The sequence below is a fragment of the Polyergus mexicanus genome, unplaced genomic scaffold, assembly GCF_030449975.1.
Source record: "Polyergus mexicanus isolate NDT 795.1 unplaced genomic scaffold, iyPolMexi1.0 SCAF_14, whole genome shotgun sequence".
Lineage (NCBI taxonomy): Eukaryota > Metazoa > Arthropoda > Insecta > Hymenoptera > Formicidae > Polyergus > Polyergus mexicanus.
Genome location: NW_027223334.1, coordinates 7243254 through 7386096, shown reverse-complemented (window position 1 = coordinate 7386096; position 142843 = coordinate 7243254). Strand labels below are relative to the sequence as shown.

Below are 142843 nucleotides of genomic sequence, written 5' to 3'. Positions count from 1 at the left end.
ATCCTACAAGATTTTTCCTCGTAAAAATCTATATAGTTCGCAAAAATATTATATAATAATGTATTGATAATTTCGATCTGTCGAATCTCGATGTGTGTCGAAACGTAAAGCAATTTTGCACATTAGATTATCACTATGTTTATCCGATTATCCATAACCATGACCAGTTTAATCGAGACGTTCCAACGCGAGTAAATCACAGGATATTCTCGGAATATCAAGCGCAGAGCCCGATAGGGCGTGCACGATGACGTCGCGCTGTTTAAGTAATTTAACGCGTTATCGGATAGCCTTAAAGTAGCGCGTATCAGACGTGAGGAGGCAAAGCGAGAGATTCTCTCGCAGGTTTACGTTTTGCCGAGTTCCCTGCGAGAAGACGCGGATAGAGAATCGCGGAAGCTGCACCAAAGAGAGACCAACCGGACGAATGGCGTGGCGCGAACGGCCTCTCTTTTTTCTTTCTTTTTTTTTTCTCTTTCTACTCCGAGCTTGGCAAGGCTCCGGCAAGTGGATCGAAGCGCCGTTGCATCGACGTAGGTCTTTCCCTCCCTCCCTACCCTCCTCCTCCAACGGAGAGCGTCGGACGAGGTGGCGGCGTCGGCCACCGGCCGTGCCGTTACACGAGCGCATATACATAATTAGACGCAATTAAGCGGCCCCCTTATCTGCGCACAACGAGCTCTCTCTCTCTCTCTCTCTCTCTCTCTCTCTCTCTCTCTCTCTCTCTTACTTTCTGGGCATACCACGCCCGAGATTTCTCGCAGTTTTTCTACTCGCCGTGAAGATAAATCGCACCGACCCGAGTAAACCTCGGGTTTCAGTAGGCCGGCTGCGGTGGGCTCTTTTCCGCACACGGTCGCCGCGCGCGGAACGACCAATCTGCGTGGATAAAAGCCCGAAAGTCAATTTCCCAGGAATGAGGATAAGAAAGTAGAATTTACGGGCTGAATATAGAACGGCTTCGTAGCGACGTTACGTTATTACCGTTCTCTGCGTACGGCGCGTAAGAAAATTGTTATAGCCATTTCTTCGCTCTGAGCATTTGTCTTAAAGAGTATCACTTGAAAAGTACGATAAAAGATATCGGACGAGCGTGTACGTATCGATATAGAAATGTTGATGTAAAAGAAACCCGGGGGGAGGTTTCGCGTTAAATAAAGCTCTGTATATATTTGAAAAATCGTAAGTAAAAAAACGCGTAAATTCTGATGGAAAATATATTCCAAACTCATATATCGCGCTTCGTTAATTAATCTAAATCGCGGCGAAGGACGAAAGATTATCTGTCGACGATGTCCCTTTCGCGAACGATATTAATTCCGTCTTCTTTGAACGATCACTCGCGAGCGCTACTCGCGACAAACGTTTCCCAAGGAACATTTCTCGCGTTACGGAAGACGGGATAATCCGCTCGGACGCACTCACCTTGTTGTGCGGCAGCTGCGTGGGCACGTAGAGCGGCGGATCCAATCCCGGGCTCGTGACGGCGTGACGTCCGATAATCCTGTCGGCCGGTTTCGCGTCGTAGCCTTCCGGCTGACCGATATGGAAACCCTTGCTCTTGACCCAGAAGCGAAACTTGCTATTCTCCGCGCTGTTCACTTCCTCGCCCCGCAACGTCCTCAGGATACGCGCGTATTTCTTGATAGTGATAGTCTTAGTCTTGGCCAGATCACCGTACGTTTTGATCACCCACGGTTGATAAGTGTTGAACATAGCGTCGTTTTGAAATTTCCTCGGCGAAGCGGTGGCTACGTCGGTTCCGTTGAGGCTCTTTTGCGCGCCGAATGAGCCGCCGTTGACGTTTGGCGAATACGACAACGCCATTCCGCTCTTGGCGTCTACAGCGGCGGAACCGTTCGCCGCGTATCCGCTGTTTAACGAGTTCGCGACGCCGGAAGCAGCCAAGGAACTGCCGGTCATGTTGGAAATGTCGAGGTACGAGACGGACGAGCTCTTACCGAGGTTCGTGGCGTTACCAACGAAGGTCGCCATGGAGGTCGACATGTACGGTGGTATAGGTGTAGAAGGCATGCCGAGGCTTCCGGCGCATATGCCGGCCGTTTGTCCGCCCGTCAAACCGAGCCCGGTCACGGAAGCGTACGACGGCACGTCCGACATGTTTGACGTAGTCGTCCAGCTGTTTGAGAGCGCGGTGCCGTTCGATATATCGCTCGAGGAGGAGGCAGCCGAGCTGGCAGCCGTCGAAGTGGACGACGACTTGGTCTGAGTGGCCGATCTCGAAACGGAAGTTCCGCGACTCCTCGAATTCTGGCTGTCGGTCGAAGTACTCGTGGTTGTCGAGGACGCCGAGTTCGACGAGGAACAATTACTACCCCTCGCTCCGCTCGTCGAAGTCCCGCGGGATTTCTTCGTCGGCGGTTCATCCCGAGAGCCACCGTTCATCGAGTTCAGATTGCCGTGGGACGGGCTGTTGTTGTTCTCGTTCCTCGAGCGCTTGCTCGACGACGACGTGCTCGTCGTGGATGGTGACTGACTCGAGGGAGTTGGCGAGCTATTCACCGGCGCTCTGCGACGCAGACCCATCATTATCGTGCTGGCCATATTCGCGAGTTGGTCGTTCGCGTGTTTACGTGTCGCGAGCGGCCTTCCGTTCTTCGCCGTTATCCCGCAACATCCGGCGCATCGACGCTAAGCACTGCGAGCACCAAAGTCACACTACTCAGTTTTATCCACGATCACTCGTTTATTCGAGACGCAACGAGTCGTTTGCGGCGACGTTAACACCGTATCGTCCAAGAAACGCCCCGACCTTTTTCTTCGGAGATGACGATGACAGCGACCACGGCAATGCTGCGCCTGGAAACAAAAGAGGGACGAAATGTGACGAGGAAAATTAGCTATGCGCAATTAAGCGGCGGAAATGTTTAAACGCGAGGGCGCCGCTAATGGACTACTAGCCGAGCGGGTGGAGGCTATCGTCAGTGGGGGAAGTAGATTATAGCTGCTCGGATATAATACGCGGTAGAAATTCACTCGGGAAATTCAGTCCCGTCGCCTTCCACTTTCTGTCCGATAATAGACGCGCGCCTCGCGCGTAAAAAAAAAAACTCTCCGCTCGGCCAGATCCGATCGGTCTCTCCTCTCTTCGAGTTTATTCGGGGTCTCGTAGAGTCATCGGCATCTAGCGAGCCATTTATTTTTAAAATGACGTGAGCAAAATTTCAGAAATTTCGCTAAAATTGATAGATTATTTTATATTTCTAGTTTATTTAGCTTATTTAGATTCGTCGGAATTCAAAACCTGTTGCTTTTAAAATAAATGTCTCACCTAAAAAAAATTCTATACTTTATACTTTTTTCTTTTTTTTTTTTTAAATATTGTACAATTAAATTGCTATTATTGTAAATATTGCAAAATGGATGAACCGTTCACTTTTAGACATCACTCGCTCTTGAAATAGAAATCTCGCGCTTCTTCACGTTTCAACACTGAAATCGCGTATGAAGAAATGGAAACTTTTCGCAAGAGCAGCATATTAGAGGATAGACGCTGACACAATTAGCCGCTTACACGGCATATTAAACAGAGAAACCGGTTAATCGCAACGACCTTCCCTTTTGCGTTCCGCGTGTATATTCGAATGGCCGATATCAAACTAGAATACAGCGTGTCACGTGTCATGAAGGGGGGAAAAAAAAACATATAGAATCGAACAGTTATTGTTGTCAACCTCCCGTGGCGTGTAGAGTCGAAAAATAATGAGATATAACGATCTAAAAATGAAGCTACCCTTCGTACGATTCTCACCCCTAGAGACACCCTCGATATCACGCCTTTCGATCTATCCGTCGCTGGTTTATCTAGAGGATCCAGAGATCCCGATACAAAATTACGACGATTCGTTCAAATTCATACATATAGCAAATTAAAATCATTGTAAATCTATCAAAGATCTCGCGAGTCACGTACTGCGAATAAACGTGACCGAATAGAGTATAATCCGTAATCGGGAGCGAATCTAGGAGCGAGAATTAATTCGATAAGGTCGATCGAAACATCCGTCGACCTCGCATCCGCTCCAACAATCCGAGAGCGATGCTTAAAGCATCCTTAGATGGCAGGAACCGGATAATCCTCGGAATACCGGTAAGTCGCTCCAGTCGGCGGCAGATATCAAAATGAAATCTCGCGGAATCGCGGAAACAGTCAATTCCATCGACGGCCTTGGGCTGCGTTAACGGGCAAATTGTCGACACGTTCAATGAGCACGACTCGCAGGAATAAATGGGAATATATAACTATTTCGATAAAGTTCTTCGCGAGATAGGGAGGAAAACAAAATATATGAAGAATCATAGTGTGTATGTATATGGTAAATGAAACAATTAATAAGTGTTGTTCGTATTGATATTAATAAAATTAATTTTACAAATTCGAATTAAAAAGAATATATATATATATATAAAACGTATACTAATTATTCGTGAACGAAATAGTTGTTTTAATGTCTATGATAGATGGAGATATATACTAAATATTTTAGACTGCATCGTTCGATATGTCTTATTTCTTATTTTCGCGATTACCGTTCTTGGGAATGTCAATCAACCGAGCCGACCGACGGACCAGTTTCCGTGTAAAATGGTATACTCTACGGTTTACGCCGGACAATCGAGAAACAAGCCCGCGAGCGGGAACTAATTCAATGAGGCCGATCGAACCGTCTAGCACAGGGGCTGGCACAATGGCCGGATCGCGATGTACGCCGTCTCCTTCAGCTAACGAAGAATTCAACTAATGGAGAACCAAAGAGAGGGAGAGAGAGAGAGAGAGAGAGAGAGAGAGAGAGAGAAATCACGATGCAAAATATGATGAAAAAATCGGGATATTATTGGCAGATAATCAATATTATCATGTGCGGAGATACGATGGTGCGAGAGTGCGAATAGATTTATTTCAAGAGAGCCACGATTGCTTAATTAATGGGCCAATTAAGTATCTATTAATTACTGCAGTCTCTCATTTAATCCGTCCCACCATCGAAGCAGACTCGCAGACAAATCAATGGGGAAAGACCGAAGCGGATAAAGTCGGACTGATATAATATCAAACGGAATATTCGATGACGCATTTTGATCACGAAAGAAAGTGTGAGAATAAAAACGAGATGAGAAAAATATGAAAGTCAAAACTCCTCGATTCCCATATAATATTTAGTACGTGTCGCCGAAAAAATAACGTTAAACGATCGAATAGATATTACTCATTATTTGAGAAAGCTACTCAAAATTCCAATATAACTTGAGATACAAGATCGGTAAATTATATTGTCGGAAAGTCTTCGCGTTTAGAATTTCATCGAGATGTATGAAATATTTAAGAGAATAAAATTTAAGCTTGAGTAATCGGCAAGACTTTGAAATTTTCAACCTTCTCTCGGAACGTAATGTTTCGATGGAAACTTGATTAGTGTCTACATACGCGTAGATATGTGTTAGAAGGATTAGGGAAATCCCAAATTATGTTATCTCGCCGCGTTCCGATTTCACCGAACGTGTACAGTGTGCGAACGCTCGCTGCGGACAGAAACCCGACTACGTGAAAAAAGTCGAGAGCCCGCATTCTCGCGAATAGGATGACCCGATTAGGTCAGTCGCGGATTACGCTAAGATAACTCGCGACGAACAATCGGGAAACAAACCCGAGCAGCGGAACGGTTACGGGAGAGCGAAAGGGATGAAGGAAGTGAAGGGGGAGGGGGGGGGAGGAGGAGCAAATTCAATAAGGCCGATCGAACCGTCCGCGTCCGTTCGGCAATGTAGCCACTATAATAGCTCTGGCGCGCGATATATCCGCGCGCTCCTTTAGGTGGCAGAAACGGGGCAGAAACGGGGCCTCGGGACAGCGATATGTCTCGGCTTAGAGCCGCACACAAGTCACGTATAGTGGCATGGGACCACCACCGAGTATTATAGCGCGTCCCCTGTCGTCCCCGCAGACACCGTCTCTTTTCCCCTCCCCTCCCTCGCTCGTTTCACCTCCTGTCCTCCCTTCACCGCATCGCTTCATCTCCCTTCCTTACTGTACGTATACCATTCTCTCTCTCTTTCTCTCTCTCTCTCGCGCGCGCGCGCGCTCTCTATCTCTCTCCCTTCGTGTACATATTACTCAGCGTATAATACGGGTGCCGCTCGCACACCGAGCGGCCCGGGTGTCACGCTACGTGCTTCCTGCCCGCAGGCCATAGTGCGACAAAAGGCCTTATGTCCGCCCGCTCGTGGGACACTCGTGATCGTAATGTGTAATCAAGCTCGCATGGCCACTGTATTACCACGTACGCCCACCCGTTGTACGCGTGCATACGCGGCAGTTTCGGTTATCCGTTTCCCGCGCAGGACGCCACCGGGTCCTCCCGTTCATCCTCCTTCCCCTCTCTGCTCCCCTCTTTGTCTATCTCCCGTTGATCGGTTTCGTAACGGTGGCGTCTCGCGTCTCGCGTCCCGCGTGTCGCGGCCACCGACAAATTCGCGATCGCTATTCTCATCATCTGGAGAAACGTGAATGTTTCTTTGTTTTTTTTTGTTTTTTATTATTATTGCGATTAAAAGCAATATCTCTATGCGATACATATGTCTGAAATAAATTGCCAAATTTTAAACGAGAGAAAAGATTATACTGTAACATTACGGTTGGTTGCATAGTCTTTTTCTTATCCTTTTTCAAAACGTGTAGAATACAATTAATTCTCATAATTTGGCGATCTATAGATATCCTTTTTTTTAGAAGCTTGTTTATTCTCTTGATTTATTCGAAGCGAGTATTAATAATTAGCGTCGATCGCTCTACTTCTCTCGTGAAAAATAAAATTGCCAAAATTGAAAGTTAACACGATTAAAATAAAATTTCTATTATTAAATGATGAAACTAGAGTATGGATCTTTGGTATTTGCAAAAATCTCAATAATTTTATCACTACTAATTAAGGCAATTTATCTTACTTTTATTTTCTTAAATTAAGATTTCTGAATAAGAACATTCGTCGATGGAAGCGCAGAATTCGCGAAATAGCTTCAGTTTCCCAATCTAAAATCTGGCCGCGAACATTCTCGCGATCATAGATAAAAGATCGCACGTCGAATTCCGACGATTTCACAAGTCGACGGGCGAAGCTGAAAAAGTCCATAAACCGAGGCAATTTACGATCAATATAGACACATGTTTTGACGCGCGACCAATTTGCGAGTGAAACTTCGAACGTTCGCGACAGGTTTATAACAGACGTATAGCAGACGATTAGCACGAAAGAGCCAAAACTCCGCCAAGAACACGATGTAGACTAAATATCATCTACAGATGTAGACGCGATGCGTTTTATTTTCGAGTGTCGAAGGATCAGCGTAACGAGAATGCGAGATGCGAGCGCAAAAGTTGCGCGAGAAGCTCCAACCTTAACTACTTTTATCGATCATCCGTCAGATTAACGTAAGATAGTTTCAGTAGTTTAGCCTTGCATCTGGTCAGAGTCACTGCTTATAAAACATCATAGATAAGATTGACCCTATGACATATATTTTTTAACGATTAACTCCTTTAATATCGTAATATTTCGACTCTAATTATTATTTTTTTTCTTTTTTAGTAGATAGATAATACACTTTGAGTAAAAAATAATATATATATAATTACGAATAGAAATGAATATGATATATGTAAAATCAGTCATCTCATTAATGAGAGTTAAATTTAAAGAAAAAGGTTTTTAACACAGTAAAAAAACGGCGTTTAATTTAACGCACTCGATTCGCTCAATGCTACGCATTTACAAATTCTTCGGAAAGTGACACATAGAGACAGAACGAGGTATCGCTGATAATGACGTTTTATAGGAGCACCGCAAACGAGTGCTTTGGATTTCCAATCCAACCTTCGTGCACGTTTTCCATTATCCGTCTACATCGAATTAAATCGCTAGTAAAAGGAACTGAACGCAACGATCGCGTGTGATCGAAATGGCGGTAATCTCTTAACACTTGGAAAACCGATAATGAGACTTTTCTTAGACATTCCGCGACGAGATAATCTTAAATGTGATAACGGAACTTGATAAGAAAAATTACGTCCGACAGCGATAAGTCCTTCGCAAAAGGATCGACCGATTGAATCCACCGCGAATCGCGACGCCTTTCGCAAACGACGGCCCGTTAGATCCCGTCGGAGAAATCGTCGAATGCTCTCTTCTCGCGCGAGTCCCGGAGTGGCGGTGCGGTAAGTTAAATTCCCAAACGGGCGGGTGTGGCGACCGGCCCGCAACGGGCACCGGAACGGATGGACGCTGCTATCTCTTCGCTGCTATCTTTCCTTTCCCTTCCCTTCTCTTTCCTTCCTTTCCCGACGAAAAAAAAGAGAGAGCTCTCTCTCTCTCTCTCTCCTTTTCGAGAGACAAAGAGAGAACGAGCGAGATCTCTAGACACGCGTCATTCGGAAAATCGTCATGGATCGATCGTTAATCGAGAAACGTCGCCCTTTCGCGCCCTTTCGCGTCACGAGAGGAGGGATCACTTGGCGCAACCTAGACGCACAAGCCGCGATATAATCGAATCGCAGAGATTATAAAACGAAGGTATTTTTTTCAACTATGCAAAGTTTCGCGAGCATTTACACGCGTGATTCTGGTATCGATATATTTTCAAGCACGAGGCTTGTAACGCGAGATACGTATATGAAAGAAATCGATTAATAATTTATAGCATTTATTTACATAGTACAATGACTTTTAAATAGTTTCGCCAACGGTTTCATCGCTGAAAAATGTGTCGATGCGATGGATAGTATAAATGATAAATATATCAATTGATATAAACTAAAAATCGTGTATTCGGCATGAAATGGCATAAAAAGGAAGTCGCGACAACTCATAATCGATAATCGACTTAAAAGTGTCGTAAATTTTTCAAAGAAATTTTTCACCGTTGAAACGGGCGTCGCGCGATTTCCACAATAATTTTTTCGTTCCGCACACGTAGAAAACTCCCGAGATGATTTTCAGAAGCAGAGAATCGTACAAACAGCGCAAAGATTATAAATTATGATTGAAACTCACTTGAAAATCGTCGTCTTCAGCACTGTCACACTGCGATAATACGCATTGCTCGTTTTATGCACTGGCAAGACCGGCTCAAGCTCACTCGACTCACGAGACGCTTTCGGAACAAAGAGTCCGAGTGGAGATGGGGGAAAAAAAAAAAACGAAATCTTGGCACCGTCACCAATCTGCAACGGAGCGCGGCTCTTCCGTGTCCTCGCGTGCGTCCACCGAGTGCGCGAGATTCGTGCCGCGTGTCTGCCCGAAAGTGTCACCTCCCTCCCTCCCTCTCTCTCTCTCTCTCTCTCCGGGAGACTCCGACGACGTGCCGGCGAAGATCCGTGAAAGGAGGAAGAGGCGAGAGATCTTTCGTCCGCAACACGGTCGCGCGGATGAACGCCGTCGGACGGTGGCGGCCGCTTCTCTGTGCTCGCTTTCCTTTTTTCTCGCCTCTCTTCTTCCTCCGGGTAACCACCAGCCCGATGATGTTGACGTCGCGCGGCAACGAGGCGAGTATAGGAAGACCACTACGACCAGCAGGAGGAAGAGCGGCGGTAGAAGAGTAAAGAGTGGAAGGTGGCGCGGGGGTGGGGAGGGAAGAGAAGTGGAAGACAGAGTAAGCGAGAGAAACGGAACAAGGACGAAGACAATGAAATGTATGTGTGTGTGTGTGTGTGTGTGTGTGTGTGAGAGAGAGAGAGAGGAGAGCGAGAAGGAAGAATCGGAGCAAGAACGCCGGCAGACTGGGTTGACTCGGTGGCCGAGCGGTATCTCACCCGCGAAAAGCGTCCCGCGATCAGGTGACAGCGGCGAGTACACACCGGCGTTACTCGTGAGCAAGAGGGAGAACGAACGAGAGAGAGGAATCGAAGATGGAGAAGGAAAATGGTTGACTGTCGCGACGAGACAAGGATAGACGTGTCGCGAGCGGAATGTAGGGGGGATCGTAGAATGGCGCGGAGGAGGGCTAGGCGAAGGGAAGAGACGGAGTGCGAATAAGGGAGATACGAGAGAGTGAACGGGATGGAAAACCAGCCGACGGAGAGAGCGATAACCGGTGCTCGTGCCTTCGCCGAGTGTAACTCGACTACCGGAGGAGGGCGAGGAGAGGTCTCGATGGGACAGAGTGGGACGCGAAGAAACGCCGCGCGCCAGGGACGAAGAGGGAAAGAGAGGACACGTGCGTGTATGATGTGTGTGTGTGTGTGTGTTGAAGCGAGAGAGAAAAGGACGGGGTCGGAACGACGGTGAGGGAGACGAGGGACGATACGGCCGTGGGTGACGAGGCCGAAGTGGGGTGCCGACGAGAGAGCGTACGAGCGGGGTGGCCGGCAGGGAGGCAAAGAAGGGCTCCCCGATCGCTTCTGAGTGCAAACGGTTCGGCGTGCGGTGGGACACTGGCAAGCAGTCAGGCGGGCGGGCTGGATGAAACTGCTGTGGATAGCGGGTGGCGAGCGGCGCGGTGCGATACTCTACGAAACGGGACGGGACGGGCCGAGAGCGCCGAGTCGGGCCGGGCCGGGACCCCCAACCAACACGCGCGCACACGGATGTACGCGCACACAAGTGCAAGGCCGCTAGCGTTCGCGTGTAGTTGCCACCGACAGAGGCACCACGCGGAGAGACGCAGCCGCCGACACAGACGCGCGGTTCACACGGATAGAGCTGGAATCGGGCTGTCGGACGGACGGTTGGATGCGGGATGTTGAGGGAGGAAGGGCAACTAGCAAGGCAAGCAGGCAGGCAGGCAGGCAAGCAGCGAGCAGGCTCGACGCTATACGAGCCTCACGCGTTACTACGCCAACGGCTCTCTGTGCCTTCCCTCGGCTCGACTCGGTCTCGCTCGGGCTCCCGCGCTAGCCCTACTCTGCCCCGCCATCTCTCTATCACGTCCTCGTCGCTCTAACATGTGACTCGTCTCTCGGCACGAGCACTTCTCACTCTGTTCTTCGCTCGGTCTGGCTCCGCCGTACCGTGAGCCAAGCTGAACAGAGCCGAGACGAACCAAGCCGTATCGCGCCACGCCACCGCTCGTGTCGCACCGATGTTCCCTTCCGCAAGTGCGCGCGCGCGCGCGCGCGCAACGCGGTCGTCCCTCTTTTTCCACGCTGTATCCGCCGGTCTTTCTTTCGCTCAAAGTCTCGTCGCAATATATCCCTCCGCCTTTCTCACCCCCTATTACTTTTTCTCACCCTCGCAAACTCGCTACTGTTCGCGTCCTTTTGATCCTCTCTGCGGGACATCCGCTCTTCTTCGTCGAAATCCTCCTTCATCGTTGTGTCGAGCCTTCGTCATTTCGCGCGCCGCATCTCCCCGCCGATTCGACGAAAATTTGTCTTCGGCATGTACGCACGCGTCTACACCGCAACTTTTAGCGTACCATACGACTATTTATCTGTCCACCGCAACTTTTCGGAAATGGAACTTTTCAGCGAGGAACCGAAAGATATTTTAACGGCGAAATAAAAAAAGCATCCGACCTGGGCTGTAACGTCTGTGCTATTGCGTGACATCCGACTATCTCATTGTTCTCTAAATGTTTCAAAACCATCCAATTCATTTGGCAACATTCCAAAAACTTTCAGTATCGTAAATCTCAGGTCAAAATATCTCGAATCCCAAATTCGCAGATGGTTCAGACTTCGAGGTTCGCTTGCATTTTCTATAGTTTTGTTAACTGAATTATTCTCAACGCGCGCCTCGTGTAAGCCTGCGCAGAATCTTCGTCCTCGGGAGTATTTCGAGAAACGCGCCTTCGCGATAATGCTTGAGACTGAACTCAAAGTTCCCTCCGTCTCTCAAATTCAATGAAATATTTTTTGAATATGCTTTGAATAAAGCAAGCTCTGAAAAAAATTTTGCCTAGAATCGATATATTTTACTACGGATTTACAAGCTCCCGCTGTGTTGGAGATTTTCTCGAGCTATAATTAATCCATTAGAGAGAAATATCATCGCATCGAGCTAATTTTTACATCTCGTTACGTGGGCAAATTATGTTATAAAATCAACGATTCGTCTATGTAACAGAATTTATTTTACGATCATTATTATGATATATAGCAGGAATTTATCATTATCAATTTATCATTAACATCATTATTATCATTGCTGATTATGACATTAACGCGTTTCAAAAAGTGACCGTTACAATTCAGCGCGTCGTTGTAATTAATTTGTTTTATGCTCGAATGTTCGAAATCTGCGAAGCAGAAATTCTTTCGGCTTTTGAGAAAATTTATTACGGAAGATCTAGTCCGAAAATTTATTACAGAAGATCCATTCGGAGAAAGTACGCACACAGTAGACAAAAGAATAGTCGATGAGAACCCAAAATTGCTTTAATCTCTATTCTTCTACCCGTCTCACTGAAAACAACAGACTTCGAGGGTGACTGCATGCTCCAAGATAATGGTTCAATAGAAAAGAGAAAACAAAAGACGAGAAAAGATAAGGAAATAGAGGCCTGTAAGCGCGAATGCCCAAAGAAATGAAATCGTAAGAAATAGCACATAGAGCGCAGCGGATAGAGGGGAGGAGAGCATTTTACCAGTCGATGAAAACCGCTGAAACTCAAAGAAACGCGCCGCGAAAGTCGCGAATTTTCCTTTAAATATCGCTTAGAGGTGAGGGAGCGTCGCTCCTAGGCGAAAAACGATGTTCGCGAAACTCTTCTTTCGAGAATTCCGATTATTCGGAGAAAGCGGAAGGCAAAAGTCGACGCGAAAGAGCGAGAGATCACCATGGTAAGCGGGAGCGAGCGAGACTAATGTACACAGTAGGGGGCGGTACCCCTTAACACCGGGCACGAGGCAAATAGAGGGGCCAGCTGTGTTCTATCCTTGTTCGGGTTGCTCTAAGGGGGTCGAGGATTATTAAAACGCGGACGAAAGACGGGGAAGAAAAGCAGAAGAAGGGGAGAGCGTAGCCTTCTACTGTTACGGTGCACAGCCTCTGAAACCGGTAACCCCCACCATCCCGCGCCTCTCGCTCTCTTGTTCCGCTTGTATCCCTCTCTCTCTCTTTCTCTTTCTCTTTCTCTTCTTCAACCTCCCTGATTCGGTATTCAAGTTGGAGCCGCGGTGCATGCTCTCGGTGCATAAAATGCCCCCTACAATGATCCCAATCAACTGTGGTACCCATGCGCGCTCAGCAATCAGGATCGCTTTGATGACGGCGGCCAAAAATTCGGCGTTAATTCAATGAGAGACGCCGCGCGGCAGATCGATAACGATCGATCGATCGATCGATCGATCGACGATTCGCCGCCGCTCGTTGTGGATCGCGCGCACGCGAAAGTGGATCATCTATCTTGATCAGCGAGCTTGAAAGCCGAAACATTCTCGAGTGAGCGTTGAAGCACTCTCCCCTTAAACGTAGTAAATGTCCCGCGAGAGGTTGCAGGTCGCGCGCAAAAAATCATCGGATAAATCCGCGCATAAAAAGTCATTCGAATAACGCGCGTAAGTACATGAGCGATAAAAAAAATAATACGTCAAAATTTGTCTATGCCTTGCGATATTTCTTCGACACCTTGCGTCTTCCACGCATAGTACAGTGTCGAGAAGTACAAAGCCATCCCTTGACAAATCCCTTGCGTTACCTGCGACGCTTAAAGCGTCCTAATACCTTGCTTAGGACCGCGCCCTTACCAGACGATGGAGCACAAATGGAGCTATTAGAAAGTCACTAGAAAATAGCGTAAGCTTCGAAACTAGTGCCAATATTGCGATATATCATCGAAAACTTTAATCTCTTGATAGACTCTCGATAGGCTCATAAAAAACGTGGCATCAATCTTGTTGACTTATTTGAAAAAAAAAAAAAAAAAATTTGTTTTGTAATATATTATTTTTTAATTTTTACTCATTTCAATTTGATTATAAAATTCTCGATATTCTTTGACGACTACTCGGCTCTTCTGTTCATCCGTATTTCTACATTTAAAAGAAAAATATATTTTTCATGTGCATTTAAAATATAAAAATATAACTTTTATAACATTAATCTTAAATTTTTCTCTTCGCGTAGCTAACGCAAAGAAATTGTAACTTAATTCTAAATTCTAATTCACAACGTAATAAAATCAAAGCGCAGAAAATATTTTTATACGTCTCAGTTTCTTTGACTTCAACGTAACGTTCTCTCGATCGGATTATATTCGTACCTCCCCACTTAACCATTCGGCTCAATCACGCGTGAACGTTCCAGAGACGATTCCTTTTCCTTAAGCGGGACGGCTACGGCACAGACACGGTCCGTCGACGGCGTTTGGAAACAGTCTGGGATATTGTTCCGAGCGACGGGCACAAGCCGGCGTTATCGAGCAACGACCACTACGAAGGATCAACACGGCAACGTCCCGTCGCTAATTACATTCTCCTCGCGCAATCACGGTCGGCGCGTATATACACGGTACGCGTATACGCTGCGCTATACGTTACGAGTCGTATCGTCCGCTGGCAAAAGTCCAAATCTCTCGGCAGATTAAAAGCTTCTCTCGTCGATCCTCTTGGCTGGAGTTTCTGCCACGTTTCCCTGGAAAGCCTCTACGGAGCGGATCGGCGACAGAGCCCGCCGATCCTCTCCTCTCTTTCGTCCTCGTTTCGAGGGGTGAGGCGAGATGCCCCGCGAAATCGAGCGCACACGTGAGGGATCCCCACACCCCGGGGGTCCTCCTTCACGCGATGCACAAGCCTAAAATCTAAAACCGCTAAAAGACTTCTCTCGATCCTCGTGGATATATGTACAAAAATATGCGACGACACGTATATGCGGAAATCCTAGCGATGAATGAATATGTTTAATAAAACTCGAATTTTTCGAGATCATAATTATCAAAGAATCGCACATCAATTAATTAATTAATTCAGCAAAATTAAATTTATTCAAAAATTTTGCCAAGTTTTATAGAATTGGACGAAAAATTCATTGTTACTTTATTTGACTATACGAGGCAAGGAAAAGATAATATATGACAAAAATAGAATTGTGAAGCTTTTTTCTCAGCTTCGAAACTCGAAGGATCAGAAAAGATCTCGCTCTTGTAAGACAAGAAGAGGGGATTTGGCAAAATCCTCGTTTTGTCGGCATATCGCGACTAAACGCGCCAGCCATATTCCTTTATGAGCATTCCGACTAAGGTAAATTCTGCCAACGATTAGCATTGGGATGAGAGAGAAGCGTGTGCGGGAAGCTCTAAATTTCAATCGTCGCGTTTGGAAAATGACAATGATTAGAATATCATAGAACGTTTCTCTCAAGCACACGTGAATTGACGCAATCGGTCTTTTAAAGGCTTTTTAGAAATTGAAAGCGATAAGATTTTATCGCCGGAATTTTGTGCGATCATCAAAAGAGCAATTTCGTAAAGAACGTTGAAAGAAATCTCTAGAAGAATTCATTATTAAGCTATCAAGGATCATCAAGGCTCACAATTGACCATCCTGTTAATTTGCAGCGTTGTTAAAAGCGGAAGAATAAACGCGAAAACCTCATCTACTCCTTCAGGAAAGCTAGAAACGTAATGGATTTTTTACACCGAATGAATAGCGTCGCTTCGAAAAGTAAGACAGACTGAAGAAGAGGAAAGCAATTAAAAGTGAATAGAAAGTGAAAAATCGCGAACGGCAGTGATACAGCTTTGATGGTTACTTCGTTTTCAACGGTGTAATTATATCAAAATAGATTATTCGAAGAATATCTTTAGCAGTTCGGAAAAAAAAAACACATTATTTCTAACAATCGTACGTTAAAATAATTTAACTTATTGAGAACGATGCAAGAAAGATTAAGAAAAATGCAAATAATTAGCTAAGATGAATTAATATAAAAGAAAATATGTACAATTAAGTATATCGATTATATTGATGTATCGAGTAACATCAATCCACCGTAAAAATATTCACTCAATTATTCGTATAACAATCTTATTCATAGCACATGAATATAACAGGAGATTATTGATGAAAAAATTTTATTATTTTAAATGCAAGAATGTGTGGAAAAGTATTTAGTAGAAACTGCAATTTTTTTCCAGATTGTTCGATATTATTACTGCAATTCACGAGGATTTGTATCGATTATTATGACATAAACCGGTATCAACGACATCGATGGATCGTGTATCAAGGAGATCGGATCACCGATTGCAAAGCCAGGTAATAATAGTAGATATAAATATCGTCTTTCGAATAGAACCGACATCAGTTTTAAATGCGTATTTTCAGAGATCCAGAGATATGACCTAGCAGACCTAGCACACGTAAAAAATTCGCATGCATAAAGCAGCACTAAATGAATTATGCGGATCGATTATATTCTGTCGATTCTCTTTATAATATAAGAGAGACCGGCGAATATTATATAACTCATAGTACGTATCTATCGATTTTTATGCACTGTGTCTACGTCACGAGAGTTACAACACCGAGAATGCCTTTAAACATCATCCCGCAGTTCGCAACACATCACAATTTCAAAAATCTCGGACATGCGTCATAGATTATCGAGGATCCAGCTAACGATCTACGCACGATTAGAACGCGATTCTTAGACTGAATTCGTGAGACAAGAATTTCCGCGCTCGTTCCGGTTCGCGACTCTAATTCATACTTTTTTTTTCTCTCTCTCTCCCCTCTCCATTCCGTGAATCTGATTCGCGTCGTCTGGACCAGTTCTCTCGATCCAGGAGCATTCTCACGGGACGGGAGAGGGATGCTGATGCTGAGAACTGGACAATGGTCAAGTCTCGGCCCATTCCTCGCGAACGAGAAGAGGAAAAAGAGGAAGGTTGGGGGGGCGAAGGGGAGGAGGGGTTAGCCGATGCTAGACGATGGCTCGGGATGTGTAGGGGTTGAATCTTTCGAGATCGGAAGGGTGAGCGCGGCGTGATTCTGGTTTGATTTTATTCCGTCGAGGGATGATTCCGCTCTCTCCGCGTGAGAAAGGGCTCTCGGATTCGACCTTTTTCGTCTTTCTCTCCTAGCAACGTCGATCTAGTATACGTGACGTTACGGGAGAACGTCATCGCTATTAAACTTTCTTCCGGAATGGATGGTTGCTCTCTGTAACTTCCGGCAAGCGAGAAACTTTATTTCTAAAGTTCGATCTGATTTAATCCGTTGCGAGACAATACTTGGTTTAAAACGTGCAAGAACACACGTAGACTGATAAAAGTCAAAACGAAAGATAATTAATTAAAAGTCGATCGAAAACCAAACCGTTCTAACACATACAGTTATCATTCGTAAAATACTTTAATAGCGATTACTAAGTTTCTTTAAAAGAAGGAGAAACAGCATATTTTTACGGATTAAACATTAATGCTCATGCAATACCGTAACCAGTCACATTTTCACGAAAGCCGCGCTCGATGGAGAGATGCTCGAGTTTAAGGTTCGCGATCGGAGTCGCGAATTAAACGGCATTTAAATGCGAGCGAGCGAGATCCTAGATCGAATATCGACCTGCGATATTCCCGGGATGACGCCAAGTAAGTTTCAGGACATCCGGGATTATCCTCGAGATCTGCCGAATATTTCGACGATCCCTCGTGAGACGCGATCTTCCGCAACTCTCCGAAATGAAAAGCGGTGCATCTCTCATAATTTTTATCGAAGAAATATTTCGACGTAATCGATCGCGAAAATAAGAAATATCAATTTTGTATACAGTTCGTTCCAAAATCATCTGAAATATTACTTATAATGAGAAATTTTACGTCCATAAACATATAACTCATCTAAATGAAGAATAAAGTTTTCTGTCATCTGTATTTTATATCTCTGTGGCAAAAGAAGTTTTATAAATATTCAGTATCGAATAACTTTTGATGTTTCGGGGAATATACATATACATATAGGTGAGTCATAAGTATGTTTTAAAACTTCGTATTGCATTTCATCGTACGTATAAGATGAATATCACTTATTTCTTCAAATGAAAATATTCTCTACGCTGTTACAGTAAATTAATAAATCGATACTAATAATATTGCTCGTTGAACTGCCTCAAACATATACTAACTTGATTGTAAATACATTATTTCTTATTGTACTCAAGTATAGAGACCTACATTCAAACCCCCTTCCCCTTTCTTTCAGTTGGTCGTAATAGCGTGTGTTGATAAACAAACACTATCGCAGAATCAAAATACTCGAGACACAACATCGTGGAGAAAAAGAATCTGATTTAAAATTCAGTCATTATGAAATGTGATCGCGTCTATTATTTCGATAATAAAACATTTTCGGCCTAATATTCATAGGGGAACATTCGTTCATACAATACTTTTTATCCAGAAACAAGCTGACGGAGTTTTAAAACATACTCGCTCCCTGTATAAATACTATTTTTCCTGATCAATTTGTAGTATCAGATAGAAGGGAAAATTAGACAATTACATTAAAAAAATCGAGGATATCGACATCCTCAGCAGTTCAAATTATTAATACAAAATGACGGTTACCGTGTCGGCGTGAAGCAGGATGAAAAAGCGGGGTGGTCAGGGTGGAGGATAGCGATCGCTAAGTCAACGACGGAGCGGCAAAAGAGAATTACCGGCATTGTTCCAGTTCCCGGGCCTTTCCGCCCCTTTTACGAAAACAAAAGGACGGATATACGAGAGAAACAGAGGTTGGGGCGCGGCGCGGTCGCGCTTAATTCTAAATTCGGCACTAATAACGCCGACCTGTGTTTCGTTAGCCCCTGGGAGATTAACGCGTCGGCGAGCGGCGGCCTAATAGCGCTCGTGCACAACGAATTCGAATAATATTTACCTTCGACACAGCACGGCACGGCCACCCGTGGTCTCCTGGGAGCGGCGAATGCGATTGGTTTCGACGTACGCGCGCGTCCGATTGTTTCGCTTTTCACCGATCAATCGGATCGTCCCGTGCACATCACGCATACTCGGCGTCCTTTAGTTTTATTTATCACCTTTAAAAAGTCAGTTACGCGCGTTCTACATAGCAATCGCTAAATTATAAATAACGTAGTAACGAAACCCGTACACAATGTGATACTTGAATTATTCGCGAGATAATAAGCGATTTATATTGTATGTAACTATATGATACTCCTCGCAAATAAAAAAAATTATTTCGCGAAAATTGAGAGATAGAAGATAACTGGTTCTCTCTTACTTGATGAATTTTTTATATATATATATATAATATGCGCAAAATGATTGGATAAAATATTCAGAATATATGTATTAAATATAAAAAGCAAGGTATACATTCTTGAAAATTGCATTTAGAATGCAATTTAAAAAATATAAAGTATATAGAATATAGGGTATTATGCTTTAAATATTAAAAATTACTATAAGATCTGATTCGAATTAACTATGCAATCAGAAATTTTTTAAACTTTTATTTACCATTTCTCGCATTAATTTATCACGAGAAACAGTCGGGGAAAAAATTAAGTATCAATAATAAAAAATTTCAATATCTTTTTGTACCGCGTCGTATAATTGAAGTCTCTAATTAAATCACGTAACGTCTAATTAAATTTATTAAATTCGATACTAAATATTAAAAACTGAAAAGTTTGTCGAAAGCTTCGCGCTCTCGTCGAAATCTCAAACAGCTAAAACCGACAGCCGACAATTTGATTAATATCGCGCATTATCTTTCGTTTACTGCGAGCGTGATCAAGTATTTATTAAGGTGTAGCGGAAATCTTTTGAATCGATGATCGCCATTCAGTCGGCGTCCGTATCGCGATGATGATTCGCCAGTTTTCCTCGCCGCAAACACAGGAGACGATGCCAGTTCGAGAGATCCTCTTCTCGAACGAGACGTTGCTCTTGGAACGATCAATCACTGTCGGCCCGTGACACCACGAAGAGATCGCTCGCGTGGGATCTCTCGCGGATCTTGATTCCACAACCTCGGAATATGTTCGGAACCGGTCGGTCGCAGGGATTAACCGTCCGTACCGATGAAATGACTTATTGAAATGTCATGGCGCCACGACTACGCGCACGTCGGCTCGGTTATGATTTACGACCACGCGACCGGTGGATGATTAATTTCAATTAAGACACGTGGCCGCATGTTAAAGGATGCATGCTCTCATTATCAAGCGCATTGTATTTCAAAGCGGTCGATTACATAACGTTGCCTAATCGATTTACAAAAAGAATAACAAGTAACGAATTTAATATTAATTCGATATTCGTATATATGTATATATAAAAATAAAAAAAAATTCGATACATATTAAATATATTTGATTAAATAATTATTACCGTGTAAACTTGTCTTGCGGCATGGGCAATATAATATCTATTTATGATTCTTTAAATTTAGATAAAACAATAACAGGGTTTAATAAAAGAATTTGATAAAAAGATTTCATTATATAAGAGAGTTTATATAACTCTCGATAAAGTTTATTCTCTAATTCGTACTTGTTCGTATTATCTATCTTACTATTTTTTTTTTTTTTTTTTTTTTTTTTTTGTATACTAAAAGGACATAGATCGCTGGATACGAATTGCCGATTAAGGCTTGTCGACAGGTACTTTCACAAATTTTTCCAACTCGGAGTATCGAGAGACTTACAGGCTAATGAGCACTTTTTAATTTCCTCACGATATTTTCTCGAAAACTATAAAAATATGCTTACAATATAACAGTGCGTAGACAATAGGGAAAGATTAAAGGAGTAGGAAGCAGAAGATGGAAAGTCGAGAACAGTGGGTATCTCGTCAACGATCGAGAAGAATTTCCCCTTGACACAGATGTCAGATAAAGGATTCTGACAGTTACATCGAAGGTGGGATCAACTTCGATCTCGTCCCGGGATAGCGAAGAAAATGCTGGTCAGCAAAAATTATTCTGTCTCGCTGAACTATAGTAAGTTGTATATCGTGTTTTGTAACCACTACATATCTTTAACATATACATATAATCTATTTACATCTATAGTGCTACAAATCTTTTCAAGAATATCTATGCATAAAGAAATATTTTATACACACACAAAGATATGTAACATATATCGTATTATTCGATATTCAAATCAATTTAACGTATTCTTTTAAAGATTAGAAAAATGATAACAATATAATATGTAATAATGTATATATAATAATTTAAAGCGGTGATAATAGAACTGGGAGAAATTTGTTTTCAAAAATTTTCTTATAAAAAAACTTTGAGAAATACATTTTCTGTAATTTGTATATGAATCGTATGTATAAAATTTTTCAAACTCCCGACATTGAACGCAATTTTACGTTCCCAATTCGAAGTTCCTTCAAATAAGGTTTTACGAATACCAATTTGACAAAAACTGCCTGGGGTCGCAGGACGCGATTAACGTTTTAATGACATCACTTATTCGGCGGATAAGCCAATCGAAAATTCGGCGGAGCATTTTCCAGCTCGTCGTCCGATGAACGGGATGGAAATCCCACTACGACGGTAAAACCGGCAAGTCCGCAGCCGGAAGGATATTATGATCGTCGCGAGAGCCTCGGGTAATCGCTGCAGAGAGAAAGAGAAAAAGAGAGAGAAATTCGACCGCGGGCGAGTTGCCTTTATCGGGCGCATATTTGCCGGGTTCTGCAAATCCCACCCACCCCGGGATTCCGCGAGCTGTAGCGAAAGGGAAAAAAAGGAACAGCGGGGAAAAGAACGGGAAAGAGAGGAGACGACGCTCTCGGGTGGGCGCCATACAACCATTACTACTACCACCACTACCACTTCAGTCGCACCATCACACTGACACTATAAAGCGCCGTAAACAGCACCACCGCTCCCCCCCTCTCTCTCTCTCTCTCTCTCTCTCTCTCTCTCTCTCTCTCTTTCTGTATATGTATATGCCATGGGTTAGACTCTACAGCTTTGAGGGATGATGGAACGACGGGAGAGGGAGGTGGCAAATAGAATGGGACAGCGCGAGAACAAGGGCGCCGTGACAAAAGACCGAACGGGCTAGGAAGGACAGGCGGGAGTGGCGGCGGAGGATGAAAGAGATAGAACGGGCCCCCCCAGAGCAAGGGCGCGAGAGGCGAGACAGAAAAAGTACGCTGCGACGGAAAAAAAGAGAGATCGAAGCGAGGGGATGAGGGAGAGAGGCAACAAGCCGGATGGAGAATTCGAGGGCGACGAGTAAATGGGGATACCCGACGTAGGACAGACCGGGGAAAGGGCAGGTAGGGGAAAGCGCGGGTGGCTCACAAAGGGGACGGGAGGGAGAAGGCCATCGGGGTTGAAAAGTTCAATTGCACGTATTCTCGCAGTGACGTCTCGCAAATCCTGCGACTGTCCCCTCGTGTACTGTACGACGTCCACTCCTTCGGCGCCTTTCCGCCTTCGCGCATAACCGTACGTCTCGGTCTTTATCCTTCATCCTTCATTCTTTACCTCTTACCTTTCTTGCACGGACGATGGAAAACTGATGATATATACGTGGCTTTTTCCTTCTTTCTTTCATCCACCTCATTGCACCTCATTGTTATAGTTCGGTACTCCCTCTAAGTTTATGTACACGTGCATCTTACATTGTCTATTTTAGTTCATATATGAAATGCGACAAGATTTTTGGATAATTTGTGTAAAAATTACTAGGCATTTAACAGCTACGACATATATTATATAATATACGAGTTCTTAATTTTCAAAAAACTTTAAAAAGTCAAATTAAATTATTGTCGAAGCCAAATCGTATTAATGTTAATTGGGAAGTGAAACCCCTTTTTACTGTGTATTTACACTCTCGAAGCTTCATAATTTTAAACGTTAGATAACTTAATTTTATTTATACATACAAATACTTATACCGTTCTTTTATAGTTTCGTTACTTCATACTTTTGTCAAAATGACATTTCTCTTAATTTTAGGACACCAAGTTCACGAATACACGCAACACGCAAAATTCAGTTCGCATTTTCCCCGTTTTCTGTTATCGCTCCGTTTCTTTCTCCGTTACTCCCACATCCTTCATCCCCTTCTTCTTCTAAAGGGAGAAACGAACGTTCTGCCCGTTTTACTATCCTCTTTTCCCTCCTCTCTCTGCAGCTCGCCCCACCTCTATTTTTATTGTCATAACCAATTTAATTAAGTTTCGCGCTTCGACGTCGCGCGTACTCGCGGCTGTGTTAAACATTTTAATTAAGCGCCTCGCGCATTTGCGTCGCCATCGCCCCCGTTCCGTCCCGTCCCCCTCCTTTTCCAACCCCCCCAACGTAGACTCGCACCGCCCGTCGAAGCATCGGCATGGAAGAGAACCGTTCGACTATTTTACGAATTAACGAGAACGCGGGAAACGACTGCGTGCGCCCGCGCATCGGTTAGCCGGTAGTCGGTAGCGCTTGCCGCCACCAACGCTAATTCGACGGGGGGAGCGAGGGAGGGGGGGGGGAGGTGGTGGAAAACGAGGAGGGAAGCGAGAAGAGGGATGTTTACGCTGGGATCTGCGAAACTTCCGAGAGCGGCGGTGGTTTTAGGGGTGCGCGACGTCGGGTCGTGGTTTCGCGGTTAAGGCGACGTCACCGAGCCAACGTTGCGCAAATCAAATCGTTAACCCTTTCGATGGACGTGCTCGTGAGCGTCCCACCATGGTCCATCTGAGGCTCGATAAATATACATTATCTCGAGAAAGAGGATCGAACTTTATAAAAAATAAAATAATAGGATCATTCTTCGTATGGTGATTAATGTATCCTTTCTTCTGTCTTTTTATATACGTAGATGTATATTACATTATACATATGTTTCTTGTGATTCGCATACTATTTGAAACATGTATTTTTAGATCGAATAATAAAACATACAATAAATTTTTATTTATGAATATTTTCTCGATATAACTTTACAGTTTCGTGTATATTTATTACGGACGCATCTCAGAATTACCAACTGATTATTGATATTATTATTTATCAATTACCACAATCCGAGTAATATTACTACATTAATGTTTCGACAATAATTGATCCCCCGTATTTTGTAAAAGTTTGATGAGAATTTTTGGATAGAAGAAAAAATGAATAACAAAAATTTAAATATAATTGCATTCATAATATTGTTGTCATTAGAAAGCGTAGTAATATTTAAATATGAGATAAATACACGTGAGACATTATAAATAACTTTACATTGCAGTTGACCTCGATGTATTTGGAACTTTTGAAACTTTGTGTTTCTCCGATTTCAGTGCCATTAGATCTAAAAGATTGGTGGAAAAAAAAAATTGAGAAATGACGATAGTAATTTTTATGTTTTATCATCGCCAAAGCGGGTGACTAATTGCCTTGCTTAGGCCCGGAGAGGAGCCAGCTGAGGTGATTGCGAATGTAAGTCGGCCGAGGAAAATTTACGATAAGGCGACTTTAATTTTGATTCATGGCAGACACACCCCCGAGAGAGCGAGAGCAGACACACACTTTAAAAAAGTGTCTCTTCTGACATCTTTCGCGATTTTTCCACTATTTTACAAATTTTGCTAAATATAAAATTTAATGTAGTCAAAATTTGTATATAATCAAAACTTGCAGAAAAAAGGAGATACATATACTATATATATAATATGATATTCGGAAATTGAAAAACTGCAAATCTTTAAAGACACGAATAAAATTGTAACGGCATTTTTTAATCGAATTTAAAAAAACTTCGCACTAGTTATCTTACGGCACTTTCGTACGTCCGTCAATGCTCGGATGAATTTTTATAGAAATAATTCGACGTTAGATTGTCGTCGTTATTTCTATCTCTTTCCACAGAATCATAAACCTGCGGTAGTGGCAAACGGGCGCCCGGGTCCCGGGACTTTTCAGCCTGCGGGAGCCGCCCTCCCGCACTCAATAATCCCATGGCGCTATAGCAAGCCTCTATTACGAACCCTCGATCCCCCAGCCGCCGGGTAACCCAACCGCCCCTCGTCGACGCTCGCTTGCTCGGGGCCGAGGACGGATAGAACTCGCCCTGATTCCTACCACGAAGCACTACGTACCGTAAAACCGCCCTTCGCTCTCCCCTTCCACTCCCCTAGGTTACTAAATTGATGAGAAGGCCTGACCATGTTCGAACTGCAGACAGATATCTGACCTTCTCCGGGAAACCTTCCCGCTCTGGGAAGGAATTGCGCATAAACGAGCTCGTGCTCTACGTGACACGTCCTTTTGTCAATTTGATATACTTATGTATTTGTTAACGCAATGTGTGTCAAAGAGAAATGCAAAATTCGATATGCTTAATACATAAAATTCGATGTGTTAATAGTATACATATGTAAGCAAAAAAAAAAAAAAAAAAAAAAAAAAAATTGTTTTTCGTTTAATATCACTGAATGCAGTTCGCTGGCAAAATTATAAAAGATTTTATTATCAGATTTCCAAAATTTCTTCACGTACCGTAGTTGTTATCATAACCGCGTTCATGCTTACATTGCTGAATCTCACATAGAGGAATTTTTTTTTTTACAAAAATTTATCTGAATCCACGACAGGCTGGAGAAACGTTGACCGGCCATGTAGCGTCACGCCGTACCATACATCGCGCAAAAAATACGCGGTCCTACGTGTATGGACAATTTCACCGTACGTGCGTGCGTGTGTCGCTTTATCCTCGTGTCGAGACAGAGAAAAAAAGACAGAGAGAGAGAGAGGGAGTAAGAGTGGGAGAGAAAAAAAGAAGAGGTGTTGGATACACGACAGCTGTAAACCCCGGGGGCATACGAGTCCTCGACTCGCACCCCCGCTCATGACCCTCGTCGCCCCTTTTCTCCCCCTCTGTCACTCCATCCCTATCTCTGTCTGTCTCTTTTCCCCGCTGTAACCCTCTGCCTCCCTTCGGGCTCGTCCTTCATAGAGAGTCCCGACAGCGTTGTACCGGGGCTTACGCGAAGAGAGAAGGGACGAAGCGGGGAAATGGGGTGGAGGATCAAGGGGGAAACGATGGCTTCGCCATAAGCCAGCGATACCAGCCCGGATGACTGGCGATTACGTTATTCGGAGGGACGTATGTGTTTTCGTCTGCACCGGTTCGCGTGCCCGTTCGTTTGTTCGTCCGTCCCGCGTGTGTTCCACGTGACGCCCGATTCACGAACGAGCCGCGGCCTCCCGGCTCTAATTCACCCCATTAAATTTAATTTCGAGCGGCCTGCCCGCCGGCTTCCTCTTCTCCCCCTTCCTCCCTTCCGCGTACTCTCTCCCTCTTGTGGGAAGATCGATCCGTTAAATGGGACCGACTAATACCGAAGTCGACGGAATTATGGCACCGAAGACGCGCCGATGAGAGGTGTTGGAGTTGACCATAGTTAAATGACGATATCCCTCATCATTTTCACTTCTCGGCTTTTCACTTCGAATAATATGAATTGATGCCAATGTAGTTTGCATAATTCTTGCATAAAATCCATGAGAGATTTATCTTTGAAAACATTTTTTAAAGAGATACTAAAATTTCTTGTTTCTATCGCATACCTCGTATCAAATCGCATTCATTGTATAAAATCAAATTTGTAAATATGAAATCTTCTATAATAACAGTTTTTTATATTATATATATATATATATATATATATAGCTATTTTTATAATAATTAATATAATAAATAATACAACAATTATTATATTTTTCGTTTTCATTAAAAAATAATAAATTTTCTTATATTATTAATACGTACACGTAAAGAGTGAAGTAGATTTCTTATTGTCTCTGACAAAATTTCTGCTAATAAAAAAATTGAAATGAGATGATGTAAGACTCAATTTCGTTTTTCTCGCGTATATTTCTTTTTTCGCGATTATATTATTACATCATTAGATATATACTTATGCACATGAAAGGAGATGACCAGACAAGTTTACGCATAAACGCTAAACGTTGTTTTCTTTGAAAGTATTTCTAGGGCCGACTGGCCGCAAAATATCTTTAAACTTGTGTTTTCCAATGAAACTGCAAAGCTTTAGCACTAGTAATTCAAATTATAAAGATAATATGAGAAATGCATTAAATATAAGAGAAATGTTTCCGTATTATCAAATAATTTTTCTATTTTTTCATAAACTATTTTACTAAATTTATATGCATATGTGTGTGTATACTGTGAAAACATCTTTCTGAAAAAACATAAAAGAATTTATGTGAGAGAGAGAGAGAGAGAGACTGACATAAAAAAAAATTGCTACAATATTACAAATGTAATGATATATGTAATTAATATAATATATTTATTTAATAATTTGATGTTTAAATGACTCAAGCTTTCCATCTCAGGTTAATGTTAATGTACCAAGCGAACAAAATGGTGTAATCATCGATGAAGAAAGCAATTTCGAAAATACGCAAAATTTATATACGCACGTGCACACATTATTAGGCACTTGCCGACAGGCAAAGACAAAAGGGAGCGAGACTATCGTTTAGGATACTAAGCTAAACAGCCGATAAACACGAGCAATCCTCATCTACATCGCCTTGAGCCAATGACAAATAAGGAAGTCGCGTTTCCAAGAAGGGTCGCGCAACTCGACGATATTCAACCACATGGACCGAATAACTTTCTATAAAGAGAGAATGTCGATTATAGATGACATTTCGCTAACTGACATCAAGGTATGTCACCGTGAGACATTTAATTAAGTATGTGTCGATTATACGCTAAAATTAATCTCGCTCCAAAGAATATGCTTAATATGCTTGAAAAAAGCATTCTATGAAATGTCAGCACTTATAAAAAATATATATTCGAAAAACTAGATATACTATATCGAAAATGACTCAGAAAAATCAACTTTTTAAAAAATATATTCTATTATAAGCGATAAGTTAATGAATCTATTATTGCAAATAAAAATAGATTATATATATGTAATTAAAAAATTAGGAAGATTATAAAAATAAAATTAATTGAAAAATAAGATCCTGTTTTTTTTTTTGTTGGTACACATTTCGGAAATTTAATTCGGCAAAGTTCTATTTTTAATATTCGATGAAAAAGTATTGATTTATATGTGTATATAATACGTGTGAGAATAATCCTTTACGTTCAGATATTATGGAAATATTACGCGAAGCTAGTTAATTAAGATACAAACATCTTTCACACAGTACACGGCGCTAAGAGACAAAAAAAGGAAAGATGGAAAAATGTGCGGGGAAAATCGTATATATACATATACACCGCAAAAGCAGCAACAACATCAGCGGTAGTAGTAGCGAGAAGCCAAGCTCGCGGGCTGCTTACGAGCTTGTAAAGAGGCGATAAACATAACCAGGCGTTTCTATATCGGCCGCTACGAGTAGACCGGCAGAGGAAGAGGTCGGTATAGGTGAAGCAGAGAAGAGGGTCGCTTCGTCATCCTCGTCGTCCCACTAGCCGTTGTGTTCATCGGTGAGAGGAATCACATATGTGTGTTGGTTTCTCTCCGTTGCGCAGGGTATGCGCTATACGGAGAGAGCGTTGCGTTATGTATTTATATATGTGTATTTATGTACATGTGTGGAGATGATGGTTGATGTGCTGGTTGGTGCGAGGCTGTCTGGGTTATCGATTATAATCATCGGCGTACAGGCGCCGCGACGGATCTGCAGTCATTAGGGACGCTTGGGAAGCGTTCCACCTTATTCCGACTGCCGGAAGAGGGTAGGAGGGAGAAGGGAAGGGAAGGGAAGGGAAGGGAAGGGAAGAAAAGTACGGTCGCTCGAGAATGTCTACGCAGTCGAGTTTTCGCGCGAAAACCCGTCCGGCTGAAAGGGTTTGTTGGTCTCTTCTCTCTCTCTCTCCTCTCTCTCCATTTCTATCTTTCTGTCTCCTTATCTTTTCTTAGAGCCAGGTCACGTAATCTTCCCGACATCTCGTACTGTAGTTCAAGTTTGTTAATGTAATTTTTCGCGCCTTAACTCCCACGATGAGTCCTCGCGTTTTATCCTCCTCATCCGCCCCATTCGACGAACTTTATGGATCTAATCCTCGCGCTTACGATGTACAATAATATGTCAACGCGAAAATCCGAAAAATATGAGATAGCTAAAATATTGGATCAAATGTAAGTTATGCATTAAGGTGTTTCCAAGATATTTGAAATATAATCTACATTTATTACTGTGATTTAATAACTTATGCGTAATAAACCGCGGGGTCATTTTCTTATCATATAGCTGTAGATGGTGGTGCGTAACTTTCACTCGATATCTCGATTTAAATATTATCGCGAAGTATTTCCTCGATAACAATAAAACGCGCCTGGTGTTTACGCCGTCAAGGATTAATAACACATTAATGACGTTCGAGTAATTTCTCCGAGTGCGATATTTCCATGATTCTCTGAACGCGGGAAAATTGTTCACGACCGTATCCTCATTAATTTAAATGACCGATTGATTCAGCCGAATGTAGCAGCTTTGTTGAAATTCGCTCTTTTAATTGTTCTGACAGTAATGCCGATAAAAACGCTAATGACGCTTGAATACAAACAGAAATGAGCCGATTAAAATAGTAGAATTGAAAATATCGCCAATTTAAAACATGTGTTATCATGTCTAAATGAATCCATGCAATCCAAAAGTATTCGAATCAAATCTTTTCATTGTTCAAAAATCAATGTAACGAAAGAAAGTTTTTACATTTCGAATTAACATACAAATCAATATACATAAGATAAATTGATTCGACTTAAACTAGACGCACATATAACAAAAAGAATAGCACAGTTGCGCCAAAAAGGTTTGAATTTCTTAAATTGAATAATATATATGAAATTTCCAAATATCTATAAGAGTTTAACAGAGTTGGGAACGTTACTCTATAAAAGTAACGCGTTATCGTTACCGTTATTTTTTGTAAAAAGTAACTCGTTACCGTTACTCGTTACTAATTTTAAAAAGTAACGCGTTACCGTTACCGTTACTTGAAAAGTAACGACTCGTTACTTTTTCGTTATGTTTTCGTTTTTCGTAATGCTAAAATAAGCTATTAGATTATACAATTATTTAATAATCAATATTAAATGTAATAATCTATGTTACAATTAAAAACTCTAAAATTAGTCTCTATATAGCGAGCATTTTTTTTATATTAAACTTATTTAATGATTCTAATTTTTTATGTTAATATCTTTACTTTTCGATACGCTTATCTTTATAAGAATTTAAATTGTAATTTACAAATTTCAAATTTGTCGAAAATTTTTATGGAACATTGTTTTTAAATATTGATAAGAGAAATATTGATATTATTAAGAGTGTATTCCAATATTCACTATCGGTAATTGTAAAATCTATAATTTACGTTACTATAGATTTTCAGTAGACTGGCAGTGACTATCGGAATGCAGCCTATGATAGAAGGCTACAAAATATTTTTCAAAAAATACATCTATTGAATAGATATGAGATAATAAAGAATGAAAAAATAACGATAAAAGTAACGACGTTACCGTTATCGTTACAAATAGAAAAAAGTAACGATCGTTACCGAAAAAAAGTAACTGTAACGGTAACGACGTTGCAAGTAACGCGTTACTTCCCAACCCTGGAGTTTAATTATATTTGATTACTTGAATTAATAATTTAATTAATTTAAAAATTATATCCGGCATAAAAGATTAATTTCTCTATCTAACGATAAAGAAGCTCTTTCATGAAATTCGCAATGTCGATGCGCGTTATTCCGCGTTCGTGCAGCAAGCAATGATATCCGAGCGTCCACGCAATAAACTCTCCTCCAAACATATTGAGCGCCCAATATCATACAATAAAGTCCGTACTACATCTTGGGGAACAATGGTAGAGAGATTCTGGAAACGCGTTGCACGCGGCGTTTGGCATTGCCGGCGACGTAGACGGAACGTTTGGCAGAAACACTCGCGGCACGGACGCTCAAGAAGCGCGCGATCAATCTCTCTTTTTATTATCTATGGTCGGCAAATGGCGTATGCGGCAAGACAATATTCGCGAAGGGATATAGCGTCTACGCGACGTATTGCCGGAACATTTGGCAGTGGATATTTAGAACGTCCCCGGCGCACTAAAGCGTTTCTTGGTTACGCACGTTAACCCACGCGACGACAAAGCGCGAGTATCAATTCCATTGGTCCTTTTTGCCTGCGCGAGAAAGAATTCCGACGAATAAAGACGTTTCAATTACATTCCTTGATACGTGTTAACATTGTTTTGTAATATATACATTGTAAATAAATGTGGCATACATTTTTATTTATTTATTTTAGCTGTATGTACCTAAAAGTAAATTTGTACCTTATGCTAAATATCATTAGTGGACTGTGGGTAAAAAGAAAACTTTATTTGCTCTTATATCAATTTTCTTTTCTTTTATTATACAATATAAATTAGGTGGCAATTTTAAGTTTAGCATGTATATTTTTCGCTATATAACCTCTCTCTCTCTCTCTCCCTCTCTCTTATTGTAAGTTAATTACTTGAACGATTATATATTATTTAAAGAAAATATATGTACTCCCTCCGAAAAAAAATTCAAAAAATGTTATTCTCTCATATCTTCTTATATCATAATAATTGAACTAAAAATAAATGTAATAATTGTTTAAAGCAATATATTAAAATAATTATATCTACGTCATTATTAAAATATGAACTATATTTAGCTATTTTTGATTGATTTTTATTGATTTTTCATCAAATCTATTGAAAATGTTTCAAGCTCTCTCTCTCTCTCCTATCTCTCTCTCTAAATTATTAAATCTACCGCGGCTATATATTGTATAACGTGGAAGGAAATTTTTAGTTCTAATCGTTCCATCTTTCACAACGTCTGCGATCCACACGCGCATATCCATTTCTCGATGTTCCAAGCGAGCGTAGGTGGGCGGCGCCGTCGGCTCGGGCCACGAAAACAAACGAATTTTTAATTAATCACCTGCTAATGAGACGGCAGCCACTGCGCCGGGTGAGATCGAGACGGACGGATCGAGCCAGGTGCCTTTTCGTGTGTTTCTCATTCGCCGCGGAGAGTACCGTAAAAGAGAACAAAGAAAGAGAGAAAGAGGAAGGGAATGAAAGGAGAACGCACTAACAGATAGATAGATAGATAGATAGATAGATAGAAGAAGAGATGGAAAAGGAAAAGGGCACCTGGTAAATGTTTTAAACTTCATCGAGGCTAAGTCGAGACGGCAAAGGGAAAAAGAAAGGCCGTACCTTCGCTGACGATTTCTTATCTACTCTCTTATCAGTTTTTTTATTCTTTTTTCATTTTTTTTTTCCTTTCTTTCTTTCGCTCTCCAATTGACGACGAAGTAGTCGACGTAGCGTCACATCTCGCATCGAAAACTTTAGCTTTCGTTATCAACGGTTTGACACGAGAATGACCCGCCGCGTGCCCCTGACTTCGAATATCGATTCTCAGGCTTATCGGTCCTCGCATACCTTTTTCGTCCCTCTACCTTCCCCGGCCGTTTTCCAGCAGCGTCGTCGTATCCACCTTCGCCCGTGGCTCGTTTCGAAGGCGTTTTCGTGAGGTTTTCCCTGGCGCGTCATCCCCGGGGAGAGCTAAAACAATGCGGCTTTTCTCCGGGAACCTTCGGTTTCAGTCCCCCCGTATTCGCGTCATTCGCTCTTTCCTCTAGCGAGCTCGTCTTTCTGCCGACGACCCTTTTCGTGAGAAAGAAACGGATCAAGCGAATAACGGAGGACGCGGGAATCGAGTTTTTTGTTTAGAGGTGAAGCAGAAATAGATCCCGATAAAGGGTGTCCCGAAACTACCGACATTTGATTTAACGATTTTCTTAAAGCCGGCAAAAGTTTCTCTTGGTACATGAAATTCGAAAGGAACTTGTTAAAGATATGTAAAAATATAATTTTTATTGCTTATTTAAGTTTTTCTTCATAATTTACTTTTTTTACGTTTTCATTTATATTTTTACTTTTTTAAATTAATCGCGAAAAATTTCTATTTTTTTAATCGTCTCTAATTTAAGAACCACCAATGCTTCGATATTGTAATGCCATTTTTTTCTTTATTATTTAAAATAAATACAGGTTGCATTTCGAGGCAACCCTCTACGTACATTTCTGCCATAATTTTATAGTGAACGCGATGCGAGGGAAACGAGAGAAAAGTTCCCACCTCGATGAAAATGACGTACCCCGCAAAATGTCAGGGTGCTATTATTTACAGCGACGTAGTCCCCCTAGAATAGAACGGAATATTTCTAAAAGTAAACTACAATTTGCGAAATGATAATACAGTCGTGTTGCCGCTCGGCAACTCGATTATATACCTTCAACATCTGGAAAAGTTTCCATCTTTTCATCGAGGGTATTATATGTATAGCGTTTAAATAATAGCACGAAGGCGAAAGCTATCTATCTTGTATTAATTAAAGTTACCTGGAAACTTATCAGGAGAAATTGTCAGAAATAACAATATCAACTCATATATTTAATTTTCCATATTATTGTAATCTACAAATGCTCAATCGTAATTTTTCTTCTTATGTATATAGCAATTGTACTATATATAAATATTTGTATATATTGTCTATTTCCATTCCTAATTCTTTAAAATATGTAAAAATAAGTAATTAAAAAATCACAAGTGCTTATTATATTGTATATATGTGAATATGTATTTATTATTTCAAATTGAAACGACGCATTAATCTTTCAATTTAAATGCAAAATAATTACTAAAAATTTCAATTTTATAAACAAAATTATTTGCACCACATGCGCATTTCTCAATCTACAAACGTAGATAAAACGAGAAACGCTAATATGGGCAAAGTGTGTAACGCGAAGAGTTAACAAACTAAACGATTAGCTACGCAGATGAATCCAGGTAAGAGCGGAGGGAGGCGGGTGGGTAGAGCGCGATTACGAAAGCGTTATTTCGTTTGCGAGGGGGTCGCATCAGGTTTCACTTTAATTAAGCGAAATAATTAGCCGCCGAAGGCTAAAGCAGCAACGTCGGTCTCGCAGCAAGTGGGGATAAGTGGGGATAATATTTTCTACCGTCGTATCGGTTCCGTTCGTTAAAAGCTCGGCATCGAGGAAGTAATACGTAAGGACTCCCTAAATCAAAGTTTGTTTATAGAAACCGAAGCAGCGTTTATACATAAGTATGAGGGAAGTTTTAATTCTCTTACAAGTTCGTACATTTCTATAATATATAAAAACCGATTAAACTTTTAGTTTTCGAAAAATTGGTAAACTCTTATTTTGTTTTTATTTTGATATTTTTTATGTTTGCTAATGATGCTATAGATACAGTTTGTATATGTACACAAACATAGAATTAATACGCGACAATGACACTTTGAAACCATCCCCAAAAATAGTTCTCGTATAGAAGCGTGAAATTCAAATAGCGAGTCGAGATTCACTATGTGCACCTGTTTCTGAAGGGAGAGGCGATTAACGCAGGACGCTTGTCATCCGCAGCAAATGTGTTAATTATAACTTCTAGGTAGAAAGCACCAAGCGTTATTTCATGTTTCGTTCAACTCTCCGCAATGTAGAAAAGCTATAAAGTTTACTACGATTAACACATTAATTTTTGCTATAATTTTTAAAATTTTCAAATATATTACTTTACATATTACGTGTGTTAGGGTGTCCTATCTGTATTAATATTATAAAGTCTTATTTTTCAAATATATAAGTTAAATAATAATTTGTACTTAACAAAAACATATTTTGCATCTTAAAGTCAATTAAATTATGAAAACTTAAATTATCGAGACTTGAAGATTTAATCTTCGTTGTAATAAAAATAATTTTCTCTAGCTAAAAATAATTCAAATAAAATTCTACGGATAGAAATTTTTTCAACACTTTGTACGCCGAAAGGGATAAATTTACGAGCATGGTGGGGAAGCAGAAACGGAGTATCGGAGTTCCTGTACACTTTCCAAATACCCGAAACGTTCCCTCATTAATCCTCCGATACCGTCCATCGTTCCTCCGTCATTCCCCGACCGCGGAAGCCGAGAGAGGAGACCTTATCGGTCCTTTACTCTCTCGCCATCGCCTCTCAGGGCGCGCGCGCACGAGCCGAGATATTAACGACGCCATGTTAACGGGATTTCCGCGAAGTCGGAAAATACGATGGCTGAAACCTCCGGAGGATTTGGATTTCGGCGAGCTCCGCGGCTTGTTCTCGGTCATCCGATAAAACGTGCCTCTACTAACTTACATGTTCCCTGTGCGAGAATGCATACGTATAGTTTCATACATACAAAAATATAGACAGCCGTCCCAAACACGCACATACATATGTATTTACTTGCATTTAGAAACTTGCACTATTGTCGAAGCACAGCGGCTGTGAGTGTATAACGTTACGCATATGCATGCACGTATCATATTATACGAATATGGTGAATACGTTTTCAAAACATCTATATACTATTTTCATTAGTTAAATTTAGATATACAGTACGGACGTGTTCACGTCCTTTGGACCTTATTTTTGAATTCTTTTCTCTTCTTCTAAAGAGGAATTCTTTCTGTAGCATCCTATCTCAGTAACTCGCATCTAAATAAAATTTTTGATACTAACCCACAATTTGATCTCTACAACATTAGCACTATTTATATTCCATCGACTTGGCCGTGTGGGCATGTGTATCTTAGGCCCGGTGCCATTCACAAGAAGAAGAAGAAGAAGAAGAAATTTAAATATATATATATATTCTCCACATTTGTATAGTTTGTATACTAATATTAGTTTCTCTAAAAAGTCAGGGAGTACTTTATTCTTTAATTATTTGATATTATACAGAACAAAAAATTTTAGATATTCAGTATATTATTATTACGTAAAAATTATCCTCTCCGATATTCGTTAATTAAGATAATCAATGGACATGTTTGTTATCTAGGCGCATATGTCTAGAGTTCGTCGATCAAGTTTCACCGTTCGAAACAAGTTACGCCGATACGAGTCCGCGGTAAACTCATATATCGGAAATACTTACTTTTCTCTCGTCTGCATATCTAAAGGAAAATATCTCCTTCGACAGTTTTCACACAATCGCTGTTATCCGCTTTCCAATAATTTGCGTTATCGCATTGATTCCGGAACTGTCGTCGCGAAATGTCGAGTGGCTCGTTAATTGAGCGTTCTTCGTTTCGCCTTCCTCTCGAGTTTCCGTGACGAGGTCACTTTGCCACACCCTCCTCGCGATAGGTATGTCATTCAAGAGGGAAATCGATGGAGGGACGGGATCGATGTCGCGACGGCTTTGCAACAGGTTGAACGAATTGCTCGGAGTCCTCGGAGCGCCGTGACTTCGGACGCCCGCAAGATCGTCGTCGGGATTGCGTCGCGTCCTTGGTTTTGCATTTAAGCCCGATGTAGTCGGAGATTGCGACGAAAATAGGATTCGCGGGCGGAACCGGGCAAATATTCGATGTATTTCAGCGTTGTCGTTATCGAATATCGTTAAATCGATGCTAGTCAGGGTTGGGAAGTAACGCGTTACTTGTAACGTCGTTACCGTTACAGTTACTTTTTTTCTATTTGTAACGATAACGGTAACGTCGTTACATTTTTACAGTAACGGTAACGGATTAGTCGTTACTTTTATCGTTATTTTTTTCATTCTTTATTATCTCATATCTATTCAATAGATGTATTTTTTGAAAAATATTTTGTAGCCTTCTATCATAGGCTGCATTCCGATAGTCACTGCCAGTCTATTGAAAATCTATAGTAACGTAAATTATAGATTTTACAATTACCGATAGTGAATATTGGAATACACTCTTAATAATATCAATATTTCTCTTATCAATATTTAAAAACAATGTTCCATAAAAATTTTCGACAAATTTGAAATTTGTAAATTACAATTTAAATTCTTATAAGCGTATTGAAAAGTAAAGATATTAACATAAAAAATTAGAATCATTAAATAAGTTTAATATAAAAAAAAACGCTCGCTATATAGAGACTAATTTTAGAGTTTTTAATTGTAACATAGATTATTACATTTAATATTGATTATTAAATAATTGTATAATCTAATAGCTTATTTTAGCATAACAAAAAACGAAAACATAACGAAAAAGTAACGAGTCGTTACTTTTCAAGTAACGGTAACGGTAACGCGTTACTTTTTAAAATTAGTAACGAGTAACGGTAACGAGTTACTTTTTACAAAAAATAACGGTAACGATAACGCGTTACTTCTATAGAGTAACGTTCCCAACTCTGATGCTATTTTAATGTAATCCGGAAACCGAACCGGTGGAATTATGTGAATTGTCTAATCGAAACAATATTTCAAATATCTTAATTTTTATAATATTGAAAATATTTCTCTCTTTATATCTCTTTTCCCTAAAGAGAGTTTGAAATAACTAAAAGACAAACTTAACGAAAATTTATTTTTTAGATCAATATTTGGGATAAAAATATGTTTTAAGGGCGGAACTTGAAAATTATTTGCGATGGATATGTCCATTTTTTTTTTCTCCGAGAATATTATTGGGGTTGTAAATCGATACAGAGATCGTTGAGAGACCGATGACTGAAATCTCTATACTATGCTTCGCGTTTGTTTCTCCGCCCCCGAACAACTATCTCTCCGACTTTCCCGATAATTTCGGTCGAATCTTTTATATCCGAAATTGGATCGATCAAACGTGGGTGTGGTACAAAAAAAATGTATCTTAATGTAGCATATAGCAGACGAGAGAAAAGTAAGTATTCCCGATATATGAGCGAAAAATGAGAAGAGACAAATATATAATTGTAATAATACCTCCGACAACAATATAATAGAAGTCATAATAAATGTAATAATAGTAATAGATTTCTAATGACAATTAATGCGCTATATCTATGTCACTTGATTATTCTATAATATAACAATCAATATGGATCAAAGTATTTTTCGCGAAAAAAAAAGAACAAAGAGTATCGATGGCGCGAAAAATAATAATAATAATAATCGTTATAACGATAATAAACGACAGGCGCTACCGTTCGGCCACCGCGTGGCATAAGCGGCGACCTATTACGCGAAACACGACACCGGCGCCGGTCCGAGACTGGAACCACTTGTAAAAGCGAATCCCCCCCTGCCACCCGCGGACGAGATCGAGAGGGACGTGCATCGGACAGAGCTAGAAACCATGGGCGAACGAGCAGGACAAAGGGGCGAGGAAAGAGCCCGCTGCAACCGCGGCGTGAGCCGCGGTAAGGGAGGGGAGGAATTGCGCGATACGCGAGGACGAGAGACGAGGGAGGGGGAGGGGAAATGAGGGGGTGAGAGAGGGTATAGCCGCTCGGCACCGGTGGTGAAACGGAACGGGGCAAAAAGAACGAGGAGAACGAGTGTGCCGGCTGCCTGGAAGAGATAGGGAGGCAAGAGGGAAATGGACCTCTCGAACGTGCTCTCGCAGAATGAGAGGGGGCAGAATGGATGGAGCGAGCGAGAGGAAGAAGAGAAGGAGAAGGGGAGATGCGTGTGCACCGAGCAACGGCGGAACGAGTAGAAACGAAATGCTTGGGAATATACGTGTATATATCCAGGGGTACGAGAGACGCCGAAGGAAGTTAGAAAAAGAAAGAGAGAAAGAAGGAGAGCGGGAAGGAGGCAGAGACGGAAGACAAGAGGAAGGGAGAAAAAGTGAGAAAGGGGGGTGGGGGTGGGGGGGTACCGGAGGGAGAAATTCTGACTCTCGAGATGCGAGAAATGCCGCGAGTCTGTGGTGTGCGAAACTTCCTCGCGATATATAGACGACGGTGCGGCAGAAGGGTGCGGGCGAGGAGAAAACGGGGAGTCGAAGGGGATGCGGAGCACCAACGGAGAGAACGAAAGAGCGCGATGAGAGAGGGAGAAGGAAGGAGAGCGGCCCGAAGGGAAAAGCGGGACGAACAACGGAATCGTAACCCGACTCTGGATGGAAGCCAGCATGAAACCCATGGTATGTAAAACTCCCTGTGAGAGCGGTGATGCGGGGCAGAAAGGGGACAGGGAGAGTACACTCGAGATAGCCCGCGCGGATAGCGTGTCGGTGAAAGAGAGAGAGAGAGAGAGAGAGAGAGAGAGAGAGAGAGAGAGAGAGAGAGAGAGAGAGAAGACAGGAGAGAATAGGGAATCTGCGAGTGTGTTGTAATCAATGAGTTAAGGGCGGACGAGAGCACAGCGTGATTCAGCCACCTTTGAGAACACACGGTTAGTTTCGTACCAGAATTATCACGATTAGCGATGTCGCGTTCGCCTAAGAAATTATTAATCGAATACACATAAAGGATGACTCTCTTATTCTGCATATACGTACTGCTGTATTCACAACGCTCCATAATTTCTTATAGTCTATTCTCTCCATGTCTTCTTATCACATAATTATTTCTTTCTCTCTCTCTCTCTCTCTCTATCAAAATATACTTTTAAATCAGAAAGATTATTCGAATGTGTTATTAATAATCTAATTACGATAAAAAAAAAGTTAACGCTTTAAAAACTTTATAGTTTTTCTCATGATAAAAGTCATTTCGTTATAATGATAATATTTTTTATTTCAAGCGGAATGTGCTTTTTTGTATTCCAAAGAGAAAGATAGAGAGAGAGAGAGAGAGAGAGAGAGAGAGAGAGAGAGAGAGTAATATTTCTCCGTTAAATATTTCATCTACTTATTTATATAAAATTATCAATATTTAATTAATTATTTCATTTATTTTTCGTCAGCAATACCGTGACGAATGTAACCGTAACTATTCCACGCAAGAAAGATTCCGAGACGTGTTTCTCTCTAATGTGACAACAAAAAGTTAAGCAAGCGGAAAGCGATACGCGTGAATGCAAGCGAGCGAGCGGCTCGATGTTCCGTTAACTTTAAAGCGTAATGGTTTTACGGTACGTCAAAGCTGGCACACGGGGGTCGCGAGACGGGGTTCGAAACGCGGGGGTGAGCTACATATAGCGAGCGAGTCGAGGTTGCTCGTGGCAGGGATTCGCGTTCTGACGGGGCCATTACACCCTTGATTTCATTACGGCAGCCTTGCTAGTCGACTGCAATCTCTCCCGGCTCCATCTCCCGGCTCTCCCTCTTCTCTTTTCCTTCCATTGCCTCTCGTTCGCGCTTTGTAATTCCATCATATCGCCATCCCTCACTCTCACTATTTCTCTCCTCATTCCCAACCGCTCCCTCCCCCATCCCTTCGAAAAACTTAACGACTCTCTCTCTCTCTCTCTTTCTCTCCCCCTCTTTCCGTAACCGTTTGGTTACCGTCTCAAATCAGTGATCTTCAATGTCACTCGGAGTCGTTCCGATCCTCCGTGGTGTCTCGCTAGGACGTGCAAATTGAAGGATGAACTTTTTACGACGAACTGGTCCGGAAAATCAGAAGTTTTCTGCGAGGGTGGAGACGGCTTAATTGTAAATCCGGCGAACGGACAACGCGGCGTTATCGAGGGGATTTATCGGAAATTGGATGATGCCCACAAGCGGAGGGACAAAAAAAACTCACCCACCCAGATTGAAATCGTAGGCGGCGTGTTGGATGTCGCGACAGAGTAATCCGTCAGATTTCACGATGTTTATCTTTTCGAGTTTACCACGAAGTTGACGCGACATCGTTGCGGAACTATATATGATCTGTTTTAAATGGTTTCTCTGTATAAATTTCAGAAACAATCAAGTAGAGAAGAACGTGAAATAACATAATGTAATTTTGATTTTATCTAATAAATATAAAAAAATATTTGGAAGATTATATTTCATATATAGTTATTGTATTCGTATCAATATAAAAGATTCACAATTTAAATACAATAAACATAATCTATAAAATTAACCGTCTACTTTAATTTTTATTTTCTTTACATTTTCAACCTAACTTTTAAGAGCGAAAGAGAAACGAGAACAATCGAAATAATTGTACGAAACGTAAATCTGACCGCGATTGGAAACAATCAGTTGAGATTTCGAGCGGGAGCTAGATTGAGGTTCAAATCGAGGCGACCCTTCTCCTATCTATCACTCATCCGGGTCTCCGATTCAACCGTCTCTATCTTCGACCCTTCAATGGGAGTCCTTGCCCTTCGGCTTCTAAAGTGCCAACAGTTTGCGGTAGACCGCAAGAGATTAAGAACAATTATCGCTACAATGATAATCGATCGTGAAATTCTCGTAAATAAAAAAATCATTAAAGTAAAATTTGAAACGATTTTAAAAATCTACAAGACTAAGTGTATGTAAATCAACATGAAAATTTTGAAACTGCATCTATGCGATTCAATTAGACTGATCTTTCTGAATCAAATATTAAAAACGAAGAGTGAAGATCTAGGAAAGAGAAAGGCCAAACTAGAAAAATTAAATATTAAATTTTTTTTTTTAATTAAATTAGAACAATTCTTTCCGATATTATAAGATCTCGTAAATATAAATATATAAGATCTAAAACATTAAATTAAAATTTTTTCTATATATCTAATCTTTTAGATTCGACACTTTCAGATGTGGAGATAAATTGCATTCGTCGCACCCTTAACGAGCGCGAAAATTCGCAAAGTCGCCCCATTGAAGGATAAACCCAAGTTACCCACGATTGGCCATCGAAAGTGGCACTCGATTGATAATCCACCGAGTCCAGGCTCCGCTTCGATTCGGCCGCGGATCGCCCGAAGGAGCGAGACGAGACGAGACGAGACGGGACGGGACGAGGGAGGGAGGGCGCGGGAAATCGAACAGTGGAACGAGAAGCGAGCGCTCGGTTATAGTCGGGCGAGGGTTGGATAGCGTCAGTTCGTTCGAGAGAAATCGAAGCGGGTGGGTCGAGATGGCTCGGGTGAACGCAGACAGGCGGGTGAGAACAGGACGACAGGGGACATCGAAATAGGGTTAGGCAGGGTTCCCCTGGTAATGTGATTGCTCATCCGTTTCACCTCGTCTCGGCCCGGTCCCGACTACTTGCCGACTCGCTCTCGTTCATCCGTCCCATTTTTTCCCTGCCTCTCCTCTTTTCCCAACTCCCTCTCTCTCTCTCTCTCTCTCTCTCCTCGTTCTTCATCCAGTGGGATTTTCCCCGCGGTCTTTGAAAACGACGACGGTTTTTCTGCTCGTCCACCGGAATATAATTCTCAACCGCGGAGACGGATGTGGCCGGCATGCGGCTGCGTTCCGTTATTCTTCGTGCTCATCTCGCGCTAGAAAGCGAGCGAGATCACCGTGCAGAAGGAGAGACGACTGACCAGACGGGAACAACAAGTGGTCACCGCCGCGATTACAAAGCTATCTCGCATCCCGCCTTCCGCGAGATAGATTCAGCGAGCTTCGATTTTAGCACTATAGAAGCTAGGGAATTAACCCCGTAATCGCGGCTTAATGACAAACGTTCCGGATGCTAATTGACCTATCAAATTACTAATTAGTCTATCGATCAATGCGGTTTGGTTTTATTGAAGTCATATTATCCGCACATTTTTAACGTTATCCGATAGAAAATGTAGAATTTGATATTTATAAAAATTATGTGTCAGTGAAGAGAAAGAGAGAGAGAGAGAGAGAGAGTGAGAGTGAGAGCGTAATAAATTACGCAAGACTTTATTTTTTAATTATAGTTATATAAACATATTTTATTAATAATAAAATAATATTTTTTGTCTAAACAATATTTTATATCTAAATAATCTTTTAATTTTTTGATATTTCTATTATTGTATTTTTCGTCTATTAAAAGTTTTTATATGTATTTTTAAATTAAGCCTGTATTGTATACAGTGTGTGTGTGTGTATGTGTTTTCTCATACACATTATATATTCAATATTATGTAAATTGTTTTCCGTTCGAGGAAGATTCGAGAAATCTAAATGCAACATTTAACTCTTATTTTTTTCATTAATCAAAATTCTAATTTTCGAAAGAACCCCTTTTATAATTTTTAACGCAACGTGAGATGGTTCTCGATACAACCGATATCCGGATGGAACAACAACTGCCTCACAGGATATCAATGTTTCGACAAGTACTGACACCAATTATCTGACGTCGAACATATTCAAAGTTCTGGGCATTAACCAGTCTGTGAAAGCCTTCGACGATCTCGTCGTGCTCGATTCTATTCTCACCGGGCACTTTAATTGCTCGCGAACTTAAAGATGTTCGGAAAGGATTCCATGAACGTTGATTATAGAAAAGAACTTGTCTTTTAAACTTTTCTTTACGAATATCAAGATTATTCTGCTCAAAAATTCTTTGAAAGAGAAAGATCTATTTTTTTTTTTGCTATATCTCATTAAAAATATAAACGAATTCATTTCGATCCTACAGAGATAATTTTGTATCGCAATAAAGACATTTCTAGCCAATTGATGCCTATGAAAATATTTATATATTTTCAACAATTATAAGAAATTTTTACGTATTGATTATCTTAGAGAGAGAGAGAGAGAGAGAGAGAGAAAGAAACAAAATAGACTGTTTTAAAATCATATTTTTTCGATATAATATCACCCCATCTGACAGTATCGTAAAAATGTAAAAAGCAGCTAAACATCTCGCACGTCTGCCGCTACGTCTGCCTCTACATCCGTCCCGACGTATACGTATATCGACGAAAAATTCCGATAGCAACGACGGAGGCAGGCCACAATTTCCGATTACCCGGAAGCCATACCGCGCGCGTAATATAAATCCATAGCTGGAGAGAGGGAAAAGGGACGAGGCGGAGGGACACATTAGCGTCTGCTCTAGGGGAGGTAGTCGCGCGACCAGCTCTCCGCGCGATACTAATTTTAACACAACATTTCCATGCTTGTCGGACGGCGCTAACGACGTCAGCGAAGACAAATCATCGGCATTGCACCCGGCGCGCGAATTCGGAAGGTCAGCCGTAGCTCGCGACGAGAGGCGTTGTAACCGTCCCTCTCGTCTCATCCCTCCCCTTATAGGGGCGGAAAGGCTATATACCGCCGGCGGTGTCAGTTCGAAAGTGCGAGCAGGCATCGGCCCGCAGCGCGACGCATCGATCCCGCTTTCCAGCCCTCATCCTCCGCTCTCGACGTCATATCCTCTCTCGACTGCGCCCTCTCCCCCTGCGCACCCACCGTCGCTGCCGCCGCCACCGCCACCGCCACCGTTACCGCCACCGCTTCCAGCATTGCCCTCCCGGCCCTTCCAAGCCCTCCTGTCCCTGCGGCGCGCTCACACCGACCATTTATACCACCCCATCCCTCCGACGTAACGTACGACGGCTAACCATGATACAGATACCAGAAATCCACCCACATCGTTGCACGTTATGTGGGTAGACGAACGTGTACGTACGTATGTGCGTGCGTGCGCGTGCATGCGTATATGCGCGTATGCCCGGCCCGGCTGTGCAACACGGCCCGCCATCATTTTAATGAAGATGTAATTACGGACGTTTCGGCGTTGGAATCAGCAATGCGCCCGTAGCGCGACACGCCGAGTCGCATTATTGGCTGCCTTATTAACCACTGCGCGATGCACGTATTCTCTCTCTCTCTCTCTCTCTCCCTTTTTCCTTCATAAAGCGCGTTGTATTTCGGTCACACATTGCGCACGTTCCGTTTCTACAATTTTGCTCGCGAGCGGCTAAATCTCTGCGAGTAATATTATATGTGTAATATAGCAAACGTTATATTTCAGGCGCTCTTGTAAGCGCGGGAAAAGAGAATACCCCCGTCGTGTAAAGGTTAACATCGTACAAGTTTATTCGCACAAATTTACTACGCGCGAATAAAATTGAGGAAAAGGGAAGAGGTCGCGGTAACGTTAACTATCTTGTGAGCGATCTTCGTTGAAAAGATTTGAATTTCACGCCACTAAGCTAAGCGGAGAGCGTTAGTTGCCGAAGTGGTCCTGCACGAAAGTTCGTTAAATCCGCAAGCGTCGGGGCCGCCAATTAGTATAATGACGAGCTACGCGATGTAAAAAGTTAGGCGCGACACGTTGTTAATTTTAACGACGCGTTGTTTCGTTCGAGCGTACGAAACGCCACATTTTCTATCAAGACAACACGCACGAAGCTGATCTCGGTCTCGCTTTATTTCGCGCACGAGCGGAAAAGCTAGGAGTGCACTGGGGAAAAAAATGTTAACGACATTCGCGGTATCTCCTCTCCGTCTCATCTTCATCGTGCGCGCGATCGACGCGACCTTTCACTCTTCTCGATATCCGCCGATATCTGGCCGGTGACCAAAAGGAAACCCTTATATTAATTAGAGCAGTTAAGGATAACTATCCCCTGACGGTATGTAACGCGCTCCGGCTGATTTGATCCCCTAACGGGATTACTCGCGTCCGGGTTTTGGCGCGCTCTGGCCGTGCCGTGCAATCCCGTTCGATCCGCGCGCGTGTTTCGCGTGCATATGTATATGGTATATGTGTATGTGTATATGTGTATGCTGCGCGCCTTCGTGTATCGGTTGTACGCGCACACCGCTCAATTGGCTTTCGGTTCCTACTGTTTGGTATGGGATCAGCGACGTACAATGCTTCGAGAATTCGAAATTATTCCTCTAAATTAGAATTAATGGCTCCCGATTTGCACGTTTACAAATCGATTCTCGAAAGCATCGCGTAGATTATGTTGGAAAAGTTTTTTTACGCCAGCTACGAGATCAGTCTCGGGTAGAGCGTTCGATGTATGTTACAAGGATATTAACATATTAAGCGATAAATTTAATTAAAAATGCGTTATATATATTATAATATATAATCGCAAAATAATAATCGCGTCATTCTTATCAATATCGAACATATTGAACTTATCGTAAACGTACACGTACACGAATTTGTTTTATATTATAACGATACATAAAAACTTAATGTAAAATCGAATCGAATTTTTTTGAAATTAATCCAATGACGATCTGTTCGTAAAAAATTATTCAAACTATATTGTATTAATAATTATGTAAGATTATTTTTTATAGCTCTTTGTCCATGTAATAATAATCCGATAATATAATACTATTTTTAATAAGTAGCACACTATAATCGGAATTGGATAAAAGTAGAATAAACTCATCGATGTAACGGAAGGAACGTGATCCGTCAGTTTCTCCTTCGGATTCGGTAACGCCTCGATGGAACTTTTAATAGAAAACAACCCCCATTACTCTCTAGAGAATTTCATCCCTCATGTCCCGATCCAAGGGGTGCGGTACGCCATACCGAGGAAGAGAGTGACCCCTGTGAAGGAAACCACCCCATCCAGTTCAGGGATGCTGTATGGTCCAGCATAAGCTCTGCAACTGAATCTTGATCTCTAGACGAAGGTCGGAAGGTCGTTAACGGTCTCTGACCAACGGTTACACAATTTTTTATCATACGTGTGAGACTAGATGCGTTTTAACACGAGATAGTCATCATTATTTTGGATAAACGAATATAAGGATGAGATAATTCCTTTATAATATCGTGTTGTTAGATTCTCAACTAAAACGATATTTCGCATATTCCGTCGCCTCTTTACATAAAAAACAACTATTTTAAGAAAATTCAGTAAAAAGAGAAAGTCTAAAAAAAAACTATTACATTAATTACATTCGATTTAAAATCATCTACAAGTAGAGATTATCATATTTAAAAACAAAATCTGACCTGTAAGTACCAACTTCTAAAAAGAATATGAGCACTATCCGAGTCCATCGCGAGATAGATCTCTTGCTGCGGAGAAAACCTTTTGAATTTTAAACGCTTCTCCGAAAGCCCTAAAGGCGGGGCAGTCACGATTGGTATCGACACTCTTAGCTTTTTCCTTTTTCTCCGCTTGGTCTCTTCCCTCTGTACAATACACTCATCGACTATCTCCTCCATATTGCCCCACCTTTCTCCACCCTCCTCCGTTTTTCTCGAAGTAATATAGGAATTCCCGAGAGTCTTGCGTCTATTCGTGCTAAGTATCGTTTATTCGGCTAATTAAGCCGATATATCGACGAAAACACGCGAAAACGCGACTGCGTTTTCTGCGAGTCTGTCCATTTCTGCTAGACTAAATTTCTGACAGCGAAGAGAAATGTATCTTGATACGTGTGCGATAGAAGACACGTCGTGCAGAAATTCTCTCGGAATGTGCATCCCTTTCCTCGCAAGGATCTGCAAATGCAGATACTCGCGAGATCTTATAATTCTACATCTTTTCAAAGTTACGTATAAAATATGTATATCATTTATATATCATAATTATCTCTACAAATCGGGGGAAAAAAAATGTAATACACACAAAAAGAAATAATTTTTTATTTCAAAAAAATTTACGTGCCCAGCGAAAAACTTAAACAGAAATATGTAGAAATTATAACCGAAAATATTGAAAAGTATCCTGCGTTACATCGTAGGATTATCTTGCCATTCGGCAAGAAAATACCGAACGATACTCCTGGTTCGACCCCGAAGCTTCGTGTGATTAGCGAGCTAGAAATTAATTAACACTGCAGGCCGCCCTGCGTCATCGCGTAATTGCCAGCACCACGATGTGTTTGTTAGAGCATAAAGTACGGTAGGGCTGCCCTCCGGGGGTAGCGGCCAAGGGTAAACGCGAGGGTGACGGAAAGGAAGAAGGGGATCGGGGAGAGGGAAGGGAGAGGGCGATAGGGAAAAATCGATATAATCTTCCATCTGCTAATAATAGAGGCTTAGCGCGATCCATTCATCTGCGGTCGAACTCGCGCGAATCAGTCAGACACGTTTGTGTTTTCGCATTACATGCCGATTGAATTTGCGGTGTAATGGAATACCTCCGTACAACGGCTAATTATTGCTAACGTTTATTTTAATTGTTACGCTTGCATACGATAGCCGTAATAAAGAGAGAGAGAGAGAGAGAGAGAGAGAGAGAGAGAGAGAGAGAGAGAGAGAGAGAGAGAGAGAGAGAGAGAAATCGAAATAAATACATTAAAATTAAATGTTAATTCCAAAAAATGAAGAAAAATATTCCTTTCAATAATATATATATGTATATGTGTATGTGTATTATAATATCTGTTTAGTTGACGCAAAACTCAAACAAGAATCCATGTAGGAATAAAATTCTATCTCTCAAGGTATATTAAACTAAGTATCGGTATTCGGATGTTGACTATAGCTACGACGACTTATCAGCTTTTAGACGAAACTGATAACCATTAATAGAATATTTTTAACCCTCCACTTCGTCTCGGCAGCGTATGGAAGGTCGAGCATCCGTATCCTCATGCAATCATATTATGGACTTTTAACGGACAGAGATTAATAATCATAAAACGTTTATAATTTTAAAATATCAATAGTTTTACAAATTAATATTTCTGGGAAGGCTGATCATTCGAAGGCTGATTCAGATATCGATTGCGGAGAAAGAAAACTATTTTCGTATATAATGTATTCGTAAAAACGACTTATATAAATCTTTAATCGCTTTCGCTTCGAGTAATCGAATAGATAAATGTAACGTAAACGCGATTGTCACACAATCTTTTACAATCTTAACTACTTCCAGCTATCGGCGATATTAATCGAAAAATCGCGACGAAGAAAACGCGCGTTCGTCGCATGTCGACGACTAAATAAGTTACTGTCGAATGATAAGTGATTTTCACCATGAAGCACGACGTCTGGAATATTAATATCATCTGATTAACGATACGACTTATCCCAACTACGACGACGACAACGATGACGACGATGACACACTTGCACAACCATAAGCGAGTCCGCGAGAGGAAGTAATTTAGACGGAGTTAGAGCTCTTGGAGAACTTTCACGAGCTGTAGCTTCTAAAGTTCAATATCCGATAGATTGTTTATCATAAAAACGTTGACACCGAAACTGCGATACTTTAAAGCATTACTTTTACAACGTTTTCGAAGGTGAACATTTTTTTCTCGAAGCAGATCGATAAATATTACCAAACTTCCGACCGCAATTAATTGCAAGCAGCATTGCAAAATTAAAGAAAAAAAAAACTTAAACCTCGCATATTTTTTGTATTAAACACATTATTTTTTGAAATAAACCGCCAGAGTATAATGATTGGCGCGTAGAGGTTTTACACAGTGAAACCTTTACTCGCCAATCATTAACGTGTAACCGTATCGCGGCGTAAAATGCTGCGGAAGTATTTCAAGGCAATTGTAAAGATCTTTTTAATTTGCACGAAAGTGTAATGTAAACTACTAAGCATACCATTCTAGTATAAACACCATTCTATATATTTTTCGTATTAACGAAACAATTTCAAGGATATAACATTTAAAGGCTTCTTCAAAAGTCTTCATCTCAAAAGTGTATAAATATTATAAATCATCTTCATTCAATAATAAATTGTCAAGATACAATAGATTATTCGCATGTCGCGAGAGATAATTTCTAGATTATATAGAGTGCTTTCTTTATATCAAGTCTTCGAAAATGTTTCGAGCGTGGAAGATTAAAAGTGTACAACTTACTAGCTAAGCTATTTTTTATTCAGTAATGATACAAAGATCCTGAACGCGCCGCATGTTCGCGATGTCAGGAACTCAACGACGAGGCCCCTTGTTACGATTCCGATCACATTTTCCAGACATACGCGTCCCGCCGTGCCACCCTTCTTCCAACCGACCGCCCGCCCTCTCTTACGAGACTTCGGTGATCCGATCGATCGACCGTCGTCGTCATCCTCGTCGTCGGGCAGACAGGTGGCGGAAGAGGATATCGCGTGTCCCTTGGTCTCCGAAAAGGGCTTAATCCTAAGCATTCCAGCGCGAGGACTCGACAGGTCCGAGTCATTCGATTGGGAGATAATCGTGACGATAACAGAGAGAGCACGAAGGAGAAAAGAAGCCAGCCCGGTCCAGGACCAGTCTTCTTTCTCGAACTCACCGGACCGGATGCTGTATCCTCGAGGTGATTCTCTGATCGGAGTGTGCGGCCAAGTAACTGGGAAGGGAGGAGAAGAGGAGAAGGAGTCCGGAAAGCGAAAGAGAGAGAAAAAGAGAGAGAGAGAGAGAGAGAGAGAGAGAGAGAGAGAGAGAGAGAGCGAGAAAAGGCTCTTTAATTCGCGGTTGGTTCGACCCGGGGCTACGATTCCCGAGAGATTCGTTTGCATCGCGGAATTCGCCGGTATTTAAGCCCGAACGGGCTGCGAGATCGCGGCCATGATACCCTCCTCTCGATCTACCTACCTACCGTCGAATGACGGGAGAGCGGAGTGGAGCAGCACGAGGCAGAGACAAAAAGAGAAAGAGAAAACCGGTGGGGGAATCCGGAGGATGAGGCAATAGCAGTGGAGAGGATGAGGGAAGAGAAAGAGAACCGGTAGAAGGGAGAGGGAGAGAGAGAGAGAGAGAGAGAGAGAGAGAGAAAGAGAGAGTTACAAACGAGAGCCCGTCAGCCAAGCGCGAATTAATTCAACGCACAGCTCTTCCTCCCACCGTCTCTCTCCCACGACCTTCATCCACCCTGGTTCCTCAACCGATGCCGCCACCCTGCCGCTTCCCCCATAACTCTACCCTAGAAGGTACGAAGGATACAACGGAAGAAAGAGAAAGAGAGAGAAAAGAGAGGAAAAAAGAAAAGGGAGAGATAGAGAGAGAGAGAGATATCAAAGACGGCATCGAGTACGAGAATGAGACGGTGCAACAAGAAGATCAAACACGCGGAGAATCGAGGCACGATATAGGTGAGATGCCAACGTCGACCAGACACGAACAAAAAGAAACGTGACTATAGTAGTGATGATCCTTGAAAATAACATTGAAAGTGAGATCTAGCAGTCGCGTTATTCGAAAGGCGGAAACGCTTCTCTCGTCGTATGCGGACACTGCGCCGTCCCGGATCGCATTTAGGACATTCGCATTCTGCACTGCTATAACGTAACACAAGTAACGCCCAGGAAATATATTTATTTTAATGATTAATGCATTTATTTATTTATCACGACACCGCTACTGGCTAAATAATTATATCTTATTAATTTATCTTATAAATTTATTTTTATCGATACGTGATAAAAACTGGTAATAGATCATCAAATTTGTAGTTTGGATATAAAGTTGTGGATTTCAAGAAATGAAACAACATTTAGAGCAAAAAGTTATTTGAATTGGTTAATAATCAGGGAATACGATTAGTTATTAACAATGATCTCTGTATTGCGTTTATGATCTCTATGTGTTGCGTTTAATTTTGTCACATATTTTACATTTAAAATTAAGAGCGTTTATAAACATTAATCTCGATTGATACTTGTAACAAAAATGCAACGCAACAAAAAGTAATACTTTTATTAAAAAAAATATATTTGATTCACTATGGAATTGAAATTGTATCACATTTTTCTTGCACTTTTCTTCATTGCCTAACAGTTATTAATGCGATTCTATAAGAGAGAATAAGTAGAATTACCTCCCTCCCTCCCTCTCGAAAATCGAAATCGAAACTCGCGTTCGACGTCGCGATAGCATTCATTCGGAAAAGGCATTGAATAAGAGAAACGATGTGTTAATCGGCTCGTTTATAGTCACGTGCACGCCCATCGTCCGGCGGTGACGTTCGATTTGCATCGGCCACTTAACGGGTGTACATAATACATCTACGCCCGTCGGCGCCTTGCTCCGCTCATTGCCCCGTTTCGCCCTCTTGCCGTACGTACCTATCTACCTTACCCTCCACGGGCGAATCAGCTCGTCTCTGTTTTTCTCTCCCTGCGTGCTTTTTTCCCCTTATATTTCTCGTCCATCCCCGATCCCTTTTCTCCCGCCTTTTCTCCCCTTCAAGGCTACCCGCTCTTCGTTCCCCGCTTCGTCTCCCTCTAGATAACACGCACCCTCACTCACTCCGACCCTCGCACAAACGCCCTCACTCGAGAGAGCGTTTCCATCCTAGCGCGGCAGCGGTGGGTGGCGGCGACAGGGGGAGAAACGAGTCGTAGAGCCAAGGACGGGAGCGAGTATGTCGGAGGCCAGAGGGCAGGGTGAGAGAACCGGCAGCCCTACCTTAACAAGCAACAAGGGTGGAGAATTAATGAGAGAGGGCGCTCGGACGGACACTTGTGGCTACCGCCCAACCTCGGCTATCAAACCGAGGAGCTGCCGATCCATGGAAAACCCTCGAATTCAACCCGCCGTTGGCTTCTCTAGTAGATCAGGGGGAAAGATTTTTCCGCGCTCACGGCGCGAATTTCTCGTGAAACGATATAACGAATCGCCGACACGTGTACTCGCTGCTCGAGAGGAAGTTACGAGATTCGGCGCGACCCACGTTCCCATTCTCGCGCTTGTTTTTGAAATTTTAAAGAGAATTATTCGCCCACATACGCGACTGGATGCATTTTAAAATTTTTAAAAAGGTCGGTTCTCGCCATGTGCCACAAAGGGCGCATCGGAATATTCGTATGATATTACAGCGAATAAAGTTACAGTCAAATACGGGTGTTACCGAACCGCCGATTATTGTAACCAAATATTTTTTCATCTACAGCTGAAAATAATAAATTGCAAATATAAACGCGCAATCTTTTTGTAATCTTTTGGTAACTCGAAATGCGATACGCGTGTACATGTGATAATGAAATAATAGCATAATATACATAATATGTATCACATGTTATATACATATACAACTATTATAATATTAATTTAAAATAATGTAATAAAACTCGCTCCGCGTTTAAAGAGAGAGAGAGAGAGAGAGAGAGAGAGAGAGATTAAAGCGTTTAATAAAACATACTACAATGATAAATATTTCAGATGTACACAAATTTTCGAATATATTTTACGAACATTATTCGTTTTTTCTCAGGACAAAACGTCACTGTATATATATATTTTAGTATATAAAAATATATCAAACAACGAATAAAATTTGCTCCTCCACAGCGGCACCCGCGCGCCAACAATGTCGCGGCGCACAACGTGAATTTTAATTAAAGCAATTAAGCATACGTCCATAACTAGTCGCATTAACCAAAACGCCCGAGCCGACTCGACTCAAAAACGCGACGGCCGGCGATGTGTCACGCGAGTGCCAACGAAAGGGTGGACATCTGGCCTATCCTCTCGACCATCCTCCGTCCCCCTATCCTGCCGTCGACCCCATGCAAACCCCCACGCTAATTTCTACTTACCCGCATAGCGGCGGCCGTGCCTTTATTTTAATTAACACTCGGTAGATTAGTCACCCCCGGCGTGTCGCAACTGTTTTCGCGACCCTCCAACCCTCTCTGGCAAAATACCGAGAGTAAATTGCAACATTTCTTATATAAGTATGATTGGTTCACCACGTTTAGATTAACTGCAGTTTCCTTAGTAAAATATCAGATATTTTTGTATGTTCATATTTAAAAATTTTAAATATTTATATAACTTTTACGGTTCTAGATATCTTTATACAAGATTACGATAGTATTTACATCGGGAATATATTATATTAAACTAGATTAATTAAAATATTTCATTTTTTTACATAATATTTATAGTCGATAATCTTTTCGTGTAAACGTAAAAAAATAAAACTAATAATGTACGAGAAATTTCTTCATTTAAAATATAAAATCTATAATATTTATAATATTTGTAATATTTTATAATATTTTAGATCGAAAAGAGGACACGCGGCGCTAAAGAAGGAAAAGAAATCGAAACTAAGAGAAAAAGTATCAACGATGAGAGAGAAAAAGACGCAAAACTGGATGCCAATGCGAGAAACGGACGATAACGAGAACGCAACGTTTGGCGAGCTCGAGAATTCGCTCGTCTCGTGTCGTAAAAATCGAATGTTTCTACGAGACGCGTAGGCGAGAGAAGAAGATGGGAGAGAAGGGAAAGGGAGCTCAACGCGTTGGAGGTACCTTTACGTCCGTAGACGTGACTCCAACCGTCGGCGTTGCCGGCTGCGGAAATATATGGGGCCATAACGGTCGCGAGAAGCTCGAGCCGAGGAACTCAAGTAGCAGCTAGAGGAGGATGGAAGACGACGACGACGACGACGACGACGACGACGATAGGAGGATAGAAGTTCGAAACGAGGGAAACGAGACCGTTGCGGAGAACGTGAAGTTGAGCTTCATTGGCAAAAGTTGACACAAGAGAAAAAGAGATAGGATGAGAGAGTTATGGAAACGCCAGAGGAACGCGAGAACCGCCCGCAACGACGAAGGAAAAGAGAAGAGAGAACACAGCAGAAGAGGGCTGCTGAAGTGCAATGGAACATAGTATACCCGCCGTCGCCGTCTCACCGCTTGTCCGTTGACCCAACGGGACCCTCTCGGCTGGCTCCGCGACAATCCCTTCCTCTCCTCCTCGCGACCCTGTTATTTGCATACGCTGACCTCCTTTACCGATTTTTATGACCAAACAGAAGCTTGCCGCGGACACAAAATCTCATTCTAGTTCGACTTTTTTCGCGGTTCCGATCTTTCCGCGAGGAAGTCTATATATCGTCTACAGAAGCATCGGCTTCTGATATGATACTGACTTGAAAATGATGTAAAAATTCAAGATATATGCAATTGTCCCGTTTTCTCGATTGACCGGATTTGACCTTTGGCAAGAGATTCATAACGAGATTTTAAATGTATTATTACAAATTATATAAAAACTCATGTTATATATTTTTTTACATCACTAATCAATTCCTAATCAATTCTTACTCCCTTAAATTGAGTCAGTGGAAATTTCACTAATTAAAGCAGTGAAGAAATTTTATTGAAGATTAGTGAGTATTTTACTAATTTTCAATGAAAATACTCGTATCTTGTTCTTCTATCACTCATCCTTCACTGATTACGGCAATAAGATTTCATTGAAAAATCAGCGACTATCATTAATTGATTCTTCTTAATGAGATTTCACTGTATGTAACGCTATATTCATAATTGAAATCACTGAATCAATGATAATACATTGATTCCATTTAAGAGATTGAATATATAGACTCTAACAATGACGTTTAGATATCTAATAGCTACGATAAAAATTAAATCGCATTAATAATCCAAGTCGATCTATAAAACATTGAATGTTTTTTTTGCATAAAAAAGAACTGTTACATCTAAAAAAAAATTTTCAATTATGTCGTCAACCAATTAAAGAAATGTATCTAAGCAGAAATATATATACAATACTATAGATTATATATTTTCTACATACATTATATTGATCTGATCTCTCACCACATTGTCCATATTATTATAAAATTCGCAATTTTATCGAACGCGGCAGCCTCCCGGACTAATAATTTCGTCAGAGTACTTTACAGGCACATCAGCAGCTTCCATTTATCTGCGAAACGCGCGTGGCAGAATCAGCGAATGGCGAATGGTTTTACGTGTAGTAGAGAGAAGTCTCGTTCGGAATCAGGGCGAGTCGCCGGTGCACACTCATTGTCCCGAGCATGAACAATGAGTTACCGGCGCCTTTATCGTCGCGGCGCCGCAAGACGCTTCGTAACGAGATGGCGCGATGGGAATACGAGATTGTCGCGTGCGTTCTGTCCCCGTGTATCTGCGCGTGTGCGTATACGTGCGTGCGTGCGCGTCTACATACATATATGCACGCCCAAATGACACATACCATGGTGTCCTCTCGTCGTAGTCAGCTTTTTGGCAGTCGCGCGATACCTCATATTCGCCTCGTCGCCTCTTTGTCGCGGGGAAAATCGTCGTAAGCTGAATGCTCGCGATAATAAAGGACCCGTATGTACGTGTATACACGCGGTTAGACTCTATTGCTCCGCGTATCGTGCCATGCTCACGTGACAATACATTTATAACACGGCACACGCACGCGCGCGACGTGACGCTTTTATAGGCGCCTCTACGCATTTTCTCACCGTGTTCACCGTACGTTAAAGTATCACGCGGAAAAAGAATTTTGCAATAAAACTGTCGCTGCGCTATTGCATATCTAACGTGAAAGCAATCAAACTTCACTACTGTGTATAATCAATTATTTGATATTGCAAGAAAATCTGTTTGGTCGAAAGATAAAAATTGGTAAGTGAATTTGTTCGTGTAGACATCAATATTTGTTGCTAAAATAAATTTAATTTGCTGTTAAAACGAAATAACCCCTAACAAAATATATAGCAAATATATTTTGCTGTTGAAATGAAATAATTTCTTATCGTGCGCAAAATAATATTTTTTGTAGAATTAATAACATTTTTTTAACAAATAAAATTAATATTTTTCTATTATATATACAATAACTAACAAAATTTAGGATAATGTAAGAAAATGCAACATATTTTCTCTGTATATAAGTTACAATAAGCAGCAGCAGTTACTTATTAATTGGTGGTAATTAAGAAATTTTTATAAAATCTTGGTTTCATGTTTTATTTCAATAGAGAAAATTAAAATTATATACATTTAAAACGATATATCATAAATTATTCCATTTTTTTTTTTTAAGATTCGTACTAAAATAAAACGAATTTTTAATTTTAATTACGAATTTTTCAAATTTTTCTCCTGCTCTAAGATTTACTCTTTGTAGCTAAAATTTATATAGCTCTCAATATAACTCACAACGATTGATACCATTGAAATTATTGGTACTTAAGTTCGGTGAAAGCGTATCCACTTCCAAATCGTACAAATATCGCGCCATTAAAGGAGCATATAACGTATGCGCGTGATTTGCCGCAGCAACGATATCAAGGTGGCCGAGTTGGTGACGCCGATGCTGAAAAAGGCTAAGGTCGATTGTCATCGCGTGGAATTCGCGACCGCGTGTACGACAACGCACATTTTCCGCGATTATGTTCGCCGAGCTCATACGCGACGGCGTCTTCGACACGGCTTATTTCACCATCTTAACACCGTACTTTATGCATCTGAACGAGCGCAACATTTTGATGTATCCGTAGAAAAGAGAATGAGCGCGCGAGGGCCGCGTTCGACTGTTCTGGATAAACGCCAGGACTCGTCTAGGACGTGTCCGTACATCGAGCAGCTTGCTAATGCGCGGAGCCTCGGGCACGGTGCGCAAAATGAGCATATGCATATGCACCGCGGTGCATGCCGCTAAAAAAAAATGCACCGCATTCACGCGACCGCTAATCGAGAGCCGGATCCCGCGGCGAAAGGTCTAATACAAGCGTGGTATACGTAAAAAAAAAGTTATGTAAAATTTGCCGAAGGTCAAACAATCGCGTTACTCAATAATTTACGTGCCGCGCGATGATAGATGTACGTGTATAATGAGAGGAAAAAATGATTATTGACCTTATCCATCTTTAATGATAGGATGCAGTCCTCGCGAAGAGAATCGATCTCTCAGAATATTCTCGAAAGATGTGACAGACATGTGACATACAAGGAATACGTGGAAATGTTCCCAGAGAAAAGATGTATCGTTGCTTGGTGGAAAAATGTATACGGGTAAAAGTTTTCGCAAAATATCCACTGTGTGAAAAAGAGTCAAATAGTCAAATGGAAAAATATTTTGTATCGCGTTTTTCTTATTTTAAATTAAATACAACTCTTATAACTTATATTTAAAAATCAATGTAAATATGTTTCTATACATAAATCTAATTATTTTATTATTATATAGATTTAGACTGAACAGTGAAACAATAATAACAAGAGAATTTTATGCGAAGAGATAATTACTGTGAAATTTAGTATGACACGAAAATACAATATATTACGAGCGAAATCTTTTTCCAACATTATTATAATAAAAGATGAAGTGAAACTCACCGTAACGTTGCTCTGCACTAGATGATTCGGAATCCAGAAGACCTATAAGTAAAACGCAATTTATTAAAATTATTATAAAATTTAATTCAATTACGCGTATATTATGAAAAGGAAGCATCGTATCACGACATTCTTTAATGTGGGTGAAATAAATGGTAGATTTGATCGTTATACTATTATCGCCATACTATTTTTCACGATCTCCTTATTATAATATTTGCATGTTTAATAATAGAACTGATAAAAGCTCAATATCAGTTTTAACTAATTTCTAACTATTTAGCAATCTATAAAAATACCGGCTATTTTAAATATCAAACAGAATTAAAAATTAATATAAAATGGATAATAATAATAATGCACACAAGAATACTGCATAATTAATTATGCTCACCATCGTTTGCATCGGTATCGTCCCTCCAACTGCTGCTCCGATCCAGGCATTCGTCGCGCATTGATACGAATCGATTGAAAAAAAACGCGATTAATTACTGACGCGCACCATCAATTAACGCAATGCAGTCCGATCGCGCGACACGTACGCTCTTAACCTTTAACGCGTACAAGATACGTCGCGATATTTTCGCATACGATTACGTTTTATCACTTATTTTAATTAATAATATGTAAAACGGATCGCGATACATCTCACTCGACACTCCCGACTCCCGGCACTTTGGAACATCGTCACGGATCATGAAGACCGAGAAATACGCACATCGATTTATACAACGCGATGCCCGCATTTTCAGCTTACAACTGCACGATGTTTCACTCGATACTCCAGTACTGTAATAAATATTAAGATAATATAAGGAAGTTATGTGTGTAATATTAAATTCTCACGAAAGAAAATTAAAAATCCTATATTTTTTATAAACTTATCACAAAAATATATTCTCTTTTATTATATATTAAATATATATATATATTTTTTTTTTAGCAATTTTTAATAATATTAAAGATTTCTATATACGTATGTGCACACATATACAATATTATATATCCCCTGTATATATCTAAATTTATATGTACTATGTTTTTCTATCACGCGCACTGACAGATTTAAAAACTATTATGTGCTGTCATCTAATGATATATTATTCGAATTGCATGTTGCATGGAATCAATAATTTTAACATGTCGGTATAGTCGTTGCAACTTTAACACACGATGATTTTTACCGATATATGATACTATCGAATATATTTTTGCGTATATTATCCCATTGACTAATGATGGTACCATACTTATCGACACATGCCGTTAATGCGACGACTTTCTAAAATGGCACAATCGTAAAAATGGTAGAGGGCAAGAAATGAATATATTGAGAAATAAATTTCAAATATTAATAAAATTTATAAATTCTAAAAAATTCAACTGTAATTGTTTTTATGCAAATTTCCAAATATAAATATACCCTTTAAAACGTTGCGCTTAATGCGTAATATACACACGCGAATGATGTTATTGAGCCATATACAAAAATTTAATGTATTTTAATTCAGCGAAGCAAGTTTGTAAAAAAAAAAAAAAAAAAAATCATTTATATAAATTAATATTATGCAAAATTATATGTATTTTACGAATCATAACAATATACAGACGCGTCTCTCTCATCACAAAACTATATTCCTATTATTAATTTATTCTCTCTTTTTCTCGACCGTTTCTTTTTCAAATTTAGCAAAGGATCGCCATGATACAAGTATAACGATGCACACAAGTCATGCAAAATGTGCGATTGAAATAAAACTCACCGACAATACATATCGCTACGAGCTGTATTCTCTGGACAGGACATCGCAGTTTAATCGCGCTTTATGATATTCGTAAAACTAATATCGCGTTCCTTTTCCAAAATAACGAAAACGAATTTAATTTACACTCGCGAACCGACAAAGCTTCCACACTCTTCTTTGACCCGAGAAGAATTGCCGTTGCTCCGGTGTCGAGATTCAAAATATGGCGTACGGCGCGAAATTCACGCATCAGGTGACCCGCGTTGCGCAACGCGTCATCGTTACGTCACACTCCAATGAAGGTTATACGCCATTGTAGGTGTGCAGCGCGGGCTAACCTATATTCCTCGAACGATGCCAATTTAAAGGGCGACGATCTTGCAAATGTAACATGTCGACGTACGAATGCATTTATCCGATTGACAGACGTTGATACACGTTATCGCGAAAATGTTCGCCGATCCGTTGTCGCGATTCGCAGCACAAACTTGATATCTATTTTGAGTGGTTAACGCGATGCGTTAATCGTTTATTTATAACATCGCTGTGCCGCTTTTCCAGTTGTCGTTTACGAAGTCTACGCATTGTCGCATTTTAAAATGCGTTAAATTTTATTATTGAGATTTCGTTTTCTTTTGTCGTCGACAAATTATGGACGAGGTTTACTTTCATTTTTCGAATCAGCTCGAAACATTACAGGTAATTCAATTTTCTTCCGTATAAATAATCGCGTTTGCTCCCGTAATCGCGCGTGTATAATTTATATAATATTTTTATAATATGTGTATGTAGTAAAATTCTTTTGTTAGAATTTAAATATTTTGTCAAATAATTAATTGTTATCTGTTGTTTCCAAATTATATGTTATATTCATTATGTTGTTTTATTTGTAATTTTATACAAAAATTTTATGATTTTCTATTCTATATAGAAAAATAATGCATATTGTAAGTAATATATAATTATATGTATATATATTCCAATTTTTTTTTTTTTTTTAAGAAATATTTTAATGTTATATAAAATTTTGCTACTTTTAACTTAATATATGTGCAAATTATTTTGCATCAAATATAATTATTCATAGAAATCTCAATATACTACAAAAAAAAAATTTGGGGGAAGGTTCAAGCATCGGTAGCAGTTCAACAGGCACGGCAATCGTGTATGACATGGCTAGCTCAATTGCATCAGTTTATCCTGCAACTTTGTGACGAGCAATATACACAGCATGCCAAAGACATTGTGTTACATGTGGCTACTTCTGTACAAAGAGGCTGGCAACAAGTCCAATTTCAATATTACAATACTCAATGGAATACAGTAGATTTTTATCATCAATTAGGAACCATGTGGGCTAATAAAGGTAAGTTGAATATCAAAAAGATTTTTGACAAACTATATTTCTCTGTGTGCTACGCTTCGAAAATTAACTATTATCATAAATTTGTTTATGTTCTATTCAGTATCAAGAAGAGAAGCAATATACTGCTTAACAGGCATAGCAATTGGAACTGCAATAGGCTATTATATTGGTGTCAATTGGAAACCCTCTTCTTATCACATGCATCATATAAAAGCTATAGCTTGCTATCATTATTATGGTATCGAGGTATATCATATATATATATATATATCTAATTACAATTCTTTGATGTAATAATAATTTTTTTTTATTTGTCACAGGGTGTGTTCATGATAGATGATATGGAAATGCCAACGATCAAAAAATCGAACGACTTATTAATACAAGTTAAAGCTGCTTCGCTTAATGTTATCGATACAAAGATATGTTCTGGTTACTCTAGGATTTATAGAAGATTGCTTAATTCAGGGGTATGTATAAACCTTTTCAAAAATGTATTGATATCTTGCAACATAATATTGTTATAATGCACGAATATGCATATATATTATTTTGAAACAGAAAGAACTACCTGTAACTTTAGGGAGAGATTGCGCAGGAGTGATAGTTGACATTGGACAGGGCGTTACCAACTTTGATATTGGAGATGAAGTATTCGTAGCTGTACCATCGTGGGCTTCTGGCACGATAGCAGAATATATAATCGTTCCAGAAACGCAAGTAGCAAGACGGCCTAAATCTTGTAGCTTTGAAGCATCTGCCAGCTTACCATACAATGGTTGCTTGGCATGGGATGCTCTAGTTAATAGATCTGTTATTAAAGAAGGCAATGCCAAAGGAAAGCGGTAATGCTGTTTACTACTGTTTCCAATCTTCTAAACTCTTGTGCCCATAATGTCAATAATATTATTATTACAGAGTTCTCATTTATGGCGGAAGTACTCCAATTGGTTGTATTTTAACGCAATTGATTAAGTTATGGGGCGGATATGTAGTGACCACATGCAGAATAGATGCACGTCTATTCCTAGAACCTGTAATGAAAGCGTTAGGTGCCGATGAAGTTATAATAGTAAATGAAACCGATATTGAGAAAGAATTACAATTGCACGATAAGTATGTAGAATTAAATACTTATTTATTATGTATAAACTTATATAGTGAAATGATCGAAATAATATATAGCAGCATTTTTCAATTATGGTGTACTTCTTTCATTACAGATACGATGCAATTTTTTATACTGATAATCAACCCTTTCAAGAACATATTTTAAAGAGATTCTTACTGCCACATGGTTCCTATGTATCTACTATTCCCGAACAATTAAGATCGGATTCGTTGGGATTTATTTGTGGAAGTATATTTGCTGGATGTGTTAGGGTAAAATTATTAGTTCAGGTATGTTTCAGTTAAGATGTTCGCGATGTTGAAACCGGATTGTATTACTGACTGGTACTTTATATTATAGTACATGTTCGGATTCAACATGCATCAATGGAAGGAGGGCGCAAAATTAAATGTTGCATATTTACGAGCTTTATGCGAGTTGACTGATGCGAATCAATTGCAAACAGTTGTAGATAAAGTGTATGCGCCATACAATATTGAGCGAGCCCTGCTTCATGTTTTAGACCCAAATTCTATCGGTAGTACGATTATTACGTTTCAGTGACATTTCATTGGCATTATTAGAAAAAAAATTGATTCCATGATTACCTCTTTTGTTTATAATATTAGTATATAATTTTGGTGTGTAAACCATCAAACATTATTAATGGAAATTTACATTATTGCAAGTTGAAAATGGTAGTCATAAAACTTGGTGCTAAAATAAAGACTGACAACATAATATAATTAATAAACCAGAACATAAAATGTTAATATATACTTTACATTTTTCTAAATTCTTCCTAAATCAAGTTATGTCAACGTAAAAGAGAAAATATGTAATAAATAATTGCATGCGAAAATTTAAATAATGTTTGTAAAAATTTTTATAGAAGTACATGCGAAAAATTATTATTAAATGTTTAACGTATTGGAGTTTATAATATGTAAGGATATATATTATTGTATATGAATATTGTACTTGATATATTTTACGAAATAAACAAAAAAAATGATCCATGCTATTATGTTATCAACTAAAATTATACAATTTGTTTAGAAATTTAGAAAAATAAATGTGAATATGTCATAGCAGAATAAAAATTCGAAATGTCTTATAAATAACATATAAATATACAATTTTAATGTTGTACCTGTTCATGATATTTATATTATTTTCATTTTGCTTTCCCGCGGAATTTACTGTTACCTGCTGCTTTTGCCTTTTTAGCCGGTAACTTTTTTTCTTCTATCTGTAATAATATACAAAGAGAATATTTCATTTAAATATTCATGTAAATTAAAATACGAGTATTAATTAGATGGGAATTAAATATATTCGTTTAAAAAATATTTCACCTTCCGCTTCGGTATCGGGGTACTCGGTAAAACTTTGAAGAATGAATCCAGTCTGCCTTGTGTGGATGTATTTCGAGCTTTGTGAAGTTTCTTAGCTCCATTTCTGACACGTTCCTGATTAAATTGCTTATCACCGCATAAAAACTTTACCAGACCTTCTTCATCTGGTTCAGACCATTTTAACTAGCAAAATAAATTATATTTAATATGTATGGTTTAAACAGAGAAAAGAAATTTATTTTAGAAAATTATTATCAAAAGTTACTTGGATATCTTCTGCATTCATTACTTCCGGTTCTTGAAATAATAGTCTTGCATCTTTGTAATTCCAATTTTCTGGCACAGGGTATTTTTTAATGTCTATATTTTCAATAATTTTGTCAAGAGACCTAAAATTTTTTATCAACTCCATTGCCCTTTTTGGACCAATGCCTTTAATACTCCCAGTATAATCACAACCCAACATAATACAGAGATCAATAAACTGTAAATTATATTATTTCAGAATAGTTGATAAAGTAACATTTATTGTAAAGTAAAAACAAAAGACACATACCTCATCATGATTCAACTCTAAATCTGTAAGAACCTTATCCAAATGAATCTCTTGAACAGGTAATTTTCTAGCTTCGCTGAGAGTTAAACGTCGAAGTAGCACATTGCAGCCAAAGGTGAGTGCATCCATATCTTCTGTAGCAGTGGCAAAGACTTTACCAGCTTTCACTAAAGCAGCACATTGCGCTTCAGCCTCGCAAGGAGCCTATATAGAAAATATCTGTTAGTAAGAAAAAGAAGAGACTACATATGCTTTCATACAAATGTTTACATCAATATAGGGTATGCCCATTAATTGGAGTAATTGTTTAGCTTCCTCAGCGTGATCTTTTGTAACTTTAACCAATCTTCTGCTAAATTTGTCTATAGCCTCCACATTTCCTTTAATAAAAGACATCTGTTATTAAAGTCTTGTACAATTTTTTTTTATAGAATGTAGAGTATAAATTTTTTTTTTTAAGATAATAAAAAAATATAAAATGTTATTACCATCTTCTTCAGCAGCTTGTAAAAGTTTTTGTGCTTCATCTCTCCTCTCAGCCCGTTTAGCTAATTCTCCGCTTTTTAAGTTTGGTGGTTTTCCATCAAATACATATACAGGTTTTATCCCTTGCTCTACTAAACGTATGGTCCGATAAAATGTGCCCATTAAATGGCTATACAACAAAATTTATTACTAATTAGTCTTTCTTTATAATTTATTTTATAAAAACTTAATATTATCTATAATATTATAATATAGATAAGAAATATATACCTGGTTGTTTCACCATCTACAGTAGTGAGCTGAGCTCCTTCGCTGCGCACAGCTATGAGAAATTGATATAAACACATTGAGGCATCAACAGCTATTTTACGACCTGAAACACGAAACCAGAAATTAGTAATATATGAACATTAATAATAAAACACTACTAATTCAGAATGTGAAATACATATTATAAATGTGTATAAATGTTTATGTAGATTTAAAAACTTGTTAATTTTTTTTGGTTAAATATGAAATCTCAAACACACACAGAGATACACAACAATTACATACCAAAATAATGCTTCAATTCTCGCTCTTTGATAGCTCCCGGAGCTATATCTGCTATAAGCTTCGATAAGCCTAAAATACCCATATTGGCGAAATATTTATTACACGTAAAAAAAATTGACAAGTCGTTATACGGCCGACATTTTCTAACAGGCAAACACGTTTCTGACGTTTCCCGCCAATTTGTCTAATAGTATTCCACTGTCATCTATTCCAAAGGAAGAGAACTAACTTGTTTCGGCGAGTAAAAGGTTTTGCTGATAAGTGCTAGGCCCGGAGATAATAGAAGATCGATGACATTACCGGCCGTTTTGATTGCATTGAAGATAATACACGGCGTTATTTAATTCATGTGATTGTGTTATTTCATCCAGCTATTTTGTTTTATTATTGAAAATATATAGATCTTTAAATCGTAAATATCTCAAGAACAAAATAAAGATTTTATTGTACCAAAATATTGTATTAAAAGTAGATGAGATAAATTGATTGAACAAAATAGTTCAGGAATTGCGACAAAAATCATCTCTTATAAATCAAGAACTCAGCATAACGTGTCCTAAGGAACATGAAGAACTCTTCTTCTTCTTCTTCTTTATTTTGTTGGCAAGGAACAGATCACATTACTGATGTTCATGCTGCCAGATTGCCATCTTGTCTCAGAGTTCAAGGAGGGGGAAAGCGTGCTAATATAGGTATTGGATAGGATAATATATGATAAATCAATATAGGCATTCTATAGGATATAATGTGTGAAAATCTCTTTTTGAGGCAAATGGGACCCGACCGGAATCGAACCTGGAATCTTTCGATTACCAGCCTGCGACTCTACGCATCGCCCCCAACATGAAGAACTCGAAGAAAAATGTAGTACATTGCAGCAAAAATTTAGAGATACGATAGAGAAATTAAATTTAAATTTAGGAGAAATTGTTGTGCACGAACGAGCGGAAATGGCTGATAAAAGAGAGGAAGAACATATGTTGAGGCAAGCGGAATGAAGTAACGATTTCGTTTTTAACGAGAGTTTTTAAAAGAGAGAAATATGTTTTCTTAATAAAAATTAATACACACGCACTTATATATTGAAATTTAAAGAAGGTATCAGTCATCAAGTATCAAAAAGTTGAACATTTATAAGTATATTCTGCTATTTATATATACAAATTTGTGTCATGTATTTTAGTAAGTAAGTTAGTTTCAAGAATAAAAACTGTCATTATGATCTTGACGCAATTTAAGACAGTGCGCGCGACGTTCTATAAATGCGGCCATTCTAGTAGACAGTATGGTAGCGCCAGTCGATATCTGATAAAAGAAAGAACACCTTTTTATTATAAAATAATTCTTTGTAGATTTTTGAAAAATGTTTGTAAATTATTATTTGAGTAAATATATATCCTCAAAAGTTTTAAATACATAAGTTTATTACCTTCAACCATGGCGAACCAAGACAAAACTCAGCATTTGCTCGGTCCTCGCCATGCAAACGCAGTAATTTTCCGAGGAGTTCTTTCGCATCGCTGGATATCGTCTCGAAATATTCGTCGGGAAAACAGAAATCGCATTTAAGTATGTTGGCGGTGGTCTCTTCCACAGAATCATCCAGAAAAGGTGACAAGCCACTAGCATTTTCACAACATATGGAGATATAATAAAAAAAGAAGATTATAAAATATATTTGAGTATTTTTTTTTTAAGATACCTTAGTAGAACGTAAATAAAAACTCCAATGGCCCACATGTCGGTGTAAGCACCGGTCGGTCTACCTAGCACCGATTCTGGCGCGGCAAATTCCAGATCAGAAGGAGGCGGTACAACTTCATCGATCGGAGTCCTCACCGCTTCCCCCAGATCTATCACCTTCACCTGATCGGTCTCCTGATCGACGAGAACATTTTCCGGTTTCACGTCCAAATGCATTCGGCTGCGACAGTGTAACCAGCACAGCGCGGATAACAACTGACTAGTGTATCGCGTCGCTGTCGCTTCAGTGTACTCAGTTTTCTCACTCAAATATGCAAATAACGTCGGGCCCTTGACCCTGCGAAGAAGAGGAAAAAGGGCTATTTTGGAACGGTACATTATTGAGAGAAATGTCTCGCGAATAAAACTTACAATTCCAGAACGATAGTGTCTATGCCGGGTCGAGGCGCGTTCTCAAATAGGGCGAACGCTCTGATGATGTTGATATGATGAGTGGAGGCTAGCACGTCATATTCCGCCCGTGTCAGCAATCTCGACTGTTTGTGACGCGGAATCTGCTTGAGAGCCACCTCTTGACCGGTGCCCTTGTCTCTAGCGCGACGAACTATGCCGAATCTACCGTTACCCAGCTCGTCCAGCTCCAAATATCTACAAACAAATTGCTTCGACTCCCATTCAGCCCCGCTGTCTGCGTCTAATCTTGATAACGTCACCACGATCGACGGCGAAGTTGTACTTCCATCATCGCCCATCACACGAAAGCTATAAGAAGCATCTGGTGATACATCCAGCACAGCGGGCGGTTCATTAACCTGCTTCAATACCGGCACCCATCGTTGCAACGGTAAAGTTCGACATTCTATGCTACATGACGCGCTACCGATCTCTTGTTTCTCCCAATCAACTTCCACTTTCGAGGATCCTAACGCGCGTGCCAAAGTGCTACTTTTTCCGCCTGAGAGAAAATATGTATATTATAACTATATTATATAATATGCGCATTATATGCGTTCAACTATTATGTACCTATGACAGACAGAGAAATCCTCGCAGAGCAAGAGCCCGTTTCGCATTTGATGTGACAATGATATACGCCAGAGTCTGAAGTCCGGCAACCAGTGATTTGTAAATACACGAAACCCATGCTCTGTTGAAACTGGTACCGATCGTTCTCTTTTATATATTGATCCTCGCCTTCTTTTTTCCAAGTGACGGTCGCATGATTGTTGCGGTCCGCATTGTGCGTCTCGACAGAGAGTCTAACAATTTCTCCAGTGGTCGCACGAATCGACATCGGACTGCTCAGGATAGCTGGCGTCTTTTCCTCGGGCGTAATCATTGACTCATCGGCAGCATGATCGCTTTTCGTAAAATCGACCGTCTTTCGCGGTCGAAATGACCATGCTCGACTGATTGCAGAGTTCGAAATAAGACTCGCTGGAATCCATAGCTCATTCTTGGTATTAATTGGGGATACTACTAGACCTGGACCATCGAGATGACAAACGATCAACTCGTCTCCGGCATGTAACTTTCCCCAATCCGCAGCTAATCTTACACGAGCACCTGGAACGACCTAAAGGAATCGTCTTATTATACATATTTAACACGTGCATCAAACATTACACGTATTTTTTTCATGCAACTTGCGTCGCGTCTGCCCCGCAATTTTGTATTCACCCAGAGAATGTGCGACAAAAAGACCCAGGAAGAACTTCCAGCAATGTGCAATGCATCGACAGTAGCAGCAATAATAGTAGCAGTCGTACATGTTCCGGTAGAGGAAGAAATAACGGCGGTAGCAATGACATCGGTTTTGATAGATGGTCGGTGATAATGTAGTATAGTAGAGCAATAGCAGTTACTGAGGCGGTATTCATTGCGACGTTTCGGCGGAGTGCTAGCGATAATGTTTATATAGCGACGACGATCGTAAAAACAATAGTATATTATATGTACAGTGAATAAGAAAATGTGTTAGTTGGAGAAGCAGTAACAAAGCTTGTAGAATCAAAACTTTACAGTAAGACAAGAGCTTTTCTCATTTTTCTATGTATTATTCTTCCTAGAGATATGTATTTTTTTTCTCGCGCGACATATATGTCCGTATAAGATCCATCTTATTACATCAGGAGGCACGACGTATGGCATTCGTGAACATTACGATCTTTTATAGTCTCAATATAGTTTTTTCTTTAATAACAAAAATATGACTTATCGCACCGACAGAAGATAATGCAATAGATAGCAGTAGATAGCGACAGGCATCAAGAGGAAGAAGAGGAAGGAGAGCCCCTTTGCTGCAATCATCAAGAATTCTAAATTGATATAAGTGATAACGTATGTATAAGCTCTAAAGAGCTTCAAGTGGCAAGGACCACAATCAAGATTGGCTCACCGGAATGGAGTTGTTGCGACCCGGCGAGCGTGTGCGTAAAGTATTCTTAAATCCTTCCAGGAAGTTTAGCCTGCTCTTTGTCGGGCTGGGTGTACGTGGTTGCGCGTGATCCAATCCTCCGGTATAAGAGCGCTGCAACGTTGGTTGTTGATTCGTCCTTATTCGATCGTTACTCTTGTCTCGATTCGTCGACCCGGGGACTATCAGCGTCGGAGGAACCGATACGGTTGCTCGAATCACAGGTTCTGATGTGGTAGTGGTGGTGGTGGTGGTAGTTGCAGCACGGCTACACGCCAGCAAATCATAAATGAAATCCAAGACACAGTACTACGCGTCGAGACTCGCCAATTAAATGGTAGAACGCGTCTTTGTCTTGTCAAATGATTTGTAGTATTAAAATTTTACAGTGATCGGAAGGAACGAGTCTCGGCATAAGCCAGGATATGAAGGAATCGATGTCGTCGGCAATTTGAATCTTTCACACGAACGTGTAGGAAAATAGATAAGGTGGGTGCTTAATAGGGACGCGTAGCAATAAGGTGGGTAGTGGTGGTGAGTGGTTGGTTGTGATCATGGTAGATATATAATTAAGATACTGGACTTAAGCTTTTCGCAGTACTGTGTTCTTGATAAAATTATAAAGAAAACAAGCTCTGGTTAGTCGAGTGGGCGTGTATATTAGATAGTAGGGTAAGGGATATATCCACATCAGAATCATTCTATCTCTCAATCATTAATTTACAATTTTTATTCTAGACAAAATTCTTATGATTCGCGGGTCAATTATATAGCTTTGCTTTTGACTAATCTCCAATCGTATCGCGCACAATTAATATATACACAGCATACTGTCACGACGCCATAGTTTGTTCACAGACTCGCGAGCGCGCGCTTGCTTTTGTAAACGTTATTAAAATTATTATAAATATATTGCGTATCTTCATATTATTATATGACGTTATTAATACATCGCACTCGCAACGCGTTTTTTTCTGTAATATCATTACAAGTCGCATGTGTGTAGATGTAAATGTATACGTAACAACAAAATACGCCCCCATTTATGTACGTGTATACAATATACGCATAAAATGCATGCGCATTGGAACGGATCTCGGCACACATTTTATAGGCTCTGATAGACTCGAATAGTCAAGTCTAGAGAAATAGTACACGTTAAGGAACAGGTGAGTAGATTTTGATCCATTAAACAATAAAAAGAGTTTGCCAACTCTCGCATGCTCGCGGCGATCTAAAACACTAAAGTATATATATTATATAAATATATATATACTTCCGTGAAAATATATATATATATCTGATACAGAACGACAATCGAATTCTACAATCGTTTCGAGACGTCATCGAATATGAAAAGATATATATTATATTTAATATTTGTATATTCCAAAAGTATTGCATTGCTTTTTTTGATGATTATCTTCAACAAAAATTAAGAGGCAATACATCATCTACAATTTTCGATAGGATTATCTAGTCATGTAAATACATGTAAAATTTAATTTTGTCACTGCTCATCTTGCTAAAGAAAAATTATTTCCGTCCAGTAATATGTCATTAAAAAATAATGCAGCACTTTTGTGTAACACCCTGCATATACTCCTCTGTATATGTCTGTCTGTCTGCATGTGTGTGTGTAAACCGTATTTTATTTCTTATTAATTGATAGAAGAGTAGAAGTCTTTTTTACAGTATTGTACAGACGTTCTTATAAACTTTCGCAAGGAAATATATAGTTGAATAGCGAATCGTTATACTACGAAAGCAAGATATCATCATCAGATACATAAAGATAATTCACAGAAAAGGAATGTGAGAAAAATGACTGGATACGTGCATATTTTTTAGCATGTAGTATTAATAATAATCTAAAAGTACTAAAATATGTTCAAATACGCTAAAAAGTAGTCGTTTAATTTTCGACAAATGGATGAAGTTGGTGCCAAAGAGTGCAAAGGAAAGCAGTTGATGAGACGTTTATAGGAAACCACTGACAATTATCTATCTCTTATGGCCATTTTGTTCGTGTGTATGGATGTGTGTATGTGTCTCTTTTCATATAAAATATACAAAAATATGTCGGAACGAATATTCACAGATCGAATATTAAAAGAGAGTGTGTAAGTTCAATGTGTCAAGTTTAGAAACGCTTACAGTGGATCTTTGGTAAGTTCCTTCTGGTAGGCAATCGGTGACTGTATCGCCTTGAGAAAGTCGCGCTGAGTTTGCAGGATGGCAGTGATCGTGTCTACCCATTCCTGCCTGCGCGGTCCACTACTTTCTTCCGTTACGCTACAAGAAAATCCTAGCCCGGGTTTTCGAGGATCCGTCGATCGGATGACAAATTTCTCCGGATCGTCATTCGAATCTTCGAGACTCATTTTGTTCACCTACGTACAACGTGCAACAATATTGCTTTCCCACGATTGAAAATGACCAAGAACGATAAATAAATAAAGAAATTAGTTATTTTACCTGAATATGTGCTTTGTATATGTAGGCAGGATTGGTAAATTGTGTCTTCTTGCCAACGGCTTCGCTAAAGATAATATTTTGCTCGAAAAGAAAAACTTGCCATTCTCTTTCTCTCATCAATACATTTGATATTTCTGATACTAGAAGCGGCCCGTGTAGTAAGAGCTTTCCTTGCGCTGTTATTTTCCCCTAAAAGAAAATTAAGAAACATAGTAAATGTTCCTTTGCTGTGTAAAACTAACAAGAGTGAAGAAAAAAAGCGAGCGATACTCACGTCGAAACCTTGTAATCTCCCAACGTCCATCATATCGTTTGCAGCTTTAGGAATAACTCGCATGACATGAGCTGCCGCTCTGAGGCCTTCGATTTCCGATAACCTTTGGGTTCGTTCAGTGAGGCGCAATGCCTCCCGTAGAAGAAGTTGATATTTTGTAATCCTTTGTACGGGCTTGATGAGCAAGTCGCAGAGTTGCAAACGATGTCCAAGTTTTTGCCTAAGTTCCTATAACACATACATCGTACGGTTTAAATACATAATTTTACATTTTATGCCATTTAATCACTTGACGATTTTACCTCAAAGTATGTATCTATATATTCGGACACAATGTATTCCGAAACGGGTTTATTTTGACAATAAACCACATACATGTGTAACTTGCGCTCGTAACGTTTAAAGAGAGGTCCGAGCTCTTCAGGACGCTCTAAACAACGTTCTAAAGCTTTAAGGAAAAAACTGAAAGCAGGAAACGTCGATATAAACATATGTGTATGTGTGTGCGTATGTGTAAATCTTATGTGTACGATTATCGGATAAAAATTTCAATGAGTGACTCACTCTCTGTGCCATTCGTAGATAGCTTCTAAGTTACCGAAAACCATCTTATCCTTCCCACCGCGCAAATCTTCCGGCAAGGGAATCTCGCAATCGGGATTTCGCATTAGTGCCATATAACCTTCGACTATGTGCTTCAAATCATTGACGTAGTCTCTCTCGGTTTCCACCAGCTCGCGAATAACAAATTGTCGCTTGGCGAGTGCAGTACTTTCCGGATCTAATTCTTCGACGGCAATTGGATTAATGGTTGCGTTACAATATTCTTCCTCGTTGTTCAACGATTTTCCATTAGGGGTTCGCATGAGACTGTGCCTCTCCTGATTTTCTGTATGTTGCTCCTGTTAATAATATGCGTAGTACTTGGAGCAATGTACGAATCTATATCTATTTGTGAGCAGACTTACCATTCTCTCCTTTACAATCTGCTCAATCTCCGACAGATCGGCCGTCGTGGCGCCTCCATCGAGAATTTTCGTCGAATGCTCAACAGACTGTTGAAATAATAAAGCGACAAAAATGTATGTATTATAGAAAACTTGAAAACGAGAGAAACAATTAAAGAGAAAGAAAATGTGAGAAAACAAAACGCTTTAAAAATATTCAAATGCTTACACGTTTCCCAGGCAATTCACTCGGTATCGTAGATCCTGACGGACCATTCGCGGTTGTTACAAGTATCGGTTCGGTTATAGGCTTCATCGGAGGAGGAAGTTCCAAATCGTCGTCAGCATCTTCACCACCGTTTTGCTCTTGCGAACTTGTCGCCGCTATCGTATCGTCGCTTTCACAAACGTCTACATCCACGTCGACCTCATGCTGCTCTTCATTCTCCTCTTCCTTATTAACGCCTTCCTCCTCTTGGGGATCGAATGCAGTTTTGCCAGGTCGATTATGCTCGTTGCCGCTTGGTAATTTAAAGCGTTTATCCGAGCTGGTTTTCTTCAAAGACGGTCCAATCAAAGGAGACGATGACGTCGACATAGCTACAGTATTGGTTTTCTCCACTTTACCTTGGCTAAGTTTACGTAAAGGCGGTGGGAGCCACTTCCGTCTATAAACAGAAATGTACCCGCCACGGTACAAGATTATCGCTGTACGTATGACATTTCAAAATAAGAGGCAGATTTAGACGAGGCAGTTTTTATTAAATGCTTACCCGCTAAAACCTCGTCTCTTGTTGCCAGGTGAATTTGTACTAGTCGTTGATCCGCTACCGTCGCTTCCGGTGGTTTCTGTTAATCAATTAAAAACGGCATTATTTTCTATTCTAATATCACGCTCCAATTTGTTACGTTTATCGAAATTGATAAGACGCAAATGTACGATCGCGTCATTGTACGGCCCTTGCGCCAATTTGCGGTTCACCGCGACTTCCTTACAGATCTACGCAATCACGAAATTTTTATTTCTCCGTGTGCCACGATATACGCTCGAGTTATTTCGCAATATATAGTAATATGTGACACAGAAAGAGGTAAAAAACTCAAGATGACAGCTTGACATCTTAGATCGCGGGCTACCTTTTTCATCACTATTCACCTGCATCCTCCGATAACATCGGCGACAGGACCGCGGACGACAGCGAAGTCGTCAACGAAGCCGTCTGCTGTGTGACCGGTGCAATGCTAGCTGCGGTGCTCGACGGCAATGTATTGGCTGTAGTCGATGATGTGGCGGCAGTTTGCTGTTGCTGCTGCTGCTGTTGTGTTTGGACGATTGCCTGATTGATTTGCTGCTGTTGATAATACGATGGATGATGATGCGACTGTTGTTGTTGTTGATGATGATGATACTGATGCGACTGTTGCTGCTGTTGCGTGGACGCTTTTCTGGACGGCGAAGTTTTGCAGGAAGCGGTCGGTGGTTGTTTCAGAGCACTGGTAGGCACCAGACCCTCCACGGGAGGTTCGGCTTGCCCTGGTGTGAGTGGTAAACGTACCAGAGTCCATTCACCGGTATTAGGAACCCCACTGGGAGTGGTACCGGTGCTACCGCCGTTCTCCAGCACCTCGACCTGCTGCCCTTTCGTCACGCTAAGTTCTCTCGAGCCCGGTGTCGCCATATGATCGGCGACCACCCATGTCATTTCGACTACTCCGGTCTGAGAATTATATATTAAAGATCCTCGATAAATTTGTCCCATTGCGGAAGTAATCGCGCTCGATACATATTAAATACCAATGATAGATCGGAGGCGAATATAGAAACGGATAATTAGTCAAGTGTGATGCGTCTATAAATGCGCGCGTGCGTGAAAGTAACGGCGGAAGAGTATAGGTGGAGGAGAGGTAACAGCAGGCAGAATAGCGTCAAGAGGGTGGTGGGATATATCGAAAGCAGGGAAGCAAAACGAATAGGAAGAGAAGAACTGCCCTCTCGTGCTTACGCAAGCGTAGACCGGGTCGATACGATCGTCCTCCTCCTCTCTGTCGATCTCGGAAAACCATTCTCCCTGCGAAGGACCGATTGTCTTTGAATTTGCGGATCGACGGAGCGAGATTCGATTACTAATGCCTGAATGGTTCTGATCGTCAATAGATCAGTGTCAGCATGTGTCTCGCGCGCGCCCTTCTACGTTTTTAATCACACGCACTATTCCGGCATTTTGAAAATAGCTTATGTCACGACACGACGATCCTTTGACGTTACTATAAATACCGTGCGTGTGCGTGTAAATTGTATTGCGGATGTGTATGTTTACTGTGTTTAATCACCGATGTGGTGGTGTCTCTCATCGCCGCGAAAGACGCGCAATTGTTTGCCAGACGTATCCGCGAATGGTCCCGTCCGATGGGTCGTCCGTTTTTCGTACATTCCGCGATCCAAAATAGAATTTTCCACGCCAAATTTTCCGTGCCAAATTCGCGTCGCGCCACACCGCGCAAATGACTAAACTGAAGAAAGAAAAGAAAGGAAATAGAAGAAAGGTGACACGATAAAGAAATGCGAAAAAGATTATCAGATTACACGTTATCGTTTCGATATATATATATATATATATATATATATATATATATATATATATATATAATAGAATTTAAATTATTTTTACTCTTTTGCAAATTTTCAAATGAATTGCGTTAATTCGCGATTCGAGTCAATCATTTCAAGCCCACATCTATTTCTATAATCTTCGCTTAAAAAAAGATATATATTTAATGTATTGTGTTATATCGAGATTAAGCTACTGTCATAATATTTCCTCTACAACAAAATTTTCATTTTAATAAAATATATATATTTTTTGGTTTCCTTGAAAAAGAAAAAAAATATCTGCCAAGTAAAGCAAACAAAGAAATAATTTAACCTTACGCCTTGCAAAGATCATCTGAGAGATGATTAATCTTATAGGTAGGATAGACAGGGAGTATCGCAAGGATATGATAGTACCTGGGTTAGGGAAGGTTGACGGCGCAGAAGTCGAGCCTGGAACGAGCTTGGTGTATCGATGGTATGTTGTCTGGAGAGGGTCGCGTGCGGCGGTGTCGCCGAGCCCTGACGGAACCACGGCAAGGAGATCTTTCTGCGCGCCTTCTGGGCAATCGTCGCCGGTTTCCCAGCCGGTGACGTCATGACGTCAATTCACCGGATCGGTACGGTTTTCACACAACGCGCGAACGCAACCGTAGTATAGAGAAGGAGGAGAGAAACGATGTGTTTAATGGGGCGTTTTTACGCGCAGAGCACGTTGTTGTACGTACGATGACGCTTAGTATATTTGCCATCGCCGATGGTTTAATCTCGCGTTTCTTGTCGTTTTTTTTTTTCTTCTTTTCCCTCGTCAAGAAGGTCAAAACATTACCGATTTATTCATCAACGTCTCGCGATCAGCCGCGTAAATCCTCAAGCAGATCCATGCGACCCGGGAGTCGCGCCCGTACTGATCGTCTGTCTCCCGACCGTGCCGAATGACGAGAGATTATAACTAACCCAACCCAACTTACGCGCCCCACCCAACCCTGCATAAGTAGTGGCCTCCGTGGCCTTCCCCGTGTCGTATCGCCATCCCTGTTCGAGCAAAATGGGAAGAGCGGATCGTCCCGATAACGAAAGAGTTCAATTTTTTTATAAACTCTACTCCAAAGGAAGATACATTTATACGATCTGGATTCTGGAGAAAAATGTAAAGGTTGAAAGTAAAAATAGTAGATGAAAAATGATTATGTTTTTCATACAGAATATATCCCAGAGTTTCATCTTAATTGCACGTTATTTAGTCAATATAAATTTGATTTTTTTTTTTTTCCCAAGAATGAGACGCATCAACAGTTGATTAATCTTAGGTAATTAGATAAGGGTTAGAGATTTTACTTTCGATATATAAAAAACAACTAAATATCTTTGTATTATAGAATATTACTATACAGGACAAAGAATTTAATTGTAAATCATAATTATTTGTAAAACGTTCATAGTATTTCAATATATGTATATATATATATATATATATATTGAAATACTATGAACGTTTTACAAATAAATATATCATATTTAGGGAAAAATAGTTCATTTAAAAAAATTGTGAACTGCTTTCCGACTTTCTCATTGAGTAAAAAATAATGTACAATAATTATTTTTAAAAACTCCTACTTATCTAATATTTTATTGCGAAAGTTCTTCTTAACTCTTATTTAATTAACTTGTAAGCTTTACGAGTCATATAAAAATAATTTTTATAAAAAATCTTATAATAAAAAGATCATAAATATAAAAATAAATTGATAAAAAAAATTCATAATAAAAAGATCATACTTTACCTTATCAGAATCCGTGGTATTAGTTGATCCAAAGGAAGCCAATGAATTTCTATCGAGATTCTCCACACTTTCATCCAAAGACGCGCATTCCTCCAAATCTCTGCTGGAACGTTGACTGGAGCTCTTTTTAGCGGGGCTTTTTGGCATATTTTTGCCCAAAAAGGTCTCTTGTATCACCTCGCGTAACCTCATCACCCATAGCTGCTTGGCATCCATTGAATTCGCTCGCAGTACTACACGAGTATCGCTGGTCGGTGCTCGTCCTGTCCATACTGCGAATTTGCATTCGTCGCCTTCGATGTGTTCGGTTACGCCCAATTCGGAGGTCAACAGGCGGTTTTTATAAACATATTTTACCTAAACAGACGTAGACAAATTAATATAAAATGAGATTTTATTTAAAACTAAAGACAAGACTATTGTGCATGCAAACCTTTCCGGCAGAATCTTTGACTTCTTTCGTGAAGAGAAGATACAATTCGAAAAGAAATATGTGACGATCTCTTCCTTTCCTAATCAATTGTTTCGGGTCCCATACCGTGAACGAATCCTGCAGTACAACATCACCGAGCGCGTCTGTACTAACATCGCAACCTTCCAATAGACTTAAGTGTAAGGCATCGTTAGCTTTTTTAGGCACATTTAACATTACTTCTAACCCTTCTTTTATTTCGCCCTGTCCCTCTTGGCAACAAGCCTGAGATGAAAAAAAAATTGAAATGATTTATATATATATATATATGTATATATTAAAATTTAAATTAAATGACTTAAAATATGAGATATACATATTCTTCTTCTCTCCCTTCTATTCCTTTATATATACCTGTAAGTCCTTAAGTAGCAGCTGATATTTAGTAATTCTCTGTACAGGTTTGATTAAATATGCAGCAATGGGATGTTCTACTCTATACTTTCTCTGCAATTCCTCAAACCACGTTCCACCGTGCGTTACCAACAGCTGATTGCTCTCAGGCTTATTTTTACAATAAGTCACGTACATGTCGAATTTAGGTGCCTATGGATTATTATGCGATATATAATATATGCATAATGTGCGTTTGTGTATGTCCGCGCGCGCGCATGTGTGTGTGTGTGTGTGATAGAAAAAAAATTGTGCTTTTGTACAAAATTTATTTTATCATATATAACACTCACCCATACTACAAAGCAATGTCCAACGTCTTCCGGCATGGTTTCGTACTTTTCTAACTCGCGTAGAAATACATTGCTATGAAACTGATGTATCTCCTCTATATTACTGAAAATTATCGATTCTCGGCTTTGTAAACCCAGCGGAACGTTTCCCTTTCCGCATCGCGTTTCGTCCAGAAAGCAACGAATACAAGTCTCCAAATCTTTTACATATGTACGCTCGGTTTGCAAGAGTTCAGCCATAATAAACTCTTTCCTTCGCGCCGATCTCCTCTTCTCCTCGTTCAATTCCTTGAGATCTTTACCCTTGATCTTCTCCTCCAGCAATGGATCCGAATTACGATCGATGGAGAGATCTTTGTGTCCCTCGTCGGATTGAATGCCGAGATCATCTTCGATTTGCGTCTTGTAGCAATCCATTCGCGCGCTAAAGTCTTTATATCGTTGATCGACCTCGGCGACCGCCTGCTTGATCGCCGCGGCATGTGCGTGACCTCTCTCGACCAAATTGTCAGCAAGTTGAATCAACAATTTCACCCTCTCTCTCGTTTCTTTCGCTGCGCCTTTAAACTCGATGTGCTCTTGCAACAATTGTTCATTTTCAATGCGATTCTTACCGACATTGGTATGCGTCGCTAGATACAACTCTCCAGTCTCCTTTATCCATTCGAGTGCCTGTTTCGCGCTACGTTCAAATAGAACAAATTGATGACATTGATCTAAGCGTTTCTTTCGCTGAGTCCAATACTCGAGCACTTTGTTTTCCTTACTGACCAACTCCTCGAGAATATTTTTGACTTTATTTGCGGAACCGGCGCTATTAGCGTGATAGCTGTAAAATTGTAGACTACGATTGATATACTTTAAGAAAGTTTCTCCGGTTCGTCGTACCAGCGTGCACGCTTTGAGAAAGGCTTCCTTTTGCTCCTGATGTCTAGTAATATTTGCCGGTATTCCGGCGGCCTTTTCTCCATCGGCGCACCAGTCATCATCCACATTGTATTGTAGCTCTAAACTGTCGAGAACCGAACGTACCGAGTCCACTGTTTTGTAAAAGTTTAAACTGGCGGTAATCAATTTATGTCGTTCTTCCGCACAAGTCACTAGCTGCTGCCACCGTTTGGTAACGTCCTCCGCAACTTCCCTAATACTCTTTGGGTCGTAATGATTCCCGCTTATTAAAGAGTCTGCCTTATGCTTCACTTGCACAGCGGAGGCGTGAGTATTTGTTATCGCGAGTTGAAAATGATAGTGTTCTTTTCCCAATTGCTCAGCGTCCTCAAAATCATCTGGTATCCTGAGCGAAGCCAATAAAATCGATTCACCGTTTCGTATCCATTTGATCACGTGAGAAGCATCCGTCTGCAGTTGTAGCAATTGAGAGGCTTGCTCCAACCGTACCCTTCGCATTTCTGCGAGGTCTTCCGCGTCTAATTCTCTCTCGTTTAGAAACTCGAGAAGCACCTGTACTCGTGCTGCAGCACTGTGCTGACCATCTGCCATGATACATACTCCCGCTTCTTCCAAAACTTGTGCCAATTCCTGACCACGATGAAGTATTTGAAAAGCGGTATTTTGCATGTGAGCAACTCCGTCATTATGCACACGCAACAATTGTTCGGGAGAACCTTCTCGCGGCGGACCTTGCAACTCCTGCGCCCACATCTCCAACTGACCGCTCGCCTCCAACGCATCTCGTTCGAAGACGCGTAATCGCAGGCATAATTCTAATCTTAGCTTTTTCGTGGCCCACAAATCTTCCAATTCTTGCCGCAGGCTCGCCAATCTATCTAAGGCTGACTCCACTGCCGATATCGAGCCCGTTGTGTCAGGCGCATCAGCCGCTTCGCGAAGTTCTTGCAACAAAGCTTCGCCTTGAGCTATCGTCGAAGCGCATGCTTCAAGACAGGACGATCTATGCTGCGCGCATTGTTCCAACAGTCTTTCCGCTGTCTCCAGATTCTCCGCTACCTCGTCCTGTTGCATTTCTTGACGTAACTCATCTACCCACCCAATAAGCTGCAGAATGAATCTACATTAAAAATGGCACTGTGCATGTATGTGTGTATACGCGACACACACATATACACGCGTTTTTTTACAAGGCTACCGCACTTGGTGTAAACACCCCTACATAATGCAATAAATGATGATAAAAATATACCTCCTTCTCGTGAGTGTAAAATACTACTGCCAGATCTAATCTGCGACGTCGTTGCTCGACTCTCGCTGCAAAACTACTAACGTGAGTCTCTAATTCTTGCGCCACTGCGTATATCTCGTCAGGCGCGCATTCACCTGTGTGAGCGAGTTCTTCGGCTGCGGTCAATAGTTTGGTCGCATTTGTATAAGTATTCTGCAAATAAAAAATATATTCATTAAAGCATTCTTACGATTGTGCATTAATAATGATTGTAAGTATGATAATTATGATTATTATATTAAGATAATATAAAAATAGAGTAACATAAAATTACCTGTGCAACATTTTCAAAATGTTCATGACTTTTTTGATAGACGCGTGCTTTCTGCAGGTTACGACCAACACCCGTATTTTTTCTAATGAACACTTCACCGTGGTTCGTCAGCCAGTCAAGAACTTGCTTTACATCTTCTTGAAACAGTCTAAAAATCATAATCGTATGCATCACTATTCATATTTTAGAATGAATAAATCCATATAATCTTCACTTTCATACTTTAATGCAAGCCGTTGATGAAGCTTGACTTTGCGAGCATGCCAACGAGCTTCCAATGCTCTATGATGACCAAGAATCTGATGAATGACAGCTAATACATGGGATGCACCTTCACTGTAATCAGCCGCCGGATTACCACTCGTACCGGTATAACTATCAATATTATGTCCGTCTTGACCCTATGTAAATCAGATGTAAATTGTGATATCTTATAATCTAATAATATAATAAATTTGAAATATAAATTAATCATTAGTTGGTTAAATAATGTTGCATGCATCCCATGCAATCAATATCTCAGTAAATAATATTAGCCTAATAAACTTTATATAGACTATATAACGTGATTATGGCATAAGCATATATATATATATACACACGTGTGTATATTAATTTTGCCAAATAACAGCATTTATACTATAATCCCTATTTTTTATCCCATGCAAAGGATAGTTTAATTAAAAGAAGAAGTATAATTTGTAATGGAAAGAAATAAAAAAAGCATTTGCAATTTTTTTTCTTACAATTGTAATTATAAATATCAAAATTTTTGAACTTAACAATTAATATTTGCCCGTTTTTAATCCGTTACTTATATTAACGATCAAGTTATTTATTTTCTAAAAAAGATAAAACGCACAAGTAATAAAAAAAGACTTTAATAATACAAAAGGAGGGAAAAAAACAACAATAATTGTTCCTATAACCAATTAACGTACATGTTTTCTGGCGACATGATCAATTCCTTGCGGTTGATTACAGACTTGCACAAGATGATCCAGTTGATAAAGAAGCTTCTTACTGGTACTATGAACCTAGATAAGAATTTTATCCAATCCCGTTTGAGAAACATTTGTATACACAACATTTGTATCAAAATTTATTTTAATCAGAGTGTATGTGATATGTATGGCAAACACAATAATATGAACTATTTGTATCAAAGTTAAAATTTTTTAGATAAGAGCAGCTAAAAACTGTAGAGCTGCACTAAGACATTCCGATATTCATCAGTACTGAAAACCTATAGTTATATGTCATATACACACTATAGATTTTCAGTACTGGCAGTGAATATCGGAATGCAGCCTAGGAAATATCAATAATAACAACGAACAAATAAATGTGTGTCAATGTGTAAAAAAAAAACCTATTTGCGAGTACTGAGACGCGCCTGGGTTATAAAAAGAAAATTACATCAAATGTTAATTATTGCAGAAAATTCGCAGATAGACATTTCCAATAGCACCCAAGTACCAAGCGAGTAATGAATTCTATTGTCTGAAAGCTTTAAAAACTGAAAATTTCTCGTACATAATCGACACGAAATGTATCCAACCCTGAAGAACGGGCGTTCACATTATGACATACTTGCAGCATTGAACCCAGGCCGCTCAATAATGCCTGATATGTATTGTAAACCTGTTAAATATCAAATAAATTTACAGTACATACAAAAAAAAAAGATTTATAAAATAAAAATTGTGTGGGTTGATTAAAACGCAAGGATAATTTTGTCCACTGTGCTAAATTTGTGACAAAACCAATCATGTTAGATAAAATATATATTCCCAAGGATAAAATTTACCTCTGTATATGCCTGACACATTGCTTCGTAAAGAGTTTGGTGCTGGCGAATATGAGACTCGAGCACTGGAATTTCATTGGGCAGATTGCTAATTTCGCACGCTTGACTCCAACCAGCTACATTGTCGACATACTGTTCTGCTTTATGGTGAAACACTACACTTAAACTAAGTACCGCGGTACGTTCGTCGAGACCCGCGGCGAATTCCTTCCAAGCTCGATCCAAACGGCCCGCTACTGCTCGTACATGTCCAGCCGCATAATGTTGCGTCTCCAATAATTTACCAGCCATTGTGAGGATTTTATTTATATTCACATAAACATTCATTGAACTCATTGTAAAATGTTTATGTTCCTCTTGCAAATTCTTGGCCAACTGATACGAGCGACCAATCTCCACATAACTAGCAAGAAAAGCCTCTCGATTGTGACAAATCCAATCAAACATTTTTTCACAGTCCTGTTCAAATAACCGTAGCTGAAAGCACTGATCCAGTTTCATCTTCTTAATGTGCCATAGTTGTAGTAGATGCTGTTGCGCGGCATGCACGGAATCCAAATGCTGAATAACTAGAGTAGCCAGTGCTCGTCCGTCGGAATCCGCGCAACTTGCCGCACCATTGTCGATACTTCCTCCTTCTCCCCCGGTTGCTGTTGCACCTGAAAACACATTTATATGTATTATATTATGCTGTGTACATTTCAGACTTTTCACGTTAGATATTTTTATTATTGAGGAAAAAATATTATATATCTATCCATAATAAAAATAGTTGAGAATTATAAGCTAACTATTATTAAATCGCTGAAGCAGGCGTTGTCCAACAACTTCGATATCTTCTACTGGAACTTTCATAATTTTCTTTTTCATTTCGTTATGTAGATCAATGCCATGCTTAGCTCCTGCAACATCGTCAGCAAAATCATTTCGACTAAGATCCTCTTGCAAGTCATCTAATCGATCGAGAAGATCAGCTGCTTGCCACGTAAAATCTTCTACAACTAATCTAGTATCGATCCATTGAGCATGATCATATTGCAAAGATCCATCTAAATCTGAGGTGAGTTGAGAAGGATCTATAACTTTTACAAGAGCTTCTAAGCTGATCGTATTAATCTGAAAATAAACATATTTTAACATTACTTAGACAATTTATTTAAAAATACTTGCAAACAAATGATAATTTAAACATACAAATAGTTATTTAGAGTAATATGCCAATATACTTACTTCAAAATTATATTTCTTCTGTTTGCCTAACGAAGTTCTCTGTTTCTGCCAGAAGTTTTCTGGTTTAATGAGAAAAGCGACATGAACTATACGATGAAAATGCTCGTGTAATACCTAAAAAAATTTTCATGTTGATTCGCCATCTGATAACTTTCTCTGCATAAGCAGACAAGTAACATTCAAATACTCTTTAATTTGACAACCTTCAAGATGGGTTTGATGGAATCCCAAGTAGTACCGCGCATATCCACAATTACAGTAAATCGTAGGCCTCTAGCTTCATCACTTGGAATGGCAAATAGATATTGTAGGAGACGTCTATAATCTTCAGGTTTCGCACGTTCGCGTCTCGGTGTACTTGGAAACAGAAGCACAGGACCCCCCCTACGATCTCGTCCACCTGGTAGTATCGCCAAACGTTCTTGCAACAATGGCAATACTTCTGCTGCTCGTGTACCATCCATTATTCTTACTTTTTATTAAATTGTCATGACCTGTTTACATTAATAGATAAAACATATTGGTAAACTATTATTATTTTTGTTACTTTATAATGTAAAGATTATAAAATGAAGAATATTATATAAATATTAGTCGAAATAATAAGTCTGTGTATGTTTCTAAATAAAAATCGCATTAAACTCTTTGTCTTTAATAAAAATAGCTATATAATTATACATTTTGGCTCAATTTCAAATATTGTCTATTTAAATGAGTTCGTCAGCATATAGTCTCGAAGGAAAAAAAGCATACGAAATATAAAATAACTGTTCAGCTTCACAAATGCATTCAATGTAATAGTCAAATTCAAGGTCACATATACACTCATGTGTATAAATATATTACAAGAAATCTACATTCCATATATATTTCTATCACGGTGCTACTCCTTATGGGAAAGCTCGTCGATGCCGTAACACCGGAGCGGAATGCGAAACGCGAGAACCGTTGTTTGTAGCGTGAGAGTGTGACGAATAGCTACTAATCGCAAGTAGCATTTTATCCCTTCCAAATACTCCATCAAAATACTATCGCAACACTCGGACGCTTTTCGCGATTCAGGCTTTACAGACAGTAAAATTAATGACAGGCGTAATATCCTGAACGACGATAAAATAAAATATTATAGGGGAATTACGCACACACAGATATCGCGCACACAGCAATATCAATCGTTTTATTTCTCTAGATGTAACGGCCTGTCATAGATATGCCTACATGCGAATATTTTCAATGCGATTCTATCATTTTGGCAGGTAGCAAAAGACATTACAATCGCGCACCGTCATTTTGCGACGAGAACGAAACGTCGTGTTTTACATTCCGTTGACGTGCACGGGAAATCGCGAGATAAACGGAAAATTCATCGGTTTTGCTTACCCGTAAAAAGTCCGGTTGTCCAGTTACAGCGACTCCAACGTCTTTGTCTTTTGTCGTCGTGTTATCGGGCCTGAATTTCTCCTCGAGGCCAGATTATCGTTCATATTGTCGCTTCATCGACACGATTAAAATCACATCGAGCGACCATCACGCGAATAAAATTCCGAGAGCACTGCTGCCATGTTCAAATCATAAGTTTTCAACAGCTTCACTCACCAATACTGTCCGAGGGGACAGCACAGGCACAAGATAGCGCGAGTCGCGCGATGCGTTCGCACGGATTATATTGTATATATGTATCTATTTGCAACATTATATTTAGGCTATTGCACAATACATAAGTACAGGCAATAGAAACAGGGAATAGAGGTTATTCACCAATAGAAGCAAGGAATAGATATTATTCCCTCTTCCTATTGGTGGATGATTTCTATCCCCTGTTCCTTTGCATTGTGTGACAGGCTTATCACTTGGTTCCACTTAAGGTTATATGAAGGAAGGTTAAGTCATTGATGTAGTCTATGTATTGACCTCCGCAACCCGTGATCCATTGCAAAAGACCGCGAGAGCCAATAACAGCTTATTTTATTTAGCATCTTTTTTCAATACTTAGCATCTCTTCTCAATAACGAGTGCCCACTAGAGTCCTATATAATCAGAAAAGCGACATCGTTAAGGAATTTGATTGGTCAATTTCATTATGCATAAGGAAATGGACCAATCAATTTCCTTATGCATAAGGAAATTGTCAATCAAATTTCTTACGCTTTTATGATTATGCGCTTATGCAAAAGTGTGTGTTCCCCGCTTTACCCCCTCCATGCTTTCCATGATCGCCAGGTTGGGCCCGCAGCTGTCCATGTGTAATCTAAAATGTCTTAAAAATGAGAGATATTAAAAATATTTTTTTTTTTTTTTTTTTAGAAAATAACATTACAAATATACTTTTTCCTCACTTACGGTACGCCAGTTGCGATTAGTTTACACGTAGAATTCACTACGTACTCGTGTATACAGGATACGGCAACGCTTGCCGTGCGGCAAAAGGCGATGACGGTAGCCAATCAACTTATAACTTTTCCATAAGACCGAAAGATTGATTGGCTATCGTCCTGTGTGCAGGAGCCATAATGCGGCGTCTACAATAGAGATTTTAAGCTCTAAGCCTTAAGAAATTGACCAATCACAGTCGAGTATTGTTCTCATACTTGATAGACGCCGCATTACACTTTCTAAACAGATTTTCACAAGTTTTCTTAGCTTTCCTTCTTTCCTATGTCTGAGGCTGCGATCGAGAAGACGCTAGAGATGCTTCGTAGCATTGCATTAACCAATTAAAATAAAGAAATCTTTACTCTCTTTGCCCTGATTGGTCAATTAAACGGTTCGAAGCATTTCTAGGGTCTTTCCGACCGCAGTCTGAATTCTGAATATATATTTATCTCATTTCAAGTATAAAGGAATTTCTATTAAGCGAAACTAACCTAATTATATGTTCTAAGCATTTTCAACATGGAATTTATACAACCTGTAAATTATTCGGAAAGTTCAGACGAAGAAGACGATGTAAGTTGAAATGATTGTATTAAAAATAAGGTAGACGTATATGTGTGTATATTAAAACATTATTTCACATGATATTATTTTTATGAATACATTTTTATTTTATTTCGGATTTTTTAACATCCTTCGAACGATACCGGGTCCATAATAGAATTTCGATTTTACATGTTTTTGAATAAGGGAATATATATTAGATTTCTATTAGTTTCAGCCAAGAAAGCAAAAAAAGAAAGGAAATAAAGACTTTGATAGTAGCTTCGAATTTATAAGCAATACAGCTGAATACAATCAGGATCCTTGGAATGATTTAAGCAAATATATTAAACGTAAGCCAAAAACGAAATTAGATGATAAGATAAAGAAGATTCGAAAGGAATATAGCAAACAGGTGTGTGATATTATCATCTATATTATTTAAAAATTATGACATGCAACATAAATTGTATCAAATATTATTATTACAATTTGTATGAAATTACTTAGAAGAAATTGTTGAATTATATTTGTTAGGATGGAACAGAGGATGATCCTATTAAAATCGAACCAGAAATAGATCAAAATGATGATACCATTTCCCTATCTGAGAATGAGCTCAAAAAAGGTATACATACAGGATGTCCCAGATCATTTGGAACAATACTCGTGTACAGATAGAGCAAACCAAACTGAGTCGAAAGGTTATCTTTTATTTTTTTTTTATAATCCTTAATACAGGAGTTATTATTGAGTAAAGTCTGATCAATCAGTGCCAACCTTTAGTCAGGCGCACGTCGGTGAACCGCGCGCCGTGAAGTGTGCACTGCCGCATACTATCGGGCGCGCGGCTCACCGACGTGCGCCCGGCTAAAGATCGGTGCTGATTGGCCAGACTTCACTTAATAATAACTCCTTTATTAAGCGTTATAAAAAAAAATGATACAGGACTTTTTGACTCAGTTTGGTCCACTCTATCTGCACACAAGTATTGATCTAGGACACTCTGTATATTTAATTTATTTATATGATAAAACAAATTTGTAAAAATTATAAATTCTATAGACATTACTTATGCTTGCACAATACAAAATATTTAATTATATTATAAAATATATCTTTGAGACTATGTAAATAAAATATATATATATATCTTATTTATTAATTTATTGTAGATACTGTTAAGACCAAGGAAAAGAAAAAGAAAATAAAAAAATTTGTTAAAGAAAATGATGAAGAAACACTTGATTTTGAGGAATATACAGATTTTCAAACATATTCTACATTTTATCAAATGAATTTGTCTAGGCCTTTGTTAAAGGTACAAAATATGTAGTAAATAATTAGTAAAATAATTACTGAGATAATATATATACACACAATAATATTTTAAATATGTAAGGAAATATGTTGAATATGTAAGTGAACTTGGTAAAAAAGTGTAATGTAAAAGATACTGGTTTTTATAAATTTCTAGGCTATAACAGCAATGAATTTTGTACAACCGACTCCCATACAAGCTACTTCCATTCCTGTAGCTTTAATGGGTCGTGACATTTGTGGTTGTGCAGCAACAGGTACTGGCAAAACTGCGGCTTATATGCTCCCAACTTTAGAAAGATTATTATACAGGCCGCTGGATGGACCTGCTGTTTCACGTGTTCTTGTACTTGTACCTACTAGAGAGCTGGGAGTACAAGTTTATCAAGTAACAAAACAGCTAACACAATTTACAACAATAGAAGTTGGTTTGTCTGTAGGTGGATTGGATGTGAAAATACAAGTGAGTTATTTTGTCTCTTTTGTATAAACTTCTTTTATATAAATTATCTCCAATCAGATAACACACCTAATAAATTTAACATATTTTTATAATGCAGGAAAGTGTATTAAGAAAAAATCCAGATATTGTAATAGCAACTCCTGGAAGGTTAATTGATCACTTAAAAAATGCACCTACTTTTTCATTGAACAATATAGAAGTATTAATTCTAGATGAAGCTGATAGGTAAAAAATAATTAATATATGAATATATTCTTGTATACATAAATATGTATATGTATAATTAGTGAGTCTATATATTTGATTTAAGAATGTTAGATGAATATTTTGCTGAACAAATGAAATACATTGTTAAGCAATGTGCAAGAACCAGACAGACTATCCTTTTCTCTGCTACTATGACAGAAGAAGTCAAAGATTTAGCAGCAGTATCTCTTGACAAACCTATTAAAATATTTATGGATAGCAATCAAGATGTAGCCTTTAACCTACGCCAAGAATTTATTCGGTAAGTAAAATCCATTTATAATATTTTCATATTTTTTATTATTACTCTTTTTTTTTTATTACTTTCAACAAATGTGATTTTAGTATACGTAAGGAAAGAGAAGGAGATCGTGAAGCAATCCTAGCAGCATTAGTTTGTCGAATTTTTCATGATCATACCATGATTTTTGTACAAACAAAAAGACAAGCCCATAGATTGCATATTTTACTGGGATTATTAGGCTTGAAAGTATATAAATCTTTAATATTAGTGAAATTAATAATTACATTTATATATTTTATTTATTTTTTTTTTTTCTTACACTTAACCAGGTTGGAGAACTTCATGGTAATCTCACACAACCACAGCGATTGGAAAATCTCCAGAAGTTTAAAGAGGAAGAAATTGATATTTTATTAGCAACTGATGTCGCTGCAAGAGGTTTGGATATAAGCGGTGTAAAAACTGTGATTAATTTTGTGATGCCTGTTACTTTACAACATTATATACACAGGTATAATTTCTAATTAACGCAGTTCATATACCAGAGATATAACAAAAAAATTATTTTTTGTAATTATTAGAGTTGGAAGAACTGCAAGAGCAGGCCGTGGAGGTGTTTCTGTATCATTAGCTGGTGAACAGGAACGTTCTTTAGTGAAAGAAATTATTAAGCAAGCAAAAAATCCAATCAAAAATAGAATAATATCACCTGACATAATAGAAAAATACAATAAGAAATTACAATCGCTAGAAGCAGATGTAGAAAGAATTTTACAAGAAGAAAAAAATGAGAAAGAGTTGGCTAAAATAGAGAATCAAGCTAATCGTGTTGAAAAATTACTTAAAAATGAAGATGGCAAAGAATGTCAGAGAAGTTGGTTCCAAACTAAAAACGAAAAAAAGAAGGAAAAAGGTAAACAAGAGAGTTGTGTGACACATTTTAATATATTTTACGTTTTACTCTCTAATAGTAATATACAATCACGTACTATCAACTACTGAAATTTTTTGTATACTTTCAGATAATCTTCGATTAAGTAAAAAAAAAGTTCACAAAAATAAAAAGCCTGAAAAAGATCCTTCCAACATAGTGGAAGAAAAAAAGAAGAAAACGCAAAACGAACCTAAGAAGGATACAGCCGAAGATAGAGCTAAGAGAGAATTAGAAAAGATAGCTGCCTATCAAGCGCGATTAGCCAAAAAGAGCAACAAGCAAAAGAAGATTAGAGTAGTTATGGATGAATATAATCGTGACTTTACTAAAAAAAGTATAGTTTTATATTATTTTATAATATCGACAGAATTTCTCTCTTCTAACAGATTGTTATTTCAGGATCATTGAAACGATCAAGATCGTCCTTTACCACTGATCTAACGGACACAAGCAAAAAAGGTGTCAAAAGAATGCGATATGAGTGAGTATTTTTTTATCAAAATTGAAAGACAGAAAAAGATATAGATATTTCTCTCTCTCTATATATATATGTATATATATGTATATAGTATATTAATCTTTATATACACAGTGTATATTAATCTTTATTATATATTTTAGGGCAAATGTTATGAAAAAACAAAATACATCTAAAATGCAACAAAAAAATATAGCGAAAAAAGGCCAAAAAATATTTTCTAAAAAACGTTAATTTTATAATGTAACATAATTCTGTAATTAAATACATGGCATATTATTAAATTTGCGTGTGTTTTATTATAGAATGATTATATAATACGCGATACGTTTCATAGATTGACTTATGAATAGCACTGATTGACTGTTTAATCAGATTATGTATACTTTTCATAGTTTATGCACTGTTTGAAAAAATTGCAGTATTATACAGGAAAATAATTGCATACTTGCATCATTTCAATAGAGAAGTATAATGGATAATGATATTTATTGATAGAAATATATATTTCTAGTGAGAGAAAAATGATATGAAAAATATATATTAATGACAATGTAAGAGAAAAAATAACATTATATAAATATTTCTATATTTTTACAAATTGAAAAATTACGCAGTAGTTGAACATTGCATTGTAATTTCTATGGAAAGATAATAGATTCGTTAATTCTATAATTATTAATACGATTTCAATCACTCATCATTCATGAATTCGTTCGCAATTTCCATTCATTTTTAGATCTAATATAATATTAAATGTTTAAATTAATAATTATAATGTTGAGAACTTAAGTATTTTAAAACCTAGATTCACTTGATTTAAACTTTATGCTTAAAATTCATACTAAAAAATTTTTCTATTGTTCGAATATTTAATAAATAAAATCGAAACAATAACATCCAAAAGAATGTTAAAAATACACACGTAAATACAATATGTAAAAATACATATGTGTAGCAAAAATTGCATGTATATTAATTTAAATTAAGGTATTACACAATAATCGTTTGCAATTGATATAATTTTAATTTTATGTTTATTTATAAATACAAAAGTTGAAGGTTTTCGCACAAGTTCTCGCAATATTCATTTTTTCATTATTACACATATAGGTCATACTTAATGTGTATCAATTATAATAATCGCGACTAAAATGTGGCGATAATCGTATTGTTAAAAACCAGCAACTTTGGATCACAAAGCCAATAAACACACAACTTCTTATTTAATATATTGTTTATGCAACAAAATTATAGTGTTTTCTTTTGTTGTTTATAAAGTGACGATATATTTGATATATCTGGATATATTCCTTTTGCAGAAAATGGAGTTGTATGTGGTTAATTCATTTATTAAAGTTGACAATATTGTTTACATATACTTGCTGTTTAAACTGAATACTATTTTTCAAGCAAAAATGTCGTAATTAAATGTTTGCAAAGTAAAAGAAAAAAAAACAAAGAACGATCTTTATCTCCTAGTGTAATAGTGAATGCAATATCAAGTGAATAAACAAATGCGAAAAAAGAAAGAACATCAATTCAAGAGATACGTTATATAATTTACAAACAATTCTCATGTTCATATAACTCTCAAATTTTATAATTCGTAAAATTAAGGAGAAGTATGAATATAATTCAGTATCTTGTTATCAACACAAAACAAATTTATGGATTTGTATTTACCTGTGAGAAATTGATAACATTTTTGTTCCACTTTTTTTTTTCTTTACTCACAAGTTGCAAGTCCAAAGAGATTTCTGCATTGTAAGCCTGACATTAATGTGTCATAATCTTAATATCTTACACTCTAAAGATACACGAACGACTTAGGTTTATTAATCGTTATACATAATCAAAATATTCTGTTTTCTAATTTATAAAGTATTTTTTAGATTCTTTAATCTTTTTTCTTATCCTCACATACTCTTTAAGTCTTTTCCCATCCCAATATTCCCCGGATATAGTCCAATCACTGAATTATTTATTTACTTTATCCGACTCCCGTAATGCCCTCTTTGCTGGTGGTTCCTCAATCTAAAAGTAAGTGTGAAAAATAAGATTAGGAAAACATTTTGTCAATATTTTCAAGAAATTTTGCTTTAAGACAGAAATCAACTTACCTCCTCCTCTAAGCCAGGTAATTGAATTCTGGTCTCTGATGCCTCGGCAGGCTGCAAATAAATTTACTTAAACAATCAAACATGTTCACATCTAAATATATTAGACTATTTAAAGAAAACCTTCACAAGAGCATATATTATTCTAACATTATATCCAAGTTACCTGTGCATCGATACATTCCATTTCTCCAATTTGCAGCTTGAAATCATTAAAATTATACATATCCGAAGAATTAAATGTGATATTTTTTACAATTAATTTTTTAATCTACTATATATATATATATATATATATATATATATATATATATATTATACATATATATATATTATACATATTATATTATATATATATTATATATATTATATTATATATATATATTATACATATATATATATATATATTTCGTCATTTAATGAATAGAAATGTCTATGTCTATGTCTATATTTAATTACGAATTAAATTAAGCAAGCTAAATATTCTATAAGCAATCGCAGAATTGTTTTAAAAATTATCTTACCCTTGCATCTGTTTCATTAGGTCCAATACCCACTTCCTTCTGTTGTTTGGATTTAGTTCTGCGTTGTGATTTTTCATTGACTGTATGTGTATTGTGGAATGATCCCTTTCCTTTTGGATTCATCATATTCACTTGCAATTCCGCAGGTAAATAATTCTTAGTATTAGCCACCATATCGTCCACTCGTTTGAAGTACATTGTGGGTATCCGTGTCTCGCTTGGAAACTCCTTCATGTCGAAATTGGTAGTCTTTGTGTATATTACATTCATCGCCAAATCACAAACGGCCCACAATTTCTATGTATGTGTACAAAAATGTAAATCAATTTACCGATGAATTATTTTATCGAAAAAGAGAATGTTAAAAGTAATTTGTGATAATTACATAATTCATTGCATTGTTTTCAGGGTTGAGCGCATCCTTATGACTTTTCATACGTTCTACGAGATTTTTGTAAAATCCGTAACAATAATATTCGTTCTTTGTGATGAGAGGTTCCAAAATAAACCAGAGACATTGTTGAATAATTTTTAACTGACTGACCATTATGTGGCTCGTAAATTCGGGATCATGCGCAAGAATAGCTACCGCAAAAACCAACATATAATCTGGCAAAATATGGGGTAGTTGACCTGTAAAATCGGGAAATAGCAAAAATTTTTAGAGCAATGAAATAGTAAAAACAATATTAAATAATCTATTTCGATTATCCTTTACTAATTAATTTCTTACCCATAGCTCGCTCGACAGTACCCAATGAAAGTGTCTTCACATAATCTCTCCTCTTATTTATGTCTGTTTGCATATATGTTTTCAGTAAACATTTTAACCTTTTGTCTTGTTCTTTGCCAGCTAGTGCGTAATATCCCATGAAATCCAGTGGCAAACATTTATTTGGAATTCCTCTTACAAGACCTTTGTGCAATTTATTACCAAAAGCTTCTCTGACTTGAGAAACTTCATCCTATATATCAAGTCAATACAATTAAATAAATTTTATTAATTACAATTAAAACTTGTTTTTTATTATATTAAACATTTAAAAAAATATATGCTTGTACCAAACGTACCACCATGAGTTGTGAAAGATTGTAAAATTGTTCTGCAGTAAATTGATCTCCAACGCCCTTCTGCTCGCATATTTTCAACATTGAACAACCCGCTTGCAATCGTAACCAACTCATTTCAGCTTTGCTTAGCCGCCCCTGCGACAACAGGTCTCCTTTGTTCACCATGAAGGCATTCAGCATTCTGAATGTCTTTTGCGCCGATAACACGTCACTCTTTAATCCTAATAGCCAACGCGCCATGCATTTTAAACCTTCCAATCTGCATCGTGTCTCTTCAGGTAATTGATCCTCCCTACACCAGTCTCCTTCAATAATCTCGGAGGTTTGCTCGCTGCTTTCCTTCACTAATAATTCTTTAACTATCTGCAGAAATAAAGATTGTATCTCATATGTATTACAATTGTGTAAAGCGCCCAGAAATTCATTAATGTTACAACTTTGTTTTCACCTACTTTTCTGGAAACCATATTTTTTATTTGTATTTGATATTTGTCCGGCAAATTATATGCTATATGACCTAACGTGACTATAGACGTTCGATAATATTCCGATGTCGGTGTTAGCGTGTTCTTAATTCTCTCGATGATTTCGGGGAAAATGGTGTCGTGAATGTTAGTCATGTTAACGAATAAACATCTCACGGCCTGTTTTGCCTGCTTTGGTGTTCCCGTTTCGGCAAAGTTCTTACATATTGGCACCATAAGATTCATGATATCTGGTGCTACATCGCGCAAAGGTTTGTATTTTCCCAAAAATGTGAAGATGGAGAGAACTAATGGTGCCACCATTTCGTCTTCTAATTCGAGCAGATTGACCAGTTGCATCAAAATATCATTATGTAGGAAATGCGAGCCAAATACAAACGACAGCATCTAAAATATTTCGGATAATGCACGCCTCTAATTACAAAATGTGATTACAAAATATAATTTCAATTTATTAAAAATTTTAAAATGTATATATATATATAAATATTATATATATTTATAAATTTGTATATTTAAGAATATAAAAATGTCGACTTACCACTAATAATCTCAATCCTTTCTCGCCGGCATTATTTGGGTTAAGGCCGACCTCTTCTATCACGTTACCTCCTTTCAAACAATCTAAGACGTATCCTATCAAAACCTAAAAAAATTTTCTTATAAAAAATGTTTCTTCATATAAAAAAAAAAAAAAAAAAATATATATATATATATATATATATATATATATATATATAGACATTTTCGAAAATAAAATGCCTACCCTAATTGCCTCTTCATCAATCATAACAGAGCTTACTCTTTCGAGTAGCATCTTAATCGTGTTGTAATATAAATTAGTCATAACAGGCTGTCCTAATTTTTTGAGGACTTTAGTTATCGTTTCAGCACATTCCTTACAGGAAACATTCGGTTGTACGATCGTCTCCATTTCCTGCAATAATCTAGCTTCTTTCTTCATGTGACCGCTAAATTTTTGAAGAAACTCTTGCACTTTCATAGGATCTGGCAAAAAGCGCGATATCTGATGAATCTTCGTCACTAGTTCGTTTTTAGCATCCGGTTTTTTCACGATATCTATCCACTCGACTACTGCTCTTCGCACACTAAGTATATACATAATCAATTTGTATCAAAATAAAAAATGTTTTTTTTTATGATCATATACAAACTAAAGTAATTAATGTATAACACATACGCAAGTTGATGCTTCTGAAGTTCCACAAAAGCTTTGGAAGCATAATCATCAATTGTACCTAGGAGATGGTACAATTTTTTCATTCTTTCCTCAGCAGCTAGCTGATAAGGTACTAAGCATGTATTTAGCAATCTCTCCACTAACAATCTGTCTTCCATTCCTGCCATATAATAACCATGCAATATTTTATCTTTTATCCAAATAACTGCCTTCTTTGTTGCCTGTGGCACATCCGCATCATTCAGATGTTTCTTGTATATCATAGCTAATCCAGACATTGCCTCTTTTCGTATTTTAAACTAGAAATATAATCATTAGTAAGGTCAAACCACAAGTTGTAATGTTTAATTTTAAACTTAGACAATTTTTTAACACTTAGACAATGGATTTAATATTTTACCTTTTTGTCCAATGTTCTTTCTTTGACAAATTCAAGTAAATCCTCACTATCCGACACAACTTCGAAGTCTCGTCTTGCAGTTGTCACAATAGCCATCACGACTTCGTAACGGACACTCTCATCAGCGTCGTGTTGTCTTAACTTCAAAGTATCTGTGATATCCTTCCTTAATTCAGGATGATTTAGCAAAAAATGCATCGAATACTGCACACATTTAATACGAATGGACACGCTAATATCGTTAAATCGTCCTAGAAATGCTCTCCATAACTGTGTATGCTGTACAGCCAATTGCGAACCCTTTTCAGAGAACATTCTCGCTAACAATGCCACAGCGCCCAATCTTTCAGTCTCGGAGGAGGATTTCAATTTGCACTCTAATTGTGGAAGGACGGACAGCAAGACACTCGGACATATGTGATTCAATTCGTAAATCAGATCATACACCTTCTTGCAAATCTGCAAACTCTTCTCCTCCTTGCCCAGTATCAAGACATGATTGAAGAACTGTAAAACGCGTAATATATGTTTACAGGAATGCGTACATTCGTTTCTGGACGGAAATCTTTCACGTTCTCGTTACTCACTGCTTGAATGTACGGTTCTAATGTATCGCTACATTTAATCACCAGCTCTTTAGCAAGCAAATACGCATTCTTTTTTTGCGTTTTGTTTGGCTCTACAATATTCATAAGTATAATATCCAGAAGTTCGTTGCTGACAATATCCGATTCGGTAATCAGTGGGCACAGAACATCTAGCATGAAACTTTTAACTTTGCCAGAATGTTCATCACTAAAAACAGATTGCATTGGCCACATTACATTTGTAGAAATTTTAACAGTTATTTTCTTTTTTATTTTCAAATGTACTTACTTTACAATTTTGAACATGAGAGAAAATAATGCACAAAAAATCTCTTGGCAATCCTCTAACTCAAAGCACATATTAAATGATTTGACATAAGCTAAATTCTCAAGTAGGTAAAAATACCTCTTAAAGGCAGGATCTTTAGGATCTTTTAAACCTGCCAGTTGTTTAATAAGAAATAAAAATATTGTCTTGACCTAAAAAGCCATATTAAAAACAGTAATGTTAAATTATTTTATGTAATCTAATTAATATTTATTATTTTAATTTATACAAATATAATAAAATTACTTGATAAATTACTATTAATTAGAATTTATATCTTTACCTGATCAGCATCTTTATAAGGAGCCTCTGGTGCATAAACTCTTAAAACATCTGCAATACAGCAAGCGATTAATAGTTGTACATCTTTACTCTGATGCATCAGAAAGTGCTCTTCTGCCAAATGTAGCGCAAGTGGAATATATTGTTGGTACATTCCTTCATCTTGTCCCATAGCTTGTAATGTGTGTGCTAGTGTCTATACAGTTATTATATTTTAATATTATATATTTTTGTACATAATATATATTGTTTATTCATAGCAGCACACGATGTCATGCAAAAAATTATACCTTAAGTCTCCTGATTAATTCATCTGGACCTAAATCTTCACTGACCGATCTACACCCTGCTGGGTATACTATTTCTGACATGATGGTTACTTGATAAACCAATCAAATGTAACAAGCACTTTATTTTGATGTATTCTAAAACACGGTCCAAATTCTGCAATATAATATTTATTTATATACAACATTTTATACTATATAATTAATTTTTATATTATATTTTATAATATATATTTTAAATTTTAAAAAGGATTAAAATATAGGAAAAATATGACTAATATTTTTAATGATTTCATTTCCTTTGCATGGTTCATATTAAATAATATGACTACTGATATCTTATCACATATGTATGCTCTACTTCTGAAAGTATAATCATGTTTCAGAAAATACAACATATGCATAATATTTGAAGAAAAAGCAGGAAAAGTTTGCATAAATTTATATAAAGTTACCAAAAATATTATATTATATTTTGAACAGCAGTTTCTATACATGTCATATTACAACTTTTTATACAACACATTCCTAACATCATCTTAAATCACATTTGTATATTATAACGGTAAATATTACCATAAAGTATATTTGTAATATAATATTATAAATACGGGATATTATATGGCAAAATAACAATTGTGCATTTTGATATATCATAGAACAAGAGTATGTGATAATGATTTAAATATTAGATGCTGTAATAACTAAAACAAACACTTTGTCAATCTTTGCAGACCGTGTAAGCCTCTCTGCAATATGATATATATAAATTAATTAATTAATCTTAATTTATTTTACACAAGATATTAAGAAAAAAATTCTCTTTACTTTATGAATAGGCGAGTGAAAGTATTACCAAAGGAAAATATATATTAAACTCAATGTCATTTATATTAATACATTAATAAGCATACTATTGTTAGGAAATTTTTTCCCCCCCTTTCTTTTTCTTTGCAGAGCGCTTCCAACTCGAAAAAGTTATCAGATTGGTTTCGAGGTTATGTGCATTCGCCGTGCACGTATACAAGCCACGACGTAAACAAGATTCTCGCGTAACGAAGTTGGTAAGAAGTTTCGGAATACGAAAATGCCGCGGCGGAAAACAAGAGGAGCGGTATTATTAATGCGGTTAAACATTACCTGGAGATATGCATAGGCCTGTGACACTCAAAATATCAATAAAGCAAATATATCCGCAAAAGAGGTCTCACTGCACTGTAGATCGCTTCTTTCGGAGAGTTCACTGTCCGGGCGAACAAGTCGCCAATTCCCAATTCCTTAATTTACTAAGTGCGCGCGTATCGTCTGCGACATAATTTGCGCGATTTTCTCGAAACACTTAGCATGGTCGGGGAAGGACTGAAAATGTCAGCGGAGAAACAGTGGCGGAATCGGTCTCAATACGCGTTTAAGCGTATCAAAGGACGCGAATTCGTTCGTCTGAAGTTGCCGACCACGGCGATGCGATGATGCGATGCGTCGCTACATTACCAAAGTTGCATTTGAAAATTTATACTCGCCGGAATAGAGTAACCAATCGAAATAAAAGAGGCCGAAAATTTCTTTGTCTTGATTGGTCAATCTATTCCACCCGACAATTAGATTTACGAATGCAATCCGGTCTGACTTGACTCCTCAAATTCTATTGGTCAACGCCCCGCGATCGTATGGCGCGAAGTTGCTGCTGTTTTGGACGATTTATCTCGACGTCAAGGCTTTCTTGCATGTTTTCACAAGTCGCGATAGTAGTTTTCGTTTAATTAGAGCTAGCCAATGAAACATTTCCTTCGTCAAATATACACTCGCAGAGCGAATCGCATTGCGTGTTTGGTGTTTCCACAAGTTATTTTAGTAGAAAGTTTTTGAATCATATGTCATGAATAATTATCGTACATATTTTACACAAATTTTTTTATTAATTAAATTAACAAATCCTAATTTCAATTAAATTTAAATTTAACTACGCATAATAATAGGTCTATTCTTTATAACTGAACTGGCTGCTATAATTCAGAATTTATATCTTTCTTCTTCCGATATGGAGAAAAAAAAATTAATTTTAAAGTGCAGCCAATTCACCTATAAAGAACAGATCTAATAATGGTTGTTCGATATATTCTCTTTTCGTCATAAGACGCGTTCCATTTAACGACCGCGAACGTTCGCGGTATCATTTCATCTTTGTTATTCACCGGAAGTTAAACAAAGACAGATAATGTTCGCGAGCATTGCGATTGTTAAGTAGAACGCGCCTATAATCGATAGTGCGTATACACACACACACCATACATATATCACACACATGTCAGCGATATATAAACAGAATAACCTCCGGTATTTCGAGATGCTTGGAATAAATCAGTAGAAATGTCAATACAGCAGCCACAATTGCTCACGATTTTCCATCCAGCAACATAAATCTCATCGATTGCATCAGATTTCGGCAATATTTCCCCGACGAATATGGAACTTATGCGAAATATTATTAGCCACAAACTGAGACGGTCGCTTCTGAAAGCTCCTGCAACACGCCTGCAACATGCACGATATGTCAGGTATTGAAACGAGATAAATGAAATTTATTTTGTTGCCTTATATTATATACATTGTTAAGCATTCTGAGTAATCTTTCCTTACGTAAATAAAAGATTTATTTCAAAGTAAGATTTCATACTAGTATCTATTATTATAAACTGATTTATCTCCCCCCCCCCCCCCCCCCTCATCTGTCTCTCATTTTCGATACATTTATCTATTTATATTTATATGTAAGATTATAAAAGAAGGGATACAAAAATTTACTATTCTATGATACATTAATTCAAATAATTTATGTAAAACGTAAAATATCTATCTTTACTTATATTGTTTATGACTGTTATAGATTATAATGAAAAGAAAAAAGTATTATAAAGAATACTTAATTATGTACTAATATATGACAATAATTATTTTTATAGATTGGCGGAAGTTGGTAAATTGGAAACACCAAAATTACAGGGAAAGTACGAGGCAGGTCAAATGATATTCCACAGGATCTTCAGTTATCGAGGCGTGATTCTATTCCCATGGTTGGCAAGAGTATATGACAGAGATATATCCAATAAAAAGGATGAGTATGTGCAAACATTTATAAAAATGTTGCATGGATAAAAATATATATTTACTTGTTTTCTTTATATGTATACAAATACTATATAGGTAATCTGTGCGTTTATTTGTACAGAAAGAATAATTCCAACAATGTTGACGACAAGGATGTGAAAGGTAGAACACATACATTCTATCAAGTTTTAATTGATCAACGTGATTGTCCTTACATAGTAAGTAAAACTGAAAAAATTTTGTAACGATCGATTTCCTCATGTATAACATTTTTGCATAACATGTCCAGCGTGCCCAAACAGAGGCAGTAACTTTTCTGGGCAATCATGAGAGTAGTCGCAGCTTATATGCTATTCCTGGATTAGATTATGTTGCTCATGAAGATGTATTACCATACACTACAAATGAAAAAGTGGCGCTGCAACATGAATTGTTTGATAAATTTCTAATTTATCATCCGGGTAAAGAACCATGTTTTGTACCACAAGAAACCCTTCGAGCATGGCAGAAAAAAAATCATCCATGGCTTGAGTTGTCGGATGTACATAAAGAAACGACTGAAAATATTCGAGTTACTGTTATACCATTTTATATGGGTTGCAGGGAGAGCCAGGCCACTACTGTACACTGGGTAAGTTAAAACAACGTTAAACTTCACATACAGAACAGATGTAATTGAAAAAAAGTTTATTTTTATCTATCTTTTGTATTATAGTGGCGTTATTGTATCCGACTAGAAAACTTAGGTGAATTAAGTGTGCAGTTGCGTGAAAGGCATTGGAGAATATTTAGCTTATCAGGTACATTAGAAACTGTTAGAGGAAGAGGTGTAGTGGGTCAAGAACCTGTGCTATCGAAAGCTTTGCCCGCTTTTCAATATAGCAGTCATGTGAGTTTGCAAGCTCCAAGTGGTCACATGTGGTAAGTACTGATTAACTAATTGTTATTAAAATGATTTTCTATCTTAATTATTTATTCAATATTAATTAATTCAATTCATTCTGTTTGTAGGGGAACATTCAGGATGGAAAGAGAAGATGGATATGCGTTTGATTGTAGAATACCACCATTCTCTTTAGAATCAAAAGCGGAAGAATCATCCACGCCTAATGTAGAAATTTAATTTTTCAGAAGAAAACAGAATGAAGTAATTGTAAGCGATGATTAGTTAGTTAAACATATAACAATTGTTAGATGATACTATAGCTTCAAGTATAATCAGTGAATGGATAAACTTGACTAAGTAAATTTTGTGATAACTTTTGAAACCAGTTTCCACAAACCAAATTCAATAAAATTATAATACATATTTTCTTTCAAAATCCTGTTATAATTTTTCACGTAAGAGGCAGGAAACATCACGAGGCTTTTCCAAAACCTTGATAGTGACCTGACAACAATGAATCATTCCTGCCTTCTCAGCTTTCACAACTTCTTTGAACCAGCATTCCCGGTTCGTTTCTACCCCGTTCGCGCTCAATGACAATATAGCGCGATCGATGATCTCGACCATGTGCTTATTGCCGTTTGTCTCTTCCAATTGCGCGGCGGTAATCCAAAGTTCTTTATTGCAAATAAAAATTAATTAAATTCAGGGCTTTTAAGGTATTAAAGTTGTAAGAATTTTAAGAGTTTAATGACTTAATGATTTAACGATTTAAAGGAGTGATTGAAGTTTTGCCCGCCAAAACTAGGTGCTCTGCGCCCGTAATGTAGCAATGGGCGCGTTCGGCAGAGAAAGCGCTCAGTTATGCGGCGTCTACAATAAAGATTTTAAGCCCTAAGTATTAAGAAATTGACCAATCATAGTCGAGTATCCTTCTCATACTTGACTGTGATTGGTCAATTTCTTAAGGTCTAGGGCTTAAAATCTCTATTGTAGACGCCGCATTATTGTCTTGTCAACATTCGACGTTGATTTGCTGGTTCTAAAAATAAGAGCCAATCACGTTCGATTGCTACTGAGCGGTTTTCTCTGCTGAACGCGCCCAATGTGTGTACATGGTTGGTCTCAAGTATGCGCGCGCAGGATACCATTTCTGGCATCACTGTTGGAATTACTGATGTGAATATATACATTAGCATATTTTAGCATGGCCGCTCACTAAGGACTACAGCTGTCAAAAACTCGGGGAGCGAGTATTTTGGGGCACTTGGATAATCTCATAATTTATCTCGTAAAAAGAAGAGTTATCATTCTGAACAGAAGAAGAATGTTGACGGCAGCCGCAAATACATTGTCCAATAATGGTGGCTCTTACAGCAATGAGAGGCCATCCAGCGCGGGCGATGCGGATCTCGCGACAGATCCTGCCTCCGGTGGATTTTTCCATTCCGATTATAAAAAGTAATTAGTCCATTGATTACATCTTTAATTACATGAAAAACAATTTCTTTAATCATAAAGTGATAATTTGGAAATGTTCTAATTATACACTGAAATTGTACTATGCTTTATACATTGAACAGAATTATATATATATATATATATATTTTATCTCTTTCTGTATAATATAAATATATAAAAATGTATCTGTGTGTTGGATATAGGTATAACGTGGATCAAAAATTTCATAAAAGTATTTTGTATGTTTTAGACATGAAGATCTGAAGGAGATGCTGGATAGTAACAAGGATGGACTTAAGTTGGAAGCTATGAAACGTATAATTGGGGTAATTGCATATATAAATCTGAGTTTATAATAAACAGTTTGATGTTAGCAATTATAACTGATTTTTTTCTTTAGATGGTAGCCAAAGGAAGAGATGCATCAGAACTATTTCCAGCTGTTGTAAAAAATGTAGTGTCTAAGAATATTGAAGTAAAGAAGTTGGTATATGTTTACCTTGTTCGTTATGCAGAGGATCAGCAGGATCTCGCTCTTCTGTCTATATCAACATTTCAAAGAGCTCTAAAGGATCCCAATCAGCTAATAAGAGCAAGTGCTCTAAGAGTATTGTCCAGTATACGAGTTTCCATGATAGTACCCATTGTTATGCTTGCTATTAAAGATTCGGCTAGTGATATGTCACCATATGTACGAAAAACTGCCGCTCATGCTATCCCTAAATTATACTCATTGGATCCTGAACAAAAAGAAGAGTTGATAAGTGTATTGGAAAAATTGCTCTCTGACAAGACCACTCTTGTAGTGGGCTCAGCAGTAATGGCTTTTGAGGAAGTGTGTCCAGAAAGAATAGATCTTATCCATAAGAATTATAGAAAATTATGTAATTTATTGGTAGATGTCGATGAATGGGGCCAAGTGGTTATTGTTAACATGCTCACTAGATATGCTAGAACACAGTTTGTTGATCCAAATACAGATGTAAGTATATCTTTAAAGATATTTTGACGAAATAGTAATTAATTTAATTAATTTAAAAATAATGATTTGAATAATATTCTCATAGAATTTAGATGAAGACGAAAATCGGCCATTTTACGACTCTGATTCCGATTCTTCTAATACAAAGAAACTGAAGTTTACATTAGATCCCGATCATCGTTTATTATTAAGAAACACAAAACCCTTATTACAAAGTCGAAATGCATCTGTGGTAATGGCGGTTGCTCAGTTATACCATCATGCAGCACCCAGAAGCGAAGTTATGACCGCTGCAAAGGCATTAATAAGATTGTTAAGATGTCACAGAGAAGTGCAAAGTATTGTACTTCACTGTATCGCGAGTATATCAATTACAAGAAAGGTAATGTAAGTATGGTGCTCTAAAATACAATACAAATTAATCTATGATAATCCAATTTATATCATATAGCTATGTGTGGCATATTCAAATCATTCTGTATTTTTCAGGGAATGTTTGAGCCCTTCTTGAAATCGTTTTTTGTGCGGACCTCGGATCCCACTCACATAAAACTTTTGAAACTTGACATATTGACGAATTTGGCGACTGAAACTAGCATCGGTGTAATACTGAGAGAATTTCAGACATATATCTCCAGCAGTGATAAGGAATTCGTTGGTGCTAGCATTCAGGCGATCGGCAGATGTGCAAGCAACATCAAGGAAGTGACTGATACATGCCTCAACGGATTAGTATCTTTGTTAAGCAATAGAGATGGTAAACTATTATCAACTTGCATGTTTTGTATCACACATCTTGTGTCATATATTTTGCTGCATTAACTTTTATTTTTCTACAGAGGCTATTGTGGCGGAAAGTGTAGTGGTAATAAAAAAACTCCTACAAACGCAGCCGAATGAACATAAAGATATAATTGGTCATATGGCGAAGTTAATGGATTTTATCACGGTACCACAAGCTAGAGCCTCTATTTTATGGCTTCTAGGCGAGTACTCTGATAGAGTTCCTAAGATAGCGCCGGACGTGCTCCGAAAAATGGCGAAGAGTTTTGTGAACGAGCAGGATATAGTAAAATTGCAAACCTTAAATCTGGCCGTGAAATTATGCTTAAACAATCCTGTACAAACGAAACTATTCTGTCGGTACGTCTTCCAACTCGCCAAGTACGATCAAAATTATGACATTAGAGACCGCGCGCGTTTCCTGCGGCACTTCATCTTCGAAGATGAAGGCAATGAGATGAAGAAGTTATCGCAGTTCGCGAAGAGAATTTTCCTTGCACCGAAACCAGCGCCGACATTAACGTCCAGATTCAAAGATTCAGAATATCAATTGGGTACTTTATCCCACTATCTGGACATGCCGTGCGCGGGTTATCGGCCTTTACCACCATTCCCGGAAATAACGCAAGATCCATCCGTGCGAGATGTCGCGCAATCAATTGTGCAGGAACATAGAGAAGAGCGATACAATAGGAAAGAAAAAGAGAAGAAAAAGAGCAAGGAAAAGGAGAAATCATTCTACAGTGACGAGGAGAGTATTGCTGCTGAAGGTAAAGGTACCGTCTGATGAACACTTTTAATATTTGCATATTATTCCTATCTGTGTACCATGTATTTTAATTTTTTGTTTTCAATTTCAGAATCAGATAATCAATCGTCCGATTCTTCATCCACCGACTCTTCAGATGAAAATAGCGATTCTTCGGAATATACAAGTGAATCAGATAAATCTGAAATAGGCATTGGAAAGAAAAACGAAACAAAATCCGACAATTCCGAGAGTGAATCATCGAGCAGTGAAGATTCGGATTCTGAAGAAGAAGAAAGAGAGACTCAAGAGAGCGAAGAGGAGAAACCGAAACTCGTCAAACAAAAAACGAAAGAAAAACCAAGCAATTTTGATCTACTATTAGATCTAGATGATGGTTAGTTTAATGAGACTTTTGACAAGAGACAGATACGTTTTAAAGAATATATAATATTAATGTATTTATTATATCTTTCTTATGCAGTTATTCCAATGATTCCTGTGATGACACCTAGTTTGGGTGGTTTTCTTACTCCGATTAATTCAATAATTACGGAAAATGTTCAAGAAGTGTCAACATCATACGTCCCATTGAAAAAAGCTACTTTGTTAAATAGTATCATAGGGCATGGTTTAAAAATTGAATATAGATTTACGAGATCGCAACATTTAGTTAGTTCGAGTTTGGTTAATATCGAATTAACGTTTTCTAATGAAAGCAACAATATTATTAAGGAAATACAAATAGGAAATAAGGTAAGCAATTTTTTCAAATATTATTTAATATATAATATGATTATAATGAAATAATATATCATATATTATTTTCAGAATTTGCAAAAGGGAATGTTCATTCAAGATTTTATGCAAATACCAATTCTTGATACAACCAGTACATTATCTTCTACACTAGGTGTTAATTTTAATGACTCTACACAACCGGCAAATTTCAATATCGATTTTTCGATTAACGATGAGAAACATTCATGTCTGGTCAGTATCAAACCACCAATCGGAGAGATAATAAGATCTGTGACCTTGCCTGAAAGCATGTTCAATGCAGAGAAAGCTAAATTAAAAGGTATGAATGAACATATTGCGAAGATATCTTATTCTGGAAACAAAAGTACTCTTCCCCAAAAAATCTTTGAGACAGCAAATGTTGCAAGAATACCTAATGAAGATGAACTGCGGTAAGCATACACATTTATCATAAAATTAATATCGCTCGTGATGTATTTTTAATATGTTTTTAATATATTTTTTATCTGAACAATTAAGTTTAAAAAGAGAACTAAGTACAATGAATATATACAGGTTTGCCGCTTATACTTTAGCGTCCAAATCGCTGGTATTGATAACAGTAAAATTCATTGACACTGAGAACTTGGAAGTTTGCATAAACTGTGAGAAAATGGTTATAGGATCGATCTTGTTGAATGAATTTAAAAGTAACTTGAAATAAAATGGGTATGTAGTCTATTTGCAGAATTAATAATATACATGCATTTCATACACTTACGAGATGAAAAGGTTTGAATATTTCTTCTTTTTCTTTTATTATGCGAAGATAAATTTTCAAATATATTCTATACTTAATATATATATTCATTTTCATATATATATATATATATTAATAAGTATGCATGCATATAAATATAATTAAAAATATATATAAATATTCTGTTATGTCGTTACGATGGTTTTTATAATAAATTCTAATCGTTTTTTGTCATAAAAACTATGTCATTGCCATTTTTTCAAACGACACCATATCAGTTGCTGAGACACACCGATATCGCAATCTGCAATTTCCCAGAAACGCAATCGATATTCTTTATGATTCATCAGAAATGTTTTCAGGACTATAAACAAAAGATTTATGTGTATTATTATATATAAATCTGATACGATACTCGGATTGAATATTTACTTTTTAACATGCCGTTTGAGATTGGCTTAGAAAAGCCAATATCTTCATTCGGAAAGCGCGCTATCATGTCGGATAAGATTTCCGTACCAAAACCCCGATTTCTATATTCTGAACGAATGTATGCCGTGTCCATTATGGGTATCACATATCTCTCTTTCGTCGAGAATATTTCCGTACCTAGGTAAATTATTGAAAAAGCTTTACGCGTTTATTCTCTGAACATTTCCTAAATTCTTCTTTAATATTACACTTAATTACCTGTAGGTTTAACAGTATAAAACCCAATCGCTTTTCCCTTATACCATCTCAGTGATACAATATCGTGCTCATCCACCAGAGCGTACAACGATTCGAATTTCTCTGCTCGTGGCGCGTCGAAGTTTGGATAAACAATCTGGCTCAATATGTAGTAGAGCACCTTATCGCGATCCGACTGGACTTGCCGCCATTCATCTACGAGTCGATCGCTATAGATATTATTAACGTCGATTATTTCGTCATTTAACACTATATTTACGAAATGATCGCCATCGATGCAATCTACACGACTGACGTCGCCCTGAATATTCAAATTGCGCAGATCAAGCCGGATCGTTTCGGTCCGAATACATTTTACGCACCTACAAATATCGAAATTGCATTATATAATGCTTTTTATATCATCTAAAAATCTTCTTTTTATAGAAAAAAATATGAGTATAACAAATGTAATAATGATTTATTTTTTTATTGACATTAACTTCTCAGAGGCAAACTCTCGTCTCAAAGAGATGTTATGTAATCGACCAGTTTGGCCGATTAACAATACAATACTCTAATAATAAATAAAGATAACGATCAATGTGAATTCGTAGGAAGCGAGTTAATTCGTCACCTCGAACATATCATCTTGAGCAGACAGCAGATCGAAGAGGCGAACGACGGTTGTGATAAGCGAGAAATATTCGACTAGATTGTGCACGGCGAAAAAACGGAACTCATTAACTGATAAGAAGAATAATTTAATCGTATCGTTCAGAGTATTTCATCAGCGAAGCCTTGTATGAACACGTGACAAAAATATGGATCTCTATAATACTTTTAATTTGACGATTTGTAACAAATGCAACGTGGAAAGCAGTCCCCCAAATTTCGATAAAAATTTATATGCTATTTAGGATTATATTAATTAAGGATTATATTAATTTTTTGACATAAAAAGAAAATGAGATTTTTCACCAATGCCGTGTTGCTGCCACTGATTTCGCATGATGTACACGAAATTTCAAACATGTACAAAATTATAGTAATTCTCTCGCATAATATTTAGAAAGCTATGTGCGATCTATTTAAAAAGTTACATGAATCATTAGCAGAAAGAACCAACCAAAAGAAATAATGAATGTATTTGTGGAAAAAAATTCATTATTTATATACTAGACAACGTATATAATGCTTTTGTTACTCTTTTGCAATTAGTCGAAGTTCCCGGGGGCAGTCGATGTATCAATTATTATTTATTGAATTTATTCCTATTTAATGATCGTATAATATTTGAGTTCAAAGGAATATAATCAGCAATAATTATTTTTTGATAAGCATAATTATAATTTTTATTGTCTCGTCTAAGATGCTTATTATTCGGCATTGTTGATAATAATCAGTTGAGTGCATATACATATGATTACGTATATGTACGATCACATGAAGCCAGCTGACTGAGCACGAATTACATTATCTTACATAAATTGCGTAAATGTCACGAGAAATGCAACAACGTCTGTTCATCGAATGCAAAAACTCATATTTCTCATTATATACATATATATATGGTAAAAGGGACAATGAACTTTATTGTTACCACGTGCTATTCGTAAGACTTATGCGTGATCTTTTACGGAGCAATCATTCATAATTAAAACGATAAAAAAATATTCCTTGATTAGGGTCGTGGCGGCTTTTAATATTTTTTTAATTGCATATATATTGTATATATATATATGTATTACGGCGTGAACTTTGAAAGTCAGTATCAATAGTGAGGTTTTCGCATGCGCGTTGCACTTTCCATGCTTTGTTACTTTCTCTCTCATTCGCCATATCAACCCGCGCATATTTATGTACATCTGTCTCGTTTAATCATACGCAGAGCAAGAGAGAACAGTTACACATTCTCATAATAATGTCAAGCGGATCGTCGATATCGATGCGTTTTAGTAATAGCGGCAGGAACATGGAATATCTATATCATATGTTCGCACACACGTCTATATACATTTCCGCGCGCGTCGCGTCATCCAGTCGGAGTCTGTCGTCGTCTCAGTGGAGTCGACGGAGGTCGGAGTTTGCCGGCTCGCTGAATTCGCCAAGGTCGACCAGCCTAGTCGGATCAGGATCTGTCAACCGTGACGCGCTGACAGGAAAGGAAGTACGGTGCCGTTAGTCACCGCAGTGCGCGTCAGCTGTGCGACGCGACGCGTGCTCCAATGTCTTCATCGCGGTCCGAAGAACACGTCACCGATTATCAACGATTTAACAATGAGACGGGTTTGCCACTCGATCAAGAGATTTCCAATGGCTCCAGTCGACGTGAGTCAACTTCTAATCTTTATTGTGCTAAATTCATCTAGATAATGTCATTACGAAATAGCTGCAACGTTGAATATGTACTTGTGACAGGAAAAATATTTATTTTTCAGTGATAATATTTCTTTGGCAAGCCAAGCGTGACTTGTGATAAGTTATGACTTTAGTTGTCGAAATTTTTGGCTCTTCGCTGATAACGAATATATTCTTAACAATTATTTCTTCACTAAACATTCCAAATTTTTATTAATTTGTAAAAATATTGATTTATATTGAGAAACTTATGGAGCTTCCTTATAAAGGTATGCTATAAACTTGTCACATTGAGATGATCTGTAAAATTTTATCTCTTACAGAATATGGCTCTATGTTGTCTTCGCCTTCTTCCGAAAGTCATGTGAGGTTTTCATTTGACAATGCTAATACTGCTAATCAGATGAATTGTAAATACGAAGCAGGTGAGACAGGGCCTGGAAGTATGACTGAGAATATAGTATTTACTCCATGCGATGCAACTCTTGATGTGGATATGCATTGGGAAATGAATTATCATGAAGCTGCAATATTTTTAGAGGTAATTGTGTATCGATTATACATATATATTTTAATAGCAGTTTGTTAATAACACAATGTATATAAGCAACATGCTTATATATATGAGCAAACAATTGAGAGACCAATCATTTTTTTCAAGGATATCTACTCTATAGCATGTGTATAGCACTATATATACATATACATAATATATGTTGTATAATACAAAAATACATAGCTTATTGTTCTTAATTATGTGTCTATATGAGAAACCTTAAATTATGTTAAATTGTAATATCTGATCATTATCAGCAATGTATAAATACTTTTTTAGGAAGGTAGAAATAATGAGAAATTTGATTCTCATCCGAAACATCCTGAGGATTTGCCAGCATATCTCTTAGTCCATAACAGTTGTTATAATGGATTGGATTTGATGACTTCGTTAATTCTGCTATCTCTTGCATTTGTAGAAGAACCTGCTCTTCCACTATTCAAAGTATGTCACAGACAAATAAATCAAATATGTAATTATTTTTTAATAATATTTCTCATTTATATGTTTTGTTTCAGGTACCAGTGTGGGTACATGGTTCAGTAGAATTACTTGCTTTAATTACTATTGGTGTGGAATTAGCTTTAAAACTGAGATGGACTGGTTGGGCTCCTATGTTAAAACATAAACGTACAATGCTGAAAGTAAGAAAAATTACTTGAAATCTATACATCTGTGAGAATGCAGCAATAGTTTGATACATTTACATAAAACATATTACAAAAAATACGATAAGAAAACAGAAAATTTGTATAATCAGATTATCTAGATCAGATTATCTAAATAGCTGTTTATACACTTGTGAATTAATATGCGATGATATAAGAGTATCAGACAGTAATCATGCATTCATTAATGATCAACAGCCACGTCGCTCAGATGAGTAATAAATATTACAACGAATATATAATTACTTTTTAATTTATATACACGATGAGTTATTGACAAGTACAATGTCAGACACATCACAATACTCTTCATGAAACTCAAATGAAACGAGATGACATATGATTCTTATGAAGAAAAAAAAAAACTATCGATGCATCGTTAAACCAGGTTATTGACTTTTTGTCAATATAATAAATTAATTTTTTGTTTCAGTTTATCACATTAGTTATTATGTTTCTCGAAGCTATGACAATCCTGGTACGGCAATCCTCGCATTTCCGTGTAACGCGCGCTCTGAGACCTATCTTTTTAATAGATACAAAATATTGCGGAGGTGTAAGGAGATTTATAAGGCAGATACTTCTCACATTACCACCTATCTTAGATATGTTGGGACTTCTTTTTTTTTTTATTATTATATATACTGTATTAGGCTATTATATATTCAGTGAAATGAACAGGAATTTTTTCACATTGCAAGATAGCTTCGTCAGTCTGTTTGTCCTTCTTACCACTGCTAAGTGAGTAGACAATATAATTCAATGTAATTAATTTAAAACAATACAATTTACTCTTTATGCAACTTGTAGCTTTCCGGATGTAATGATGCCGTCGTATTCGCAAAATAAATGGTACGCGATATACTTTGTATCTTATTTATGTACCATGCTGTACGTAATGATGAATTTAATGTTGGCGGTGGTAAACGAAACGTTTACATCTCGCGAACGCGACAAGTTTAAGAAACTGTTTCTGCATAAGAGGAAAGCATGTCAGCACGCTTTTAAGCTACTAGTTTCCAAACAGAATCCCGACAAAATGCGATTCCGTCAGTTCGAAGGTTTAATGCGGTATTACGCTCAAAACAAATGTACGTATTCAAGATTATTATTATTATTTTTCTTAGCATTTTTCTTCAAATTTCAAGCCATATAATAAATACTTAGAAAGCAAAGGCAAATCTATATTCTTCAATCAAATAATGTTTATATCTGCAATTACAATATTATATGCATTTTATAGCCATACGAGACGTTGTTTTAATGTTTTGCCATATGAATGTATCGGGGAGCGGTGCTTTAAATTGCGAGGAATTCTTGTCGATTTACGATGCCGCGACACTTCAGTGGGACTTACAATACTCTAACATACCGTGGTATCGAACCACGACATGGTGGCCTCTGCAGATGCTGTGCACAGGCGCCCACACTGTTATCAAATGGCCATATTTCGAAATGTTGGTGTGTAAGTAAATTACACTTGTGCAAATGATTGACATTCGGGAGAAAACCTCATTTCTCACAGTTTGTATAATTTTGCAGGTGTTATTATAACTGGCAATTGTATCGCCATGATAATAAGAATTATAGAACCGAGTAGCAATCTTGAGGAATCGGCACATGGATTCGCTGCGTGTTGGGATACTCTATTGTTTGGCGGACGTAAGTAAAAAAATCTTAAAAAAAATAAAAATATATAAATATATATCATAAAAGAAAAGAAATGCATAAATAAATTTACAGTTTTTGTAACCGAAGCATTGGCGAAAGTATTAGCTCTCGGTATTAGATGTTACCTGAGCTCAGGATGGAATCTCTTTGACTTAGGAACATCGATAATGACTCTTGTCGCCGCGTGCGCTCTCATTTTATTTCCCTCAGCTACATTCCTGGTTATGTTCCGACCACTCAGAACATTGAGATTGTTCAAGATAAAGAAGCGCTACCGAGACGTTTTTGGCACTCTCGTGATTTTATCTCCCCAGATGTGTTCGACAGCGATCGTTATGCTGGTCTTGTACTACTTCTTCGCGATTATCGGGATGGAATTGTTCGCCGGATATGATATGCGGAATTGCTGCAAGTTAGTGCCAAATTAATTACAATAATTAAAAAAAGCGAACATGTATTTTTCTCTCAATTTTCTTTTTTTAATTTTTACTGATTTTCATAAATGTTCTTGATAGGAATACAACCGTCGAAGATTTTTACGAGTATTCCGTTAATGGTAGCACAGCACTGGGATATTACTATCTTAATACTTTCGACAACCTCCTAGCGAGCGGCATGACACTCTTCGAATTAACAGTTGTTAATAATTGGTTTATACAAATGAATGCATACTCGTTTACTGCGGGCATGTACACAAGGATATACTTTATGATATTTTATTTAGTAACAATGATCGTATTGACTATTGTAGTATCCAGTTTCTTAGAAGCTTTTCGATTTAGGATACAATATAAAAAATCGACTTCAAAACACGATGGTAAATATTTGAGCAATAAACGATTCTTTCTCTCTTTATTTCTAAAAATTTTATAACTTTTATATAATATGTATTCTTGCATATCTCGATCTTTAGAAGAAAAAATGCTTCATGAAGAAGTGGAATTAAAGTGGAACGAATTGCAATGCATAATTGAAGATTTTCAAATTCTGGAAAATCTGCGCAACTCTTTAGTCGTTGGAGGAAGCACCCTGTTCATCGGTTCGCGACCGCGAACGCGAGATGTTCTACAAAGAAAGATGTATACTCATGAGATAAACGAATGGATAGCCGAAGTGAAGTCGGAAGAGAAGCAACTGGTATCTAATGTAGCGCATAATATAGAGGATCCAAATGGTGACAATATTTCCGATACAGATCAGCTTGTAACAAACGACAATTTGCATCATCAATAAAACAATAGTTATCATCTAATAAAGATAAAGATAGTGGCGTAACTTATAGTATTCTGAAAAAATTAATTTATATTTTTTGCTTACATTAGTGTAAGTACATTTACTGTAGAAAATCCATGGACTTGTTTAAACATTAACACAAGTATCTTTTTGTAGGAAAAGATAATGTATCATGTGTTGGATCAAAAATCTTTTTTTAATTATCAATAGAATTCTAAAAGAGATACAATTAATTATCATCAAGTCTTAATGTAAACAAATATAATTTATATATATATATTTTGATACTACAAACTAGTCGCGAACATAAAATGAGTTTGTTTTATTTAAGCATAAATAATTTAACAATTATTATGGTGCACCTCAACTTTGTTCATACAGATTATAGTTTCACAGTACGAATGTATAATAATTTACGAGATTGATATATAAATATAAGCTGATACTGATTACTATATATATATATAATATGCAATGAGATATGTCATAAAGCACAATACTCATACATTAGATCAAAACCATTCTGATATCATTTTGAGGTACAAAATAAGCAGTGTTATCTTTGTTGTTTTTTATAAAAGTTTTATTCACAATGTTAATTATTGCAATTTTAATTTAATCAAAATATATCTCTAGAGTTGGCTCGAGAGGAAAATACAAGATCTGCAGGATATTTATGCTTCTATTTATTATTTTTTTTATGAAGTTGGACAAGATTCTATCTCTCTAAGTCAAAATATAAACGAAGGACATATTTTTTTCCTCTCGAGCCGGTTCTTATATATCGTACGAATCAATGACAGTAATTTACAAGTTATACATAGACATATCTGATATTGTTATATATTATATTATACTAGCGCGAAAGAAAATTTCATAGTTATCTTCCCATCTACGATGTAACAATTTGTATATTTATTTAATAGATACATGCTTTATTATTTAATGTATAGAGTTATGTAAATTCTCTATTCTGTTTTATCCTTCCATTTCTAACACCATTATAATTAAGTTGTAATTTTAATATCTGTTCATATATATTGATGATTTTATTATTAATCCTATCCCATTATAATAATTGTATTAGATATAGTCAATTGTCACTCCATTGCAACTCAACTTTGTTCTTATGACAGAACAATCTGCACATTTTAATAGATTAGAGAGAACCGTAATGTGTGTGTCTTCAATATCTGGCTGTAGCAAAACATATGCATATCCGCCTCCACCAGCGCCTGTGAGTTTTCCCGCGAATGCACGATCCCGTGCTATTTTGCAAATCAAATCCAATTTTGAATGTGATACATCTAATGCACTAAGTAATCCTTGGTTCGTATGGATGAGAGCCTGCAAAACGTACGACTACTATGCGGAATGACTAACTTTCAGCGGATAATTATGAACGGATGATATACATGAATCTTTCATACAGGAAAACTACATTGAAATATGTAACGAAATAATATTGAATTTCGCAGAGCAAATGTGAAACTTACAAATAATTTTTTGTATTGTGATTGCAGGAGATCCGCATCGTTAGTTGTCTGAACATCGTGTATTTCACCGAGCACCTGAATAGCCGCCTTTGATACAGCGTCTATGCTGTCGAAGATCGAATCGATAATTGCGGGATAAGATCGTCTCGTCTCTGCCACTCGTTCTACTAGATTTTTCGTATTCCGACTGACATTCGAGCCGACTAGAAGGACATCCAGGCTTGGCATATTAGATAATACATTCACCGGCTCTCCTCGTCGGAATTCTATTATCGAGCCGTATGTGCACACGCTGTTGTCGATCCCAGATGGAGAGCCGTGCATAATTCGCTCGCAGCTCAGAGCATATTTTGAGATCTTTTCGAGATCGTTTTCGTTAAACGTATCATGAACATCACCCTTTTGTCGACGTGCCCAATGGAGAAAGCACGCTGCAAGACATACCGCAAACGATGCCGAACTGCCCAAACCCGCGTTGATTTTTAATTCCGTAGATAAATTCACGGAGAAAGGTTTAATTTGCATCTGTTCCTCGTAGGCGATATAAACGAGCAAGTAAAGTACCGCTTGTAAGCTTAACACTTGTTCATTTATACCGGTGTACTTGCCAGAAAAACCATTTTTTATTTTAACAAATTGTTCGACTTGATCAAGCAATCGATTAGTATTTTCGTTAAACGGATAAGAAGGCTCGAAGTACTCTAAAAGTATATCTAAAGGTATATCTAAAGACATATAGATATTGGGGAAATTTATTTGAATATGATCCCAATTTTGTTCCTCGAATCTGAGTTTAGTACGTAAATTTAAGCTAGCTGCAAGAGCTGTTTTACCGTATACCACCGCATGTTCCCCATGCAAAATCACCTTGCCTGGTGCGGATATGTGGAACTGAATCATTCTTTATACAAATAATAATTCTTATTATCTAAAAAATTTATGTAATATTAAATATAGAAAAAATTAGGGATTTGTGCTGTAATTCTCATACATAGAGATATTAGAACTACAAGGAATATATTTGTCTAATGTAGAGAAAATCACTTGGATAATATTCGCATTATAATCTTTCAGTTATATAAAGTATTAGAACCAACTAACATACACAAAACAGTTGTGACAAAAATATTATCAGTTTCCTATCCATACAAAAGGAATTTAATAAGATTCAAATCAAGTTCTCGTTTTTTCCCATTGTTCTGGTGTTAATGTTGTTACTGAAATAGCATGAATTGCTTTCAGTTCTTCTTCCAAGACTCCATATACAAGTCTGTGTGAATTGTATGTACTCCATTATTGAAATTGATATGACTGATATTTATATCATATTTATATTAATATGTTTCAATGGAAAGGTATGTATTAAAATCTTATATTTTTATAATGTGAAAACGACAATATTACCTGTGACGTTGCAGGGTGGGCTTCCCTTGGAATAGATTAGAGACAACGACTACCGAGAATTTGGCACCACAACCGTCAGATTCATCTATCACCTCCTGTAACAGACAATGTACTAGGAACAATATATCTTTGTAGAGTTACTAAAAACGAGTAAGTAACAATCTATCTGCCGTATGAAATATATTTACAATTTCATATTTATTCCGTATCATCGATTTATACAGAGTAATTTGTTGAACAAATTATCTTCCTACGTTTTATCAAATTGCTACGACAATTAACTATTTACAACAAATTATACTATTTTATTAATACTACGAAAGATGCATTAACAAAATTTTATCGAACAAATCTTTTTGTTACATTGTGCAAAACATTTTTTCATAGCTTCAATTCAATATAGATAATACTAAGATTGTCTGATTCTAATAAATTGTATTGTGTATCACACATAGTCAGAAGCGTTCGACTTAAGTCTCAACAGATGATGATCATAAAATAAAAGAAAAATACGATTTATATTTTATATATTTATTTTGCAAGAGGCAAAGAGGCTGATTTAAAGCAGTTCTTTCATATGACTGAAACTTACTATGGAAATATCATACTGATTTTAAATGCAAATTAAAAGAGGTTTTAAAGCAAGGTTCGACGGTAGATTCTTATCTCTTATTTGGAATATTGAAATATATGTAGCAAACTAAAAATAATATATTTCTCGTAGTATAACAAGATGCAGTAATATATATATTATTAATAATATGGATATAATAATTTAAAAAATATCTGTATAATAATCTGTAATATTAAGTTAGTTACTTTAATTACATACTTACAAGATTAATTAAAAAAGAGGATTATAATACTTTCAGATTTATAAAATTTTATTAAATGATTTAAAATTAAACATTAAATAAGTTGGCAGTAGTCGCGAGAACAAAATAGAGAATATCACATGTTTAAAGCAGTAATTATTAATTTTCATAACTCAATTAATATAGATTTTTATTGCATAACTAATTTTATTTTTTGTTATGCATAGATTTTGTGTGCATAAACTATGAAAGTTATAAACTAAAATAAAATTGACCAATATCAAGTATATTCATATAAGTTTAATTATTATTCTCATGAAAAAATTAAGACTTGTGATACAGATTGTTATTCTAGAAGAATGCGTCATAACAACGGATATCCTTAAAATTGTTCACACAATTCATTTACGTGATAATAAATTCACGATACATAAAATTAGCACATTGAGAGAATTAACTAATATTGTAGAAGAAGGGCAAAGAAGAAATTTGATTCGACTCTATAAGACCAGATTTTTATTTATTATTTATAATAATTTATACACATTTTTTTGTTTTCAATAATTGCTTTAATGTGACTTGACTTTACTCTCCACAATCTCTTTCCTTAGGACAAATAGTTGGACATAATTGAAATATACAAAAAAAACTAGAAAGTGTCCACATGAATAAATCGATACCAAGAGAGAAAATAAATCAGGATATTTTTCAGGGGGTTTTACAAATTTGCTAACGATAGAGAGAAGTAACACACCTAAAATGGATCCATAGAATGCAATAAAGAGCCACGATTTTTTATTACAGCTTGGCAAATTTGAAAAAAGTTTATTTTTCTTATATTGTATTCTATTCTTTGATCTTGATGTACTCTTATTTAATAAACTCTTTGTTTTGTTGTTATGAAATACATCAGACCACATCCAAGAAACAAAACAAAAATAAAAAACTATTGTGGCAAGATAAGCAAGGTATAGCTCATCTTTTATAAATAATGGTAGCATACTAAAATGTGAAATGATCAAGAACCAAAAACAAGGAAGAGGATCATTATGAAAATGCAATAAAACTGGTACGGCAACTAAAAGAATGGACTTTTCGTGAACTTGAAATGAGAAAAGGAAGAACGCTATGGCGGAATTTATTAGAGAAAGTATAAATGTATCTTTTGTAGGTAAAAAATATAAATTGATGCAACTCGGTAGAATTGCACATGTTGTTACCGTTAAACAAATCTTAGCTAATTGCGCGTTCGTAAAAATCTGTCGTAATTTACAAAAAACATTGATTGCGCACCACATGTTGGCAACTTTATCTTCAAATACACCCCTGGAAAACGGGAATAATCTAAACACTGTATTGAAAAATAAATCTCTACTCTTGAAAAATGGTATCCAAATAATGTAAAACATTAATAGAACCACAAAAGAGACGCATGTCAACCTGCAAATACAAAAAAACCAAGATTTTGTCCTATTGGATATATGATTCCCAAGTATATAAAAGAAAAACGGTAAAGCGTGATACAACTCCATTTGTTTATAGTTCAGTGCTAAAACAAACAGAATGGAGCTAAGGATGGCCGAATCTTGCATAATAGCAGCTGCAGCGGCGACGAAGAAACCCAGCGACACGCAATTGTATTGAAAATGTCCATGATCTATTAATATCAGCCCTGGATAAATCAGCGCTGTCAAGAGGACAGCATCTCTTTTCTTAAACTTGAATATATTGGACTCATTAAATTGACAACTGTCCGCCAAACGAAAATTGATTACAAAATATATAATTGCTGGTATATAAATTAAAATATCCGCAATTAGAACAGTCAGTCTCATGAAGTGTTTATGCTCTACAGTCTCAAATCCTCTGGATTCCTGTAGTTTTACAAAAGATGGATCTATTTTATTCGCAATGTGACCTAATAAAAGACTGTGGTATGCCGTTAAAGGTGGATAATCTAAACCCCAATATTGTAGATTATTATCTGTGGTATTGATATACCACTTATCAAAGGGTAGATTCAATGTGATTTCTTGCCAGTGTCGCTGCGCTTCATAATCTCCATACATAGGAGGCTTGCCCTCTCCGCTGTGCGAATGATGAGTGACGCAGCATCTCAAAAGAACGGCAAAGCAGGAGATCAAGGCGAGCTGCAGTTTTCCCTGCATTTTCCCTTATACGAAGTCCCAAAGTAAGTTTATCGCTTCGAAATTTATCTTCGAATTGCAAAACTAATTGGCGAGAATTTCGAGAACGGTTCCTGGCAAAACGACACGTCATCATACGCGGCACAATGTAGAAAAGGGGTAAAAAGAAAGTGACGAAAGAATCGTTGGTTTACGTACCACGTGTGAAGCTTTCAATCCCTCAGTCACTTTGTTTTTAATATACTCTTCGCTATATGACATACTCAGATGCTCTTAACGCAAGGTATTTGTTATTACCTGTTATTAAATATCGAATACTAAATGCCACCACTAAATTTTTTCTTAACTAATTCCAACTGAAATATAGGTTATGAACACAGGGCACAGAGTTATGCACTGAACTATATATCGTACAATCATACTGGAACCTGGAACCTGGAACGCGCACGGCTCTGCTGATTGGCGGCCAGAAATGTGGGATTGCGAGAGTTGTCGCTTCTCAGACCTGTTCTTGTCTAACTACGTCGACCACGTGACCAGACGTACTATCCGTTCTAAAACCATTATCATAGTTTGATGTGCAATTTTTTAAAAAATACACTATTATTTTTCATATTTATTTTAATTCTCTTAACGTTTTCAACCATCTAGCATAGAAATAAATATTTGCGTGATATTAAAGATCGCGTGTGATTTGATGTGATTGCGTGACAGGACAATGTTTTCAGTCATGGTAGTTCACGGTAAAAAGAGACAGCTCTGAAAAGCTGCAGCTATCCTTTAGTGGCCGCGGTAGTAGTTAGCCGGATCACTTTAACCTTTTAATAATTAAAATTATTTAAACGTTTGATGGTCGTTTGGTGATGATCGGTAGCCTAATTAAAACGTTTGGTGGTCAATCTTTTTTTTTTAAATTAAATAATTAAAATATTGGTGTAAAGTTAGCCGGATATTTTTAATTTTTAGCCTAATCGATTAAATGAGGACTTATTCGATGCAGAATCGTTAGACGATCACAAATCCTTTATTTACAACGTTTGGTGATCCATAATTTATCCAAAAAGTAAAAAAAAACATGTAATTGGGGATGGCTAACGGGAAGCTGTAAAGTTAACCGAATAAATATATTATTTATCAAACAATTTTGTTTAAATTGATCTTAATTGAAAGACAATGGTTTGGTGGTGATTGGTAGTTTAATTACAATGTTTGGTAATTAATTATTATAGGCTACTACGATTATAAAACCATATGCGCCTGCGCGTGCCTTCGTCGTGTAATGGCTCTCGCGGCCAGCGCGATGTCCAATGAGAGCTCTGCTTTTCGGAAAAAATAAAGCTCTCATTGGATATCGCGCGTCGCGTCATCGCGCTGATCTGCAAGAGCCATAAGGATGCATTTACATATGGCAGTGTTAAGCGTCGAGAGTCTGCGCAGAAAGTTGCGCAGAATCTAATTTCAGCCATAGGCAATGTAAAAAAACTATTAGAATATTTTTATTAAAGATTTGAATTAGGCTACCAATCATCATCAAACGATTAGATAATTTAAATTATTAAAAAGTTAAAGTGATCCGGCTAACTTTACACGGAGCTGCGTTCCAGTATGATATATATATATAGTTCAGTGGGACTATGTGACAATAGGCAAGTTTTGGTTAAATCACAGACATAATAAGAATAGATAGATTCGGATCTAATTACTCTGTATACAAAGTGCCTATATTCATACTCACTTTTTGGAATCTCTGATCTATTTCCATAAAGAATTCTATCGATAACGTACATCTTTTCAATTTAAAAGATACCTATATTTATCTAGAGAATAATTATGCTAGAGATTATAAATGCATAATATTGTAGAATTGATTTTTGTCAGTGTGTATCTTATATTTTCTATTTTAGAGAAGATAGAGAAAAATATTTGTAAATATTAAAAATCAATAAATCGCGTGTGGCAAATAAATTATTATATATATTAATTGTATTATCCTCGAAATGTCAATCTTGAGAGATAACGTCGAGCTACTCGATGCGCGCGCCGCGCATCTATCGGCTCGTGAACCAATACGAATAGGAACCGCACACCGCCACCTCCGTCGACGGGCCAATCGGCGTAGCGGGATCGCGGCGGCGGGTACGCTAATCGGGGAACGAGGCGCGTAGGCGAGCTCCGGTCGGGACACGGCGCGTTATATTTAAGCCATCCGCGGACCCGGCGCCTACGGTACGTACATTGTCGGACTGGTGTCCCCGGCGAACAAAAATCAATATTTCCGTCGCGTTGCGAGGAAGAGAGAGCACAAGCGAACGGTCGCCATTGCCGTATACTATTATATTCGCGCGCGCGTATCTCTCTCTCTCTCTCTCTCTGACGTCGATCCTCGTACTTTTAGGCGTCACGACGAACGAGGACGACGACGCGCAACCGCTTCCGCACCGTCATAGTCACCGACCGACCGGTCAGTCGCGCCGCGTCGCCGACTCGTATACGCGAATCTCGTTGGACACGCGCACGTTGCGCAGCTATACAAGGAGAGAACCAGTCGGAACGGTACGTCAGTAGCAGCGACGACACCGCTTCGTACGAGAATCTCGTCCGCCTCTGTCATATTTGAGGATCTCCGATTGGATCGCGGTAGGTTCGATATATCGTCGCCGATCACTCCCTTTCCTAATCCTGCCATCCTTTCTTTCTCAGTGCTCGTCTCCGTCCGTCGATCTGAAGGAGAGCCGAAGCAGCCTCGGTGAGAAGACAGTCGCAAGCGCGATATCCCGTTTCCGGTAGCGCGGAAACCGCGTCGTCGACGGTCTCTCTCGCGTTTGCCAATTCCGCTCTCCTCTTCCTTTCCTCATTCCTCTTTCTCCCTCCTTCTCCTCCTCGTCTACCTCGTCTACCTCCTCCTTCGCACTCTCGCCGAAACGATGGCGTTCCTGAGGAGCGTTTCGCGACGATGTTGCGCCGGCAAGAAACTGAGCAAGTGCGGCGTGCCGCCGTTGCCCGTGGTCGGCCTCCTGGAGAACGCGGCGGCGTCGGCGGCGACGGTGACGAGGACATCGTCGTTGCGGCTGGTTACACAGGTGCGCGACGACACGCGGGGCTACGCGACCTCCGCCGCCGACGCTGCCACTGACGTCAAGAAGCAGCAGCCGGCATCGCCTCGGCAGATCGACCCACTCGATTTGAAGTTTAACGACCCGATTGCCGCGTTCAAGAGCAAGACCACCATGGAGCTGATGCGCGCCTATATCGTCTATCAGATGTGCTCTATCGAATATATTGTGGAGAATAACATGAAGGTGAGTTTTCACATGCGTATATTCTGCAGTCTGCTCTGATTAAAAGGGCCACTTCGATCAAACTCCGGTTGTTGATTAACTTACAGGGGGCGACCGAAAGCAGAATTTTAAAATTTTTATTATATTATACGCGAGAGTTACACATTATTAGAAATTTTTGTTTCGGTCATCTGTAAGTTACTCAACGATTAAATTAATCGGAGTTTGATCGAGCTGACCCTTGCTCCGCGCACGCTTTCAAAGTCGATCGATATTAAATTAATTCCGTAAATTAAAATCTCTCTACTTTTCTTTAAATTTGAGACTGCAGTACAATCGCAATTTTCCTCTCTATTCATACATTATAGGCAACATGGGACTCTTTCTAATCTAGAAAGAATATCTTTTGCGATTAATCGAGCCAAACATAATAAGTGAGATGTTTTATTTGCAATTTTTACGTGCGATAGAATATGCAATATGCAAATGCGTATCCTGTATATTCAGCAAAGTGTGAATTGATTTATATATATAATCTGTCATCATTACGATCGATCATTAATTTGACATATGTTAATCGCTCAGCTCGACTAAAATAAGAATAGCTCTATATATGACGTAGTGTCTCGATGAGATAAATAATCGAATGACGAATTAGCGTTAACTATGGTGGTTTTTTTCTTTGCTGCATTACGCATTATTTTTTAGAGAGAAAAAAAAATCACGTATAATCATATATAATCTAAGAAAGAGAGATCGAATCAGATATTTAGTTTCGATACTGAAAAAAATTTGATCTTTCAAACTTCGTAAAAATTGCCGACCGTGTTCTATGGTGGATTCTAGATCGTGTTTCGTTTATAGTAGGGTCGATTAGCCTTGCAAGAAAGCGCTTACGCATCCCGTTAACGTCTTTATCGCGCTTTCGAGAATGTAATTCGGCTGCTATCGATATAAATTCGCGATCGATCGATACAATTGCGATCTTGTGGATTCTTAAAAAAGAAAAAAAAAAGAAAAAACAAAAAGAAAAACCGACAGATTTTTTTTAATTCGCTATTTCGGAGCTTATCTGTCGTTATTGATTTCACTATTGCCGGATCGACGTAGGAATTTTGCCGCAAACCATCGTCGGCGAATTACATAACCCGTTTGAGATAGACGTGTAATAGGTTTTATTACACGGAATTCAATCGTGTTTCCTTAATCGGTCGTTAAATAGCCGATCTCGTCAATATATACACGTATATAGTGTTTTCGAGCGAAGCAAGACTTGATTGCTCTGAGAGTGATTAAACCCATGAACATTTTTTCATGAACATATGTTCGACCGAAAATTAGAGTTTTGAATTTGATTAATATAAATAAATATATTCCAAGTTATATCCAAGACGGTGTTTACGACGTTTCATTAATCGTTCTCGGAACCATCAAATTTGCTTCATTAAAAAAAAACGCTATTATATTGTATATATATGTATATGTATACTCCGTTATGTTAATATTGTAGCTTCTATATGTTATACATTGCTAATCACATTTCGCGAACTTTAAATTATTCTTGAATTAATTGATTTAGAAATATTGCGAGTTTTTTTACTCTTTCGCTATTAATAAAAGACGAATTAATATTTCCTGTAATTAAATGAACGAAATAAATCTTTTTTAAAGCATTTATGAAATGTTTACTTGAAACCTTAAATAATTACTTCACACAAATGTCACTGAAATACTTCAACAAATCATTTTTATGTTGCATGATTTGTTGAAGTATTTCAGTCACATTTGTGTAAAGTAATTATCTAAGGTTTCAAGCAAATCTTTCGAATTCATATAAATACTTCACAGGAGTCTGCAAACTATAAATATCATTTACTTTAACTAGTATGTAAATTTATGTAAATTAAAAGATATGTATAAGGATATGTAAAAAAATATGTAAATTTGTAAATTATGCGATATAACAAATAAAAACAATTTATTGAAATTTTTATTAACGTTTCGGCGCCACGATGTATTACAAAGACTGACGTAAAGAATTTTAAAAAAGCGTTTTTAATTTATACAAATTTATCTCTGTAAAAGTTTTGCGCAAATGGCAAATGCCACACATTTAACCACTTACCTTAATTAGGCTCATCAGTGTACACAGCTGCGAAAAGATAATTGATCATGTATAAATCGCTTGTTTTTTAAAAGAATGTTATACAAATAATATACTTATTTTTTTAAAATTCAAAATAAGTTGCAAAATACAAACATCGTGAGATTATATTGATCGGCGAATGTAACGCGATCATGCTTTTCTTCTAAATCGTTGCAAAGAGAGACAAGGTCGTCTTTACATTTACTTTTTACATTATAAATTCTCTGCGCTTCTCGAGAAGTGATCTTTAGAATATAGACAATGCAGATATCGCATTTTAAGATCCATCTTAATATTGTACACAACAGAGTCGCTATATCGATCTACCTGTCGAACTTTACGTAACGTCAAATTCGTTACGTACACATTCCATCAACCGCATTACTCGTTGCGGAACTAACATACGCAATCATTCGATAAATCATCCCGCCGGATGTAAATGTCGCATCGTTTTGATTAACGTTTTGGTTGTTTGACGACGAGACATAACCGGACATAACTCACGGCAGGACGCTAATTGCAAAACGTTTACGGTAACATCGGACGGAGAATATTTCTCTCTCTTCTTCGAAAACCGCGATTCGACATAACGAACTAATAATTCCTCTTTGTCTCTCGTATATACTTCCGTATCGATCGTATCCGTTCAATGTCGGTTCCTCCTCGTCACCGCGTGACGATAATAATTCTCATTGCGGACGAACGATGTTGAACCGAGGTTTTACGGGCCAAGCCGGGCCTATTTTTCGACAAGAAAGCCGCGAATAAAATGTAATAAAAACGACACGAAAAAAATAGTTTGATTTTCCGCGACAATCGCTGAATTACGTCAATTACTATGATTACATTTTGCGAATTTTATCGCGATAGTCTTATCGCCGCTTATTCTTTTATCCACGATAAAAGAATAAGAATAATTCAAAATCGAGTTTTTTTTTTGTCAAATCTTTAATTATTTTTTAAAAGTATCCGATATCGTTTAATTGAAAACTTTTCGATTTTATAAGAAATCTCGGATCGGGGAATCCGAGTGATCGGAAAAGGGCACGTTTTTTCGCGCGGGCATTCCATTAATTTCGGAGTCGGGTGTGAAAATATCGTAGAAGGATTCGCGTGATCGTGGCCGATCGTCAATAGTGACGAGCGAAAACTGCACGAGGATAGACGGCACGGTGCATAATTATGCACAATTGTGCATCATCATGTCTGGGTGCTTGGCAACACCAACGCAGATCCTGAGGATCTGATCTGACCTGAGAGATATTGGCTTCTTCGCTTTCTTTCGTGCCAGACTAGGCGGCACTTCGTGCACGATACATCTCTGTGCGTTACTTATAAAAATAGCATATATGTTCGATTCAAATCGTAATTGGATAAAATACAATAATATATATATATATATATATATAAAAAAAAAGAGGAAGGTATACGCGATTTTTTAACATATTAGTTGAGAGTGAGAAATTTATCTGTAATTTAATGAAACATTCGTGATTATGGTTTTGTTGAATAAATATTAAAGTTTGGAATTTGTCCCCGTGCCAGGGACAAATGAATTTTACGCTGTTATCGCATTCAATTGCTCGAATTAATGTTGCGATCGAAGATCGAGAATTATTCCCGTCTTCTTCTTTTCTTCGTGCAATTTGCTTCATTGTCCTCTCGTGCATTTGTATCTGTATTTTATAAAAAATACAGAAAGAAATACGCGCTATGTATAAAACCAAATCTTTGTACATCGCGAATCAATCGGGTCGTTTCGTATGATTCTTGCATCACGCGCGAATTATTATGCGTCCGCGCTTATATCTCGTTATGCAATCATTGCGCAATGCATCGCGAGATTCAATCGCAGGCGTCGCCGCGTCTGCCTTTCACGAGACTTTTCTCGCGCATTGATTAGTCATCCCATCATCAAGAAATCACTCTTTCAGCATGTTTACTAGACACTCTCCGTTTTCTTCTTTCATTGATCCTGCCTTCGAATGTTCAGCTTGTAATCATTATTCAGTAATATTAAATCTCGCGAGGTGCATCGTCGAATTCTTGTTGGAATTCATTTATCGCGAGATCGGGCAAAACTCCAACTCTCTTAAATATGTATCATCTTCAAATTGATAAATTTTCAACTCTTGACGTGGCATAATATTAATTCTGCAATTCGTGCGAATCTATTTACGAAACATTGTTGTGCCAGATTTTTTCAAGGTTGATATTGTACCGGCACCATCGCAATTATGTTTTAACTCAAGTGTCTCGCGCGGCAGTTGGGCAAACATTTCTTCCTTCGGTCTCTTTCATGGCCGAGTACGCGTTCTAGAAATTTCTGTATACTCTTAATACGCTCGGATTTCAGTCCCGATGCGCACACGTGAGTCTTCCGGCCGATGTGACATAACACACTTCGAGATTAGTATTTGTATATTAGTATTGTCAATGATATGATGGGGGTGTTCTATATGCGCGTACGAGAGACTGATCCGTCGATCGGTTGGTGACAAGTAGTTTCAAGGCTATCCAGTTCGTCTGGCGCCTTCTTGCACCTTCTGACGTCCCATGTCAGGGACAAACGAACGGATAGACGGATAGTTTTCGATAGGTCGCCGGTTCAATACTGTCGAATCGATCGCTTAAATAACAATGTCTGATCTCTTAGATCTGTTTTAATGTCATTTATCTATTTTTTTTTTTTTTTAAATTACTTTTCAAATATATATAATACATTAAAAATAACACGCGCGCTCGCTATTAGCGAGCGATAAAGAAAATGGAACGTAAGAAACGGAAAGAAGGGCGGAAAGGAATAATACTTATGTTCCAAAGTCAAATTGAAACGTCTGTTTAAAAAAAGTTTGAAGATCGCAGAATTAGAATCGATATTTCGAATCTCCAAATCAAGCAGATCGTTTCTAGCTCTGTATGCTGCGAATATTTCTGCGACTTTTTTATTTATAATACTATCATAGTAATTAATATAAAGTTTGGATCTTTTTTGTGTTATTACTTAATAGATTACACAATATCTTTTTAAAATCTTTTTTCTCCGTATTCCTGTACATTGCGATAGTGACGAAGAACTATCTTTGATGATACTGTTTTTAGAATGCACCTAATCCTTGTGTCTCGTGAGAAAAGAGATATACTCCCCCTCCTCTCTCTTCCCCCCCCCCCGCCCCTCCCCCCCGAGCATTTTTATATAAAATATAAAAAATAACTTGATTAAATTTAATATTGATTCGAATAAATTTTACTTGATAAAATTTAATAAAATTTGATTTCAATTGGAACCGATGGTGTATTTGATAATCCACGATTAATGTTTTCTCGATAGATGGATCAATGGGACATTATATAGTCAATCGACAGAATAGATTCCAAAGTTAAAACCGTTAACGGGGATCCAAAAATAGACGCGTCGATGTCCATAATGATTAGCTTTTCTGAATCGAGCCGTCGTTATCGGCGTTATAATATTTCAAACGTTTCGCGCCGTCTCTTATCTGTTGTAGGTTTTTCCCGTAGGTTTATTTGCAAATGCATGTATATCTGATTATACAGGATGGTCCGTAATACCGATCTCTTTGTCAATGTCAAATGACTCGACGAATTTGAAGTATGGAAAAACTGATTTCTTAGCCTCAATCGATAATCGTTATCTCGGAATAAATCCCTAATTATTTATGACAGGCGAATGCTTTTATTAAAAATGCCGAATGATGCGTGTCTGTTCGTCGGAAATTTTTGCTAGATCGATTTGTCACGCACACAGCTCAAATCGCAAGCAGCGTATTGTGCATAGCATACTATCGCATTTCTCCAGTTACACCATCGATCTGAGACTTAAATAAGACGTGGATAATGCAGTTCAACGGCCTATACCATTGCCAAGAAATGCATTTCTCACTGTCGAACTTGAATAAAATATGTATATATTATTTGCAGTAAAATACATTAAAAAAAAAATATCTCAGATAAATAGAAAAAAAATAGTAATTTAATTTACACAGGGAGATAGAGAATAATGTTTTATTTTAATCTAGGCAGATTCCTCTCTCTTAAATGATTTATCACAATTGTAGTTATACAACATCATCTTTATGTTCATGTTTATGCTGAGTTACTTACGATGTTGGTTCATAGTCCAATGATTTTGGCACGCGGCAACGATTTCAATTAATTTCGAACAACTGCGTAACGTTCTCTTAAAGCTTATGAGAGTTCGATGATATTATCTCTGATCGATATTATTACAATTTTAATTGTTTTCAAGTACCATATTTAGAATAACAGAAGCATAACATTTTTTAAATTAAATTTTTAATTTAATCTTATATTTATTTTAATATCATATTATAATCTTCTCATCAATAAAGCATTCATCGTACGGCAGATACTGAAAAGGGAGTTTATGGAGCGATTTATACGCACTGTTTAGGCTTATCAATAAGTATATATAATGTTGGCAAACTTTGGTAAGCTCCGGCAATGCGCCTCTCGAGTTTGACAAACATAACAATGACTTATGTGACGAGTTTAAGTAAATATTGTCAACCCCGTATCATCTATATAATAAAAATCAGTTTTATCCATCTGTTTGCTTAACACTTAAGAATCAACATTTCAAATTTGCTTTGTATTATTGTTTCATACAAACTATCTTATTAATTACTATCACTATATAATCATGATTATGCAGTATTTTATATTGTTTCTAATAAGCGACTAAACTTTTATTGGCTGTCGATTATTTTTCCTACAAATTATTATGAAAAATATATGCAATGATAATATAAATTTTACAATTTTAATCGCGCTATTACAAAAATGTCTTACGGTTGTATGTTATATCGGAAAAGTTTTCCGGGACGATAGTGAAATCTTATAAATGATGATAAAATTAAAATCGACTTCCACGCGCGCCTCGTCGCTCGTAAAATGTTTTCGTTGCCTTTCGGCTGCATTTCAATTTTACTTCTACGATTTCATCTGACGAAATCCGAATCGATAAGGGGAGCTATTGCAATTAACAACCTTCCCGTATGCCATGGCAAGCAGATCGGGTCTATTTTAATAACCTGACTTGATCACGCTTCTTCCTCTTGCTTAAGCTCCCGTATTTCATTACATATCTGTTAATATTCTCGCTGCTTATCCGTCATCAGATTCGGTGAATCATAATATGTGTCTCGACGATTCATATCACAAATACCATTATTCTTATCTAGAAATTCCTTCATTCGAATTAATTGCTTCCTGGCTTAATTCAATCTTTTTGCATGACTCAAGTTTTCAGAAGCGATCAATGATTGTATATCTCTTCGTTTTTTTTTTTTTTTTTTTTAATGAAACAGATGACACATATATGTGTGTGTGTGTGTGTGTGTAAAATAATATTCTAGTAATAAACAGAAAATAGAGAAAGTTTTTATAGGACATTGAGAAGAGAAATTCGATATCTCAACAAAATGGAACATTTGATTTTCATATCTATTGCTCTTAATAAAATGTATTTGATTGACGTGCTCCGTTCTACAATGTTTGCAAAATCGTTGCGAATCACAAAGTATAAATCATGATAGATTATTGTATTAAGGACGTCAGTGTTAACGAGCAATTAACATCGAGAGTTTCAATCTTTGTGAATACGTATCCAAATATGACGTGTATTTATATTCGTTTCTGCGTGCGCATATATCGCGTTCATGGTTGTCTTTATGTTATGAGAGAGCAATAAAATTTTAAAAGAATTCTATAAAATTATAAAAATTTCATATTTTTTACTTATTATTTTTAAGTCGGTTGTAACGCTATCGAAAGAAGGATTTTCTATTATATTTCTTATATTTTACATTTTATATCTCTCTTAAATTTCTTGGCACCGACTGTGACATTTAATGGCAGGCGGGATTATAATGGCGCATACTGGGAGCATGCGTCTTCTAAAGAGATCGATATTCACATACCGAGAGTGTAAGCATTTTCTTGAGAGATCGATGTAAGCGTTCACGTGATCGTTAACCGCGATGTAACCTACATTTTTATTGCGAGAGAGTATTACCTATTTTATAATAATGTTTTCGTCTCTCCGAGTTATATAATGTTCGCTCCGAATCGAACTCTAGAAGCGAAAAATTAGCAGCTATTTTTATACATTTTTCTTCGTCTTTGTATTGTGTTACGCTGGCGTCTCGTGACTGTACTTTCTTTCGAATAGAAAAGAAAAGAATTCGCGATCTAACTGCTCCTACCTATTGACATTCTGATTTATTATCCCTCGTTTGATTTCCAAAATAAATTTATTGAAGAAACACAAAGTAACTTTTTATATGTATCTGTATCAAATATACATTGTTACTTATCTCACGATTAAATTAAATTTTCTATAAAAATTTGCACTCATAATTTTTTTAATAAAAATTTACTTTGTACACATTAATATTTCGCAGTTTTTAAAATAAAACTTATTATTTTGAGTGCAAAGATTTATATTGTTCGATATATTATAGTTGATGCGACAATACGCTACTGTATATCTAATCGATTGAAATTTAAATACAAACACACAGGTCATGAAATTGGCGAAAATGATGTTAGGCGAAAAGCTATTCACAAAGCTTATGAAGGCAACGTTTTATGGTCATTTCGTCGCCGGGGAAGATGAGGTGCAGATCACACCAGTTTTGGAAAGATTGCGGCAATTTGGCGTAAAACCGATTCTTGATTATTCCGTCGAAGAAGATATCTCGCAGGAGGAGGCCGAGCGGCGCGAAATTCAGTAAGTAATCCATCCCATTATATTTTCGTTGTAACAATTATATATTATGTCGCACGTTGATCTTTTGATTTTTCTACTCTTTTGATGTTCTTGCGAATCCCTTCGCCAAGTATGAAAATTAATCCCGCGTATTGCTTTACAGTATCTTTCAACAGATGTATAATAGATGCTAATATCAGCCACGATTCTTTATTTACGTTTGCTTATTTTTTTTTCTGTGCGTAAAAAAGAAATCGTATTTTTTTTTTTGTCGAGTGTATGCGATCGAAAGTAATCATAATTTGAAGAAATAATTCGATGAGTAGAAAATCAAGAAAAGAAGATTAATGCAAATCGAACGGAGATGCGGCGATTATAATCCAAACAAACGCCGAATATTCAATATTCTTCTATTTCAGAGCCTCAGTATCAGAAGCGGGTGACGAAAAGAGGGAAGGCCCGCTGAAAAAGTATCACGTGGAAAAATCATTCGCCGATCGGCGGTACAAAGTGTCATCGGCCAGGACGTATTTCTACCTGAATGAAGCGTCCTGTGAGCGAAACATGGACATATTTATCAGGTGTCTGGAGGCTGTGGCGAGTGAGTCACGGATTTTATTTTTAACTCTCTCTCTCTCTCTAACATTTTATTTCTTTTTAATCCCTGACTGACATTCTATCCTTTGCTTTTGGCTTTGATATGAACTAGGGTATTCCTTAACAATCAGCTTACAGAGCTTATTTTTCGCTCGAATGTTTGTATAATTTAGTTCTTTTCTAAACTCTCAATTAAATAGATACAGCTTTTTATAAGATTTTAAATTATAAGTAGAATTTTTTTAAACTTAAATTTATATAATATACAGACAATATTTTTTCGCTAACTAAAATATAAAAAATGAAGATATACATACATACATACATACATATATATATATATATGTGTGTGTGTGTGTGTGTGTGTGTGTGTGTGTGTGTGTGTGTGTGTGTGTTCGGTAACAACAAGCGAAATTGAAATATCACGCGAAAACGCGACAATTATATGGGACGCATTGAAAACTTTATACGCATTTAAACATTAACATGCGCTAATTACACGTGAGTTATTTGCGATTCGTGACAAGTTTGGGTACTTAGCTTCTCCTTGAGGATTAACCTTTCATGTATTAAGCCCTTCCATCAATGTCAAAGTCTATCCGTTGAAAAAGTATAAATATTTATATAATTTTTAATATAATATATGTATATATATAATTTTTGTAACTCATTTTATAATTGAGAGATTATCGCATTAACATAAGTAAATAGATAGATATACAAGTTAAAACTAAAAATTAAAATTTAAAAAAAGGATTTTATATATATATATATATATATATATTAAATATATTAAATTCACAAAATAAATTGAAATCGGCAAAAAATTTAAAATGTCGAAATATATCTGATTCCAAGCATTGTTAGAGAAATAATTATTGTCCGTAAAGATTGCAATAATTGTCATAATAATTTATAATTTTTATCTTTGTTGCTTTGATTTGTATATGAAAAAATAATTTAAAAAATCGCGAAAAATATAAACTGTGGTAAAGATTATTATCACAATATAATTGCAGATTGTTTACCGAAAATTAATTAATCGTTAATTATAATAATTATAGCAAATTATTTCCCGAGATTTATCGCGATCGCGTTTCGAAAAGGAATTCTATACGATGCGCCGCGCGCTACTATTTTGTCGGTCGCACCGCTCGAATGACAACAAGACGATCGTGAATCTTAACAATAATATGTCGAGAAAAATGATAACCCAATACTGTGTGACAATTAATTTGTTATCGCTTTGAAATATTCAACATTTTATAATACAAACATATAAGTTGAATATTTTTTATACGTTTTCTTGAATTTTAAATTAATCTCGATGCTTGGGACAACATCGTATATAAAGTCTAACATTTGTTTATTTTATTGTTAGCTTAATCTCAAGAAGCTATTTGTATAAATTAATTTAATATTATCATTTTAGGCAAAATTTTCATATTCCGAGAAGACTTTTCTTTTTTTAACTTGGAATTTTTTAATTCCAGTTTATTAAATAATATATGGTATAAGAAGAAATAAATAGCGTATGTTTTTTGTAATATGTAAAATATATATCTTCACTTTTTTTTCAATCAACTTCGCAATTTATTACGTAAATAGACGGCGGGCACAGTCAAAGATTAAATTCGCACGAAACATTGTAATATCGGAGCGCTGCTTCGAATAATGCAAATTGGACGCATATTGTCGCTATCTATGAAAGTCGATACTCTGATTTTCAATCTGACAAAATTATCGCATTACTATAATATTATTGTAGAATTTGATGTTCATTTGATTCTTCATATGATTAGTATTTCACGAGCGCGGTTACCATTGCTGATTAGTTAGAATTCATATACCGTGAAATTTATCATTTTTCAAATATTGCTTATGACTACATAAATATATTGACTAGTAAAAACTCAAATAAAATTGTATTAAATTGAATGAATAAAATTAAATAAGTTCAATTAAATAAATTAAATCAGAATATAATACATGAAGTTATTTAACAAGAAATTAGTAAAAAATGAATAAAATTTACAAATATAAAAAAAACGAATGTGGAAAACAAGGCGCAGAAAAAATTGTATTAAAAATATTTATCAATTATTCAATTAATGTGTTTCGATTTACTGGCTCGCTTTTTTATATTTATGTATTTTATATAACAGAAACTTTTATATTTGTTTATTAATAAAATTTGATATGATAGATGAAATTACTTCTGGAAAGGATAATTAAGCGAAAATGTGATGGCTGACGTCAGGCACATAATCGATCGCCGTTCTTCGAGAATCTTCTTTTCCTGTTCATACGAGATGCGCACTCCTTTTCTACGATAATTTTATGTTTTATTGTATCTACAAAACATTGTAGAGATATTGCCAATACGGGAAAAAGGAAAAACGTCGCAGGCTCTTGCCGCGACCAACGATGTCTCGATGGCAATGGATCTTTCGAAATTCCGCAAGTCAGAGAACCGTATAGTTCCCTTCTAGTCTAGGCTATAAATATCAGCACGCGTGTGGATTACCGTTTGCGCTTTCCAGCCAAATTATATGACACAACATGTTACGAAAATATTTCATGTATACAAAACTGCCACAAATTAATTAGTATCTTAAGAAATAAAGAAATCAATGTACTATTAGGCGTGAGCGGATAAAGAACTGTATATATTTTTGTACAGAGGATGAAGTGAAGACTTTGCAGCTGAAATATCCTTCTCAGAATATTACCATTCATGACCAAATCGATCCCCATCCTGGTAAGAAGACACTCCTTTTCCTCTTTCCTTGAAATAATTTTTTTCCACTTTATATCCTTAATTATCCAGATCCAGAATTATCAATCGTGTCTTGTTGCACGTTTCTTTTTTAATAGGAAAATAATTAATCCAATTTAACATTATAAGATAACACGAAATATATTTTTGTGACACTAAATATATTTTTGCAGGTGCTTCGATGGGCATGGGCATCACAGCCGTCAAATTAACCGCGCTTGGTCGGCCGCAGCTTTTGGTTGGCAATTATATTTTTATTAGAAACTGTAAAAAGTTTCACTTAACTGTAAATGTATGACTGATAGAATAATTATATTTTAGCTTCAATTGTCAGAGGTCATCATGCGCGCACGACAGTACATGTCCGACGTTATTGGTGGCGAGGGTGCCATTCTGGCTCACCATGTGAAACCTGATGACTTTAGGAAAAAATTCGAGGAAGCACACATCAAAGACGAGGAATCGGTGCAAAAGTTCCTTCAGAAAATTCAATCGGATAAAGAAGGGTACGCGCAAAATTAAAATCAAAAATTGAAGTAATGTTTTAATGTATATACGAAAGAAGTATCGCAAGCAATGGATATTTTTATCCATACAGTGTGATTCACCTCTTCCCGTGGAGCGGTATTTTAGACGAAAATTATGAACTAAGCGAAACTTTCCAAGTACCTGATATTAAAACGGGCAAAATGGTCAGATTAATGACACAGCTTACGCCTAAAGAGGAAGAAATGTTTAGGAATATGATTAGACGATTAAATAATATCGTCACGGTATGCGTAATAATTTTTCCCCCTTTTTTTTATTGACAACGAGAGTTTCATGACTAAATAAATAATCATTTTTCAGGTGGCTGATAGTCTAGACGTTCGTATTATGATAGATGCAGAACAGACATATTTCCAACCGGCCATTTCTCGCCTGACGCTGGAGATGATGCGCAAGTACAATACGAAAAAGGTAACGTTTTAACGTTCTCAGGGGATCGCGACGTTATCACTTAGCTACTTTTCAGTGAATGATATTCTCACTGCCAAATATCGGTCTACTTCTCAGGCTGTGGTATTCAATACTTACCAGACGTATCTGCAAGAGGCATATAACGAGGTGAAAACGGACCTCGAACAATCGGAACGTCAAAACTTTTATTTTGGTGCTAAACTTGTACGCGGCGCGTATATTGAACAGGTTGGCAGACATTTCTCGTATTTTTCGAGTAAAGTTAAAGGTGAAATGTCAAAGAATTCTTATTTAGGAAAGGGCGAGAGCGGCAGCTATGGGTTATCCAGATCCCACGAATCCCACATATGAGGCGACGACAGAATCCTATCATAGGACGCTCATGGAGTGCTTGAGGCGAATGAAACAGTATAAGGACAAAGGAGTCGATCCTAAGAAAATAGGAATTATGGTCGCCTCGCATAACGAGGATACTGTTCGTTTCGCGATCGAGAAGTGAGAGTCGCCGCGACTTTGTTTCATCCTTGCTTTTGCTGCATGAATAGACATAAATAAAATAACCTTTTTATGGTTTTAGAATGAAAGAAATCGGAATTTCACCGGAGGATAAGGTTATATGTTTCGGTCAATTATTAGGAATGTGCGATTACATAACATTTCCATTAGGTACATAGAAATATTTTAAGCTTAAGTCTTTTTCTCGCATTTCTTATTGCGCGCTAAAAGATAAAATATAAAACGATATGCATGATTTGAATAAAATTTCCAGGTCAATCCGGTTACTCTGCGTACAAGTACATCCCGTACGGACCAGTTAAGGAAGTGTTGCCATATTTGTCGCGGCGCGCGCAAGAGAACCGGGGTATACTGAAGAAGATTAGAAAGGAGAAACGCTTGCTACTAAATGAAATTACAAGACGTATAGTGCGCGGCAAGATCTTTTACAAACCCAAGGGCAATTATACTCCAGTTTGAGCAGTTGATCTGTTTAGTTGCACAGAGACAGGATTTTAAGTATCAAATTTAAGTAGTATTGTAAATTATTGAGAACTCCCAAAAGATATGGGCAGAATATTCGGATTGAAGTATCTGATTAAAGTAACTTGACGAACCTGTTGCTGTGGTATTCGAAAGAAGGAGCGGCATCAGTGCACACGCGCGAACGCGAGTGTGTGAAAACTTATGGTTATACGCTCAGTGTTATCCATACACAAAAATTGCCTTGGTGTTATATTTTCGAAGGCATCAATGCTGCTGGTAAAACTATAATATTATAACTATAGTATTTGTTTTACTCGTTATAGTCAAAGAAAATGATTGTGCTACAATTAGTTTCGTCAGAGAATGCATTTTCACAAAAATCGGGTAAAGAGAATCGAAACTTAATTGGTTCTTTCCACGCTTAAAGTATTGAAAATTAACGATAGTTTCTTTAACACGTAGCTCGTATTTTCTGTATGCAATATATTAAAGAATCGATTGGATTGATCGACAGCTTGTTCGATGCGAAACATCGACCGTCGGGAGAAAATAGGCTCTGGTTTTTTAGCACATTTATTTCAAATTTTACAATTTCTTTGAGAATCTCGTCGAATATTTTCCATATGTATATAATACACGCGCGCATCAATTATTTATGATCGTGTTCACGTAATATTGTCTTATCGTCAATAGTATCTGTAACAGAGTAAAAAGGATGGAAAAAAGGAACAAAGGACATCGCTCATGAGTATTTGAATGACAACACCTGCGATTTATTACCATCTTGACGATTGTTGCTTATGGTGAACGTATGTAGATTAATCGCGATGCATATAGTTACCAGGAAGGAACGGATAATGGCTGCATCGTATGCATTTCTATTAAGATGTAACGTTACCGACGAATCTTTTAGTACGTGGTGTATGCAACAATGGAAAACCGATTGGGAAAAAAATAAATAATATACATATTACGAAAAGATGGTTCTTAGAAATGCTATAAAATAACAGAATGAAAATGTAATGAGATCAGAGGTATATTAGCGAGAGGCACGTGGATTTGCAAATGCTTTTGTTAATACGAAGCAGAAGAGAAAAAGAGTGTTGTTTTTAATATGCGTGTTTAGTACACGCTTGTCATACGAAAGTGATCTTGTGCTGACATGGTGATAACGAAAGTCAGGGGAATCTGTGAGCAAGGTATTTTTTTTGGATACGTTAATAATTGTAGATAAGTCACACACATACGTATACAAGATATTAGTCCCATTTTGCTTTAGCCTAAAATTGCTTCTCGCGTTACTAAATAAATCTGTAAAAAAAGCATACGGCGCTGTTGAAAAACATTACAAGTAATCGCAGCAATATCGATAAAATATGTATGACTCTACTTCGTCATTCTTATCTTTTCCAAGAAAAAAGTTAAGGGAAGATTGATTTATAATTCAGAAATAATGAATTTTTGCCGCGATTTGAATAAAATTTTTAAGTACTAACGAATCCTTTTTATCCGTTACAAGAGAATTTATATTCTGAAAAAAGAATTTATTGCGAGATTAGGCAACGATCAATGGAAAGAAAAATCGTCAGATCGGAGATATAGATATAGAATTTAGTATTACTCTAATCTCTAATTGATACAAGGCTGTAATTCGCGAATTCGGAAATGACGATCATCACAATGTAACATCAACATCAGCTACAATACTTTAGCCTATAAGATTGTACAAACATTTCCACGGGGGTTGCATAGCGCATTTTGATGTTCTCAGGCCAGTATTTCTCTGATGCTCGCGATAGATGACTCGATAATGTATCCGAAGTCGATAAGTACTATTTTATTATTATTTTTTTTAATTATATCGCACTCACGTGGATTGTCATGATACTCAACGCATTATTTTGTTTGTCGAGCGATTTGTACACGAATATGGATTTATGATCTCTTATTTTGTTCTTTTTGCTATCTATGTTAGAAGCGAAAGCGTTTATGTTCAGAATGTTGTATATGTAGCCTACATTTATATATGATTATAATAATTCAAATGAAGTATATTGTGTAGGATCTTTATTCGCTTCGTAGAGACGCACTGCGTGCGTGATGTTGATTGAAGAGGAGCAAAAACAAGAGTTACAAAGCAGGTCTAAAAAATCCTTCTGCAAATCATGTGTTACATGCAAATATTAGAAAAGAAAAAAAAAGAAACATGAATGATGAAAAAAAATAAATAAAGAGTCATTGTTACAAGTTATACACGGGCTAATAGCTAGTATCTCCATGTGTTTATGTGGTGTATTGATATGCGTGCATGCATATAAGTGTGTGTATGCGTGCGTGTGTGCGTGTGTAGTTCTAGACGTTATATATTGATAAAATCTGTTGAGCTCTAAGGCCTTCTTTAAGGCCGGCTAACTCGTACCCTATCGTGCTCTCGCAAACGCGAACTTCTACATGTGATCGCGATGTAAGACGTAAGATATATTGACAATAATTTAGGTAGACAATGTTGACGTATGTGTATGTGTGTGTATATGTATATATATACATATATATAACACACATATATATAAACGTATATAAAAGATACGTGAATCCTGTTACTTGCATTTATGTCATACTTAGCAAAAATTCGAACAAAGTAAAGCGCGATATTGATGATAATAATGATGAATGCGTTTTTAGCAGAAACGGCGAAGAATTGTCGCGAGACTTCTGCTCTCATGAGTAATCGGTGTTTTACTGCCAGAGTGTTCAAGTGGCGATGAAATTCTTCACTATCATTTTCAGTCGAGTTTTTTTAATAGTTTTACGCTAAGAGTTGTGTGCGATTGTGCAGCCGATTTCACCGATCTTGTCTTACTTCGTCTTCTTCGTCATCGACGACTATTTATGTGCAATTCTCTCTTTTTATTTAATCGACGTTCATTAACGGTGATTATTAATTGATTTCTAATTCCAACGAATCCTTGAAAATTCATATGTCGTTAGTTGATTAATGATTATTATATCGTTATACGATATTAATTATATTCCTTAACGAGTCTTTGAGGAAGATCGGAAAAATCTGCCACGAATCTCGAGATCCACGCAATTAACTGTTGATATTATTTTGAAGTACAAAAACAAATGAATATCAACGATCTCTACGATGAAAGTAATTCCAAGTATTAAATATAAAGAAAAAAATAAAAAAGAATGCGTATCGCTTCTCCATAATTGGAGGTACAGTCGTTCCTTTTTTTCGGAATGGCAATTTTGTGCATTGCACGTGAAACTGAATTAAAGCGTCGGTCACAAGAGATATATAAAATAAGATAATATTTATTATTTCATGAAATATACAGATAATATATGCCTTTCCCCAATGCCACTGACGATATATTCCTTATTCGGTGTTTTCACTAGGACATTGAACGTTTTTCGCATTCCTTTTTCTTTTCTTTTTATTCCACGGACAATCGGCCGCGATCCTCGATGAATCGGAAGTGTATGAGCAAGTTTATTGCTGAGTAATTAAAGATTCTACGAGCGTTTTTGTGTCCTAGCAGTTTTTCTTTTCTTTTACGAGACTGCGACACATTTTTTTATCTCATCATCGTTCTACGATCCCTATTCTCGTTCAAGCGTAATTAATTCGAACATTGGAAAACACGTATGAGGCGCATAACAAACTGTACCGTTAATTGGGATAAGATTGCACTGGCGGAGGCAATTTTTGTTTCGGAAATATTTTCGCATATAATTAAATGACATTTTACAATCGATTTAATTATTAATCTATATATATATATATAATTAAAGGAAATATTGCATCCTTAGCTCTCTCTCAAACACAATTATTGTTTGCGTAAATTTTATTTAATAATAAAAATGCAAACAACACGCGAATTATGAAATAAAAGGAAATGTGCATTGAAAGTAAAATTTACAGATTATTTTGACAATAATACTAAAAGGTTTTGAAACTTGTTTATTTTTTTTACGATGACGTGCAAAAAATTATCCCCATTAACGCTTTTTCACCGAGTGCTCACGCTCTACGGTACGGCTTGTTGTACAAACAATATATGTATGTCCCTGTTGAGAGTAGGCAGATGGAAACCAGGCTCCGTTTCCGTTAGACAATGTTGTACGTCGGTGATATGTTGCCTCAATCTCGTCCTAATTTATCACTCGATCCGCCTACACGTGTAACATTAAACGAGATAACACTTATTAATCTTTCTTAAACTTTATGCGATTACAGTTTCGCTTGCTTAGTCTAAGATCCGTAACAAAACAAACGTCAATTAACGTTCGCAACCGGGAGACGACCATATAATTATCATTACACATGATCGGGGAAAAATTCCTAAACGGATTTCAAAGATAGCGATTATTCCGCGATGAGGCGCGGAAATTACAGTATACATCTTCACTTTTCTTATTTGCAAAGAATTATATATCGGAAATTGCCCCCTAGTTATTCTTTAAAGAAGGGAAATTCTTCCGTACGTGACTAGCGTCGACGAATTGTTATCATAAAAAATCTTATCTGAATTGTCATGATATTTAAATCGTTAACAGCGCTTGGATTCACTGTAGATGCCGATTCGCACTCGATTTTGTTGGCGATCGCGAGTCAGCTCCGTCACTTTGCGTATTATTTCGAGTACGATCGGTATATAAAATGACAAGAGTCGTTTGCTCAAAAAAATCGATACGCCCGTAAGACTCGTATACGAGCATCTACGATAAGTAGGGAGGTATATATATTATATATCGGGTGTCTCGCGCGAAGCGATTCCGTTTATATTTTATATAACTTGGCTTGAAAGACATCAGGTACATCTTGACGTTTCGTTACGTCAAACGGCGATTCGTTCGAGAGATACAAAATGGTATGCTCGATACTAGAATACGATATATGTAGATTTATGTACATATATATATGTATGTATGCGTGTCGTTTCCCTGCTATTCAGTCATGTGCATCGATCGCACCGTAACGGGAAAAAGCGTGTATATATGTGTGTGTATATATATATATATATATATATATATATATATATATATATATATATACACATTTGTATGTATATATAATGTCCGTATACACAGCCGTTCCATCCAGCTTTGGAAGAGCTATCCTCATTAATCGCAGCTTAAATGCGCCTGGAGAGAGCTTTAATGCATCTATCGATCGTCGCCGTCCTCGCTCCAAATTTGCGAGGGAAAGAGACAACTCTCTCGCTCTCTCTCTCTCTCTCTCTCTTTTCCGAGTCGAGTATTAAATAGGACACT

At 37.5% G+C, this 142843-nt stretch overlaps 13 protein-coding genes across 32 annotated transcripts in view; 6 read left to right on the top strand and 7 right to left on the bottom strand.

The window, feature by feature from the left end:
• Positions 1-10252, bottom strand: part of LOC138939263 (serine-rich adhesin for platelets) — a 22048-nt gene extending 11796 nt beyond the window's left edge. Inside the window, exons 1-2 of the mRNA XM_070306906.1 lie at positions 9066-10252; positions 1426-2820 (exon numbers count right to left, since the gene is read on the bottom strand). Of these exons, the coding sequence (XP_070163007.1) occupies positions 1426-2565 (1140 nt within the window). The 5' untranslated portion in view covers positions 2566-2820; positions 9066-10252. The remainder of the gene's footprint in view (positions 1-1425; positions 2821-9065) is intronic.
• A 49452-nt stretch (positions 10253-59704) lies between these two features.
• Positions 59705-62840, top strand: LOC138939320 (reticulon-4-interacting protein 1 homolog, mitochondrial). Its single transcript, XM_070306991.1, has 8 exons — positions 59705-60095; positions 60522-60762; positions 60863-61008; positions 61083-61232; positions 61324-61607; positions 61681-61878; positions 61986-62163; positions 62234-62840. The coding sequence occupies exons 1-8, from the start codon at positions 60048-60050 to the stop codon at positions 62435-62437; spliced, it is 1449 nt and encodes a 482-aa protein (XP_070163092.1). The 5' UTR covers positions 59705-60047; the 3' UTR covers positions 62438-62840.
• Fen1 (flap endonuclease 1) lies at positions 62756-64960 on the bottom strand. The gene is made up of 8 exons (XM_070306992.1): positions 64829-64960; positions 64544-64646; positions 64276-64442; positions 64058-64167; positions 63788-63991; positions 63497-63715; positions 63232-63414; positions 62756-63125 (listed from the first exon to the last, which is right to left on the bottom strand). The coding sequence occupies exons 1-8, from the start codon at positions 64908-64910 to the stop codon at positions 63051-63053; spliced, it is 1143 nt and encodes a 380-aa protein (XP_070163093.1). The 5' UTR covers positions 64911-64960; the 3' UTR covers positions 62756-63050.
• A 986-nt stretch (positions 64961-65946) lies between these two features.
• Positions 65947-85340, bottom strand: Trio (trio Rho guanine nucleotide exchange factor). 9 transcript variants are annotated; one of them, XM_070307432.1, is made up of 29 exons: positions 85074-85328; positions 83897-84187; positions 83694-83807; positions 83255-83579; positions 82464-83122; positions 82190-82297; positions 81595-81690; positions 80876-81054; positions 80654-80801; positions 80341-80532; positions 78180-80195; positions 77848-78039; positions 77455-77718; positions 77022-77378; positions 73804-74365; positions 73421-73496; positions 72877-73315; positions 72669-72755; positions 72265-72602; positions 72003-72162; positions 71701-71928; positions 71427-71615; positions 71106-71341; positions 68931-69216; positions 67559-68108; positions 66944-67487; positions 66531-66869; positions 66258-66450; positions 65947-66133 (listed from the first exon to the last, which is right to left on the bottom strand). In XM_070307432.1, the coding sequence occupies exons 2-29, from the start codon at positions 84155-84157 to the stop codon at positions 66026-66028; spliced, it is 9246 nt and encodes a 3081-aa protein (XP_070163533.1). In that variant the 5' UTR covers positions 84158-84187; positions 85074-85328; the 3' UTR covers positions 65947-66025. The 9 variants fall into 9 exon arrangements, with proteins under 9 accessions (XP_070163533.1, XP_070163534.1, XP_070163535.1 ...); XM_070307433.1 differs by having other exon boundaries at positions 72877-73279; XM_070307434.1 differs by lacking the exon at positions 82190-82297 and having other exon boundaries at positions 85074-85327.
• A 1016-nt stretch (positions 85341-86356) lies between these two features.
• Positions 86357-90850, top strand: Rs1 (Dead-box helicase Rs1). Of its 2 annotated transcripts, XM_070306914.1 has the most exons (13): positions 86357-86639; positions 86842-87024; positions 87147-87237; positions 87785-87930; positions 88087-88392; positions 88490-88617; positions 88703-88900; positions 88984-89128; positions 89212-89393; positions 89464-89795; positions 89905-90150; positions 90216-90297; positions 90438-90849. In XM_070306914.1, the coding sequence occupies exons 1-13, from the start codon at positions 86586-86588 to the stop codon at positions 90526-90528; spliced, it is 2184 nt and encodes a 727-aa protein (XP_070163015.1). In that variant the 5' UTR covers positions 86357-86585; the 3' UTR covers positions 90529-90849. The 2 variants fall into 2 exon arrangements, with proteins under 2 accessions (XP_070163015.1, XP_070163016.1); XM_070306915.1 differs by lacking the exon at positions 86357-86639 and having other exon boundaries at positions 86937-87024; positions 87147-87313; positions 90438-90850.
• A 460-nt stretch (positions 90851-91310) lies between these two features.
• Positions 91311-99047, bottom strand: Pds5 (cohesin associated factor B pds5). Of its 2 annotated transcripts, XM_070307143.1 has the most exons (17): positions 98720-99047; positions 97583-97736; positions 97294-97488; positions 96972-97162; positions 96683-96890; positions 96096-96602; positions 95696-95994; positions 95261-95603; positions 95036-95140; positions 94462-94881; positions 94010-94372; positions 93672-93903; positions 93324-93571; positions 92939-93235; positions 92581-92616; positions 92418-92468; positions 91311-92331 (listed from the first exon to the last, which is right to left on the bottom strand). In XM_070307143.1, the coding sequence occupies exons 2-17, from the start codon at positions 97661-97663 to the stop codon at positions 92275-92277; spliced, it is 3633 nt and encodes a 1210-aa protein (XP_070163244.1). In that variant the 5' UTR covers positions 97664-97736; positions 98720-99047; the 3' UTR covers positions 91311-92274. The 2 variants fall into 2 exon arrangements, with proteins under 2 accessions (XP_070163244.1, XP_070163245.1); XM_070307144.1 differs by lacking the exon at positions 92581-92616 and having other exon boundaries at positions 91312-92331.
• Positions 99048-99730: 683 nt separating this feature from the next.
• Poldip2 (DNA polymerase delta interacting protein 2) lies at positions 99731-101974 on the top strand. Its single transcript, XM_070306945.1, has 6 exons — positions 99731-100134; positions 100540-100695; positions 100806-100902; positions 100974-101315; positions 101400-101605; positions 101696-101974. Exons 1-6 carry the CDS (start codon positions 100043-100045, stop codon positions 101805-101807), a joined length of 1005 nt encoding a protein of 334 aa, XP_070163046.1. The 5' UTR covers positions 99731-100042; the 3' UTR covers positions 101808-101974.
• A 767-nt stretch (positions 101975-102741) lies between these two features.
• Rb (adaptor related protein complex 3 subunit ruby) lies at positions 102742-109818 on the top strand. 4 transcript variants are annotated; one of them, XM_070307545.1, is made up of 11 exons: positions 102742-103031; positions 103282-103357; positions 103432-104013; positions 104099-104395; positions 104503-104770; positions 104853-105572; positions 105657-105941; positions 106029-106300; positions 106376-106737; positions 106862-107014; positions 109758-109818. In XM_070307545.1, the coding sequence occupies exons 1-10, from the start codon at positions 102898-102900 to the stop codon at positions 107007-107009; spliced, it is 3144 nt and encodes a 1047-aa protein (XP_070163646.1). In that variant the 5' UTR covers positions 102742-102897; the 3' UTR covers positions 107010-107014; positions 109758-109818. The 4 variants fall into 4 exon arrangements, with proteins under 4 accessions (XP_070163646.1, XP_070163648.1, XP_070163645.1 ...); XM_070307547.1 differs by lacking the exon at positions 109758-109818 and adding an exon at positions 108332-108947 and having other exon boundaries at positions 104853-105566; XM_070307544.1 differs by lacking the exon at positions 109758-109818 and adding an exon at positions 108332-108947.
• LOC138939610 (soluble lamin-associated protein of 75 kDa-like) lies at positions 107172-108521 on the bottom strand. The gene is made up of 4 exons (XM_070307556.1): positions 108352-108521; positions 107736-108097; positions 107478-107654; positions 107172-107409 (listed from the first exon to the last, which is right to left on the bottom strand). The coding sequence occupies exons 1-4, from the start codon at positions 108363-108365 to the stop codon at positions 107291-107293; spliced, it is 672 nt and encodes a 223-aa protein (XP_070163657.1). The 5' UTR covers positions 108366-108521; the 3' UTR covers positions 107172-107290.
• A 117-nt stretch (positions 109819-109935) lies between the features above and the next one.
• Positions 109936-115163, top strand: Tpcn1 (two pore segment channel 1). The gene is made up of 11 exons (XM_070307549.1): positions 109936-110045; positions 110399-110616; positions 110911-111075; positions 111150-111275; positions 111733-112040; positions 112110-112390; positions 112543-112764; positions 112842-112961; positions 113043-113382; positions 113486-113787; positions 113884-115163. The coding sequence occupies exons 1-11, from the start codon at positions 109943-109945 to the stop codon at positions 114201-114203; spliced, it is 2505 nt and encodes an 834-aa protein (XP_070163650.1). The 5' UTR covers positions 109936-109942; the 3' UTR covers positions 114204-115163.
• On the bottom strand, positions 114762-120473 carry LOC138939609 (mevalonate kinase-like). 4 transcript variants are annotated; one of them, XM_070307555.1, is made up of 5 exons: positions 120363-120473; positions 117104-117198; positions 116533-116627; positions 115700-116400; positions 114762-115565 (listed from the first exon to the last, which is right to left on the bottom strand). In XM_070307555.1, exons 3-5 carry the CDS (start codon positions 116597-116599, stop codon positions 115287-115289), a joined length of 1047 nt encoding a protein of 348 aa, XP_070163656.1. In that variant the 5' UTR covers positions 116600-116627; positions 117104-117198; positions 120363-120473; the 3' UTR covers positions 114762-115286. The 4 variants fall into 4 exon arrangements, with proteins under 4 accessions (XP_070163656.1, XP_070163653.1, XP_070163654.1 ...); XM_070307552.1 differs by having other exon boundaries at positions 114763-115565; positions 115700-116627; XM_070307554.1 differs by having other exon boundaries at positions 114766-115550; positions 115700-116627.
• Positions 118317-120364, bottom strand: LOC138939608 (probable dolichyl pyrophosphate Man9GlcNAc2 alpha-1,3-glucosyltransferase). 2 transcript variants are annotated; one of them, XM_070307551.1, is made up of 2 exons: positions 119956-120044; positions 118317-119875 (listed from the first exon to the last, which is right to left on the bottom strand). In XM_070307551.1, the coding sequence occupies exons 1-2, from the start codon at positions 119981-119983 to the stop codon at positions 118488-118490; spliced, it is 1416 nt and encodes a 471-aa protein (XP_070163652.1). In that variant the 5' UTR covers positions 119984-120044; the 3' UTR covers positions 118317-118487. The 2 variants fall into 2 exon arrangements, with proteins under 2 accessions (XP_070163652.1, XP_070163651.1); XM_070307550.1 differs by adding an exon at positions 120264-120364 and having other exon boundaries at positions 118412-120178.
• Positions 120474-122206: 1733 nt separating the features above from the next.
• Positions 122207-141323, top strand: Slga (proline dehydrogenase slgA). 3 transcript variants are annotated; one of them, XM_070306716.1, is made up of 12 exons: positions 122207-123364; positions 132056-132264; positions 132663-132844; positions 135524-135601; positions 135793-135857; positions 135941-136125; positions 136218-136392; positions 136469-136579; positions 136676-136807; positions 136875-137074; positions 137157-137245; positions 137349-141323. In XM_070306716.1, the coding sequence occupies exons 1-12, from the start codon at positions 122990-122992 to the stop codon at positions 137552-137554; spliced, it is 2007 nt and encodes a 668-aa protein (XP_070162817.1). In that variant the 5' UTR covers positions 122207-122989; the 3' UTR covers positions 137555-141323. The 3 variants fall into 3 exon arrangements, with proteins under 3 accessions (XP_070162817.1, XP_070162815.1, XP_070162816.1); XM_070306715.1 differs by lacking the exon at positions 135524-135601 and having other exon boundaries at positions 122245-122291; positions 122461-123364; positions 137349-141322; XM_070306714.1 differs by lacking the exon at positions 135524-135601 and having other exon boundaries at positions 122209-123364; positions 137349-141322.
• The last annotated feature ends 1520 nt before the right edge of the window (positions 141324-142843 follow it).

Coding starts and splice junctions, on each gene's coding strand:
- LOC138939320 (XM_070306991.1), top strand. CDS start 60,048: ATGGACGAGGTTTACTTTCATTTTTCGAATCAGCTCGAAACATTACAG. Junction 61,233..61,323: donor GAAGATTGCTTAATTCAGGG/GTATGTATAAAC, acceptor ATTTTGAAACAG/AAAGAACTACCTGTAACTTT. Junction 61,879..61,985: donor GAATTACAATTGCACGATAA/GTATGTAGAATT, acceptor CTTTCATTACAG/ATACGATGCAATTTTTTATA.
- Fen1 (XM_070306992.1), bottom strand. CDS start 64,910: ATGGGTATTTTAGGCTTATCGAAGCTTATAGCAGATATAGCTCCGGGA. Junction 64,443..64,543: donor GTAGATGGTGAAACAACCAG/GTATATATTTCT, acceptor TTTGTTGTATAG/CCATTTAATGGGCACATTTT. Junction 64,168..64,275: donor ACAAGCTGCTGAAGAAGATG/GTAATAACATTT, acceptor CTTTTATTAAAG/GAAATGTGGAGGCTATAGAC.
- Trio (XM_070307432.1), bottom strand. CDS start 84,157: ATGGATGGTACACGAGCAGCAGAAGTATTGCCATTGTTGCAAGAACGT. Junction 81,055..81,594: donor ATCATGTCGCCAGAAAACAT/GTACGTTAATTG, acceptor TGATTTACATAG/GGTCAAGACGGACATAATAT. Junction 72,756..72,876: donor GTGAATTGCCTGGGAAACGT/GTAAGCATTTGA, acceptor TTATTTCAACAG/TCTGTTGAGCATTCGACGAA.
- Rs1 (XM_070306914.1), top strand. CDS start 86,586: ATGGAATTTATACAACCTGTAAATTATTCGGAAAGTTCAGACGAAGAA. Junction 86,640..86,841: donor GTTCAGACGAAGAAGACGAT/GTAAGTTGAAAT, acceptor GATTTCTATTAG/TTTCAGCCAAGAAAGCAAAA. Junction 87,025..87,146: donor GAAAGGAATATAGCAAACAG/GTGTGTGATATT, acceptor TATATTTGTTAG/GATGGAACAGAGGATGATCC.
- Pds5 (XM_070307143.1), bottom strand. CDS start 97,663: ATGTCAGAAATAGTATACCCAGCAGGGTGTAGATCGGTCAGTGAAGAT. Junction 97,489..97,582: donor AATTAATCAGGAGACTTAAG/GTATAATTTTTT, acceptor ATAACTGTATAG/ACACTAGCACACACATTACA. Junction 95,141..95,260: donor TTGATGAAGAGGCAATTAGG/GTAGGCATTTTA, acceptor AAATTTTTTTAG/GTTTTGATAGGATACGTCTT.
- Poldip2 (XM_070306945.1), top strand. CDS start 100,043: ATGGAACTTATGCGAAATATTATTAGCCACAAACTGAGACGGTCGCTT. Junction 100,135..100,539: donor CAACATGCACGATATGTCAG/GTATTGAAACGA, acceptor TTATTTTTATAG/ATTGGCGGAAGTTGGTAAAT. Junction 100,696..100,805: donor ATATCCAATAAAAAGGATGA/GTATGTGCAAAC, acceptor TTATTTGTACAG/AAAGAATAATTCCAACAATG.
- Rb (XM_070307545.1), top strand. CDS start 102,898: ATGTTGACGGCAGCCGCAAATACATTGTCCAATAATGGTGGCTCTTAC. Junction 103,358..103,431: donor CTATGAAACGTATAATTGGG/GTAATTGCATAT, acceptor TTTTTTCTTTAG/ATGGTAGCCAAAGGAAGAGA. Junction 106,301..106,375: donor AAATACAAATAGGAAATAAG/GTAAGCAATTTT, acceptor TATTATTTTCAG/AATTTGCAAAAGGGAATGTT.
- LOC138939610 (XM_070307556.1), bottom strand. Junction 107,655..107,735: donor TTATACTGTTAAACCTACAG/GTAATTAAGTGT, acceptor TAATTTACCTAG/GTACGGAAATATTCTCGACG. Junction 107,410..107,477: donor CTCAAACGGCATGTTAAAAA/GTAAATATTCAA, acceptor TTTTGTTTATAG/TCCTGAAAACATTTCTGATG.
- Tpcn1 (XM_070307549.1), top strand. CDS start 109,943: ATGTCTTCATCGCGGTCCGAAGAACACGTCACCGATTATCAACGATTT. Junction 110,617..110,910: donor AAGCTGCAATATTTTTAGAG/GTAATTGTGTAT, acceptor ATACTTTTTTAG/GAAGGTAGAAATAATGAGAA. Junction 113,383..113,485: donor GATATGCGGAATTGCTGCAA/GTTAGTGCCAAA, acceptor TGTTCTTGATAG/GAATACAACCGTCGAAGATT.
- LOC138939609 (XM_070307552.1), bottom strand. CDS start 116,599: ATGATTCAGTTCCACATATCCGCACCAGGCAAGGTGATTTTGCATGGG. Junction 115,566..115,699: donor CACAATACAAAAAATTATTT/GTAAGTTTCACA, acceptor TCCGCATAGTAG/TCGTACGTTTTGCAGGCTCT.
- LOC138939608 (XM_070307550.1), bottom strand. CDS start 120,086: ATGCAGGGAAAACTGCAGCTCGCCTTGATCTCCTGCTTTGCCGTTCTT.
- Slga (XM_070306716.1), top strand. CDS start 122,990: ATGGCGTTCCTGAGGAGCGTTTCGCGACGATGTTGCGCCGGCAAGAAA. Junction 135,602..135,792: donor CCAAATCGATCCCCATCCTG/GTAAGAAGACAC, acceptor ATATTTTTGCAG/GTGCTTCGATGGGCATGGGC. Junction 135,858..135,940: donor TTGGTCGGCCGCAGCTTTTG/GTTGGCAATTAT, acceptor ATTATATTTTAG/CTTCAATTGTCAGAGGTCAT.